Source organism: Sabethes cyaneus, chromosome 2 (genome assembly GCF_943734655.1).
Source record: "Sabethes cyaneus chromosome 2, idSabCyanKW18_F2, whole genome shotgun sequence".
Lineage (NCBI taxonomy): Eukaryota > Metazoa > Arthropoda > Insecta > Diptera > Culicidae > Sabethes > Sabethes cyaneus.
Genome location: NC_071354.1, coordinates 13,759,194 through 13,903,372, shown reverse-complemented (window position 1 = coordinate 13,903,372; position 144,179 = coordinate 13,759,194). Strand labels below are relative to the sequence as shown.

The window sequence follows — 144,179 nt, the reverse complement described above, 5'->3', positions numbered from 1 at the left end:
AAGTCACGTCTTTGCCAATTCATTGAATCATCAGCAGCATTCATAAAAATTGCGAGTGAGAACAAGTCTCGCTCGCAATTTGCAATCTCGTGAGAATATGTGTTAGAAGAAAAACAGGGAGCAATGGAGCTCTCTCTTGTTGTAAGAAAGCATGCGCCTCCTTCTGTCAAATGTCATAAACAGAGTGGAACTCACCCATACCTTTGTACGGACGGGTGCACGAGTTCTCAACGCTAGACGTCACTTTTCGCGACCGAACACGTGCACTCAACGCTAGGATGGAGCTGAACAATGAATTCTCTCCTCTCCGCACAATATTGGTGGAGCTTTTACTCGCGCAATCATCGGTCCCGGAAAGGAAGGCAACCCCGGGACGAAGGAGATGCGGTTTTATCCTCTCAGCATGTAATCATTGTTCAAGTTGACTTTCTAACTTGTGGCCCTTCGATATCGCAGCCACTAGTACTGTTAGTAGAGAGGTACAGAGTGACGTTTCACAATACTGCACAGCTAGTTGGATTGTGGTGTGCAGTTGCTAACGAAGCAGGGTCAGTTTTGGGTTGATTTTTGTCGTGCTGTTTTTTTTATTGGTTGTTAATTTGATCTGTTTCTCGATTTCCTTTTATCGGTGAAATCCAGCGCGAACTGGATTCGTTGATTGACTACCATGCGCTCCCATCCTCAGGTGCTAGGGCAATAAAAATAACTATCCTTACCTACGGGTTTCTGTTTTCCCGGACACTTCATATCTAAGCAGTCCATTTGGAAAAAAAAACATAATAATTCCATGAAATAACGAAATTCGAAAATTGAAAATGCTTTGATTTTGTTTCAAACATTTGTACTTGTCTTTTTTCAGAATATTTTACACCCGCAAAGTCTTTTTGCCTTAAAACCTTTTTTTCAACAATTCAAATTTAACTTTTGAACCTCTTAGCAAATGGAAAGTTTTTTAACGAGCTTTAAAAAAAGAACATTTGTTTCAAGTTTGAACTTGAAGTTTTCAAAAATTGCAAAAATAATAAAAATATTTTTATTTTATTGTTTTCATGGTGTAAAGAGTAAAACTGTGGTATTTTTACATAAATTATCAAAAATTCGGAAAAGTATAGTTTGTAGTTTTCAAGATATAATGTTTTTTAAAGAAGTTAAGTTCGAGTAATGCAATGGAGACGCATGATCCAAATCATCGTCAATTTGAAACCATACTTGGATGATGTTCTCTTGAGCGCAGGAGTTTGCGTTGGAATGGCAATCTTTCAATGATCAGTAAATGCATGATTTACCGAAATCTCTTATCCAAGAATGTCAATGTTTAACAATTGTTTGGTTATACAGACTTTTTATAGCTTTTTATAGTTTTCTAGTATGTTGACAAGCTCTTCTTTTATCCAATTTCCCAGTCCCTGTGCATGGCTACATATGTTTTTTGATATGTTGTGTTACTGAAGAAATAAATCTTGTCGCAATTGATGATTTGTCTTCGGTAGTGTTCCTTGGAACATTTCAGAGATTTGCCAGTCGGCGTGGTATTTACCCCGAATATTTTATGTAACAATTACGGTACAGATTCTATAGGTACAAATTCAGAGTGTTTAAGTTTGAAACATTAAAAGAAAAATTTATGAATAATATTATAGGAAGGAAATTACATTGCACAACTTTCCGCCTCATTCATCACACTTCGGTGAGTTATAGGAAACCGATGTCAAGAACGTGTAAACCCTGCTTAAGAGAGTGTACTATTTCGCTTCTTTAACAATTTCAACTAACACATTTCAACCCGGGTGAAGAAATTCTTCTAAAAATTGGATGGTGAGAAAAGAAATTCTAAAATTGTTTGGAAAGTCTAATTCGCCCACTAAAACTTTCCTGATGAACAGAGTTCTTTCAATTGGTCTCCTATTGTTGAGAATTTCAATGTTAAGTCAGTTGCAGTGGTCTTGATACGGCAGAAGCAGTAAAGGATTTCGCCACGGGAGAAATCTCAAAGCATAGCGTAATAATTTGGCTTGTATCTACTGCTTCCAACCTGGAGGACCAAATTCCAATGTAAGGGTTTCAAACGCACAATAGAGAAGTACAGGACACGTAAGCAATATGGTTTCTCAAATTCTTTAAAGACCCCAAATATAAAGTTAAAATTTGGATTGGCTTTTGATATTACATATGAGTACCAGGGGCTCGTATCAACAAGCAGTTTAAGGTCTTTGATTACGAATACTCACTCTCTTCAGTACTTCGTTGATGACGCGGTAGTTCCGTGTAATAGGTTCTAGAATAGATGACCGGACACTTGAGCACGCTAATGGAAAGCTGATTCTTTCGACACCATTCCGTTAAAATGTCGATTAGCTTTAGTAGTTCATAGCAGTCTTCAAAAGATTACACCAGAACAAACATTTTGAACATCATCAATATATAGCAGTGTGGATCTTCATGGAAGTATAGCACAAACGTCATTAAAAATAAGGGAAACAATAGTGGTCCGAGTCGAAAACTATGCGTTATCTCTCGAAACCGCGCTGCCGGAAGAGGGTGAGCTGGATGAAGCCCCTCTTGAGGACTGGTGGAATGCCGTGAAAACAGCCATTAACAGCGTAGCGGAGAACGTCCTAGGCCGTGTGTCACCGAATCGACATAACTAATGGTATGACCTGGAATGCCAGCAGATATTGGTTGAGAAGAACGCAGCGCGGGTACAAATGCTGTGTAGAGCCACCCGTCAGAATGTGGAGCGATACTAACAGAAGCGAAGACAGCAAACCCGTCTCTTCCAGGAGAAGAAGCGCCACCAAGAGGAGAAGAACTCGAGCAGCTGTACCGTTTTCACAACACGCGGAGGTTTTATCATAGACTCAATGAATTTCGCAAAGGTTCGCAAAGGGCCGAAATGTGCAGAGATAAAGATGGAGGTATCTTGACTTACGACCGTGCGGTGATCGAAAGGTGGAAGTAGCACTATGATGAAAACCTGAATGTCGTGCAAGCCATTATAGCGGAGGAACTGACCACATTGATGTAACACACAACGAAGATGTGCCACCCCCATCGATAAGGGAAGTTAAAGAAGCCATCCAGCAGCTGAAGAGCAACAAAGCAGCGGGAAAAATGGCATTGGAGCGGAACTTATAAACATGGGCCCGGATAAGTTGGATGTATGCATCAACTAATTGAGATTTGGAATACGGAACGGCTACCGTAGGAGTGGAAAGGGGGTTATCTGTCCTATTTACAAGCAAGTCGATAAGTTGGATTGTGAAAATTACCTAGCGATCACTATCCTGAATGCCACCTACAAAGTGCTGTCCTAAGTCATCTTCCATCGACTATCGCCAATAGATTTATGGGAAGTTATTAGGCCGGCTTCATGGAGGGTCGGTCTACAACGGACCAAATCTTCACCCTGCGGCAGATCCCCCAGAAGTGCCGCGAATTCCGAGTCCCCACGCATCACCTGTTCATCGATTTCAAAGCCGCGTATGATAGTGTAAACCGACAAGAGCTCTGGAAAATTTTGGACAAAAACGGCTTTCCGGGTAAGCTTACTAGACTTATCATGGCTCCGATGGACGGGATCCAGTGCTGTGTGAGAATCTCGGGTGGATTGTCTGACCCATTCGAATCTCGCAGGGGACAGCGACAAGGAGATGGTCTTTCCTGTCTGCTATTCAACATTGCCCTTGAAGGTGTTATAAGATGAGCGGCGATCGAAATGCGGAGCACGATTTTCAAAAAATTCAGTCAATTTATCTGCTTTACTGACGACTAAGCTGGAAGATCAGTACACCAGACTTAACAAAGTCTTAAACGGGGACGAGTTTGAGGTAGTCGACGAGTTCGTATACCTTGGCTCACTGGCAACAGAGGACAACAATACCAGCCGTGAGATTGGAAGGCGTATTATCAGCGGAAGTCGGGCCTACTACGGACTCCACAAATACTTGCGGTTGAACAATATGAGCTCCCGGTGTGCAAAGTGCACATTGTACAAAACGCTAATTAGACTGGTTGTCCTCTACGGGCACGAGACGTGGCCACTGCTAGAAGAGGACCTACGGGCACTCGGAGTTTTCGAACGGCGGGTGCTAAGAACCAGCTTTGGCGGCGTGTAAGAGAACGGTGTATGGAGGCGAAGAATGAACCACGAGCTCGCGCGTCTCTACGGCGAACTCAGTATTCAGAAAGGGGTTAAAGTTGGACAGGGCATGTTGCTAGAATGCCGGATTCTGCCGGAAAATAGGTTTCGTAGCGAATCCGGTAGGAATAAGACGAAAAGGAGCACACCGAGCGAGGTGGCAAGACCAGGAGGAGTGAGATCTGCCAGAATGGTTACGAAATTCGCTAGAGGAGACATTGCCTAGGTATAATTTTAAGCAATTTATAACATATTGGTGCCGCACCCATATGTTTTATCTTTGATAAAGCGGTTTGTGATCCACATAGTCGAAGGCGACTCTCAGATCAGCATATACTGTGTCGATCTGAGCATCATTTTCGATGTTTCGTATACAGTATGATGTAAATTCCATAAGGTTGGTGACAGTAGATCGCCCAGGGTAGAAACTATGCTGATTATAGAAAATGTGCCCCTTAGCTTAGTACATTAGTTGCTTGTTCATAAGAATCTTAAGCGGTTTAGAATTACTGCTCAAGGAGGTAATTCCACGGTAATTGGTCACGTCGCTACGATCTCTCTTTTTGAATACCGGGAATAAGATGGACTACCTCCAAGCATCTGGAAACATCGATTGGGATATGAACTGACTGAAAACAGCAGTTAGATGTGCACAAAAAACATCACAACATTTCTTTAAAACAATAGGCGGAATACCATCTGGTCCAAGTTGTCATTATGATTTTAATAAACATTAACAACATGACATACCCAGCTAGCACCAACTCGTATGTCAATGTACAAAAATTATCGTAAATATCTCCTTACAAATTCGGAATCATAACTAAAGCTGGATAAAGTGGGAACAAGTTGATTTTCTACCGTATATAATGATAATAACTGACATACACACGATTTTCAGCACAAAATCGTATATTAGTACGGAGCGAATCGCGCTTAATCGGATTTTATCGTATATAAATACTTATATAGTCGTAACGCTCAAAATCGTAATCACGTATATCGCCTCCAAAATAGTACGTATATGCCAATTTTGCGCATCAAATACGATTTATTAGCATATATATCTGTACGTAATGCTGAATTTTATCTTTTTTATACATATGAAAATGCTAGCTGGGTAAGCATTTATTGTTACTTTTTTAGGTGCGCAGAATTAGGAACATACGCAAGAAAGTTCGTAGAATTAGGCACCGTGGATAAGTTTATAAAACGAAAACAATACTCAATTGTTGGTCGACTTTTAATACCCATATTTTTTACCAGATATTATAGACCGTACCCGAGCAGGAGCGAAGAGCAAAATAATACAAAAACAATATCAAACTGTGTTTTAATGGTATATTTTGTTATTGAATAGATATGGAGATACATTGATAACACATTTTGTTATTGAGTAGATATTTTATTATCATATCTTATTTTGGCCTTAAAATGACATTCGATATATTTCATACAATTTTTTTTATTGATTAAAGAAATTTTAGATTATAAATATTTTATAAAAGGATCTTTTAATATCTCATATACTACTGCATTTGTTATTCAATACCTTAATAATACTAAAATATGTTATTCTAAACTCTGAATACAGTCATGTTATTGCTTTGTTATTCAAATAACACAAGTAGTTATTCTTTTGGCCTTAAGGGAGTAAAATTTTGATATTATTTTTTGTTATTTTACCAACTATGTCAGCCAAAACAAGGCCAAATTTTGATACGAGTTATTCGATTGCCAATAACACATTTTGATATTATTTTGCTATTCGCTCCTGCTCGGGTAGCACTACACTTTGCTGCTATCAACGTTGTTAATACGAGTCTAGAATACCGTCGATTCAGGCGAAATTGATCAGTCGGGTGAAATTGATCACCGCGGACCAACGAGCAAAAAACTCATTATTCTACGTTTATACTGATTCATAAAACTGAATATACACCCATTCATATAAAGATTGAGTCAACGATCAAAGTCACTTGAATTTCAACAAGATTAATCTTGTAAATGGCTTGATTTTTTAAAATTTACTATTTTGATCGAATCGCAATTTTCAACATGCCCGATAAAACTCCTTTCCGTTAACGCACATTTCGTTGCAGAAGGATGTTTTAATAGAACTAATTCGGTTCTCTAATTATCTGGTTGTGTTTTGATAGTTTCCGAAATGACTATATTTTCACTTTTTTGCCGTCGATTTTTCAGTAATTTATTTCGGCCGTTCCATTCGTCACATCACTCGCGAAACATAACTTGAGGTACAGAAAACTTTGCTTTACCACCCGAACAGAACATTTAGTAAGATATTACAATGATTTTTCCCAAACTGTTCACTTGAATTGATAGGAAAAACTTTACTTCGTTTCGTTTGCAGTTTCGAATCCACGACCGCCGTTGCTGTACGTTACCAAGGTAACGGCCGTACATCTGGATTGATGCCAACGTAAACATTTGAGAATGAAATTGACCAATTATTTTTGCTGTTAAATTAACGGTCGCAGAGTGTCGATAATATACTTATAAAATCCTCTGATAATAAAATTCACCGTAAACAATATTTTATGTGTTAGAATTACTGTCGGATCTAGTTCAGGTGCAAAAATAGATATGCAATTCAACGTTATATAATTGTTATAGGCTATTGATTAATAGATTATTACCTACTACTAGCAACTCTGTTCTCCTGGAAAAATATGCTATGGCAACAAAACGATAGTGGCAACAGGACGTGAAAGTATTGAAATCAGTAAAAAATACAGCTTGACTCTGACGACCGTCACCTTAAGAACATTTTGCTGCATTGTGCATTATCAAGGAGAAATAAGTCACCAGTGATTCTGTAAATTTCAAAAGCAGTTTTCTTGTTTGAAACAAGAATTCTGTTCATGCAGTTATATTCTCTGTGTTTAGATTGGCAAGAAGCATACAGTGAATACATTTTTAAAAGCAGAACCCCTCTTTTGAGCAGTTTTTGGGCTTCCAAAATTGGGCTTTTCGACGAAAAGTTAATGACTGCTCGTTTCCCTGGGGTTACACACATTATTTTTCTAATAATTGACAACAACCAAAAACAGAAGAATTGCGTTCTAGACAAGGCCACATGACGTGACGCATAGTATCGTTAGGTCATGGTTATGAATCATAACTTATGATTAAAAATCTGCAATGAAATTGGGAAATCATGAGGAAATTGAATGGGGAATTGATTAATTAGATTTTTATTGTACGCCATTACATTCCAGATGTAAACAATATACTGTAATCGCTCAATCGATTTTGATAAAACTTTGTGATATAAACAGCACACAGTAAGCCGGCTCGTAGTACTAGCCCCGTAATTACCCAGTACTCAAACTGCTGGCTGCGAAGTCTGTCGAATAAAATAGATGGCCAAAGTTCGAAAACGGAATGTAGCACCCAGGATTTAAATTGATACCTCGTTTTTCTTCAAAAATGTTGGCAACTAGGACATACCAGTCAATAGTGACCGCTACAGGGCCATGATTACCGACTTTATTGTACTCCAATTGTGAAGGAGCTGTGGTTTCCACAAGACGGTGTAACATACCATATCGTAAGGATATGCCACGATCTCTCGTGTATTTATTTGTTACAAATCAACAGACCTAGATACTTAAAAAGTTTATCCCAATTCTAAAACATGGAATGTAGTAGTCGAAACCCGAAGAAACTCTGTTAAAGGTTCGCTGCAGTGCGATGACAGCACCGTGGGCTCCGTAATTATTGCGCCGAACAGACAATCTCAAGAAGCCACTATCGTGAAGAGCTCGAAAACGGACGTTTCTATTTAATTCGCCGTAAATCCATGTGATTGGTTAACATATCGGCAATCAGCATAGCACGGACAAGCTCTCGCCTCATTTGCGAGTCAAGTCCAATAAGCTGTACACGACTTTCGAAACTTGGCAGCTGGTGTGGGGTGGATTATTCCTGTGTAACCGCTGAAGAGCATAATTTTCGTTGGACTGCTTTGATCCTGTGTACGCCGTTGAGGTAATGAGGGTTCCAAATTATAGAACAATACTCAAGAACTGAACGAACGAGTGAACAGTAGAGAGATTTCAGGCAGTAAATGTCTGTGAAGTTCCTAGACACTCTCATTATGAATCCCAAGCAACGAGATGCTTACAATGTTACAAAACAAAGTAAAACGCAGGTACATTTTGATTACATTATGACTGTGAAATTAGCAATCATGTAGTTTACGATTCGGAGGAGCAACCAATTATAATTGAATTAGACATATCAGATATCATTACTTAGTCTGTTTACGATTATACTATTCCTAAAAATAAAGACATCATTTTCCTAATCTTGCTCGTAACCCATTCACACAGCCACTATTTGACCATTCATATTTTCTTCTCATCCGTTTAGTAATAAACCATCCCAACTAAAAAACGACCATATCATACCCGAGCAATAAAACTAATTACGCCACTTTCCAGCGCAGCATACGAAAAACGTCTGACATCACCGCAACTTTCACCGTTTTTCGCATCGTACAGCAGCTGACATCAGCTGAAACCCCCGCGGGAGAACCCTCCGGCTGCACACGCGATTCGAGGCAAAACACATTAAAACCGGAGTCTAATTGTCTGTTCTCATGGATTGTGCTCTCACATCTGCAGCGTCAAAACCGCGCTGAACTTGCTGCTACTGCTTTCTCTCACTCTTGGTAGCAGCTGGCATGGCATACATCCGCGCCCGAATGCTTATCCTTGCCATTTTTTTTGTCGCAGACTAGCGGAGCAAGAAGACACGCTGCCCAGAAAGGAAATCGCGTGCTGCCGCATGCTTGTTTTGCTTACGCCCCCTCCCAAGGGAGGGTGTGTAACCGATGGTCGCATTCTCCTCTCAAAGTTAGCCAAGGTACGACGGGCGAATGTGTTGATTCATTCCCCGTGCCGTGTCGGTCGTCATCAGGACGGTTTTAAGAGCCCTTGGGGGCCTAGCAGCGACACACGCACCTGCTACCACCAGAATGTCGTTGACGGTGGAAACTTTACTGAACCGAACCTGAATGAATGGTGCAGCAATATGGGTTGTTTTTTTCTTGGAAGAGAACTTTTTATGCGAAATAACCTGCAAGCTAGTTCGGATATACACTCTATTGCGTTCTCTGTATGCCGTGGAATAAACAAACTGTTTTCCAATTGCTTCTGAGAAAGTATCTTTTGTTTCGAATTAATTGGTTTTAGATTCATTTTATAGAGTTCTACACCCCAGAAAGAAAAAAAAACTGTGCATACTTGCTATTATTGCGTGCTTCAGGCTTTGAGAAAAAGAAAACACTTTACGCTTATCAAACACGAAGTTTTCGGTTTGACACAAAAAAGTGTCCAGAACTTAACTGTCTGTTTCGATTCGACAAACTTCGCAGTCAACTGATTAGAGTACAGGACAATTGCGAGGCTAGTGTTACAATCCTATTGTTTCTAAACAGAACAAATTACCAAATAAGACAGTCTTAATAAGTCGCGTTAGGTGTTTCGTCTACATATCGCATTGATGCATGATGCACAGAAGCACACGTCCGATATTTCAGAATTTTACGACAAGGTTCGCTTGGTAACTTGACAGATTCATCGAATAATCATTCTTTGTCGTCTTTTGTCCCGTGCCGGGATAGTATCTCTCTCTGCTCTACTAGTTTGACAGACACTTCTTGCAATAGACAGTGACATGGAATCCACTTCCGGTGGCACAATACAACCTGTGCATGCTGGAGCAGGCCCTCCGTGTCGCTTCTGCCATGTTGCACAATATTACAGCCCTAGGGCAACCGTACTAGACGGAATGCTTCGCGTTCCAACTTCACGTGCTTCAACCGTGGGACAAAAGTATATATACAGGGCAAATTCCGCTGTCGAGTGTCATATCGGTTGGTTGGAAAAGGCGTGAAAAAATACTTATTTCATCTATTCTTTGCATGAATGCACGATTTCACACTTATGTAAGCTGCTGGACAACCTAACTGACACACTACAAACCGGGACAGAAAGGACAAGACAAGAATGGAAAAAATCTCGTTAGTTGTGTTCTATCCAATTTCAACTACACATTTTATATTCACACTTTAGGTCGACTTACTACTGTATTACCGATTTTGCGTCGCTAGCTAGCGTCGGTATTTAAATTCACATTTAGTCAATAAAATTTGAAATATGTGTTGAGTGTTGGTACGAATTCCAACGTGGCCGTTGGAAACATCACTGTTTATCATTAAAAATTTTGCAGACTGACAATGGGAAAACCGCCTAAGCCCACAATTGTATCAAACGAAAAATAAACTACAATCGAACCGCCGACGCTGGCTGGCACCATCTGATTGGCCTAACACCCACACAGCATCCGACGGAATTGGCATCCGTTGTGTAACAGCCGCTCAAGTTGTACACTTTGATTTCGCCCATTGCAGTGTACTTACTCAGGCTCCTCTTTGGTAAGCCATCCAGTGCAGCACAGTGATGGCAAATATTGAAAGCGCAAAAGTAGATACAAAAAAGCCCACTACACGATGTCAGTCGAGTATAGCAGCAGCAGCAATTGCAGCAGGACGAACACTTCCGAACGCCCACCACCGCGGGCCCGCTGAGCCGTCCCAAAGTGTATTATCATTTGTGACGACATAAATACCGGACGCCCACTCAGCAGCAGTAGCGTCCTTTGAGTGTGGTGCGGTTTGCCCATTCCTGGCTGCATACATGTTTTGACTTGGGAAAATTCCGTTCCATTTGTCCTGCTGCCAGTCTGTCAACATCGCTGGAAGGCATTGTCGTCATTGCGCTGGCCGATGCCAACCCGGTATGCAACGTCGAACCGACCGAACTATGAATTCTGGTGCGTAGTATTGAACCTTGAAATGAAATATTTATGAATGGATGTCTAAGCGAGTGACGGCTTTGTTTTTTTTTTTGCTTTTATTTAAGGATCTTTTCATGTGTTGATGTGTATGAGAAGATGCTTCATGGACTCCTTTTGTGACGCAATGCCAGACATGATTAAGCCTTTATCTGCATAACGTCACGTCGCTGACGTGAGTTATGCAATCACTGAAAATAAAATACGTTTATTGAAGTATGGACGTAACTCAAGGCAAAGCTTTACCATTATTAAGCGATGGACTTGTGTTTTTTGTCTTGACCTTTATGATGGATCAGGCAGTAACTTAAATTTTTATAACAGTATTTTTAACAATCGACGGAGGAGAGGGTAGTAGAAAGTAATGAAACAAACGTGTTTATAGTATCCAGACAGATCCGTTCTTCTTTACCCAAGTTGGGAGATCCGCTGATCGGACCTATTTGAACCGACTTTAATTCGATTAGCGGATCTACCCTGCTGCCTACGCGACGATATTATTTTTTGCATGACTGCTCTTTGTTTCTACAGCCGAGAAAGTAGACTGTTATCTACTCGGGCAGTACGATAGAATCAAGCAGTGCGTTACCGACAGTCGCTGCGACAAGTCTCATGATTAAAACCACCACCGGGTGTGTTTTGTCTGTTTTATTTACTCGTACATGACTGTACGCGGTCATGACGTAAACTATTTTAGAAAGGGAGGAAATGTCTGATGCTAAGAATGATTATTTGGATGAACTGGAAAATTTCGATAAAGACCAGAAATCAAACATGTATCGGGTTGTGCAATGGCAGTTGGGGCTCGCATCCACGCTCATTCGGTTGGTACCCGAATGTTTTTCTCACTAAAGTACTCACTATCAAAATTTTCCAGTTCATCCAATTACTCATTCTTCGCATCAGACACTTCCTCCACTTCCAAAAACCTTTTAAATGATAATTGAGAAATATTAGATATTGTCTAACTAATAATCCATGTTTTGTCTGTGATTAGTTAGAATGAACAATACTGATTTTCGATAGTAATGATGATTTCACACCACAAGCAGTGCGGATGTACAACTGTGAGTATGAATTTACACTCATTCCAGTTGGTACTGTCTATAGGTCAAGTGGTTTCTGTGCCATCGATTGGCTTCTCCGCTTCTGGTTCAATTGAAAAATAGCGCAGCAAATTTTGGTGTTTGGTTATGTTAATCAACCATATATCTAAAGAAGGAAACGAAAATGACGACTGAAATTGCCCGGAAAGTCATCTCATTCGAAAGTCCTGTGCCATCGCTAAGCGATTCAAAACCAATCAACCCTTTTCAGGGCTACCAATATTAGTAATTGTAGATTAAATAAGCTTTTCTACACTTGCATTTAATGGTTCTCGTTGCATTTTGTTCACAATCGCCATGTCGCAGACATGTTAGAAAAGAAGGTTTTTTGGGCCGTCGAAAAGCTAATTTCATGCATACTCCTGGCAATCCAAACTGCTATCGCTAAGTATATTAAAGTCTCAAATTCATTATCGGGGGTACTATACGGTTTATTAAAATTTTCAAATCAAGCAGTTACTGAGGAATCTTAGAATAGAGTTTTTACACCGTTGCGGCTGAGCAATTTCAACGATTTTTTTTTGCGCTAATTAATTAAAAATATGCCCATCAGTCTAGTACAATACAGTAATTTTTAAATTTCAGTAACTGACTACTGCGCAATATAAAAATAGGCATTAAGGGGAAACCGAAAATGGCTCAAAGTTTGATGCAGGTAGTGTTTTGTGCCTAAAAAATGCATCTGTGTTGGCAGAGCATGCTTTCGCCAAGTAATCAGTGCTTCCAGTGCTGTTATAATTTCCTAAAACTTGTCATTCCATTTATCGATCCGCTATATATCAACAAACGCTCAGCAAAACATAATTGCTAATCTATACCTATAAAAATGAATTTTTGTCTGTCTGTCTGTCGGTATCTTACTTATAGATTCGAAAACTACTGAACCGATCGGCGTGAAAATTTGCATTTAGGGGTTTTTGGGGCCGGGGAAGGTTCTTATGATAGTTAGAGATCCCTACCATATCTACGAGGGGGGAGGCTGCCATACAAATGAAACACAAATTTCTGCATAACTACAGAAACAAGCAATTGGAACCAAATTTGGCATGTGGGTGTTTTTGAGATTTTTGTCTATGGTGAATTGAGACCCCTTCCCTCTTTAGAAAGGGAATTATGACCCCTCTTCCCTTTAAGAGGGAGGGCTTCCATACATATGAACTACAAATTTCCGCTTATCTCGAGAACTGATCAAGCAAACGGAACCAAATTTATCCTGTGTGGCTTTCAGGGGGGCAGAATTTTTTTCTATAGTGAATTATGACCCCTCCCCCTTTTAAGAGGGGGGCTCCCATACAAATGAAATACAAATTTCCTCATTACTCGAGAACTAATCAAGCAAGTGGAACCAAATATGGCATGTGGGTGTTTTGGAGGCAAGATTTTTTTCTATGGTGAATTGAGACCCCTCCCCACTTTAGAAAGGGAATTGTGACCCCTCTCCCCTTTAAGATGAGGGGCTTCCATATATATGAAATACAAATTTCCTCTTATCTCGAGAACTAATCAGGCAAATGCAACCAAATTTGGCCTGTGGGGTTTTTAGGGGGCAGAAATGTTTTCTATGGTGAATTATGACCCCTCCCCATTTTAAGAGGGTGGGGGCTCCCATATAAATGAAATACAAATTTCCTCATAGCTCGAAAACTAATCAAGCAAATGGAACCAAATTTGGCATGTGGGAGATTTTGGAGTCTTGAATTTATTTTATGATGGTTAAAGACCCCTCACCCCTGTGGCGATTCAAAGGCTTGCATTTGAATAGCATTGGTGATGCTTATTGGTTACCTGGGATGCTTTCATAGTTACGTAACTGCCAAAATGAATCATCTAAGGTTGAACTCCTTAGAAACTTGCAAAACTCGAGATTGTGACTAAGATCATCCGAGATTCATGATTTATGAACAATACAGTTTAATTTGTGGCAATACGAAGTTTGTCGGGTCAGCTAGTGGAAAATAAATTTAACTGATCATGTAGATCATTACGTGTTCATAAAACGTATAATCTGGAATTAGTTAATAGATATTTGGTAATAGATAATATGGTAAGTTTCGCCACATCAATGAGCTTTTAAAAAGCTTTCAGTTTTTGCCGTATCAATAAGCTTAGAGTGAAGTAAACAAACCAAGATTCAAAAACTGGCCTTCAATGCAAACAGATTAATTAACCATTCTATTGATCCTATGCCATTATTCAGTTGCTGCTGCAAATCTTAAATGAATCGGAATGTCTTAATAACCATATTTCGGGATGTTCGTAGTCGGTGCGGTTGGCTGCGGATCAGCTGTGTTTATGTTTGTAAGCTCTACTGTTTGACATATATTTCCAATACTAATGCAACATTCAAATAAATGTTTCGGTTTTTAACGAACACATGAGATGTACAGTACAGTGTTTGTCGCTCTAACACAATAACGTTAGCCACTTTCATTTTCTCCTTAAATAAACTAACCAGCTTTACTTGGTCAAAATACCATTGGTATAATTTTAGTCAATTAAGTTATACCGATAATGATGGTTCCCAAATACAGATTTGAAAATGTATTGCGTGAAAATATTCTTATAGCATAACTGAAGTTTTTGGTTGAAGTAAGGCAATATACGTATCTACCGTGAATAAAATTATTAGAGTAATTGATCCAATAGTTGTGGTAACACCAATAGTTGAGTAATTCTAACTGAAACTGGGCCACTACTGACACGAGGTCTTCAAATATTGGAACTTTTGCGCTTAATTGGTTGAAAATGGTTAAAAAATAAGAATTACAGTTTTGATACCTCGAAATAGTGGACCCCTCGTTCGCCAAGGGGCCTAACAGGTCAAAAAAAAAAGTTGAATTTTGTGCAACCCTTGACATATATATATCATGTGATATTTCTTAAATTTGCCATGAAACAACTAACAAATGGCCCGATTCTGTAAAAAAGTAGAACAGGACGGCCATCTTGGATTTGGTCGCCATATTGGATTTTGTCAAACAATCGCCGTTTGCACCATGAGCCTCCCAACCGATCTTGATTTTAAGACCACCATTGGAAAGCTGAGAAAAAATGCTACACGAAACATTCATAAAATTGGATGTGCAATGGCATTAACTGAATAAAATAACCAGTTATTTGTAGCAAGGTTCACAATTTTCATATAATTATTGTGATATTTCCAAAATTTGCTATGAAACAAACTACAAACGACACGGTTATGTAAAGAGGAGAGAGGCTTATAAACAAAGTGAAAAAAAGATTGGCGGCCATCTTGGATTTGGCCGCCATGTTGGACTTTATCAAAAAATCGCCGTTTTCGCCATGATTCCTCCAGCCGATTTGATTTTAAGACCACCATAGGAAAGCTGAGAAAAAATTCTATAAGGAACATTCATTAAATTACATGTGTAGTGACATTAAATAAACGAAACGATTTATTATCTGTATCAAGGTTTACAACTCTCATATAATGGAATATCTTGCCATGTTTTCGAAAAGAATTCCAAATGGCCACTTTTGAGGCCCGGTAGAACCGATGCCGGATGTTCCGGAATGTCCGAATCGACTCAAAAAACATCCAAATATGCACTAAAGAGCTCGTGTTGAAAAATCCTGTCATTTGATACCTCATTTGCCATGTTTTCGAAGAGAATTCTAAATGACCACTTTTGAGTTCCGGTAGAACCGACAACGGAAGTTCCGGCATGTGAGGTGTAAGCCAGCGCTTTACAGGATAGTGTAAAAGTTATTATTAGTGACTACAAATAAAGTGGATAACTTTTGCGCACTCAATTAAGCAGATTTATCATTTTATTTCATTTGTTACTTATGACTCATGACTTATAAACCATAATTTACCAGCATATTCTTCCATTAAAGGCCAATCTATTATGGTTCTTTTAGGATTAGTTGCATAAAAATCGATAGAAAATCAGTGGAGATAGAGCCAAAAGTGTAACAGAAAGTACCTTCATTTTTGATGTCGGGGTCGTAAAGGTTAACAATGCGTCTCCATCATTTACATTATATGGAGTTCCTAATAGTAATTCAATCGTGCAGCGCACGTCAAAATTATTTCATCAAAATTATCTTATGCATAAAATCTTACATAAAACTTAAGCTAGACGGTTTAATTCACCATGGGATAACATTTTTGCCGTTACCCAATGCCATGTCCACTCAGTGGAAAAGCTTTCGGTCGAACTGCCGATCATCAGCATACGCTGTGGCATGCTTTGAACTTTACCGCCGAACGACTGGAGCTGAAGCAAAAATAGACAACACCATCGTCGCTGCCATGTGGAACGATATCGCACCACACCGAGAGAGGCAGAGGTGCCGGTTTTCGGCTGGGCTATTCTCCTCCTGTAGGGACTTAGGGAGGGGGTGGCACTACAAATCGTAAAGGCGCGCGTGGGCTGCAATGAATTGCAGCACGCTCAATTTGTTACACAATCCTTCCATCTTCTAATACGAACCGGGGGCCACTAATATCGCACTTGTTATTTATTACCCGTACACTTTTGGTTGCTTTGAAGCGTGCAACTATATAGTTGACTGGCGGGCTTCCATGCATCCATGCATTGGCATTCCCCCTGGATAGAAGTTTCATCATCAGTGGAGGTCTCCAGGGTGCAACTGAGAAGACCGGGCCAATTTGGGATGACTTGACACCTTGCTGTTCGTCGGTTGGAGGATTCAAATTTCGATCTTGTTAGCGCTAATGAGGCGTATACTGACACTTTGATAGCAATCAAATTCGAGAAGATTGTTTAAAGGAATGCGTACACCTTTGAGCTTGGTTCTGTAAGGCTCCAGTATAGGAAAGAAATTTATATCATTTTGGTGCGTGACTGAAGTTCGTCCTTAAATTGTTCCCAAAGTAACATAATATGGTGCCCACACAACAGCCAATCTTATTCATGTTTGTTTGCTTGTACATCGAAAAAAAGTAAAACAAAATCTGACGCATTCAGCTTGTGCATGCTTCGGTTAATGATACAATTCAACTGGCCGACATCCCGATTCATTGATCTAAATTACTACAATTCCAATCTCATCACGCCTCTCTCATATATTAATATGATTTCGGTTTCCTGCACAAATTTCCAATTCACTTTATCATAAATAAACCACGAGATGATTCATCGGAGCCACCATTCTCCTGGAAACACCCATTCATTTTGCACCGACAGAAAGTGAAGGTTGCAGGCTGTCTCTGTGTGAAGCTAATGCGTGTAGTAGCTGGAGAAGCTGTGCTGTGACACTACTGTGTGCCGCAGTCTGCAGAGAGCAAAAGAGACGAAAGGCGGATGTCCTTCCCGTTGTACAGGCTTGACTCACTGACTGACTGGTTCCGCTCGGTGCCTGCAGCATCCATTGCTCTTGCGGAGTGTATCGCTGCTGTGTCTCCATTAAGCCTTGCGAGAGAACCGACCGGAGCGAGCAGAGAGTGCAAGCAGTTAGTAGTGCGCTCTGCCTATATCTAGGGCGAAATAAGAACGGCTTGAATTTTAAATGTTTCAATGACCCATTTTTCAGTTACACATAAATTTTCCTCGGTCAACACTTGACACTGCGCCAGCTGAGTGTGTAGGTACATGAACATGTGCACAGGGAAAGCACAGGAACATGTACACGTTTTTCCACTGGCATCGTTTGTTTGAGACTGACTGTCGTGCAGCGGAGCGCTAGGAATGAAAGTCCTAAAATATTCAACACGAAACAAACACTCCCAAATGCGACGGAGAAGTTATTCGGATGAAACAAACATGAGGAAGGAAATTCGATAGTGATTTATTGGTGAAACCTGTTCTGCGGAGAGGAACAGCGCTAGATGTTTGTTCAGAGAAACCAGGCGAAAGCTCTTGCCATTTCAAAGCTGATTTGGTATGTTAAAAATCAAAGTATTTTTCAAATGCTCGGTTGAATGTTATATCAATTGTATCAAGTTTGATCTGAGTCCTCACGACTAAATTAAATTTAAAGATATATAATTAGTATAATTACATTATCTACATTATTACATTACATATTTGATTTTTATTTTATGAAAACGATATTCATGAAAGTAAAGTAAAGTTGATTGATTTTTTTCATGGAAGAAGAATTCAGAAAATAGAACCCAGGAAACAATATGGTAACAATATATATTGTCTTCCTTAGCCAACATTCAAGGTCTGCATAATTTCTTCTGGAATCACACTCTCCACACATTTCAAATAATATTCGTTCATTATACAACAGAAGAAATGCTTAAAAGATTGTATTGAAAAACAAAGGAAAAACTAACCGCCGACAGCTGACCTAAAAATAAAAAGGCGAAACCTATTTATACGCTGAAGTCATGCAAGTCCATATGTAAAATTCATTTCGATCCGAGAAAGGAACACATGAAACACTACCGCTATAGTACTAATCTACTTCCCCCCCGGTGCCGGTGATTACGCTCAGTAGAGCTGACTGTTGGTAACCGCATCGAAACACTCGAAAAAAAAATCGTAAAAGGTATCATCTAAAATCATATAAAAAGATTAACTATACCTGATTTAAAAAAAAAACAAAATTCGACCACTAAAGTCAAATTAAATTGATCGTTTTTTCACTGATTTTTTACTGTGTCCCCACAACAAAATTGCATTCTGGCTGGGGCAGAATGATAGGGCAATTTTAGCGAAACCAGCTCAGTCCAAATTAAACGTTGAAGTTGGCGTTTTCCAAGCCGGCATACCAACGAGAGGATATCTACGTAGCCACATATGTGAGCCTCGCTTCTAATATTGGGCTGTAGTCAAACAATCCAAGTGTGTACTTAACTTTTTTTTCCTACCGAACGAATGGTGGAGAGTCGTTTAATCACAAAACGGCTTATGTTGCAGTAGTGCTCATGTTGACACACGGTTCGCATGAGTGAGCAACACTTGTGCTGGGTTGTGCAACATTAGAAAACCGCATTTCGTCACACTGTATTCCATCCTCTCTGCGGTCATTCGGTACGAAAGGTGCACTGAGCAAGTTTTAATTGGTTTAATTCCATTACATGCAAACGAAACGAAAGCATTCATATTTCATGTAAGGTAACCTTGATGCATAGTGAAATTTAAACTCTCTGCGGTTTACGTACTCCTTTAGTCCATCGCATTAGATTATCTTTAGTGACAGTTTAACACCCCCTCGTGGTCTAAATCCAAAACATAACAGTAAAGGCAACGTAATTCCGCTGCAATCTTCCCGACTATATTTAAAAGACAATTCGATTCGTCCAAAGAAACGCCACCGCACGGTGACGATAATCCTTCCAATCTAGTTTGCCTCTCCTTCAGGCTTCACCACCGCCCGTCACCGCAAAAGTGTGAAAAGCCCCCGCCCGGCTGGCTGACATTAGAACGTTCACCGTCGTCGTATTGATTTCTCCCTTTCAGTATATGATGTAGGTATGTGAGTGGTTCCGTTCATTCATTCGCCGAGCTGAGCGAGTGGCGGTTAGCCGTCCAGCAGCAGATATCGGTGGAAGCCAAACAATCGCGAAAATCAAACCGCAAATAGTGCATAATGCGGTAGATTCATAATTTTTTGGCCCCGAATCTAGTGATTTTTTTCGTTTTTTTTTTGAAAGCTAATCGTCAAGGATGCGGTGTGAACATCGGAGGTCGATCGATTTTACTTGCGCGTACGTACGGTACGGCATGGGAAAGAGAAAAAATAACGATTTTTACTGCCTTCGACAAAGTAAAATTATCGTTCCCTAGTTTTTTTTCGGGGTGCGGTACACGTGTTAACTGCTGCAGGATGCTAGGAAAAGGCTTGTTTCTAAGCGTTGTTGTGCCGAGTAATTAAGCACGTGAACTATTTCCGCTTTGGCATACACTGGAATAGGTAATTACTACTGTTGACCTTGCTGAAGGTAATTCAAAACAAAGGCCCAAGAGGAAACTAATTCTCGGAAAAAGTAGGGAAACCGATCCCTCTCTATTAATTCTATTAATTTTGTACAAACTTATTAAAACAATTTTCGCTAATTTTGGTTAAATACTGCAAACTAAAATATTGAAAAAATCTATTTTATATTGATCCGAATTGATTGAAGTTTTTAATGTAACAGTTCGTAAATGGATGAAAACGCGTGATTTTGATGGTATCGTTATTTTGAATTTGCGAGAAAATGTTAAATCAAATCAAGGCATTCATGATAAATCGTTAACCTCATTTAAGGGGACATAAACGACTAAAACTTTTGAAAATTTCATAATTTTTTTATTCCAGATTTTGATTTTGCAGTCTCAGAAACTACACAACGTATTAAAACAAACTTTTTTTTTGTTTTGTTGGTAGCAGCTTGACAAAAACTTTAATAACTTTTGAGCTATGTAATGGTTCGTAAACGGATGAGAACGCGTGATTTTGATGACCTCCTCGGTATCGTTAATTTGAATTTAAATTTTAGAAAATGTTAAATCAAATCAAAGTTTTCATGATAAATCGTTAACCTCATTTAACAAGACGGAATCGAATTGAATTCAGGCCCAAATACGCTACACGCGCTTTCTAAACGACAATCTATAATGACGATCGCGGAAAGTTTTTGTAATGTATGAAATGTAATCGCTGACGCGCGCATTGTTTCTTTGGATCTTTGGACCAAGATGAACCCTGATCTGTACCTTCCCCTACTAACACAAACCCTATCCCGTGGTATTTGGGGAGATGCATCTCCTGTACCCGTGGTCTCTAGCAACAGCAAGTATTGGAATTATTCCTTCTTTTTCTAATGTAGTACAGCCTTTTGGTCGTGGCCAGTGTCGTGATTGGTCAATTTTCAAAGTATTGAATCAGTAGAAGTTGCACAATGAGAATATCATGCTACTTCCAAGCACTATTCAATTGCAATCTGCAATGTGCAATCTTACTGGTTCGTGAAATTAAAGACAAGAAGAAAACTTTTTCTATCTTAAATTCTACTATTTTTATTTATTCCCGACAGATACGTATTTCACTTACGACTTGCAGGCTTCTTTAGTGTCTGTTTTCGAACTAGAAAAAGGTCACAACTTCTTGCTTCCTAATCCTAAACCTAATCAATCATATTTATTTTTGCCTAAGGAATTTTAGTTTTCTGATTGAGATCGTCTTACTTTGCTATTCAATAATTTATTGTTTACGCCGCCAAGTCGGAGATCATATCATATCAAGCATATATTTAATTCAGTTTTATCATTACACTTTAATTTTTTTTTCTAGATTATAGTCACTTTGACTATAGCTTGGGTCATTCGTGACTTCTGCGGGGTTGGGATTTTGAATCCGGGTCCTTGGTGTGAGAGGCGTGAATGCTAACCACTACTCCGGGACTGACCCCACATTTCACTTTAGTGCTTCGTGGATTTGGAAGAATTTCTACCATTACTGTTTCGAGCGTTAAAAGTTTTTCTTCTTCGAAATTGGTAACGTAACTTCAAATAAATTAAACTTATCCAAAACTTCGTTAACATTCACCTATAGTATTCTTATAAATTTGATCAAACCATTATAATTCGAAGAAATTCGGCTCCTTCTGTTGCCGGATTGACCGACCACCGGTCTTGGCGGCTGAAAAACGGGCTGGGCCGGGCAAAACGCCTTTCTGCGTCTTTAGTCGTCTTTTCATCATCTTGTCATCGTATTTTCACCTTCTTTTCATTACTTTTCGGCATGGGGTAAGGGCCGGATTAATCCGGAGTTGCCTATTTTAATCAGTTGAACATAAAAAAGCTTAAATAAATAAATGAATAAATGCTTAATTTTGTTCATATTATCAGAATCTTTTGATAGGAACATCATCTTGAATTACTTAACCATAGATGTAATTGATACAAACTCAATTTCCTGTGTTTTCGACAAGAAATATGATAAATTTAAAATTGTTTTCAAAAAATTTGCATTTTTTTAGCTACTGAAGCGAATCGCGGATTATCTACGAATGGCCGAAACACAAATGGCCGAAATAACAAATGGCATAATAGGCTGTATGAATAAAACAGTTTACTTTGCTTTTCCCGTTTAAATCGTATGGGAGCATTTGCTCTAATTCTTTTATTCATACGGCCTAATATGTCTAATGGCCAAATCACGAACGGCCGAATCACAAATGACCGAATCACGAATGGCCGAATCACAAAAGGCTGAAACACGAATGGCCGAATGTCATATTCGGCCGAAAACAATCACGGCCTTCAGCCTGCACAAATGTTAGGTATATGCTGTCCTTACTCGCTGCCGCTCGTTCGGACTTAACTAAGGGATAATCCCTACTAGTCAGTAAACCTAGGAAAATGCATGCCCCTAAATAGTAGTGGTTTCTGCGCGGGGCGCTTCCGACGGCGGGTCACCGGCGCACACTCGCGTCCTGCGGCCGTCTCGCCCTGGATCATCTAGGAAACATTTGCTACTGATACGATCAATAGGTCTCGCACCCTATAATAAACATAGGGTGCGCAACACATCATTTGCGCTTAGGAGAAGAAACAACTATCAATAATCTATACTCTATATCTACCAAAATAAAAAGTAAGCTGCAGAGCATGTCTTGTTTTTCTGAAACTAAGCTACAGAATTTTACGAAATGCTTTTTTCCTTCACCTATCAATGACGCAGATCACAGAGCTGCAAGTGGAACAAAAGGCAATAGAGGGGAAAATTTTAAAGGTTTTTCAGGGGGATGTTTCAAATTCGCATAGAAAAATATATGAAAAATTTATTCAAAATGTAAGGTCTCACAAAATGAGCAATAAAAATTTTGATTACACAGTTGCACTTTTATCAAGTGCTAAACAAAGGTGGTCTCGAAGTATGGTTTTTGTTTTATAGTAAATAGAAAGTGAAAGTAAATAGTTGTGTTGCTTACTTTATTTTTTGTTTGATTAAAGTTATTTGTTAACTGTTTGCCATTTCATGTTTTTTTTTTTGAATAGTTATTTAAGTATTCCGGGAAAGTTCGGCCTTTCGTGATTTGGGCTTTCGTGATTCGGGCTTTCGCGATTCGGCTTTTCGTGACTGTTGTTGGAACTCGGCCATTTGGATTTAGGCCATTCGTGATTCGGCCATTTGTGTTTCGGCCATTCGGTACCAGCCCCGAATCGCCACCTTGCTACTGCTGAAAAGGTTCTTCACCACGCTACTTTAAGCACTGATTACAGCATTTCTATAAGTCAAGCACTCAATTTTAACATACCATGTCGTAGTAGACATGTGAGCGCTTGCGTCATTTGATGTCATGGTCACAAGCTTAGAACAGTGATAATTTGGGACAGGTCAGTAAAATTCAATACTGCTAAGAATGCACCTTGGCGATTAAAATCAACGGACTGACAGTACTCAAGTAACTATCACTTGAAGAGAGCACCAAACATCGCATCGCTGCGAGCACAGATTAATTTGTAGGAACCATTCATACTGGGAATCATTGAGTGTGTAGTGCTGTTACTCCCAACATATCATGTTCTTGATCAATTATTTATCCTCTGCTTTAGAATGCGGGTCTCGAAGTTCGGTAATGCTTAGTGTTACTCACTCAAAAAAATGTATCGGGAAACCGGAGAACATTTCAATTACTTGGTACCAGTTTTACAGATGTTTCAGCATGAATAGAGCTTTAGCGAAAGTAGCCGAAAGTTAAGCTGTCAATCTGGATCAGTAGATAAAATTGTCGGCTTCACTCAAGTTGTACCCAGATGATAGTCATTTAGTCAACCCCTCGTTTATAATAAGGTTAAACGATAAGTGTCTCAACTAGATTCCTTAAAATAGGTTCCTTACCCTATTTTCATCGCAGTTTCTTCGTCATTTTGCCGTCGATTCGCCATCTTTGCGTTGTCTTTTAATCGTATTTTAGTATTTTAGAATGGAGAGGTACATACGGATAAGAATTTGTGAGTGATGGTCATGTTATGGAGCCACCAACACTAAAGATTATGAAGGCAATCAGTGAGTGACGGGAGCGAGCGGATGTACGTAGCAATCCACCAGGTCGTTGTTAGAATCTAGGAGCAAGAAAAAATGCGGGAGGGGTGGTTGAATGACCTTATTCGCCCGATTCATACAAAGGACATCGACTCGAGTGTAAAAACTATTGAGGCATTACATTGCTCAATTTTGCCTATAAGGTGCGCTCTCGTATCCTGTTGTATCGATCGGGGCCGTTAGCTGAGTCCTTCGTCGGCTAGTACCAAGTTGGTTTTCATGAGGGTCAGTCCACTACGGATCAAATGGTTTCCCTGCGTCTGTTACTGGATAAGTTGCAGGAGTACAGGAGCAGATTCATCATCTGTGTATTTTAAGGCGGCGTACGATTCAGTCAAACGAAATGAGTTGTGGCAAATAATGCTAGAACATGGTTTTCCGACGACAAACTAGTTAAGCAAGGAGATGTATTCCCTAGATTGCTATTGCCTTACAAGGTGCAACACGAAGAGTAAACGTGGCAAGGTGTTGATGCCGAGGTGCAGCTGGTTGGGAAATGACATAGTATATAGTAATGGAAGAATATAAACTCCTTGGTGCGTGATATGTGACAACGATGTAAGCCGCTAAGTAAAAGACAAATTGCAATTCGGGCTTTCTGCGGATTACGTAGCCAGCTGAAGTTCCAGAGTTTGCAAATTTGGCGCTCTACAGAACACTAATTCTCCCGGTGGCCCTTCCCAAGTAGCACACTTTAGATCCATTTAGTTGAAGCAACCGGATTACGACTGAAATTAGTCATAATTCGGTTACCACAACTACTTTGTAACAACCGTGCTAGTAGGGTTTATGGATATGAATCATGAACGCTAAAGGATTTTTTATAACGGTAGTCTTTCCAATAAATGGAGGGAACGGCAGAAGAAACTAGTGAAATCAAAGGTGGTTATAGTATTCAAACAGGGTGGGACTTATTGGTAACTCAAATTATTCATATAACAATCAGCTCAACTGTTTCATAACAAGTGTGCTAGTGGAGAGTTATAATGGGAACCAATTCTAGTCGAATTGGAGCCCAGCTATTCCCCGTTTGATTTCATCACTACATGTGGTTAGTTTACACTGAAGGAAGTTAATTGACCAGTACTTAGGGTTTTGGAGCGTAAAATTCTGCGATCAATACTTAGTGCCAAAATGGAAAATGGAGCATGGCGCTGACGAATGCTCCACGAGCTATATCAAATATTCAAATGTGCTGATGTAGTGAAGGTAGTTCAATGTAGCAGGCTGTGGTGGGCTGAGCACGTGGCCAGAGTGCCCGACAAAAGAGTAGTCAAAACTTTTTTCGGCAGAGAGCCAGGAAGAGGTCGTAGAATTCGGGCTGATTCCGCACCCGATGGATTTGCGCTGCGCTGGGTTCTGCGAGTAGTCGAGGGGGTTGGAGAACGGCAACACAGGTCTTCACTGAAAACAGTGAAAATATCCTGCTATCAACGCATAAAATGGAGCGTTGTATCTGCCATCAAAGTAAAAAATGAAAGTCTATATTGACAGCATGACAGCATTCCATAAATCTTCCTTTTTTCACTACTCATTGTAGTAATTCCTCTTTACTATGCTATTCGTTTATTGATTTCAGAAAAACTGTATTAAAAACCTTCGCTCTTAAAGAACCAAGATTATGCTTTACGGGATATTATTCACTGCATGTAGCGTACTATTGAATTTTGTAACTAAAAGAAATTCTCAGCTTTTTCCGTAAAGTTTATGCAAATCTAAAGAACACTTTATCCGGAGAAAATTCCTAAATCTGTAGAGCTACGAATAAATCCGTAAATCTGGCATCCCTGCAATTCAAACAGAAAGTTTTAGTAGCTGAGCAACCGAACAGCATTTCACCTAAAACATTCCATCAAGAAGACTGGCATCTCTTCCTCGCACCCTTACAAATGACAAGCAACAGAAGTAACAGTGCATCCCTCCCGACAAAAGTTGAAGCTGTGTGTACATGTATTGATGGGAAAAGATGTGTGCGAGTGTGGCAATGCATTGCATACGTGTTTGTGTACATTCATATTTTGATTTACACACACTAGTTTGTGTTAGTTCAACTTTAACTCGGCAGATAGCATTGCTGTTACTGTCGCTCGACTTTTGGCAGAGTTACCAGTCTTCTTGATGGAACGTTTTTGATTTCACGGAATTCGTGTGAAGCTTTTGCGTGAAAGTATCTGCGATGCCAGATTTTATAAACTACAAATACCTAATAACTGAAATTTTGATGCTTTCTGAGTGCTCAAACTGAAAACTGAATTAAGGGGGCATAGTACTTTTTACACCATATTTTTTACCTAATTTCAAATATTTTATTCTCGATAACGCGAAAAGCGAATTGATTCGGGTTTTTTGCATTCCAAACATTGCACTTCATACTAATATTTACAATTTTGTTTGCATATGTAAACCTCTTCCCCTCTCCCCTACGGCTCCTTGAACATGATCGTTCAAAAAAACATGATTTGCGGTACCATGGATTGGCGCTGGGGGTCTTATCCGAATTGAAAAATTCCAAAACGACATGAAAGTATATTAAATTATCTCGTGTTTGACCCATCCTTTTTTTAAAATTCGAACGTATAACAAAATGGCGGACATTCAAACATAAAAGTAAGGTTTTTAGTCGAAAAAATTGACTTTAAACATTTCTAAAAAATACAAAAATAGTAATATCAAAAAAAGGATGGGTCAAACACTAGATAATTTTGTTGGCTTTCAAACAAAAAAAGAATCATAAGAATTGCTTGAGCCGTTCTTGAGATATTTATGGTACCGATTTTCAAAACCTGGTTTCGAGAAAAACGACGATGAACTTTTTATTCGCCGTGTAATCGCTCCAGACATGCGCGGTACAAATAACTGTAACTTTGTCAATTTTTGGAATTCATTGAAATGACTTGAAACACATATGGTCAAAATGTTAATCTTTCGAAATAATCAATAAAAAAAAATTCGATTTTTTTAAGTTGAAAAAGTACTATGCCCCCTTAACATAAAATTTCAAGTACCTGTATTGTTTCAGAATAAGGGATTCGCGAATTTGATCTACCTGCATATAAAACATTTTGTGTGAGGTGAGCCAATTAGTGTCCAATAACATCAAAAGGCCTAGAAAAGTGACATCTGCATGTGAATAAGCAGTACTGAAAGGAACTAGTAAAGTGTGTATAGCAAATGGCTATTTTTTCAATCGTGATAATGGAACAAATGTATGGAAACGATTCCTAAGCACCCGCTTTTCATTATGTAAACTTTCAATTTACATAAAATAGCTTATGTAGTGGTGCAAGTATTCAAGAAAATTAGCAGCAGCAGCATCATTTTTAACCTCGGCACAAGAATTTCTGGAAACTTAATTGATAGCTTTTAGCTCAATACGATCCTTGAACTAACCTCGAAATTTCCCTGTACACTACTTAGCAGCCGGCTGAAAGTGTGTCGATAAAAGCTTTGCCCTGATTGCAGCTCGCTAGCATCTAAATGAAAAAGTTTTTCGTGATGAATTTTCGTTTACGAACCAGGACGCGAGGTTTAAAATCGCAGGAAAGGGATCGTTAAGTGGTTGTGCTAATTTTTTTGCTGATCTCTTTGATGAAGGATTCTGATGCATTAAAAATGATATGTGAGGCGAACTTTTTAGACAACTATTCCGAGTACTGAATACAGACAACTGCTAGCTACTATGAGGATTCATTACGCTCCGAACACGCTTCTAACAAATTGCTGCTATTCCACTAATTGCCGAGAGTATTATCTGTTAAACAATGTTGAGGATATAATTTTTGAAAAAATGCTCAACATCAACATTTGAATAAAGTTATTTACAGTCGGTTACAAATAAATTTATTTTCATATATACAATTTCTGGTTGTCAATTGAATACTGATGTTTCCTGTTTATGAAAAATTAACTTTTTCTAGCTCAGCTTTCGCAAGTTTTGTTGAAGATTAATTTGTACCACTTCAATGCTGAGCTGTAACAAACAAATGTCCTCCCAACAACAAAAAATCGCAAATTAATCGTCTAAGTATGACTACGCAATTTCATCAACGTTACTTTGGTTAAGGCAGAGAAAAATCCGAGAACGAAACAAAACAAAAAAAAATCAATCAATATCGTAATGTTTTACCAACAACCAGGCAACGTTATTGTGCTTTTCCAGAGTATTTCAACGAAACAGTAAAAGTAGCTACTGTGGTCTTATCTCGGGCTTGCATCACAATAATAGCAAACGAAGCAAACCTAACCTGCTCACTTCTCGTGAAGTGACTTTTCACGAACGTGATGCAAATACGGGCTTAAGGTGAAGTGGCAATTGTCACCTCTCTGTGACAATGTGTGGTACTACTCGATTGTCACTTTGGCCATGAAAACTAGTGTAACGCGTTGACAGGTTGTCTCGCCAATACTTTTAAAATAATTTCAATTTAGCAGGAACCAATCTTAAACAAGTAATCAATAATACTCAGCACGGGTTTTTCGCAATATGTATGTTTATCCGCATCTTGTTGACTTTTTTTTTCTTGCTTCTTGCGCTAACCTTTCACGCCGGATGGCCGAGTTGGGGGGTTTGCAAGTCAAACTTGCCGGAAGCAAAAAAACTCAGCTAATATTGGCAATGGCGACCAACCGCGCCAATAGAGCACAGAAATAACACCACAAATTCGCTCTTTGATCACCACCAACCAGCAAGCGCACGGAAAGCACATTTATTTACAATTATAATTATTATGATTAAGCATGGTGGACTCGGATGATTTTCTACCCTGTGGAGTTGAACGAGCAAACAAAAATTGAAACGAAACAGTGCGCTGCGCCCGTGTGGGTGGGCCATAATGTGCTGCTGATTGTTCGGCGGTCCGTCAGAAGAAGCGGTAGTTTGAGTGGAAATCATCATCATCAAATCACCACAAGAAGCCTGATATATTTTCCTGAAAGCTAGTGCTAATAGCATTAGGATTGGGTTTCCAGCAGCCAAACCTAACCGAAAACATTTAAATGAAATGCACATCTACACGTGAAGCTGTGAGCAAATGAATAGCGATTATTTGAGATGAGGACCATGACCTACTTTTTGTTGGGCTGGCATCGATGTTGCTACTGCTGCTGCTGCCACCAAGCAATGCTGCGGTTGATGGTCGACTGCAAATATTTATTCATTCGGTGCTTTATTTGTTGGCAAGGCTGGGGACTTTTTGGAAACCAAAATTGCCCTATTGATCGAAGGCGCAAATAGAAGCAGCAAAAAGGAAAGCAGAAAAAAAACTAAATCACGTCGAGAATCAATTTACTGTGGTGCTGGACTTTGGGATGAGAGGCGAATGATGGAAGGCCTAAGGATCTGCCACCCATCGGAAGGCGTCATCTTGAAGTGCAAAGCACACGGCTGGCGTGTAACGGCGGATACTAGAGATCAATCATCTCCGTCGCGGCCAGGCGTCCAGAGGAGTACACAACAACCTCTAGGTTTAGTCACAGTGATGCAGGTTAGGTTTCGGTTACACGATACGCCGATAAATGCGATAAAATTATGAGGTTGGTCAAGGGGAAATTTATACCGAAATACACCGAACGTAATAACAAAAGTTCAATGAATACTGTTTTAGTTGTAATTTATCACTTTTCTCTGGAAATGTTAAAAAAAGGAAAATTGGTAAAAATGCTACATAGTGAGGTTATGAAGCTATTAGGTTCTCTTGATTGGATTCATGGATAGTCTGGTTATTGATTATGAATGGATGGTTAAACCCATTTACCAATGGTTTAACACACTTAGTTTATAGATAGTAGAGCTAATATAGACAAGCAGATCCAGTTGCCGCAGAATTAGCAACGGTATAAACTACTATAAAGAGCAAGCAGAACTTTTTGTTAAAATAAAGCAGTAAATCTACTCGATTCCACCGATAGATAGAAGGAAAAATCGAAACAAATTACGATAAAATGAGAAATGTAGGCTTCTCCGGTTAACAAAATCCAAACTGGTGGTAAAAAATCAACGGGTTTGTGCTCCAGACACGACCGCACGTTCAAATCCGTCCAAACAACCCCGCACGTTCGATGTTCCAATGAAACTATTTTGATTCAACTGTGCGTAATTTTTTCCAATTCCTTAAAAGTTATAACAGAAACTAACAATTATATTCATAGGAATATTTCCAATTAATTTAAACAAAAATAAATTTAGGGACTACCAGATCACAAACGTGTAAAAACTGTGTTCTTCATTAATTAGATGAATTTTCGTACCTGAAAGTTATTGTGCTCTGTAATTTTTGGATTCGAATGTTTCAATTCAATTCTTCAATGAGTAAAAAGGGAATTTGTGATATGTTTTTGAGAAATTTTCGACTGTATAATATTTTAAAGAAACTGAAACCGCTCGGAGTCAATAAAAGATTCATCTTTCGTATCATAAAGCGAATCAAGGAAACCGGTTCTTGGAAAATATTCCCCATTCTTTGCTGTAAACGCATTGTGAGGACACTGGATGCCATCAAACGAGTAAAGCTGGAATCACACTAACCGTCAGTGAACATCAACGGCAAAGTTACGTAACGGAACGTCAGTGATGGTTGCATACATTTTCAAATGTGCATATTCACACCACTACCTTGACGTTCCGTGAAGTGACGCTCCGGATGCGTGTGATGCGCGTCATTAAAAACGCATGCGACCATCACTGACGTTCCGTTCCGTTACGTTGCCGTTGATGTTCGCTGACGGTCAGTGTGATTCCAGCTTAAAAGAACAAATTCGACAGGAACCAGACCAATCTGGATGTAAGATCCAAGGAACTGGGAATTTCGCTATCAACTATAAAGAATATTTTGAAAGATGATTTTCGATTGATTCTATACAAAAACAACGGGTGCACGACTTGATTAAAAAGCAGAAGGTTGCAAGTGTCGAAACATGTCGGCAGCTGCTCATGCGTGACGTTGATTGTGAAATTCTGTTTTCGAACAAGAAAATGTTCCTGCTACAGAATCACCACAACCAACAAAATGATCGGATGTATGCTGCACATCTTTTTGACATTTCTTAGGACAAACTAGCTGTTTAAAGGTTCCAGAATGTTTCCAGGGTGATGATATGGGAAAATGGGGTATGGGGTTTCATTGCTATTGACTGAACCTGGTGTTGAAATCAACACTTAATATTACATTACATTAAATATTACGATCATGTTTTGAACAACCATTTGTTTCCCATCATCAAAAATACATATACTGCTTTCAATAAGATTCTGCACCGTCTCACCAGGCGAAAGCTACACAGGTTTGGTGTGAGGATAGTTTTCAAGATTTTATTTCTTCGAAAGAGCGGTCTGCCTCTTCGACTAATTTGAATCCTCTTGACTTCTATGCAGGGCAGAGGTTGGAGAATTCGCAAATTGAAAATATACACCAAGCATCGGCAAGCCACTTTATCACGAGTAAAATGAATGGTTCAATTCGCCACATTGAATGAGCCGCATACATTCCCGCTTCATAGCATCGCTAAATATACGATTATCGTATACAACGTTTTGTTGCTTCAAAAGCCACTAACGCTACTTTTCGCTATTCTCTATTCACATTAATACTATTTAGGGCACTTTCTGGCATTCTCGGGTACTTTATATCCATTAAATCGGCTGCGTTCAAAGTTCAATATTCAATTTTTGAACGAACTTGCGATGTTCATGATGAGCTATACTCGTGATAAAGTCAAATGTCGATAAATGCATCATCGGCAACAGAAGTGAATAGTGTATGTTCATGAGGGACGTGAATCGATTCAAATGTTCATTTTTTCGTAAATTCTCCAACCACTGATGCAGGGGGTTACATGCTAGGCAAACTAGGAAGCACCAAAGGATTGACTATGGCCACGATCAAGCAATGTTTGAGAAGATTTGGGATGAAATGGATATCGTGCATGCCAGTTGTAACGCTTATTAACAACGATTGCGACTGGTAATAGAAGCAAAATGAGAAATCATTTGAACGCTCTTTCTTGTGAACTGATTCATTTGATTCGCTTACTACAGGAAATGTCACCCACTAAAACACAGGTAAAGCCCCAAGCATAGCCGACTTGCCTATGCCCGCAGGCGGAAGCGTTCCAGCCTTGCACGGACTCCACCAACTAACGCTGAGATCTTTCTGTCTCTGGCCGGAGTGTCATATTTTAAATATAAGGATGATGATAACGATGATATTGAGAAAAAAATGATAAATGTAAATGTGCTTTGCCGTGGACGTTTTGTACTACATGAGTTGTAAAATGTAGTATAATGAAGCAGTGGAGATCTCGTCAGCCCCGCTTAATACCAGTTGTCGTCAACTAAGCACCCGCCATCAATTTTACAATACAAACAACCACAAATGATCCAATAGGAAGACAAATCTAAGGCCATCAGTAGTTATCCATTTATCAGGGCACGACCCATGAAACAAATTTCGTCTTTCATCCCCCTAGCATTTATAGACAGTACAGGAGTCTACAAACTAATTTGAGCGTTGCACGACCTGGGCATTCGCGGTAGTCGACAGAAGACTTAAGCCATAGAGTCGCACCCGCCTCCCAACCTTCAAGACCAAAGAGCTAGTGAACAGTATTTATAACGGGAATCCGTCGCCAAACCCCACCGCTAGAAATATTGTTATTGTGAATTAAATGTAATATAATATAAGAATTAATTTAATTTTCACAACTGCTACCTTAGCACGTCTAACATTGCCCGTAATCGTTGAAGAATGCTTCTTCGGCATCAGGGTCTGGTATCCCCTTACTAACCGTAAGCGCCTGTCCGACCCAATCAATCCCACATTTTTCGAATATATTTGTGATAGCTGTGATAAATAGGGACGAACCCGAGAAACATTCGTCTATTAATGACACATTCCAGCGTTACGGGACACTATTCCTACCCCGTAAGGCAGTTCCTATTGAACCAAATCCCTGGCATACAGCTGGAAAAATAAAGTCCCCTTTAGTAACAAAATTTACAAGCTCTTTGTCAAAAATTTTGGCGAAACAAGAGCCAATTTGCGCGGTAAAATGGTTGCTAATTGTGTCCCGTAACGCTGGAATGGGTCTAATTATTAGAGATATTATTGCCCGGTATAATGCAATCAATATTTTCTGCGATTATAGTTCAGGCGGGACTGATTTTAAATTTGGCATCGGTTCTAGAATTGAGTACTTTTTCAAAATGTTCTCCCTCGATCAGCACGTTCTTTACAATTTGTAGATTGTTGCCCTTTTATCTAAGCCCCGTTTGCTTCGTTTGTAGTTTACACGTGTTTTAATTAATAGAAGATTGCCAATTTTTCACTAATCAATTTTAATACGCGCTATTGAATTGTAAATCATAATACAACTTTCAAGGATACCAAAGTATCGTGGCTAGCCACGTCGGGTCAACCTAGTCGATAAAGAATAAGTCAAGTTCTCAACAGGTTTATACCCATGGCTTTGATTTGCTTTGCAAGCGTCTTATTTTTGTAATCATTTACTTTATTGACAGTTATTATTACTCACCCTGTATACCATAACTTATGTCAGTTATGTCATAAGTTATGTCAGAATTAAGTGGAAGCTTATTTTAACTTTCCCATTGAGTCGTGAATTCTACTATAAGACGAATATATCTCAAATTAGCAATACTTATTCCAACCAACCATGGGACGATGATTTCTAGATAGATATTCCTTGTGTTAGTGTGGAAATTTTTATTCTAGTGTATTGTAATAGATGGTTAGAAAAATTTCTGTCGATTTTTATAAATATCTCTGATTATTAACTGTGTTATAAACGTGCAAAATTTTACCATTTTAATGCATGTTACCAAGGTTGCAGCGATCAGTTACGCTCTTTTACGGTCATTGGACTGTACTGCCACATACAAGCAAAATCTGTACAAGTCATGCATATAATATTTGAACAGTTGGGTGTGATCTACAATCTTTGTGAATAGAGTACTGTATTTTTTGTACTTACACTAGCAAGGCTGTAATTTTTTCATTGGCAAATGAACGTCCATTTATCAATAATAAAGTTTACAGGCCTTTAGCAAGAAAATTTAAAAAATAAGGCAGTACTCTATTCAGAAAGATTATAGATTACACTCAGCTTTACAAAAGTTACTTGCACATTTACAGGTTTTGCTTCTATGAGGCAATACCGTCCAATGAGCGTAAGTTCGTGTAACTAAGCGCTGCAACATGGCATGTTATATTCAACGCAATTTAGCAAAACTAGAAAAGTCCAATTAGAAAGTGATAATTTCTGGTTAGATATTTCTTTATTTTGACGTAGGATTACGTCTTTAATGTCTATATTGGGGTGCACTTTAGAAAAACAAAAAGGGAACATGTAACGAAAAGTGGTAATAGTTTGCACGCCTATAACTCATTACAATACAGTAGATTACATGTTTCCCTAACAAACTTTAAACTAATTGAAAAATGTTAGGCATTGTCTAACTAAATCTACGCTCTGTGATTGGTCGGAATAAGTAGTACTGATTTGCCGTAGAGAACCAAGATCAAAATTACACTTATTCCAGTTTGGACTGCTATACTATTAATTAATAAGTTTTTTCTACACTTGCATGGTTCTCGTTACATTTTTCCTTTATTTTTAGAAAAAAAAGTGACAGAGCTACCTCGTCCCAACGGGTCGAAAATTAACTACGACGTTCATACTTATACTAAGTTGATATCTGTGCTTGAGAAGTACGCCAAAAAATGTGATCAAGTGTTCTTGTCCTAACAAAAATTTCTTGGGACCGCCATAAACCTAGACCAATATAATGTCTGTATTAGGGAAGTGAGCCTGGAAAAGTTTACTCATCGCAACAAGTTTTCTTAGGAAAGGTTTTAGTGATGGTTAGAAATCCCTCCCCCCACTAAGAGGGGGGGCTCCCATACAAATGAAACACAAATTTCTGCATAACTCGACAACTAATCAAGCAAATAGAACAAAATTTGGCATGTGGGTGTTTCCGGTGACAAGAATTTATTCTATGGTAAATTGAGACCCCTCTCCTCTTTATAAGGGGAATTATAACTCCTCTCCTCTTTAAAAGGGGGGGCTTCCATACAAATTTCCTCATAACTCGAGAACTAATCAAGCAAATGGAACCAAATTTGGCATGCGAAGGTTTTCGAGGGCAAGAATATTTTCTATAGTAAATTAGGACCCCTTCCCACTTTAAGAGGGGGGGGCTCCTGTACCAAAGAAACACAATTTTCCTCATAACTCGAGAAGTGATTAAGCAAATGGAACCAAATTTGGCATGTGGGTGTTTTAGGAGACAAAAATTTTTTATATGATGAATAGGGACCCCTACCCGTTTTAGGAGGGGGGGATCTTATACATATGAAATACAAATTTCCTCATAACTGAAGAACTAATCAAGCAAATGGGACCAAATTTGGCATGTGAAAGTTTTCGAGGGCAAGAATATTTTCTATGGTAAATAAGGACCCCTCCCCACTTTAAGAGGGGGGGGCTCCTATACAAACGAAATACAAATTTCCTCATAACTCGAGAACTAATCAAGCAAATGGAACAAAATTTGGCACGTGGGTGTTTTTGGAGACAAAATTTTTTTCTATGATGAATTGGGACCCCTCCCCACTTTAGGAAGGGGGGCTCCTATACAAATGAAATGCGAATTTCCTCATAACTCGAGAATTAATCAAGCAAATGGAACCAAATTTGGCATGTGAAAGTTTTCTAGGGCATGAATATTTTCTATGGTGAATAAGAACCCCTCCCCACTTTAAGAGGGGGGGCTCCTATACAAACGAAATACAAATTTCCTCATAACTCGAGAACTAATCAAGCAAATGGAACCAAATTTGACACGTGGGTGTTTTTGGAGACAAAAATTTTTTCTATGATGAACTGGGATCCCTCCTCACTTTAAAAGGGGGGGCTCCTATACAAATGAAATACAAATTTCCTCATAACTCGAGAATTAATCAAGCAAATGGAACCAAATTTGGCATGTGAAAGTTTTCTAGGGCATGAATATTTTCTATGGTGAATAAGAACCCCTCCCCACTTTAAGAGGGGGGGCTCCTATACAAACGAAATACAAATTTCCTCATAATTCGAGAACTAATCAAGCAAATGGAACCATATTTGGCATGTGGGTGTTTTTGGAGGCAACCATTTTTTCTTTGATGAATTAGGACCCCTTACCTTTTTATGAGGGGGGTCTCTCATATAAACGAAATACAAATTTCCTCATAACTCTAGAACTAATCAAGCAAATGGAACCAAATTTATCATGTGGGTGTTTTTGTAGGCAAGAATATTTTGTATGGTATATTTTCTATGGATTTCCCCACTTTAAGGGGGGGGGGCTCCTATACAAATGAAAAACAAATTTCCTCATAACTCGAGAACTAATCAAGCAAATGGAACCAAATTTGACATGTAAATGGTTTTGGGCGCAAGATTTTTTTCTATGGTGAATTGAGACCCCTCTCTTCTTTAGAAAGCGAGTTATGGCCCATCTCCCCTTTAAGAGGGTGGGCTTCCATACAAATGAAATGCAAATTTCCTCTTATCTCGAGAACTAATCAATCAAATGGAACCAAATTTGGCATGTGGGAGTTTTAGATGGCAGAAATTTTTTCTGTGGTGAATTACGACCCCTTCCCCTTTTAAGAGGGGAGCTCCCATACAAATGAAATTCAAATTTCCTTATAACTTGAGAACTAATCAAGCAAATGGAACCAAATTTGGCATGTGGGAGATTTTGGAGTCTTGAATTTATTTTACGATAGTTAGAGACCTCTCACCCCTGTGGTAGGGGGATATGGACTCTCATATAAATAAAACAGAAATTTTTGCGAAACTCAAAAACTAATCGAACTCGAGAAATTCGAGACTCTTCCATAAAACATTAGTCAATACAAGACTACAAAAACTATCTATAGTAACACTAGATCATTCAGGACGAGACGGTCGCGAGTGTTGCCGGTGACCCGCCGTCGGAAGCGCCGCCCACTGGGGGGCTTGCAAAACTCGAGATTGTGACAAAGATCATCCGAGATTCATGATTTATGTACAACACAGGTTAATTTGTGGCAATACGAAGTTTGTCGGGTCAGCTAGTCCTATATAAGAGCCGTTTGTAACCCAAACCAGGTCCCTGACAGGACGCCATATTTTCATGGTAAACATCTCAGCTCGCGCTCTTCACGCTTTGTACAAAGCTGGTGTTTTGGTCATGCATTCCAGTTACCTACGCTATCTAAATTATCACAGCAAAAAAGTGTCTTTTCGTCGAAGTTATAGAAAACTTGGTTGAGTACCACCAATTTACTCTAATTTAGACGCGATGCGATGCACGCGGGCTGTCACTAGTTTAATATAATGGTAATGGTCCACATAAACAATCATAATTTAACTAGTAATTTAATATTTTACATCGGAAAATACTAATCCGCTTATTTGCACATGTATGCATGTATGCGAGATATACGATGGCTCGAAAATCATGTTACGAACATCAGTTCATCAGCTATTATGTAAAACAATCCCTGAGTTGATAAACATTTTCTGCTATCAACGCTAATATGCAGAGATATAGCGCCTCACATGATATTCGGCATTTAAATATCATTTAAACCGAAATTTCAACAAGTTTTTTTAGCTGACCTCGGCATGAACTGTTTTTTACGACTAATTCGGCAAATTGTGCTGACGAGATTCGATAAAATCGGTTTGTCAGACAAACCGAAATCCCAGCAAGATGCTTTCAGGACATTTTTTGCTGAAATATCAACAAAGTTGAAAATTTCCGAAATTTCTGTCGAGCTAGAAAATCAGTTCTAAGGGTGTAATAATCTGATACTTTTATGAACCATAACGTGAGTAACCAAATGAAATGAAGAGAATGATATTAGAGATATTCATAGTCCACGATTAATTAACCCGCACATAAACCAATGAGTCATAAACTGAAACGGCACAGTTTTAGTTAGCCCTGTAATAGTTATAAATATATATGGCCATATTTATAAACGAGGCGAAAGAAATAAATCTTTTTCCCCAAGCTAATCATAGCTTTACGGAAGACAAGCTTTTGTCTGGAACTGTCCAATCCAAATGAATTTTTACCCCAAGATTTTTTCCGATCTGGCAATTGAATCAAAATTTTACTGTGTCCTACTAAACACAGGACTGTGCATCACTGAAATTATTTATCTATTAACAACTGGTAGTAGCACCAAAATTTGAATGAGGACAGCTACTTGAATAACAAAAGGTAGATAAAATAATCAATATAATGGTACAAAAACTGTATGTTATTAGGTATCATGGAACCGTGAGGCAAAAAACTAAAAAAAACTCAATGGATCGTTGAAAATAAAAACAGCTTATAGGGTAAATTGCTTCCAAAATTGTATAACATGTTGTAAGTCATTCCCTAAGTTTAGCCATACTTAGTTTTTATTTTTTTAGAAACTAATCTTCTAATTTCTAAAGTGGGTTTGGTGAAATAAGCCTTTCCGCATATAAGTTAAAATACATAAATGTTGCTGTCTGAATCATAAACTTAATGTTTTGAAACCTACTGCTGTTACAATTCAAGTAATAATTAAATTTCCAAAACGCAGTTTTTATTACATCAATGTAATAAACCCAACAACCTGCCGTGAGAATTTTTGTAAATGAATAATTCTGTTGGATGAAACACTCAGCTCTCGCTTGGTTAACTGCAAATATTGAATTATTCATTGCCTAGATGAGAAATCCAAACTTCTAGCTTACTAATCGCACTCGATACAAGGTCGTTTCCAGCTTGCTTCCATCCGTCCAGTACCGCGATGCGCGGACAAACGCACCTAATTATTAGCCGGCCAGCGAGCACGATTTCGCGAGAGCACTGCGGCGGAATCCACCCAAGGCGGCAAGTCAAAAGCGGCCAACAGCAGACCACCAGCGAGGACAAGCGAAACACGAAGGAGCCGAGAAGGGAGGCTTAATGCAGAGATCAAATAGTGTCAGCATTCGGGGCGCCAAGGAAAATCGATATCCCTATGTGTCTGCCGTTTCTTCCTCGCGCGAGCACACACATACACGACGGGTTCGTGTTCTGCTCCCTACCTTTGGGGCCATCACACACAGAAGAGCAGCGACCGTACCGAATTCAGTCCTTTTCCGCTATTGCAAGCTGTTTCGCATTCGCTCTCACTTGTGAGGAGTCCTTCGCTAAGATGAGAAAAATTTCTAATGACACATTTAGATAATATTTCATCGATCAAAATTACAGGCAAAAAAATCGATTTTACTGGTTCCTCCTCTAGGGTTACAGTCATTAATCAAATTCTTGCAAAAGATGTCAAAAGCCTAAAGCAAGTTTTCCACCTTTACGGAATTGAATGCAGACTAAAAGTAATAGCAAGGAGCAAACAAGCGAGAGAACGGAGAATGATTTCAATAGAGAATGAGTGCCATTCGTAAGGACAAAAGCTTCAGTTTCGCTCACTTCTCTCACTCTGTATCTCTTACGGGCATGTAGAAATATTGTACACGGATGGAAAAATCGATAATTTTCGAGAACAGAAAAGGATATCCATTTTAAGGTTTAGCACAGAGAGAAGGAAAAATTTTCATTTGTTGAGACCCGAATGCCCTTGTAAGGGTCCTTTCGGTGTTGCACAAATGAAAATTCGAGAACAGAATAGCGATAAAAGCTTTTCAAGCATCAAAAAATAGACTACAAAAGTTTTAAGCAGAAAGCTCACAAGCTCGGTTTTGTCATTTCATCCTTCACAAAGCTAAAAAGTAGAGAGACAGCAATAACTTAAAGGACATGTTACCGTCAAATTGGGCTCTGCTCTGCACTCCGATGACGATGGTAAGGAAAAACTGGACTCGAGGTCTACCGCTATTGATCGATGAAGGTTTTTAGGCGTGGGTCACACAGTATTCGCACACAAAAAAACACTATCACTGGTTCGATTTCGAAAACCACTCAAAAACACCAAAGACTTTTTTTTTCACCTGCTATCTTTTCCGCATTTTGCCTTTACTATATCCCGAGAGCAATACACTTTTTCTTCCGAACACTGCCGAGTGTTCCCGAAATCGATTTTCCAATAAATTTTTGCTTCTTTGATCACTTTTGCGATATTTTCTTCCTCAGATTTCTACGCACTTTGCAAAATATCTACTATATTGATGAATCTTAGATAAGCATCAAATATCTACAACTGTAAAATATTGGAGGAAAAAATAAAACCAAATTTTTTAAAGAAAAAACTGAAGCGAAGCAAGCAACAGCAAACTTCAAAATGATTCACTATATTCTGCCTAGAACAATTCACAGTATTTTCCTTTCGACAAAGCAGCTAAAACGAAAGCATTTTTATCCGCAGGGTATCCAACTATGGTGCTCTTCCCCGCCGTGTCCTTCATCCCGTACTCGTTCCGTAGTGTGAAATTACATAAAAGCAGCAGCCGTAGCGATTTTTCACAAAGCGGGCAACCAAGAAAAACCAAACTCAAATAGGACTTCTGTACAGTATAAAAAGCGGCAACTCAGGCAATCCAAATTTTCTGCTTTTCTGGATCGGATTTTTTCCTCCAGGAAATTACGGAACAGCAAAAAGAAGCAGCAGTAGCAGAAAGTATATCCATTGGCTGGGGCATTGGCAAGCTGACGAGGCACAAGAAAAATGCCACCCAAAAGTGGGTGGTTTTTATTTGCTTAGAAATGCAGAAAAATCGAAAGACGATTCCTATTCTCGGGCTCACAGGTACGCACGGTTAGAACACTGGATTTAGAAAAAAGAATTGCGAGTCAATTTTCTCGGCGAAATTTAAAAGTTGTTCTGTTCTTCTGACACACGGTTTTCTTTTCGCGCACACACACACACACTTTTTCACTGCGGAAAACTTCAATTCAAGTTTTTGTGTCTTCCCAAAAGACTGTCAGCTCTTCTTTTCCTACAGCCAAACAATTTGAAACAGTTTAATTGAAGGATTCTATCTGTTTCTATCCCTCTGTCTCTACTGCTTCTTGTTCACATAAAAAGAACTTTTTTTCTGTATGGCGTAAGAACGAAGTTTTGCCCGACCCGTTCTCGTTCGTGGCTCGTTTGAACTGCAACCCGCAACGCGGCGACACTATTGCTCTTGCTGGAAAATTTGCCCTTTCCAAAGTGAGTGTGAGTGACCTCTCGCCTGAGAGAGCTTTTTCAGCCAGCAGAGATCCTTTCCGACGCACACAAGTGCTACCACGTGCGCCTACATACGTACAGGATACTCACTGCTGACCCTTTGTCGGTACCCTTGCTTTAAGTCATCTTCTCAAAGGTTTACGTCTGATAGTAATTCTTACTGTAGCAGTTGAAGATGTGTTAGCTAAACTGATACTTTCTCACTGTTATTACATCAAATTTAATTCAGCAATTAATGTTCAATTTATACCCAAAAAGTACTTTATGATGTTCAATAGCAATACAATCCTAAGCCGAACTGACACCGCCGAATTAACATCGCCTACTGATTTCCAGACTCACATTACGGACCATATTTTAGATCCATCAGTTAAAACCACTCATTGCAAGGGAGCAAGCTAAACAAGATAGAATGCTCGGAGCGTGAGTTTTCTCAACTCACTAAACTATATCAACACAAAACATCATGTAAGAGAGAAGCTTTTTCATTCTGTCGTCTCGCCTCAGCAAACCGATCAGGCAGGATGTGAAACATGGACCTTCGGAAACTTTTGTATGAAGTATGAACCATCATGGCATGAACGACAAGGCGGAAAAGCTTTAAAGCGCTCGCGTGTGTATGTGTATGTGTATGTGCGTGCGCCCTATGCGTATCAATGACAGCCGGAAAATGAGTCATGGACGTTCTGACCGCCACCGGCTATCACCACCAGAGGAAACCAAAATACAACAAGAGTAGGTGAAAAAAAATCATCGCTCGGGTGGAGTGTATCTGCAGCTGCAGGAGCAACGGTGTGAAATACCATGCGCCTCCACTAAATCGCGATTTACCAGTTACAAACTGCTTGTGACTCCTCTTGGAAACTAGAAATTGGATTTTTGTCTGACCCGTTTGATTTACGAGCAGTTCCACGTGAAGTAGGTAGATAAGATGACAAAATTTGAACCTTTCTAGTTTGGCTTAAACTTTACCTAGATGTTTAATTGGAGGAAACATGGCACCTTCCACAGATATTAGGCTGTATGAATAAAAGAGTTAGAGCAAATGCTCCCATACGATTTAAACGGGAAAAGCAAAGTAAACAGTTTTATTCATACGGCCTATTGCTCGTTTTAGGTCAGAAAGTAAACATCTAAATTCGGTGGCGATTGTACCACACCACCATTTGTTATTTGGTTATCGTGTTTTTAGTCTTTGACCTTGAAATGCGGTCAGGCATTAACACGAGTTTGGTCAATTTCATAGGAACGGAGCCTTTCTCAGAAAACCCGCGCTGAGAATCGCGGCTAACACGCTGAGAGACAAGTCGTAAGGGCCTGCATAGTGTCGTCGTCCTGAAAGTAAAAACAAGTTAAATCCAAACTTCTTGGTCGATGGTTTCCACATTAGACGGAGGAAGAGGCACAATTTGTGTATAAAAATAACCCAACCAGATACATCGCTACATTAATAAGAGGGGTTGCGCAGTCTGCTTTTGTTCAGCGTCTCTATGCGAGCCACACGCTCTGGCGGGTGTTGTGGGTTTCAATCCGGTTATAATCTCTGATTATAGCTTGGTTCGACCCATGCACCTTCCAGCATTGGACAAAATGTAGGAGTCACAACGACAACTTGTTATGTGTAGCTACCTATTACCCCCCCCCCTCCCCTCCTTCCTTTCCCCTCTTGTCCCACCATTCCCAAAAAAAGATTCATTACTTTCCCCTACCGTCCCTCCATCAATTGTAGAACCATCGTTTCAAAAAATATTAACACATAAACTCGTTAGTAGCATTCACTCTGAAGGTTTAATTACATATAAAAACTGTCGATTTACATGAAATGAATCCAGAAAAGATTTTCAAAATCAATTTCCATTTGCCTCATTTACCGGGCCAAGTGGGATCTATATTTAAATTTGAATAAAATAATAGAAAATTGTGTATGCTTAGTATACAGAAACGTGGAGGCAGTGGTAAGAGTACCCAACAGAAGAGGATACAGAAACGTTAAGGCACTGAAAAGACAACCAAAGATAATATTTCATCAAATGGTTCATCCATCAATGCTATAACAAAATCCTATTGATGGCACAACTAGTGACATTATAATCAATATAAAACTAAAAATTTATTAGTGTTAATAGTACTTCATTTAGACTTTAAGTCAGATGGGTTGTAAAACAATAAAACAAATAAAACTATCTAAACTTTCTAGTTATACTAAAGGCATTTAATATTTTTTCAACAATTGTAAATATGAGACACAGAAAAATAAAAGAACCAAGGTGATCAATTAAAGCTGATTAATATTAAATGTAAAATATCAAATTGTACAATTACCATTCGTATGTAACTGCATAAATTGGAATGCCAATTATGTATAAATAATCTATAATTTACAGATTTTGTTGCGTCGAGCAACGTAATTCCTAGGGCAGTATCAGGCGGGCTTTATGGGGTCCCGTGCTGCTACGGACCAAATTTTACTCTCCGACAAATCCTTCAGAAATACGTGCCCACGCATCATATTTTCCTGGATTTCAGAGCAGCATACGATACAGTTGAATGTGAACAGCTATGGCAGATAATGCACGAGTACGGGTTCCCGGACATACTGATGCGGCCGATCAAAGCTACGCTGGAGAGAGTAATGTGCAACGATGTACAAAACGCTAATCAGACCGGTAGTCCTCTACGGACTTGAGACAGTAATTTTGCTTACGGAAGACATATGTGCACTTAAAAATAAAAAATAAGAAAACTTATCGAATTTAATTCTACTATGTGTATTTTATTCAATGACAGATACGTATTTCGCTACTACTTGCAGGCTTCCTCAGTGTCTGTTTTCGAACTAACGGTTAGGTTGAAGCTGAAGCAAGAGGCACTAATATGTGCTTATCGACTACACGCGGTTGGCCTTTGGCAGTCTGTGGACGGTTCCACTGGTCATACTCGATTGTGGTCGCAAATTATTGCTGAGGACAAGTTTGCCCTTGCTCCTAGCGATGTAACGCTCATGCGTACTTTCCCGTATAAAACTTTCTCAAGTGACTTCCCTCCTAGAGAGGATTGGATGTCAGGCTACATGGAAAGGAAAATTTCCGACTATGTGGTCTGTTATACCGATGGTTCCTTGTACGAAGGTCGCGCGGGTGCTGGTGTTTACTGCCGTGAGCTGGAATTGGAGGAATCCTATTCGTTGGGTAGTTACTGCATTGTTTTTCAAGCTGAAATCTTTGCAATTATGTGCGGAGCTCAGTTTGCACTTCAGAAAGAACTGATAGGCAAGATTATCTACTTCTGTTCTGACAGTCAAGCCGCTATAAAAGCCCTTTGCGCGGCTAATTCTAAATCTAAAACAGTCATCGCCTGCCACACCCAATTAGAAGAACTAAGCATTCTAAATGCCGTTCATCTGGTTTGGGATCCTGGCCATTCTGGTATAACCGGAAATGAATGGGCTGATGAACTGGCAAGATCTGGAGCAGAAAAGTCGGTTTTCGGACCGGAACCTGCTTTACCAATTGCGGCATGTTGGATAAAACAAAAGATTCGATCTTGGTTTTCATCTGAACATGTACGTTATTGGGAAAATCTTGAAACTTGTCGTCAAACGAAAAGTTTCATTATTAAGCCTTGTGAGAAGGTTGCTAAATTTCTTTTGCAACACTCAAAGGTAAATTGCAGTATTCTTGTCAGATTACTGACTGGTCACTGCAGACTAAATTATCATATGGCTACGATTCAGCGAGCTGAATCGTTTCATTGTAATTTATGTGAATCCGACTACGGTACACCATATCACGTAATTTGCAACTGTCCTGCAGTAGCACAATTGCGTCATAGGATCTTTGGATCCTACGTCTTAAATGAATCGAATTTTAGGAAACTAAAATTGCGAGATATTTTGATGTTTCTTACCGAAAGCGGTATTGAGCTATAAGCTCTTATTTATCATGAGTATACCCCCCAGGGGGTGTACTTTTGATAAGTTAACTACCAAGGATTGCAGTATCCCCTCGGGGGTACAAAAATCTCGCGGTATATATATGTTTGTGTTTGTCTAATTTCCTCATCCACCCCTTCCTATTCCTCATGTTTTCCTTCCCGTCCTCATCAGGTAAATGATGACACGGGCAAGATGGGCAAGGCACAAATCTTCCACATGATTGTGAGGAACGTGCTGCTCGAGCCAACGATGCTGAAGGATGGGCAAAAGTGTGATGGAGGTAAAAGAGCGATTCAATGATTTATCGGTGCAGATTCCGAGTAAATTGACTGCATTGACATGGATGGTAGACTACTTTGACAGCTAAAATCTATCGTAAACTTAGGTTGTTTACAAAGCATAGTTGCTGAGTTACGTGCAAATACTATTTTAGGGCAGTTTTGATGTAATTTTTCATTATACGGCAAATACGATATCAGCAGGAGGATATTACTTATTGAAAATTTGTAGCAGCGTTATACATCATTCACAAATCTCTTTTGAAAATGCGGTGAGAAGAGTTATAGCAGCAAAATATATTGCGCTTTTCTATAATTTGATCAAACCCCGTCAAGCGCCTATGGGGCAAAAGTGCGATTCGCGAACGGGGTAAAAGTGCGAGTCATGGACGAGGCAAAAATACATAGGTAATTATATACAGTTTCAAGCACGATATTGCAGATACAAGAACTGGAAGATTTGCAGAAAACTGAGTGCTCTATAGATGCCGGATGAAGGAAAACACTGTCTACCCGCTGGTGTAACAGGAAAAAAACGTTTGGTAAAGTTTCGATCTGACGGAGGCTGCAGCACACCAGCGGAAAAAAGGAAAGGTGCAAATTTAGAATATTCGTTACCGAAACTTATCGCAGATTGAAGATATTATGATTTTGTTAGCTACTGCTGTGCTAATTTCATGGATTCGAGCTTCGTACGTTTGCCCCGCTAGTGGGGTAAAAGTGCGATTCGGCAGCTAATCAGAAAAATAAAGAATTTGTTTTGCATAACACTATTATCCCAGGTGGTTTATAGTTGAATGTGAAGATATTGAATTATTGCATCGATATAAAATATATTTTGTTGTGCTTATTTATATCTCATGAAAATTGATGACAACTTCAAACATCGCACTTATGCCCCACCCTACTCTATGTAATACTCTTATACAGGCAATATCTTGCGCTGCTGACTATCTAGAAAATTGCGGTCTTCGAGAAGGTTGCTCAAATGACTTCCACCTTCATGATGAACGCTCAACGCTCAATTTTATCCTCTAGCAACATTACTACCTGCAAAGAAATCTATCGTGCTAATCTACCAACTATTAATGCTACTTCCTAAATGGCCAGAGAAATACCACCAATTCACTTATTCAATTTGTCTCAGTCACGTTAACACCTACACGTCAGCATTTCCAGCTACTTTCTAAACATTCTTAATGATCCATGAACAATTAGGGTAGACGCACCATTAGTGGTGGTAGTACCAGTTGTGGTGGAAACTCGAATTATTCCATTATTTTTGCAGATTTTGGTAAGTTAAATGCGAGCAGTGAAAAAAAGAATTTCATCGACTGCCAACGTTGCATTTTGCAGAGAATTTTTGTAAGCGACCAGCATTGTGTTAAATAACGAGCAAAATATTAGCTAATTTTCCAACTAGTTAAATGACCACTGTCACTTAAACAACCTTTCCGAAGAAGGCAACTTCTTGTACATTACCAAAATCATGAGTTATGACAAACACAAAAAAATCACAAATACACTAGCGCTGTCCATTGAGTCAATTCTGCATTATTTTCCATACCATCTTGTCCTGCACTGTTTCCCGTGCCATATTGAAGGTGGTAGTCATTTGAGCAACCTTCCCGAAGACCGCAACTTTCTAGATAGTCAGCAGCGCAAGATACAGCCTGTCTAAGCATATCACATATACACTAGCGCCACGTAGTGAGTCAGTTCTGCGCTATTTTCCATGCCATCTTGAAGGTGGAAGTCATTTGAGCAACCTTCCCGAAGACCGCAACTTTCTAGATAGCCAGCAGTGGAAGATACAGCCTATACAAAAATATTACATATACGCTAGCGCCACGTAGTGAGGCAATTCCGAAATACTACAGTCCAACGAAAAGCCCTCGATCTGCTGAAAACAATTTGTCGAAGACATCAACGTTCTATATGGTCAATATCACGAGTTATTCCATGTTGGAACCAATTAAGTCAATTGCTATATACTACGTAGACTCCATTAACACGGTTTCGATTAACGCGGTCCCTATTAGTGTCCTTATTGGGGGGATTACTGTAATTCACATGTATGCGTCATATCTTTCATTTCTAGAAAAGCTTAGTTGGAGAAAATGTGCTCCATTACCACTTGCCCCGGGGTACCTTGCACAATTTTTAGATTTTAAATTTGCAATTGTTCAAAATGATACGCAGATTTTGATTTTTATTTAGTTTTATACAAAAAATATAAATGTTTTTTTTTTAAATTTGTCAATTTCAAAGTTTTTTATAAATACGAAAGAGTGTCCATTGATCTGGGCAATTTGTTGGCAGCATGTGGAATTCGACATGTTGCTAGTTGTTGCTTCTGTCGCCACCTGAACTTATGATAAATGGTCACTTATGATAAGTTACCATAGTTTGGAAAAAGTTGCAAGCCACATGTCGCCAATCTAAACGTACCTTAAAAATGTGACAAATCTCTTAAAAAGTTACTCTTGACGAAAAACGAATATGTTTAGTAGAAAATGAATCCTTGCATGGTATCCAAAAGCAAAATTTTATTCCAATCAAAAATTGGTGAGATAAATCACTTTGCTATGTCGAGCTGGAAATGTTCAGTCGCGCTAGCGAATGAGCTTGCGAATGAGCATGATCTGAGCAGCATGGTATAGTTCAAATTATCAAAGCCATACTTTAAAACCCAGCAAATGTTACTTGTGTTCTGTCGGTTCTGTCACTGCAATTTCTGATGACATGTTTTATGACAACGATCCCAGATTAGCTTATTTGCCAACCGTGGGACATAATATTATACGCATATGCTTTACGGCTTTATAGATTTTAGGTGTAGAATTCTATGCAACTCTTCAAATTTTTGTAGGCCCTTGCGAAATTAAACAGATCAGTCTTATTCACAGTTCGAATCGTCCCAACTTTGATTTGTTTTCGTATTTTTTTTAATATTCTTAATGAAAACATGTTATAGTTTAAAATAAAAGCTGGCAACTCTGTCGTCGATGCAACACAGAAGCAGACAAATCAGTCGTCCATGTCTTCTTGAATTATTGTTCGTCGCTGTAGTAAAAACATGCGATAAAAATTATCAAAAATTGTAAGAATTGGTGTGTTTGTTGGTTGGTAAATCTATTAAATAGTATTTTTAATTCCGTGCGATAACGTGCAATCAACCTAGTGCTACGAACGGAGGTAATGTTTTGTACTGCCAGCAAAAAATCGATCTTTAATTTGCTACCCAATTTTCATTTTTCGTATAGGATTTTTCATTTGCGTACCGTTTTGTACAGTGAACTCGGAAACAATAATTCGCAAACGGATAGTTTATGTAAATTCCTGTAACTGCTTCGTCCTGTCTTGTGTGTGAGTCTCGAAAATCCACGAAATCACGAAAGGTGAAAATTGGCACAAGTTCCAGAGCATTCCTCGACCTAACCACAGTATCTAAATGGCGAAATATTATGAGAATACGACCACTTTCAATTACTCATGGGAGCAGGTGACGCAGTGCTTTTGGAACCGGTATCCTAATCCGTTCAGGTGAGTTTCCCGGACTTCTAGAGTAATTCGACCAACGAGCAAAGGTCGCCACACCACGAGCCAGTGGTGCGGCATGCGAGGATGCGCTCGAAATACACATGTTGGCGTAGTAAGCAAAAATTACATAATTTTCAAGTGTGGAAGTATCTATATATTAGCGGAATGTAGAATATTTTGGTTTGACACAAACACGTATGATGGTGAAATCGAGAGTGCGACGCACGGTGGTGTGAACTGTAAATAATTCGACAAAAATTAGTTCAATGTCCGTGGTCAGTGAATACTTAAATGTATTTTACATATCCACGGAATTAATATCACTGTGTAATCACTGTCTTCATTCATTTTGTTTTGTTCTTCCTCTTCTACGCGTTCTACTGTGCCGCTTGTTGACGTTGCAGCTCGCACGTACTGTCCGAGGATACTGTGTGCCGGGAGATAAGAAACGGAAAGCTACACAGCAAACGTTTATTGACCAAAACAAACCGAGTACCAAAATGGGGAGAACGGTTTTTCAAAGCCAAATCTGTCAACATACTGGAGGAATCGGTTATCGATCCGAAAGAACGAGTGCTTGTAACATACACTAGGAATATAGGATTCAATAAAATTATGGTTCGTATGTTATAGCACGTTACGTTAGGTTTTAGGTAACCTAGGTTTCTTTGCAGAATGTTGTCGAAAAAGTCACCTACCGGTCGATTCCGGATCAACCAGGCAAGACGATTGCCATCCGGTCCGCATGGATAGATTCTTCTGTGTTTGGTTTCGCGACCGCCATTCGCGCGTTCGGTTTAGATCGATTCAAAAAGAACTGCATGAAAACCGTGGACGGTTTCAACTACATGCTGCACCATATGTTCCCGCCCCATGCATCCTCGCCATCGGCGGCTATACATATTCAACACCTTTCCAAGACGCAGAAAATCAAGGAAGCCGCAAAGAATGCGTCCGATCATATGAAAGCTCAGGCCGAACATTTGGTGCAAAATCTTTCCGTAAAAGGTTGAACCAAGCCCCCCTAGTGTGGATGGCCGTTGGCCTACGGAACAATCCACACATTTCGCTGTCGAGTAAATTGTATGTTAGGAGAATACATTGGGAGTTTGATTAACACTAGGACGCGGTCTCGGCTCTATCTACCTACCACATTACTTTGTATTCTAACAAAATCTTGTAAACTTATTCAATTTTTAACATGATGTCGCTCATCTTTAAACTAAATCGCTACCCAACTCGTCACGAGTTCCAGTCCAGTGAGGCATGTGCTCAAGAAAGTAAGCAAGCAACAGCAAGTATGAACATAAACACATTGAGATCGTAAGTATTTTACCCTTTTCAATAACTAAACAGGCAGTAATAGGCAGATGCAGTATTTGGAAAATTCTTTAAATTTTTTGCTAGAAGTTTCAATTGTCACTTGCTTGGATGCTATTGAAGTGAACGAAAAATATAAGTTAGTGCATCATTCCAGGCCGATTACGCTTACGATTACCAACCACAGTACTATTTAAGAATACAGTAATATGTAACCACGTAACTACTAGCGTTAGGACGAAGATATTGGCTTTTCTAATATCCGCGACGTCTTATTCACAAGATGGTGATAACATCGTTTAGAATTTATTCGAGTAAGAAAAAAGTACGACTTAAGTTTGATTAGGAACTCGTTAACAAATCTAGCAAAATATTAACGCAGATGGGGATAAGAAATTGGCATACATATAAAGATAATGGTGTTTCGCGTAGTATGGTTTATGCAAATACGTTATAGAATGCTCGAAAGGCTCAATTCGGATCGATCAAGCCGAGAGTTTACATAGATTGGCTAAGCACCCTCCCTGTTGAAGTGCAAAGAAAACTTTAATTGTAGATACTTTTTATTTTGTTAGTCCAAAACTTGTTGCTAGCCTTGTATTAATATCCGATTTTCCTTTGCGCTTTGTACAACATATGGGACATTCAAAAAGCTGTGATAGCAATGGAAAATTTGTCATTTAAAAACCTGATTGCAATCTGCCACCTTTAATGTTTCCAAAATTTAGCCGGACTTTACTATTTTTCTATTGTTGGGTATGTCTAAACCAATATCGTACTTTCGACAGCATCCAATTTGATCAAGTCAGCGACCCAACTAACCTATTCAAAAAAGCCGCCAAAAGCGCGATCCAACGCACTCAAAAATATGGGTGTAAGGGGTGAAGGATGTACTCGTCGCGAATTGATTCTCAATTCCGCTAATGAAGCTTCCCTTCAACGATTTTACAAATGTAGTCTTATTTAGATTTTGTTAAATTAAAATAGAACTCATTGTTTATTGAATACTTGGCCTTTATTACTTTTAAATGGACAATACATTGCGCTGTTACCGTGTTATGTCCTATATCAAATGCTTCTTTGCGGTTAGAAAAACGTCGTTTTGTGCAACAATGATTTCCCGCACGAAGACGTACATTTTCCGCTTCTAATTCTATACTTCATTTGACTGCTGATAAATCGGTAACGAAAAAAAAATCCAAAATACGGCCACTATTGTTTTTTGAAACTTTTTAAAATAGGATAAATATTATCAAACGCATCGTAGATCTCCTGTCGCACCTTGGCACCGGTCAGTACAACCTTGCCGGAGACGAAAATTAGCAGCACGATTCTCGGCTTCACCATACGGTAGATCAGCCCGGGGAACAGTTCCGGCTCGTAGGAGCTAAACTTGCCGTGCGTCAGGACTAGACCCTCCAGTCGGATCGGGAACCGAACGTCGCAACTGCCGACCATATTTTGTACCTTGAAATCAAGAAATTTTGCCTGTAACAAAAAAAAAACTTAGAACCTCTCTAAACCATTCAATCGCATGTCCAACTAACCGTAAAGCCCAGCTTCTGAATAATACGCGCATATTTTCGCGCAGCCAAACGGGAATCTTCCTCACTTTTGGCTCCGGTACAAACCATTTTTCCGGAGGAGAATATCAACGCCGTGGTTCGAGGTTCTCGGATTCGCATGATGACCGCGGCGAATCGTTTCGGATTGTACTCTGCATTACGGGCGTGCAAAGCGATTTTCTTGAGATCCAGTCTGCAGCTCAGATTAACCGTGGACACGATGTTCTGCAGCTGTGGCAGTATGGCCGGCTCACTCGGTGTCATCGGGGTCATTGGTGTTGCGGGTCCCATCGTCTGGTGGATGTTAACGCTGCCGATATTCTCCGGATCCCGCACGCTTCCGCCGCTGTTTTGGTGGCTGGGTGTTGCCGAAGCTTTACCTTCCGTCATTGGTACCATGGGTGACATTAGGCTTTGCTAAAGTATTACCTGTGTCAATTTTCAACTTGTTTAAATGTTTTACGGAATTAACTTACCGGTGTCTGTGGTTGAATCATACTCTGTGGTGCTGCGAAACTAGGCGCATAGGTGTGCATACTCTTCCCGGGTGTTCCCATACCGATGGAAGGCATTCCGTACGAGCTGAGACCGCCCATCGGGGTCATGTGCGGCATCGATTGTTGCTGCTGGTAAGCGTGCGGTAGAATCTGTTGGTCCTCCTCAGGCTGGTGCAACGGGGTTCCGATACTGGGTATCGAGAACCCCGGACTTAGCGCCATTTGATCCATGGTGCTTGTTTTGTTGTGCTACAGCTAGCGCTTAAACACTTGGAAATCGCCTTCTGTTATAAAGATAATCACCTTATTTATGAAGATATCAAGAATACTAACATTGAGAATAGTATATTACCGTCAACCGCCTTTCAATTAATGTTTAAAACCAGTAAATTTTACAAAATATGTATAGAGAACACGGAAAATTTAAGGAACGGCTTCCATTCGATTTATTTTGATAATTTTGACAGAAACAGCTTTTGACGTTTTTCCCTTCCTGTTCGTTTTCAAGCGTTTGTCCAAGCGTTTTCTTGGTTTTCTTGCATGCAAGCTGGGCTGCCAGATTATTTGTTGGTTATACGATGTCTGGTTTGACAGCTACTGGCGCCCGTGCTCACATTAACAAGATTAAGTTTTGGCGCAATAATAAATTTGTTTCCTGAAAAGATAAGTGTCGTTATCGAACGTAGCCTGTATGCACAGAACAGAAGGGGAAGTAGAAATCCAAACCCGTGCATACTACTTTCTACCTACCTTTATACCTATGTCTACATGCTACGATTTCTACAGATACTAGCGAACCTGGCGGTAGCGAGTCACTTTTTTCCACGAAAACGCACGAACGTATACGAAAGCATGTGAAAGCTGCTATGCGATTGGCAGCGAGTGTTCTGCTTATATTGCTGTTATTCGCTTCTATGCGAAAAGCTTCCCAAAGAAAAATAAAAACAAAAAAGACTCTGTTACCAGTTTTGATCGCTGAATCGTTCGGACTTCCACTTCTGTTCTGTGAAGTGGCTCTAGGATGCTGAAACGTGCACAACTGGTGAAACGAGACTGCAATGTGATTGATTGCGGCAAAAGAGGTGAGAGTTTTTTAAAAATATTGTACAGTTTGGGCCAAAATTTGAAGTTTTCTGTGAAAATTATCCCCAGGTGGTTCTTGCTGAATCCTTAAGCATGTACATGCTAAGCTAGGTAACTCGGATAAAGAATCCTGTACATCGCGCTCTTTGCTGCAAATGCAGCTGGACAGCTAACGCCTATCTTGCTGATCTATCCATAAAAGTAACGTGTGCCAGGTGATATATGGCAAAGTCTTCCAGAATGTTGGACAGCGGGAAAGATGGAGACCGAATAAATGAATCGAGAAATCTTCCATCTTCACCCAAGAGATGTATTTTACCCTTGGGTTAGGAGCAAGGTAAAGTTTCCTATATTTATTTTTTTGACGGGCATAAGTCCCATGTTTCGCACTAAACAACGGACCTTTGCAGAGGGAAAAAACAAAAATGGTGGGCTTGCTTCCCAATTCCACACAAGTAACATAGTTTCTTGCTGCACGTTTTTCAAAATCCGTTCAAAGTCTACTGGAATCAAGAACTTGTAAGCTGGCGGATCAGTCGTATAGGCGAGATTCCTTCGAAATGAGAGATTGCGCCACTACTCAAATAAGCCACGGAAAAGATAAATAATGGCAGGAAAACTTTTAGAAATGAGTTCAGAAAGTACGTGAGTGTGTCGTTTGTAACGGGGAGCTGACAGAACCGAGCACAAATCCTTGGAAGCAAACATGCAAACAAAGCGTGCAGGTGAAGATCTTAAATATCGGAAAAATACGCGCAACCGACACCCAGCATCTTTGAATAAATGTAAATAAATTATTACGAATTGTATTATTGTATTTTTGTAGCATTTAGGAAAAAATGTTAGAATATTTGCTAAAATCCTCTTGCTGAGACACCGCGGTTACCTTTAGCATTGAGTTGAAAGGTTACTCTGACAGTCTTAATGATTGTCCTTTGAGGCGGGCTTCGATTGCTGTACATATTTTCCGAGCTGCTCATACCCATTGATGAAGTTGAGCTAGATAGTTGTTATCCTGTGGCGCGATTCGGTACTACATTGTTAATGAAAACAATGACTTTGTGATTTCGGTTCTATTCTCGGTATTTAGTAAGAAGAACTTTCAAATGCAGATTTACCAAAGCGGAAGATGTTGGTATCATTCGATATTGTTTAAATGATAAAGAGCGGGACTGTGTCCATTTAGGAGTCCCCTGATTGTGCGTAGCACACTGTTTAACTGTTATTAGTCTGCAACCCTGTATTTGATTCCAACGAGATGCTTTTTTAACAGCATAATCTAAACTAAAACTTTTTTTCTGACGATAAGTACAACATTCTCGGCATAAGTGTCTCGTAATCAAGATGTGCTGCTTATGAAGGAATGCGTCGGCCACAAGTGACCAAAGCAAGGGTGAGAGAGCTCCTTGTGGACTTACTTTAAACACCGAAAATGTTTAGCGATGATCTCCCAATGAGGCTGTGATTTCACTACATGAAAGCATTGCTAGAATCAAGCTTATTATAAGTCGATTCCGTTTTGAAAGAGAGCCGTAAAATCTGAAGCGAATAACACGTTATCGAAAGCGCCATCAATATCACGAAAAACCAAAAGTGCCATTTCTTGATGTTTGAGTGATTTCTAAATTAACGACACAAGGCAGAGCAGTGCAGTTTCCTTAGATTTACCGTGTTGATATGCCTGCTGATTTCCATGCAATGACTCATTGCGGATATAGTTATCCACGATTGCCTCTATCAAATTGAGAAGCGCAGATGTCAAACTTATTGGTATTAAAGCCTTTTGCATGGTTTTCTCTTTTTTCTCGGCCTTAAGAGTGCCTTTAGGTATCTGGCTGCTTTCCGCTCATTCTCCAGGATATGTCCCAAAGTGAAATTGGCCTGAAAAATGTTGATAAGCTCGGACATTATAATGCTGTCCATTTTCTGTAAGGAAACGGACGGAATACAACCCGGATCTGGAGATTTTATTGATTCAAAAGAGCTAATGGCCCATTTGAACGAATCCTCCGTAAACAATCGGCGTGTAAGCAGAGCGGAATCGTTTGGCACATTGTGTAACGACACATTCCAAAGCAACGAGGCCTAATTTAATCTATTTATAAGAGGAATGAAAACAATAAAAATCATGCAAATTTTTCTGAATAGCCAATTGTGCTGTATACAGAATTTTTAAATTTTTTCTCTGAAGCGCGAGGCTCCGTTCCACCGCACAGGTTAGCCAGCCTGAGCGCCGGATCTGATTCATATAACCGATATTTTATTACATTGCCATATACCATCATTATAGTAAAGGGGAGGGAGCATCGGGGTATCGAATGAATCGAAGACTGGTTGAGGGATGTGGTAACCAGCCCAAGTCATATAAGGTCGGAGAGGATTTTGACGCGCCCTTCTAGCACACAAATCATCACACAAAATAAGTTTACACGGAGAAGTTATGTATCTAGAAACCGAAGGTCTATGCTGGAAGGAATGTCTTATATTCCCGAGGAATCATGTGCGACATTACTTATAGATCCACCCAACCCAGACAATGGAACCCTATTCGATTCGTATTGGTCAAGCTTTTAGCGACAAATCCTAGAGTTCTGGATGCTTTGTCCACAATGTTGGAAATGTGTCATCTAAACGATAACTGACTGTACAAGATAAAGCCGAAATCCTTCACATGGTCGACACAGTGAATTTTAGTACCACGGTAGTTTGTAGTTAAAAATCACGGATTCGGGCGAAAGAAATAATGAAACATTTTTCAGGATTCACGAGAGCATGCAGTTCAAGTTACACCAATCCATAAAAGTGTCAAGCTCTTGTTGAAGATGAGTTGCATCGACCTTCGAGCGAATGCTCAAGTAAATCCTCAGATCATCAGCGTAGGATAAACGAGGGCCTTTAAGAACATTGACCTCATTGAAGTATAGCAGGAAAAGCAACGAGATCAAATGACTGCCTTGTAGGATTCTAGACGAGGCCGAAAACGCATTAGAATGAAAACCTTCAACCGTCACAATCAGCTTACATGTGAGATAGGGACCCTATTCTCATAGTCACCTCACTCATGTCACATGTCACTGATATTAAAAACGTCATCGAGGTAATGTAGAATTCAGCATGGAGGAAGGGTAATAAAGGGATGAAAATTTAGAGGTGTGACATCGACACTACGACCAATGAGAACAAGTCTCGTTTTGTTTTTTTTATAGTTCAACCTAAAAGTGAAGAAACATTTATTTCATATTATGTCTTTTTAATTACTCTTGTTGTTTTCCTTATTTCATGTGTTGTTTCCTTCTGGTTTGCTTCTTGTGTTACTGTTTTTGTTTTGTTTTTACTGCTGACTGCTCAATTGATGTTTTGTCGTTTTGTGTTCTCTTTCTGCTGCTGCTGTTTATTTTAGGTATGGTTATCAGTGGTAAGTTGTGGTTGTCGCTGTAGTATCACTGCTCGCTCTAGGTTTTTTTCTTCTTCTTCTTCTGCTTCCTTGTCGACTTACTAATCAATCGACAATTGGGCAATTGTTTTCTTCTTGGTGGTTATGTTGTTGTTCAGTTTCAGCTGCAAGTTTTTTTTTCGTTTTGTTTTGTTAATTTTGTTCTTTTTTTCTTCTCTGGCTATTGATGATGTTAGTCTGCGATAGCTTACTCTTGTTGTTTGGGATACTTTTGTTTTTCTTTCTTTCGATAAAACTCTGGGATTGGTGGTGGTAGCGCACGAATAATATAATATCAAAACGAAGGAAGAGAAAATTCTTGTTTTGCAATCGAAAAGTTGAAGGAGTATATTGTTGCATGTAACGATTTTCCGGTTTTCTTCTTATTTTTCTGCTTGTACGATTATCATCAATTGTTGGAAAAAGTTTAACAAGTAATTAGTAAAGAGTAAAGTTAATCAATCGCAAACAAGCAATTTTTTCTCGTATGGGGAATAGTTTTTCCTAAATGTTATTTTTTTTTTGTTTGCATGTTTAGGTATGTTTTCTAATTTGTTGCTGCTTTGCGTGGGGTTTTAGTTCAATTTCCTCTAATTTTTTTATAGTCTAATCACTCGCTTTGATGACATTAAATCTTTCTTCCTAAATTTGTGTTGTTTTGTGTGTACTTGGAAAAAGGAGACAAATAAGTCAACACGTCTGATAGAGGAGGTTGACGAAAAAACCATATAACAAGTTCGACGTTCGACGAGAACACGGTTGATATTTTTGTCGGTATTTTATGCTGTTGCTTTGCAGACAAAGTTCCTCTAGGACGTGGTCACAAATAAGAGTTAAAGAGTTATCCCGTCTGTTTGGGACGCTTGCAAAAAACGGATCGCCAGAGTTCTTGTGTTATTTTTTTTTGGTTTTGCCTGCGCTGATGGTTTTGCTCACTAAACTCACCGATGTCGTTATAAATTGTCTTCAAATTTTATGCTTGTTTTATCTAGATGTTTTGTTTTGTTTCTATACCTTTTGTTATACGAAGGAATTTCTTTTGTCCACTAGATGATTAACCTCGTTTCTTAAATGTATCTGATTTTTTTTTTCAAAGTTTGTTTAAGGTAGTAACAGTTTTTTAAACGCGTTTCTTGTGTTTTCTGTTTATAGGTTAAAGAGAGTTTGGAATTCGAAGTTTTTTTTTTCTTTTTGCTATCTCGCTGACGGAAACACACGAAAGGAAAGTATACGAGTATAAAATGGCGTCCCGACAGTTCCACAGTACTATTTTTCATGGTTTTAAACTTGCTTAACATCTGGATGGTTGTAGCTACACTTCGCTTGTTTTCGATTACCGATTATTTTGTTTGGTTTTTCGAAAACAATGCGATTTTGGTGGGAGGAAATTGTTTCTTCGAGTGAGGGTGCTGGTCGTCTGTTTGCTTTTTTTTTGCTGTTTTCTTTTCGACAAATGAATTTCCATAACAACGCGCACACACACACGTGGAAGGAGGGGGGATCACTCTAGTAGGTCTTCAACATCATCACCATCGGAAAAACCACAACACAACAAACGGCTTGCTGTGCGCGGTGGTGGAAATGTCACACAAAATTCGTTGCTTGCTTTGATTGATTTCTCTATCGGGATTGCAGTTGTTGATACTGAGGGGAAAACGAGGGGTATTTGTAGTTCTATAATAATCCAGCACCCTCCGATAAGCGTTAAGTGTTTCAATGTTCGCTTTTCTAGTTGACCCGATTATAAAAAGGGGGGGAGGTGGAAATTTTGTAACATTTTTATTTTACGAATTTTTCCAAGAAAAAAATAGCGCTTTTTAGTGGGAGAATAAAGAACTACTGAGCTTACCCCGGCAGGAAGAGGCAGCAGGCTGTTTTCTAGTCGGAGGAACTGCGCCAGGCTGACTTCGAACTTCAACAAGGGTTACAAAGCTTGTTTTTCGTTATTTTAAGCCTTCTGATCTGATCTGCAGGCGTCGCTTCTTGTATGCTTCATGTTACAGAAAGAAAAAAACTATTCTAAACAGATGTAGGTTTTTTCCTCTTGTTCAATGCTTTCTTAATTCTTCTCCTTTAATATATGTACCTTTCTCTAATTCATAAATGGTTTTTTGTTGTTATAACTTTTTTTGTTTTGTTTTTTGCTTCATATTTAGGTTTTTTTTTCTCATTTCATAATATGCTTGTTCACTTTTACAAAAAGATTCTTCAATAGAAAATACATACTTCATCGTTTTTCATCTTTAATCGTGTTTTTAAAGATAATGATCGATAATAGCATAAATTAAAAAAAAAGGGAAAGGAATAACGCAACTTCTCGAAAAAAGTAGAATAAAAGTCACACTGTTTCGCGCGTGTGTGTTCATCATTCCTATCGGGAGTAGGACTGCGTGTGTCGGTGTAATTTCAGTGTGTGTGAGTGTGCTCCTTTTTCTGCACAGTGTAGCGTGGGTGTTGGGTTTGCGAATTTTTTTTTCTTTCAGTGTATGCGTGTGTGTTCATATGAGCTAGAGTTTACCTTAGTTGTTTTCAATACAATATAATTAATAATATTAACGATCAATGAAGATTGCCAGCGCTTTTGTTTTCTCTATGCACATTTGCCATTTGCTGCGCGCTGCCTTTGCCAACGATTTAAACGAGAAGGCAAGAAAAAGTACGGACATATGAACAGGATGAAAAAACGCGTAAAAACTCATAACGATACAATATATTTTACACATTTCTGTTTGTTTTTTTTTGTCTACTGCTGTTTTGCCTTTTTGTTCGCGTGTTTTTTTAGTTCTAACGAATTATTCGCTATCTTCCAAAATGTGAGTGTACAATTGTGTTGTTAGATTGTAATTAGTGGTGTGTGTTTTGCGTGTCTAGACCTTTCTATGCGGATTAAATCATACGGGGGAAATTACACATAATAGATGGATTCTTCTGTTACTGTATACTTTAATATTTTTGCTTTTTTATTATTAATTTTACTCTCATCTAGGTACACTTAATGTTTAAATTTCTTTTTTCACCGTTAGAAGTAAATGCTGCAAAAAAAGTTAATTTGTTGTTGTTGCTTGTTGGATTTGAAATTCTCAAATTCTATATACTGCGTTTACGTTTGTTTACTCTTGTTTTTTTTCTTTTCTTAGTGTCACTCGATTACTGCTGCGCTGTGTTGTGTTTTTGTTTCACTGGAAATTTTCGTTCTCTTCCCTTTTCTCTCTTCATCCTTCAACAAATTTTTCACTTTTTTTTCTCCCATCAACATTGCACAAACCTGCCCTCGCGTATCGCCATTGACTTTTCAAAAGCCACAAATCAATGCTCGCTCATCAAGGAGCAGCCGAAAAAGCACCCTCCTTCTTTCTCGAGAAAGGATTATGCAAAAAACAAGAAGGCGAAGAGACTGCCACACGCTCTGGACCGAGGAGAGCATAATATATGGCCAAGCAGACACTTCCAAGCGGGACCCACCCTGGAACGACACAATCCACCAAAAAACCATCCACTACTAAACCATGTGTGAGAAGAAAAAAAGAAAACACAGTTCTGTTTTTTTGTTGGTTTTTCTTAGATTGAACGACTATAATTTACGATTTTCAATAAATAGTAATTCATTTTTCTCCATTTAATAATAACCGCTACAAACATGCGTGTGTTTTGCTTTTTTCTCTCTCTTTCAACAATCTGACAATTGTGACATTCAAGTCTGTCTGACACATTTGCAAGCTTAAAGATTTCTTTTCTTTTTATCGTGCACAAAAATACGGCAATTCATTGTGGAAAAAATTGGAAAATGTTTCACATCGTCTTTCAACAAACTCGAAATCCTTCCTCTGGCTGTCTGTCTGTTTCTCGGTTGCTCATTCACAGATCTCGGACTGAAACAATCGCTGTTGTTTCCCTGTGCGGAAAGAAAGTGCACGCGCCATCATGGAATTGTTGTCTTGTTGGAGTGGGCCGCCACCGCGCTGGGTCGGCTTCAGCACAACAAATGCACAAGAGACAAGACGGGGTGTAAAACCCGCGCACGCAGCACGCAACTGGCTGCAACAAGCTCGATCATCTCTGCGCTGCGTTGCGCTGCGCGCAACCCTTCTCTTCTTTCTAACTACTAAACCGGCATTTTTTGCTCTGTCTGTCTGTCTTCCTGCTGCTGCACGGTCGCTCACCTATCCCACACGCCTTTGCTCGCTCGCTCTCGCTTGCTTGCTTCCCCCCAACCGGTCATTTTGCCATGCCTGTCTCACAACAACTCCTGTCCTCTGTTCTCACGCCATAGAGCCTAAAACGCGTTACCTTTGCCTGCCTTCTCACTTTCTTTTAAATTTATATTTATATTGTATTTTTACAAAAATTTACACAAATAGATTAAGGATAGTGATTAACTTTAATTAATGTATTTTTTTCTTTCTCCTTTTATTTTTCTTATTTAAAATTGTGTTGTTACAATTAATTTAAGTTATTTTTTCCTTACTTTTTTGCATTATTTTTGTCCTTTTTTTCTCTCTTGTTTTTTTTCTCGTTTAATTTAATTTAATGTTATCTTTACTTTTACTTTTTTTCTCTTTTTTAAATCCATAGCAATAGCGTTGCGCAGCTGGTGTTGCGCGTGGCTACAGTCTTCTTTATAAACAAATAATAGAAAGGCGCAATTTTTCGACCTGTAGCTCACTTCGATGTCATCATTGTTACGAATTCTGTAAATAAAAACAAACGGAAAAAAGAAAAGAAATTAGATCACGTTTTCGATCAAATGCTGTGATGTGTGAAACAGTTGCTTAGCAACGGATTTGATTTCTAATTAGCAGAATTAATATAACAATGTACAATTAGCCACAGTAGTCGTCGTCGTCGGCAAAACAGAGTGATTGTAACGAACCAATTCGTCTAATGTTTCTTTCTTTTTTTCCGTTTCAGCTTCAAGCTGATTCAGGCCAATTATCGATGCCTGTTAGTTCTGCATTCAATTCAGGTTGGTAGCAAAACGTAACTGTGGCAGCCATTTCCGCAGCCAACGAACGAACGAAAGGCGCCTAACCTAGCATCTTGATTAAGCTTCTTTGTTCGGGTCGTTTGTTCGCCACCTGTTCCTTTCCTACAGTAAGTTATACTATAGGAGTACCTGCCACTATATTCTGCACGACGGAGGTGACAAGGCGCTGATGGTGGGTAACAGTAACAGAAGAAAATTGCTCCTGCCTGTGTGTTACCTTCGGCAGTTGCAATAAATCAATGTCAGCCTGGCGGTTCAATGTGAAGATTTCCTCGTCCTGATTAAATTGATTACACGTTTACGGCACACTCCCACAGGGTTGCTTGTTGCTTGAAGAACCAGCAATCTGTTTATGTTTGCAGTGCATTGCATGCTAGAAACGACGAGTAAACGACATATTGGCAGTGCAATTTTCAGTCACATGATGTGCCCCTTCCCTCTTCGAAGGAGTGGAATCAATACGGAACGGCACATGACTTCGAATGTAGTAGGCGCCGCCACCAACAGTAAATCATCGAAAGTCTTTTGAACCGCCGTTCGAAAAAGAAAAACGGAAACCTGTCTATTACTGCTAATATAAATTATGCAGAACACAAGAGCGTAAACCTTGATAAATCGCAATTTTCCTCGCTAAGAAGAGCAGCAACAGTAAGCCACAATTCTAGTTGAATAGAAATAGGACGAATTTGCATATCAATCGGCTACTATACGTCGTCTTCGTAGTTACTGAAATGCTGCTATTTTGAGAAAATGCTGCTGCAGCAACCTATTCAAACATAATTGGGCAGAAGCCAGGCATCATAATTATGTAGCGGGGAAAGGTGTAGGTATGTGTGTGCCGTGCACATCAATTTCGCACTGCTTCAGCGGCGGAACAACTTCAGACGAAGACGCCCCAACCATCATCAAAGCGGTTTTTGACTCAAAGTACTCCGTTCGTTCGCTCGCTCGCTCGCGCTTTACGTGATCTTTGCGCAGCAAAGGACACCCGCCGCTGGCAACTGGTTCTTGTTGTTGGTTGTTGGTTGCATGCGGATAATAGTTAGCACTAGAAGTGTTGTAGTCAAGAAGTGCGAAAGATGACAGTCTTTGGCACCCCGTCAGGGAGTGATAGACAAGTAACCTGCTTGAGGTGAAGCAGCAGCATTTACTGGCGCGCCGGGGGAAAAGTGATGGCTCAGATGATGCTGTACTGAATACTGTTTGAATATTAATCAGTTTCCTCCGGAAAGTCATCTTACTGACAACCACAGCTCGGACAAGCTGTTAATATGGAAGCTAAAGTGTGATGGAACAAAGCTTATTCTAATGGCGATATTTTATAACACTCTACTTGGTATAGATGCTGCGTGCGATAGCCTTGTGCAACAGGCTTTGTCTTAGAACGGCAAGCCAGTTAAGTAAGTAAGTAATTGTGCGACAAATCTGTGATCCAATGCATTTTACAACTGGCCCAATACGAACTGTAATTGCGAATCATGGCGAGTCCCGGAGTTTCTTGCGTTTGAGTATTCTTGCTCACATAGCATTGATTGATGGTATGGTGCATAACCATTCTAGTAAAAACTTTTCAAGATTTTGAGTAACCCAAGATAATATCAGATTATTTTCAAATAGATTCGTCTACACTCAAGTCGCTTTTTACTCGAAGGTAACGTCCCGCGTAAATAAAAAAAACCGCGTAAATTCCGAAATTCGTGTAAAAAAACTGCGTAAATTCCGAAATTCGCTTAAAAAACCGCGTAAATTCCAAAAATCGCGTAAAAAACTGCGTAAATTCCAAAATTCGCGTAAAAAAATCATAGTTTCGCGTAAAAAAACTTTGTGGATTTCAACACTACGCGAAAAAATAGATGTTTTGAGCACATGCGCGTAAATTCCGAGAATCGCGTCAAAACCGCGTAAATTCCGAAATTCGCGTGAAAAAAACCGCGTAAATTCCGAAATTCGCGTAAATTCCGAAATTCGCGTAAAAATAGTCGCGTAAACCAAAAGCCGCGTAAAAAGCGACTTCAGTGTATTTCTCTACATGTCTGGGATGATAAGACCAAACGCTCTTTTTGAACACACTTTGAAAGAGATGTATTTCTAATAAAAGGTGCAGTTCAATTTAGTCAACATTAAAGAAGTTTTCCAGCACTTCCAAAAAAAGCGCCGGTTGTTATTTCCTTCTTATCTACAATTCAGTTAGAATTCCCAGAAGACCAGGAGAATCGCTGGTGCTTTTATCGCCATGCATTCGATTCTATGATAGATGTCGTGTTGTTTCGTGCAGACGGCCTTTGAATTCGCTTTCGTACTCGAATAGTTCTCGTTGTCGATGCATTTAACTTACGATGATATCACAGTCACGTGCGTGGTTTAGTGATATTATACCGCATATGATGAAAAAACAATGCGTGATAAATAACTTTCACTACCAATATATTGGGTTTATGAAACAAGAGTCAGCTCCAGGTATTTCAATGTATCTCGATGACATTTTAAGACAACAGATCGTGTGCCGACATAAATAAGTAACTCATTTACCGAGATAGATGAAGTAGTTTACGATATATGTAGCATTTACTTGATTGAAATAATCGAATATCCGAGATAGTCGATGCTAAGAGACTTCGCGGGTGTTTTAATGAAATCACACCGAAACCGCGCGTAGCTTTCGACAGATTACATTATCCATTAAGATGGATCTTTATCCAGCTCACCTATCTACTAACAACAATTCCATTCCCGAAATGCTTGTGAAGATGTAGAGGATTCCTTGGTCTTTGGTAGCAACAAGTCTTGGATTAACTAACATTCTTTCCCATTTCCCACCAGAACCCGCCTTCGGACGTGGCTGGCGTCGGCAACAATATTGATAAGCATGCAAGGACCTGATCAGGTTGCACAATGAGGAATAGTGTGCTGTGTGCCAAGTATGCTTTTCCAGCCATCATTTTGCAATTTCCATCGGTCCTGGTCAATAACGGAGTAGCAGCACACGGACGACATCCTACGTTTATGCTTTATCATAATTAGCTCTGAGCAAAGACTTGGCAATAGTGCCTTTTTTGTTCCTTATCTTATGCTTCACTACATTCAAGTTGAGGTCCCTATTTTATGTGAGTTATTTTTTTTATAAATTGTTTTCGAAAATTGTTGGAAAAAATGATGCTTTTAATCTAGAGCATTGAGCTAAAATGGATGGTTTACCATCTACATATCACCATGAAAGAGTTTTTCTCGTTTTATATATTTACATTTTATATTATCTCATTGTTTTCGTACAGATTCTTTTCACCGAGCGGTAAATTTCTTGGTCGTAAAACTTTTCAACGCTTCACGCACCCCTGAAGGTACCTAAAACGCCACCTTTTCAACTACCCCGAAAATTGCTTGCCATTGTTTTAGAAAATTTTAAAAAATGGGCCGGGGTGACCAACCCTGTTGGATCTCGTTACTCTGTTGAGTCTGTTTGCGGAGGGGACGGTCGTTTCCCAGAGTCCGCCGAAACCATTCAGAGCTGGGCGATTAAAATTGCAATAAATGCCAACTACCAGACAATTCTGCTCACTTTTTCACGGTACTCTTTCTCTAGATTCTGCGGTTCATTTCTTGTGCTAAATCGAGCTCACCCAAAGGCCAGAACCGTACTCGAACTACAACATATAAATGCCAGAATAAAACATACCGTTGGTGCCTGTAGGCATAAAGCTTTGCAAGCCACCATGAAAAACGAATAAATATGCAATGAATGAATGAACGAAATTCATACTGGAACAATCGGAATAGACCCATGCGACGATAAAGGACTATAAATTGGAAATTCGGGAGATGGAACTGCTGATCTCTCAACTTCCAAGCGAGCACTCGAGAGCTCTTCGACGTATTGAAGAGTCGTAAGTTCGACGTTGTAGATTTGTTGGAAGGACTCAAAGGTATGTACGTTCAGAGATGGACATACCATCTACCAGAGCTGCGGCAACACACATGAGCTAGGTACAGCTTACATAGTGAGGTGTGAGATGCGGAAAAGGGTGATTATGTCAATACCAGTCCATAATCCGAATGTGCAGGTTGAGAATCAAGGGCCGGTTCTTTAACATGATCATCACCAACGCGCACAGTCCTCAACTTAGAAGTACCGATGACGATAAGTCCCCAAGCTGCCTAAAATATGATATCAAGATAATCATCGGGATTTTAATGTCCAGGTCGGCTAGGAGGAGGAATATACACTGGTAGTGGTAATTGAAGGGTTCAGCGTGCACCCGCTGACCGACGAAATGAGCCTAAGGCTTATCGACATTCCTTCTTCCAGAATCGACTCGTACACAAGTACACCTGGAGGTCACCAAATCCGACAGAATCGTAAATCGGCCACGTTATGATCGATTGTCCACACTTCTCAGACATCATTGACGTCACATTCTATCGAAGCGCTAACGTTGACTCTGACTACTACCCAGAACTTGGCTAAATCTCGTGCAACTAAAGCAGCCTGACTCGAAACTACGCTGCGGGAAAAGAACAAATTGGATGAAGCCCCCCTCGATGACTGTTCAGTGGAACTACTGGTTTTCTCAAGGAAGGGTGATAGATGAGGAGAACGCTACGCGGGCGTGACGTTGAAGAACGGTCAACGGATCAAATATTTACATTGCGGCAGATCGTCCCAAAAAACCGTGAATACTCGGCCACGCAATATTTGTTCGTTGACTACAAAGCTGCACGTGATACAATCGACTGTAAAGAGCTATCGAAAATCATGAACGAGAACGGCTTCACCAGGAAGCTTATCAAACTGATTCAATCTGTGCTAGATTATACACAGTACTGTGTTCGGGTGGCTTGTCAAGTTCATTCGAATCGCACAGAGGGATTCGTCAAAGTGACGGTTCCTCATGCCCGGTGTTCAACATAGCGCTACAAGGTGTTATGAGCCGAGAGGATATCAGCACGATCTTTAACAAATCTAATTAGAATTCCGGACAGCTGCCCTGCAAAAATGGTGTTAGCTTCAAATCCGGTAGGAAAAAGTCGACTACCCAGATAACACAAAATCGTAATAGAAAGTTCACATTAAATCGTTTTCATGTCAATTCCACATTGGAATTGTATAATGATTAGAGTATGTCAAATCGAAGTGAACATTAAGTTGTTTTGCAGTCGTGCGTGTCCTCATATACAATTCATGACTGTGAATTATAAAGCAGTATAGACAATTGCAATATTTGATTATATCTTAATCATATATTCAGGAGTATTTAGTTGCGTGTTATAAAAACTACGCAAAATAGAATTACAAATAGTTGTCAAAATTTTCGCACGTATATCGCCTCCACTTTGGTACATATATGTTCTTATATGGCGTGAAATATAACTTTTTCGTTCAGATATGATTTCGTACATCTCAGTTGCAATCGAGATATACAAACCAAATGGTTTACTGGGTAGGGGCGCCGTGAGCATGATGGTTAGAACAGGTTAAGCGATAGCTGGCGAAGATCTGGAGGAGACCGGTAGTGTACAACCGAGTAAATTGAAGAAATTTTGTTCCCCAGGCTATCTCTTAGAACGACAAGACAATTAATTAGGTAAGTAAAATACTGTGCAGCTTCCAGCAATTTACGTGACGTTGCATATCCAGCAACCACCACCCAGCCGAAAGCTGTATTCTTAATTTCATTAAATTATCACCTAGTCTAAAGGGCAATCTCGAACCAAAGAAATTGAAAAATGCGGAGTGACCCAGTATAATATTAATTAGCTTTTTGAATAATAAAATCCAGTGTCAATGAGCTAGGAAAAAAAAGCAAGCAAAGCTATGGGTATAAACGTCCTGTTGAGAACTTGACCCTTCTTTATCGAAAGACTACGCAGCCGGTTATTAGAGCAAGCTCCCAGCCAAGGTTCGAATATACGACGACTGGCTTGTTAGGCCAGCATTGTACCCCGAAGCTAACCGAGCGGGGAAGCTAGGTTTTTGTTCAAAAATGAGGTCGAATTCACGTCGGTTATCTACCGAGAAAGTGTCACGGTATATAGTCCGGTATTCCGATGGAAAAAATACGAACCATTTGTTTACAAACTTCAAGGCGGTACATGATTCAGTCAGACGGAATGAGCTGTGCCAAATTGTGCCTGAATATGGTTGTCTCATCTGACAGCGCTTTTTGGAATTACATCAAACGTCAAGATAAAGGTAGGGATATCTGATTCGTGACATTATAAGATTTGAAGTCAAGAAGGTTCCCAGAAGTGCCTCATACGATCCTAGGGTTTGCAGAGGACAAAGCAGTGATTGGCGAACAGTTGGCATGTTAAGCGTAGGATTCTGCGACCACCCCTGGGTGACAAGCTGGAATATGGAACAAGACAAGATGCATTGAGATGGACAGGCACCGAGAATGCCGGAGCTAGAAATAGCATCCCGTTGGAATCAAACACAGGGTTGTAGACAAGTCAAACAGTTTATCTACCCAAACCCTGCAGTAGCTAAAAAACTACTCCATTTAACTCGTAGTGAACTATGCACAATCACGGGACTCCTAACAGGACACAGCCCCGCTTTTTATCATTTAAAGAATATCGGCAAGGTATCATCCGACACCTGCCGCTTTTGTAACTCTGAACCTGAAAGTTCAGCGCATCTGCTCTGCTGTTGCGAAGCTCTTGCATTATCAAGGCACAACTTCTTAGGAAGTTTCCTTCTTACTCCATATCAGGTATGGAGCCTAAATCCCAAAACGGTCATTGGCTTTATAAACCATGTAATACCGAATTGGGGCACAGGATTACAACTATCCCGCTCAACTCCATCAATGGGTATGAGCGGTCCGTAAACTGTGTACAGAAATCGGGGCCTGCCACAAAAGACGATCATTAAGACTGTCGCAGTGGCCTTTTAACCCAATGCCCTTCTGGCATACAAAAAAAAATGCCGGATCATCGACGTTTGAAGTGTTCTGTCGATGATGCTAGCGCAACATACATTAAGTGAAAATGAACGATAGTACCTCAAGACTGAGAAGACATGACAATGATGAAATCGACGCTACATTTGAATCCAAATGAGACAATCTTTTAGTGACTATCGCGATGATGATTGTTGCATACAATTCACGATTAAAACCCGTCCAAATTTGAATAATAGCCAGTGCTGAATTACTACTTAATATTAGTACTTTTTGATTCGCTTTTTGTGGCCTGCAATGTAGCAGCAGCCCTGCAACATGTGAATCACTCTCACATCGCCATTGCAGTGTCTGCCATGTCAAACTCATTGCACCGTCACAGTCCGTTGCACCCAATCGCTCTTATTCTCGCGATGATGCAAGCCGAATAATCACTAATATAAATACATAGAAAAAAATCACCGCTGGCTGTACTGGCTGTATATGCTGTACCATTTCGCACGCTACCGCAACCATGATGTGATGATGTAGGTACGAACGGCTATTTTTGTTTGGATCGTGATTAGACAAATCGGATCGGAGCACGTGATTCTCTAGAGGATCACCCAAAAGGTGTTTACTGGGGCAGACAGCAGGGTGATGGGGCCTGTAATGGGCGGATAGCTTTGCACAAAATGTTATCCTAAAGTCTTACCAGGTATTGATCGGTAACTTTCGAGATGACGCATATCGAAATTGCGACACAAGTACATACGCGTGGTGCTCAAGAAGTTGTGCGGTGAAGTTACACGAACAGTCGCCCTTTTTGGAATTGCGCTTTCGCGCGTGATTTATTAAGTGAACAAATAAATAGTTGCACAAAATGGAGATGCTGCCTTGCTCGGCGAAAACCCGGCGCAGTACTTAAAACGTGGGTACGTACGCGAAAGGAACATAAATAAACTCGCTAATTTGGCTCTAATCAATATTTATTTTGCGCGAGCTGAGTGTTTTTTTTTTTCTTACTCGCTCAATTTATGCCGTCATATCTGAACAGACAGACAGGAGAAACGAACAAATTGGGTTTACTTGTTCACCCATCATCAACTACGGAGGAGAGCAGCCAGCTAACTGAACTGGTTTCTACAACCGGATGGAAGTACAACATATAGCCGAGGAAAAAAGCTATAGCTATACTGTAAAAATAATAATCACGTGCAGTTGCTGCCGCATCCGATCAATATCACATTCATCAATTGCATGTGATGGGATGCGATGCGATAGGATGCAACCGACAGGGGACCATAACCGTCCCACCGGAGAGAAGACTTAACTGGAAACTCTTTCTCCTTGCAAAAGCTGCTCTGGTTACTGATTGGTGTAAAGCTGAATGAATACCGACGGATTAAGTTTCACATCGGGCCTTGCTATACACCCTGCTGCTCTACAGTACTGTACATTCATTATACGACGAGTCAAGTTTAGTTTGTAGCAAAAGAAAAATGTTACATCATCATCCGGGGAGGGCTAGTTTTTACTTTGGAACATACAACAGATGGTTGCACAGATTTTGCTGGGGAACTGGACAACACGTGATATTGCTGCTGGTGGAACTTGATCCGTGTAAAAATTGCCACCCTTGAATTCACACCTTCGCTTGTAATTTGTTAGATGACAACTTTATGAGACGTTACAAAAATTTCCGAACTATGGTATGTTGCTGCTTCGTCGTAATTGCCAATTCCCGTCCTATCCAACACAAATTATTAAAAATATCAGCGATTGTTATGACACACAATGCAAAATTAGTTATTCCCTAATATTTTAGTTTGTTGCCTCTCATACGCGATCAATCAAAGTGAGCTGAGATCTATTTCCGTCAATTTCCGTCATTCATAAAATGAAAATAACTCACGCAACGCATTGTTATTATTCTGCAGCCGGGACAACTTGCAAAACCTACAGAAATTTTGCAGAATAACATTTGTCATGCTGTCCTACACAAATACATGCGCGCTAGCTTCGTAAACATTATTGTGATTTTTGTCAGTTGCGCAATTTCAATCAAATGCTTTATTAATCGCTTTTTAGTGAATTCAAAGGGCACGGTAAGTGTGATTCAAAGGGAAGGTAAGTATGATTGAGTTAAATCAGCAGCCTAGCTTTTGGAGTATTCATGAAATCCACTTAAGAAATGATGAAAATTAGAGTGGCTTTCTACGACGGAATTAGAAAGAAACCCTAATTAGCGTAGAGATTTTTGAACGAAAAGGTGTAAATAAGAACAAATTTACGATCAATTCAGTCACATAAATCACAATACAACATTCTTTGGGAAATACCTCATACCTACAGCATGCAAGTCGCTGATTAAACCATAAAAAGCTTGCAGATACTGTCTATTCCGACTGACTCTCCACAATCGAACAAATTGGATTTATATAAGGAAAACCCGATTGTCCTGCGGGGTTGGCTCAGCACAGCACTCAGTACACTAAACGGAAAGAGTAACAACGTCGTTAAAGACTAGCATTACTGGCGGGCGGAGAATAAATGCACGAAGAAATACCTTCCCATATCGGGAAGCCATTCCGTGCGTTGGAAACTCATTTGGCTAATGAAATGGACTTGATAATGGAGAATGCGGGCACTATATTAGCATAACGACCGTCCATTTGCCAGTTCCATCTTGCTACTGTCATCGGCTGGAACCGTCATACCGCGACGAACGCCCAACCAACCCCATTCCTCCCGCGTTCACCAACTACGCACCGATTGTCAGGGTACAAGGCTTGGATCCTCGGCATGAACGGCCGTCTGTCCGACTGTTCGTCGTCGGCTGTGCTGAAATTGGTATATGAATATGTAATAAAATACATCGAGAAGAGAGACACACAGCACTTGCCGGCCGGGTGATGCACCCGTGAATGACACACTGCCTGCAATTCCAACGCCAGAGATACTGTATAGACAAATTGGAACACATGCAACAGTGCAGTACTCTAACTACGTTTTCTAAATTTTGCCACGCTGCTGCTGCTGCATCTGCTGGCTGCACTGCAGTAGTGTGTGGTGGCACCGAATGCCGATCCCTACATTACAGGCATTCCATCGGTCTTTATTACATTTAAAAGTTGGTCATTCGGTCTCTCCGCCGGCCGTTCGGTCGATATTTCATTTCTCGCCTGGTAATTGGATTAGACCGAAGGCCTGGTGCTGCGGTGGCTCTTGTTCGTTTGTTCATTCACTTGCTCGCTCGTTCGCTCGCTTGCTCACATGGTGTGGGGTTTCCCGGGGAATGCGTCACATTTTTCAAACCACCAACAACAGCGAGGAAAAATCTGCGAGCAAATGGGATATCCCATTTGCGCCAATGCGAAATTGCATCGATAACAAGGCTCCTGCTGAAGTACATCGCCGATGCACACAAAGAAGAGCCCGAACTCGGACCGCAGTTTGTGCCCAGCAAGAAACAAACAGGACGTAGCGGTTTTCGTGCTGGTAAAACGGTCAAAAGTGCAGCAGTGACGTGCTACAGGGAGGGCAATAATTTAATAGGGGATTAGTAAACTGTCCCTGTGTTTGCAGATCTTGAAAGCGGCTAGCTACGCTACTGGCATCGAAAATCTGGCAAAGTGAAGCGGAATTTGGTCCATCCCGGCAAAAAGTGGCTGATAAGAGTGCTGCAGCAACATCAGCAGCAGCTGTAGAGTGAGTGGCAAAAAACAGCTGGATGACCCTGAAAGCGAGTGCCGTAGCTTTATCTTATGTGGAATTGCGCCTCTTCACCGCCTGTCCTCTCCTAATGGGAGTATCCCGCGCGGACGTGGCCGAAAGGTAAATAGCCACAAAGAAGATATCTGCAACCGAGTAAAATGAAATACACATAGTTTAGCATGCGCAGTGCGGGGGACGTCGAGTGTTTTGGGAGCAAACGGGAAACATTCAGCACAGCTTAAGGGGGTAATAAAACCGTCGCGAAGCGGAACTACAGCATCGAGACTGTGCGGCTGGCGCTCAGCTAGATCCGGGCTCTTACGTAAGCCATGCTGCTGCACTTCTTCCAAGCACAACAGGATTCATAATAATGGAAATGAGGCCAACGAGGGCTCGTAACTAATGGATAATAGCTTTAATGGACATATTTTTAGGGGAGCATTCGCGCGATAATGGTCGAAAGAATGTGCCACTGCAAGCAAAACTGTAAACCAAATGTTGCAATTACTTGCTTGCTCGAGGAGCAAGCGAGTATTTTCTAAAACGCATTTACTACTGGGGAAAACCCCCACTAATCGCGTAGTTTTCCGCGCGAAACAACGTTTTTCTTTGGTTCACGGGTGCGGTCATACATCATTTGAGCAAGCCCACACACTTGTGCAGTGCCGGCAATACCCGTATGGACGGAATTGTCACAAAAGTTTTGCATTTGCTCTTCGCTCACGTCGTCCACCAACCCACTTTTTGGTTGGCAGAAATGCAACTTAATAGCATCACTATGGGACGAGACGCCGGAACCGGCGTTTTGTTTTCTAGTCTACACTCGCACACGCGACAGAAGAGGATACAATTTTGAAATGAAAAAAATCGGGAATGCCAAGCATTTTTCTTAGCTGCTACTAGTTCTTGTTGTCGTTTTCTTGCTGACTGATTGCGAAATACTTTTGATCGTTGAAGACAAATATGACTCATTAGCCTTATTCGGTGTTGCTGCCGACAGGCAGGCAAGGTTGTTCGATACTATTATTAACTTGAATAATTATAGAAAACAACGCCGAACCAGTAGCAGCATAAAATCCATTCTTCTCGCTATAAATAACAGCCCCACAGACTTTGTCTGTTCACCGAAGACAATAGGACCAATTTCCTTTTTCTGTTTATGATTTTTGCGTGATTAGAGCCGTCTGGGCTCTCCGCGTCTGTCTGCCGCTGCTGGTGAAGCTTACCTTCATAATTAACTTGGCCATCGCCATCAATGTCGGCTTCGCGGATCATCTCATCCACCTCCTCGTCCGTTAGCTTCTCGCCGAGATTGGTCATGACATGACGCAGCTCAGCTGCCGAGATGAAGCCGTTGCCGTCCTTGTCGAAGACTCGGAACGCCTCCCGGATTTCCTCTTCACTGTCGGTGTCCTTCATTTTGCGAGCCATCATGGTGAGAAACTCGGGGAAATCGATCGTACCGTTGCCTGTGGGTGAGGTGGTGATGGGAAAGAAAGTTTGATTAGTTTGAGTTTTGCTTTTTTTTGCTCATGGTTACGCGGTCGTAAAACCGCTCTAAATAAAATAGAGGAACCTGCGTTGCGCACCGCGCACCGCGCACCACGTGTGTTTGTGGTGTTGGGAAAACTGAACCTAGCTGTGAATTCGATCAGTTCCATGTCGAACAAAGTTCATAAACGTGACAAAATAGCAATCCGAGGGCGCGCTGACGGTGAGTTAGTAATTTCCACCCCAATTCGTTTTACGACCGGATTTTACACCGAACTGACGGTGAAATTATTCGCGCCGCTTTTATGACTTTGAACTTTTTCCGAAGTTCCGCAAAATTATAATAGTGTAAAAGTGTGAATTGAAATAAATTTATACTTTGTAAATATTAGCAGTTGTTATTTCTGCCGGTGCTGCTCATTGTTACATTCATTCGGGCTGTTATAGAATCAGCTTTGAAATCTCAAGGTTGAAGGAGATGGTATCGTACCGCCCCAAACCCGATTGCAGCTGTTGACAGATACCTAGACCTACATAGAAAGTTGCATAAATTGAGAAAAGACTGAAAACAATTGAGCACAGCTAGCAAAACTTTGTTGCTCGTATATTTGCGTCTGTATCGGGAAACCGAAGAAGGCCGACGATGTCAATGTGAAAAAATAGCCGACTGTGACACGATCCTCTCTCCCCGTGATTGATGAACCTTCAGACATGTGATTGATGTAACCGGATCCTACCGGAGTGTATATTTCTGGGACCAAAGTTATGGATGTACGGTTCGGTTTAAAAAAAAACCAATCTGAGAAAATCAAATCAGAATAACCATTGACAAGAGATTCTGGTTTTTGTGAATGAATTTTAAATCAAATTTTTTTATATATCTGAAAAATCTTTCATTGAAAACTGACAACTGCCAATTCAACTGCCAGTAGTCGAGACTGAGCTGACATCATTTACTCACTCATCATAATTGACTTGGATGTAGAACAAAATTGACAAACTTAATATCACAGACTGATAAAAAACAACCAGTCTGAAGTTTACTTTATAAATAAACTGGATATGATTGTCCATTTTTCCCCGGTCACCACTGCGATTTGAGAGCGGAGTGCTCATCTGCTTCTTTCACATTGCGTGCGATCATGAAAGGCTTTGGAATGTCGCGTGCTGGCATGACTTCGTGACGTTCGTTTTGCTTCAACACTCGCCATTTTTAAGGAAGAGCGCCCCTCTAACCTATTTTTATCACTTTGCGTGCACGAGTATGACTCATCATAGAACGAAAATGCACATCTGCATGGCATTCTGTTTATCAACAGGGAAGTCTAATCAGCAACAGATTTTTTCTGACTGGAATATTATATATGGTAACAGAATAGCGTGGCAACTCCATACGAAGAACAAAATTCCCTGATTTTTTCAGATGTGTTTAATAAAATTGTAGGTTTCATATTGCGCGATATGATTTTGACTGAAAATGTGTTTCGCTCATTCATATTTGAAATATTTTTTAATCAACGAGGAACTGAGAAAAATTACCCAATTACTGAAATTTTCTCGTCTATTTTCTCCATACAGCGGGTCTTAACCTAACCAACCAAAACAGGAAAAATTTTCCCACCTACTCTATTTCCCTAGGCGAGTTCTCCAATCGCTCTCTCCTGTTCTACGTAGCGGCAAATTAGACTCCGTGCGTGATTTCCTTCTTCGTTCTGTTTCCCGTCCAAGTTCATTCGTAAGCTCATGCCCAAGCGGAAGGTGAAAAATTGATAAACAAAAATGGTTAGGCGGAAAGCGTCGCTCGCATTCTCATCTTCTCGCAGCACCAAATTCGTTAGCGCCCATTGCGGCTAACTCTAGAATCTGCCGTGGTGCTTTTTCTGCAAATTGCTTGCCTTGCTGAATAAGGTCCTTTGAAAATCGCGGAGCTAATTATCGATGACCCAGTCGATCGTTTGTGCGTCGTTTCTCTTTATCGATTTCGAAGTGTACTTGACTTAACACTAGATATACCAGCATTTTAAATATACCTATTTATACCAAAACCAGTCAAAATGACTGGTGGCTAAGAAACGGTTGGTGAACGACTGAATAATGTGCAACAAAGACCCTATAGTGGTCCTTAGCCTCTTATCCAGCAACTTCTATCTCCACCTCCTCGTGGTAGGGTAACCATCCTGTTTTGGACCTCATCTGCAGCTGTACATAATTTGGACACTTTCATTTGAATTTGCTGTAAGTGTCCAAATTATGTACAGCTACAGATGGGGTGCAAAATAGGTTGATTACCCTACCAGCCGGAATACGTGCAATCTTGGCGGAGATGTGGTAACCAACCCTGGTGATAACTAAAGTCGTATACCGACAGACAAGGAGGCACTGTCTTGTCTCGGCACTATACGATGGCAGCCCCATCATGAGACTCGGCAGCATAGCCCTAGTAAGGCAACTTTTTTATATCTACAATATTACGAAAAATCAAGAAAATTCAACTCGAAACATTTAGCATGGACAGGTAAAGAAACAAGTATTTGGAATGGATGCTTCCTACCTGGAACTGTAAAACCAAATTTCGTGGATGGCGACAGAATGTTGCTCGTTCAGTTAGAACCGCAAAAGTTCGACATTGTGGCACTACAGGAGATCTGTCGCAAAGGTGGAAAGGTTTGAGGGATCCGTGGCGGCAAGGCCCAATTTTGTCAGAACGGTGGAGTAACCAACGAGCTGGGAACATGCTTCATAGTGATGGACAGAATGCAGGATCGGGAGAGGATATGTGTGTTGAGGATAACAGGCCGCTTCTTCAACTACTGGCCACACGAAGGTAGACCCGAGGACGAGAAAAAAGCGTTCTATGTCCAGCTGGAGGCAACCTACGATAGCTGCTCGAGTGCTCGCCACGGGATATCATCGTCATTGGGGACATGAACGATCAGATCGACAGGGAAGCAATGTATAGTGATAACGGCCAGCGATGCATCAACTTTGCAGCTTCCCAAGGCCTGGGGATCAGAAACACATTCTTTCCCCACATAGATCTACAAAACCACCAGGAGATCACCTGACCAACTAACATTGAACCCTATTCTCATCGAAGGTCGGGTTTTCTCGAACATCACCAACGTCTCAGATCATTACCTAGTAGCAGTACACGTGCGCTCAAAATTATCGACGGTATATACCTCACGATAAAGCCACCCTCGGTTAAACAATCGATAATTAGACAACCAGGAATGTAATGAGAACTACGCGCATACTACGCGCCTTCCTCTGTGGCCAGGTCCTTCGACCCTCGAAGATAAATGTAGCAGGATACGTTCGGCCATCAGTGAGGCCGCAAAACGCCAGAAGGAGAGCTAGAACCACTATTTCAGGCTAGTGAGATGCGCAAGTTCTATGAGACGGTGAACCGATCTCGTAAAGGATATACACCGAAGCCTGATATGTGTAGGAACGAGCAGGGAAACCTCGCCACAAACGAGCGCATAATGGTTGGTGACTGGAAGCAGTTCTTTGATAGGGATCTCAATTGCTGATATAGCAAAAGGAAATGGAGCAAAAGTCAACGTATGCGAGCCTAAGGGCGTTTCGACTTCCGATCTTAAAGAGATCCGGCGAGAAATCTGTCAGCTGAAGAATAGAACCGCCGAAAAGGACCGACACTCGACAAAACTCTACAAAAATGGACAAGAACCATTAGGAATGGCATTTCACTGAATAATTTCATGTTTCGGATTCACCGTTCTCCCGAAATGCTACATTTCTTCATAGAATCTTGCACCAGTCATTTTGACTGGTGCTGGTATAAATGGCAAAAACAAAAATTATATTTATTACTAATATATATAAAGTAACTTTAAGTTCATAAAATGTATTGTCTACTTATAGCTACAAAAGTCATAACATCGTTTCTAAAATCAAATGTTAGATGTTGTAGAAATTTAAAATTAAAATTGCACGACCAGTCAAAATGACTGGTCTGGTATATCTAGTGTTAATGAATTGAACATTGTGATTAGTTGAAAAATTCTCTGATTTTGTTCAAAATTCCCTGATTATTCCAGGTTTTTCCAGGTGGTTGCCACCCTGGAAAATACACATTTAGAAAATTTTACAGCTAATTTAATTTGGGATGCTGCAAGCGAAATTTAGAAAACTATAATGCAAAAACTAATTTGAGTTGAGATTGATTTTAGCATTCCGTAAGCGTTAGGAAAACCTATTATCCCATACATTATATCTTAAATTTGCCTCAAAGCAAACTTGAAATGTATTCGTCGACATTAGCTCAAAATCAAATTGACCAATGGGCCGTCATTGCCATAATTCTCTCCCAAAGATCGAAGTAAATTTCGAAATATCATAAAGAAAAGTCGTTAAAAAATATATATAAGAATGAGTATTGGTCCTAAGGTACTTCCCTGTGGAACGCCCATTCGGTTGCAAAAACTGCACGATTCATGAGAACCAAACTTTACTGAACGGTCGATTTGGTAGATAACTGTTAAACTAACAGCCCGTTAAGCTAGCTTTCGTAACAGAATTTGGTGGTCAAATACGGCTCAAATTGAGCATCTTCAATTTTACGAGATAAAATTAACAGAGCTGAAGTAAATTCATGCTATCTGGATTTAAGGAAAAATTTGTGCTATAGGCGTAAGACATCATTTTATCAAACAAAATAAATGCAAAATACCATGTAAGATGTATTCTGCACTTCATTTTTTTTCACAGTATCACCATCGAGCTAGCGATGTGTGATCTGGGATAATGTTCGTGGCTTCCACCATTTTTCCTATTACTTTGATAATCTTACTTCTATGGGCAGTGCAATTCTTGTAACTTGCATCATGGCTGAAGCAAGATATATCTCAAAAAACAAGTTCTTCTTCTATCCGAATTTGCTTGATCGTTCGTAGCAGGAAGTTTTAGGAAGGTATAGCCTTCCTAAAACTATAGGTATAGGTATAGGTATGGCCACGCTACCGAGTCTCTCGTGATGGGGATGCCATCTTATAGTGCCAAGACAACACAGTGCGCCTCCTTCCCTGTCGGTAGCGCGACCTTATTTTCCACCGGGGATGGTTACCCGGTCTCCACTAAAGTTCCGGCTGGTACCACGAAAGATAGGGATAGAATTTGCTGGACAAGAGGCCAAGGACCGCCGCGAGGTCTGTAGCGCGCGCATTATCCAGCCCTTTACCAAGTCGAAAAAAGAGTCCCCCAAGAATTAACGAATGATTATGACATCTGGTTCTGAGTATTTTTCGCCAGTACCGTATAGGTTTACACCGACGAATAGCAAAATGATTTAAATTGAAATTTATTAAGGAAAAATAGAGATTTTGGATCTTTGAGTTTACAGCGGTCATCAGTTGTTAGTCAATGGTCAGCAGCAGCTAAAAGATAACCTTAGTATCAGCATAAGAATGGGTTAGGATGTTCTACTTATTAATTTTTTTTGCTCATATTATTGTTAAGGTTTCAAACGAATAAGTCACATCACTCGCTTGAAATGAATCCTGACTAATATACTATCCCTTAGCAATTTCGTCGCATTTATGGGAGAGTCGCTAAATCAGTGGCCTCCTATAAAGTAAATACACTCAAGTTGCTTTTTACGCGAAGGATACGTTCACAATCGCGTAAAAACCCGCGTTAATTCCGAAATTCGCGTACAAAAAACCGCGTAATTTCCGAAATTGGAGTAAAAAAACCGCGTAAATTCCGATATTAGCGTAAAAATAGTCGTGTAAAAAACAAACCGCGTAAAAAAACTGCCCAAAAAGCAACTTCAGTGTACTACATCATCACTACAGCATTATTCATCATTGCATTGACTGGACCAGTGTTATTCCCAAACATTGGTTCTCAAGCAGTTACAGTAGGAATTCACAGTTATTCCACTACAATCTACGAAACATACCAGGCTTATGCTATGCTATAATTGCTTGCTTACTAACATATAGCACTCCCGGTTGATCGGTTGTTACCTGTGTCTTCGGTCACGGAGCTCATGGAAACAAGCCACGTACATTATTGCGCTCCGCCCGAGATAACTCACAGAGTAGCTCAAGCTGAAGTTAATTTAAGTGGAGAAACATAATTTCTAATTCTTAATCCAATAATTGAAGACATTATTGAAAGAGAGGGCAAGGGCACTATTTGGTGACAGCGGTGGGATGCATCAAAAGCGTCAAAGTTGATGAATACAAATTATAAATATTTCGGACACAAAACAATTTCACGTCGCCCACTGTATCTTATTTGCGGTCAACTCCGCTATTGCAACGTCTGTAAACAATATATCTAGTACATCATAGACCGAGAGCAATAGACGGCTAAGATGCGATGAAATCTTTCAGGTGAAGCTCATACATAGATGAAACGAACTCAAATTTGCTTTATTTGGTGTCAAGGGTCATATTTTTGGTATGACTAATTCCCAATTTATGTAAATTACAGAAAAAAATCGTTACGATAGGTAATTTATTAATGTTTATCCAGACTGTTTTGAGGGAATGAATTTTCACTGGCACAATCCAGTCACATCGACCAACTCATAGCTTTTAAATAAAATACCGACAGTTATTTAGGACTTTGATTCAAGGCTGTCACATAAATATCTTTTAAACGAGATTATTAGCATGCAACTGCAATTATTCATTACTAAGAAACAAGGGGCAGACTCAATTCTTCGACTTGGATGTTACACAGACGATCGTTCGACAACAAACTACCATTTTCGACCGATTTTCCGTATGCCGTAAACATAAACACATTCGGGGAATTGTTTTCCGGAGAGTTTGTTACTTTCGGGAAACTGTTTAATCGGAAAAAAATACCAGTCGGAAAATGGATTTTCGGAGAATTTTCGATTACAAAAAAAAAGAAGAAAATGCATTGTGGCGAAACAATTAAATTAGTAAGCCTCCTCTAAGGTGAGTGATCTTATTAGATAACTTTTGCCTTTTTTGGGCTTTTCGAATGTAAGCAATCCCCCTGAAAAATTAGTCATGGATGCAGGTTTCAGGCTGTTAGAAACATAACAAGTGTGTAACGTTTGTTTGAAGTCGAACTACCCCGCCTTATTAGGTGACTTATTAAATGTGAATCGATGTAATTCGAGCAATATCTATTTGTGCAGCAATAGGAAAAACTAACGATTCCAATATCGGGAGAAAATTTAGCAATTATAAAAGTGACACGCTTCAATTCACACAAAATCATCACTCATGTTTTATTCACGCCGGCTTCGAAAATCAATCAGTAACTCTTTCTTTCCCCTGCGTTTGCCACGCAAGAGGTCTGGCTCTGTTGCGCTGGCTTGTTCGGCTGTCAGCGAACGTCACGTGATTGCAATATTCGGTCTGGTTATGGCCGAAATTTGAACCGAATTAAAAACCGGCGCGCTATTTTGGCGCACGGGTTTGTGCTTTCCTCAAGCAAGCAAGCAAGCAACCGTTTTTTTTGCCTTTTGGCGTCTAGCAGCGTTCCACATCCAAATTGGGCAGGTGGCCTGTCAACGCGGGGGCCTACGAGCTGACGACGAGGGGACGGCCGCCGCCGCCGCCGCCTGTTAGAATCGTTTGGCGTCATGGTGCTGGCTGTTCATTCGAAATGTACCACCATCGAAATGAAAAAGAAATCGATAAATAAGCACTGATAAGGCCCGCAACGCGTTGCGGGTGTACTGATAGGCGAGTCACGGCCATCAGATATGGTTCGGATAGCCAATTCGGCACGTTTTTTATGGTAAACGCTCTATCCTGAAGCCGAATTAAGCATAATCTAAAATTTAAAACAACCATTCAAGATAGCTATAAAACATAAACGGGTTGAACGAAAAATTGACAATCCGTGCCGGGTGGTTGACGACTATTATGAAGTCTGGTTTTGTCTGGTACAGCCAACGTCAGCTGCTAACTATGGCTAGGGATCGAGAGGACATAACAGCGAAGCTATTTGCACGTTTTTACTCCCCTATCGGTCGGGTGCCTGACTGTGACAAAAGCAGACAAGTCACGCGTTTAGTAATGTACAACACGATTCTGCTACCCACCCTTCCCTTCCTTTGGAATACATGAAATGATTGATTTGAGTTTTTCTATTTGGAATTGACTAGCGAGATGAGGAGAGGACGTTTTAATTGGCTTTGTTCTCAGTGGGTGGCAAGCAAAAACGCGGTATTTGACCTTGTCAATTTAATTGCTTTCCCATTCACACCCAACTTGGCTGGAAGAAGGTCGCAATTGAACGGAGAAACGGCGAACACTTAATCAGACAGATATTTTTTATCGCACGTAACGGTCGACCGAACCAATTCGATGACCCCAATTATCCCTAGAGGTTGCATAAATAGAACAGGTCTATCGACTCTATTCTTACAAAAGCACGTTCGTGCAGAACAATCTATTTTCATTCAGTACTGCACCGCCTTTCTTGCCTTCCATGCCCCTAAGCATGTCTTTGAAATTGTGTCGTACATTAAAAACAAAAATACTTTCCTATAACAAGCGCACAAACGCACCAACCAACCAGCTCTCCCACCCACCATTGATTTTCCTTCTTCGGTGAACTTTGGGACAAGCAGCTGACTCCGCTGCCACCAACCAAATCACAGTACAACACAGTAGCAAAATGCTTTTTTAATTTCCCCACGGAAAAAAGTCCGAATAATGATTCTGTGTTTACACGTGTTTCTGTTGCTGGAGACTGCCCTGTTCATGAACCAACCAATCCATACACCCGCCGTACAAACCGTTACCAATTGGTGCGTCCCGAATGTGGCAGCAGCTAGCTAGCTGGCTAGCTAGGCCAGGGATTTTCGCGTGTTTATTAACTGATTTTACGATCACTTGATATTTTTAGAGACGACCTCCGGGTGCTGCGCGTCGCCTGTTTCCACTCTCCAGCGGCCGCAGTCAACTCTCGGTGGCCTGTCTGCTGGTCCAACCAAAACGGCAATCTGTTCATTCTGGAACCTTTCACACGCGCTTTTTGTCCCTTTTCATGGCACGATGAACGGTGCACAATTCAACTTTTTTGTTGGTCGCGTTTATGTCGACCGTTAAGAACAGGTTAGAACTAGAAGTTGTAGCGATATAACGAGGAACAGAAATTAATATTTTATTTCAAATTCCTTTAACGATGTGATGAAACGCAATCACATCACATCGACAAAACTGCGCGCATTTTTATTAGGTATGCTCTCGAAAATGAGCTCGTAAAATAAATCACACTGCCTTCAGGTGAAAGAAAAAGGACCATAACAATCAAATAACACTGCACCTGTAGCATACTTGAAAAACGATACTGCGAAAGCTAGCCAGCCAGCAGCGCGCATTACGAAATCGTGATTTTCTCAACACCCACTCCGTCTTCTCTCATTGTTGTCCTGATCCAAACAATCGGAATACAAAATCGAATCAATTCACCCGATTAGATCGCGTAGCTTTTCTACAAAATTTTCGAATAATTTTCAAAATAAAATTTGATTTTAAGGATAGAGATTAAAACTCGATGCCGAAGTACAGAATTAAATTAATTGGCTAAACTATTGTATTTTTTAGAATTACAATTTACAGTCCTTCTCCGTAGAGAACGATAAAAATCAAACCCAAGTCCCATCAAGACGATACGAAACACTCCTCTGCCAGCGTTTGTTAACGGCCTTCGCCAGCGATCAATAACCAGGTATGCATAAACAAATCCGCTTTTCACCGTTCCATCCAAACACAACAATTGTTCCAACAATCTTCCACCAATGGCAAATCGTCTCTCCGCTGCGCGCCCGCCACTGCCCCCCATCCGTTTGCCTTTAATAATGGTTTGTTTCGGCTTCTGAATATTTTATTGCTGAAATATGTCCGTTGCTTTGTAGTAAGTTGGTACGCAGTATTTCAGGCGCCTGCGAAACACGCCCCCGGGGCGGCGTCATCGTCGTTGTCCTCCTCCGTCCGGTTGGTTAGCGTTTGCATATCTAACAATATTCTTGATAGGACAAGACACAAACGCTACGTGCGCCACACGGGAACATATCCATAACTTGTTCATGCCTGTCCGTAGGCTTTGTGGGCTGTTTCAATATTTATGCTTTGGCAATTTCTGGGTGCGAGCAATTTCCATGGGGCGGTCCTAGCTAACACGTACGGAACTTTGCCCGCAAGGATTCTCACGCTTCACGCACAGGTGTTTCTTGTTTTATATTTTTTTTAACTTGGCGAAACGTCACGCTAGGTGTTCAGAAGTTATTTAATTAGCCTTCGATATGGTTTTTTTGTGAAAATATATAGGACCCAGAAGAATACCCTAAGGAACTAGAGAAGTGACTTGATTAGGTTTTGATATCCTTCCTTTAAATTTAAACAGTTGACATTTTGGGGGCAAAATCACCGTCTATTTAGAGTGTGTTTGATGTTTACTCAATTTTTGCGTTGGTAATTGATTCTATTAATGAAAATATAGAAGAAGTAGAATACCCTGAGGAACTACAGAAGTTTCAGACATTTTCTGAGTCTCAATATTTAATTGATTCACGGTGATGCTTAATCAATTGTGCGATATAAAAATAAGTTCAGGAAAATATAATGCATGGTGAAAAATCGCTTTTGGGATACAAAAAACTGGAAACGGAAAAAGAGCAATATTCATAGTCCCCTCATGTTCCTATTCTTCTCCCCTACAGACGCAACATTTATCTCTAGACTTCAAGGCAGCGTTTAATTCCGTCAAGCAAAATGGTGTATGGCAGATTGTATTTTTGAGCACAGATTCCCAAAAACACTGATTAGGTTCATACGTGCCACTCTCAAAAAGTGATACATTCGTGGCATTGGACAATTCAAAGCCTTTCTCTCCAGGCTATTAAACTTCAAGCATGCTCGCATGGAACGCAGGAAAATCACCTCCTGAACATAAGTAATTAATCCAATGGCTTGATTCACTGGAATGCAAGTTACAAATATTGTACTAAATTAATGGATGTCGCATAAAAATATTAATTTCTGTTCTTTTAAAACTCTTCGCTAAAACAATAACCCAAAATGTTCATTAAAAGTCCTCAATCAAATCACAAATTCACACTCATCCACACTCATACAGCGAGATGATGTTCGATTTTTGTCGAATCTATTTTCAGCTACCCGGGGCAGCTGCGCGCTATCACAATCGGTGGCAGCGATTTTCAGCGAGGGATATGAAATTCTGGAGAAAGGAAATTCCTAATTGACTTCGACGAAATCTAATCAGCCAGCGACATCAGATCCATGGCGACGCTCGAAGATTTCACAGAAACTCCAATCTTCGAACGTCAAACCACATTTATCGGTAAAACATCCACAACAACCGTCAAAGGCCGTCCACAATTTATCCTCCCCCACGCAATCCTTCTCCTCCTCAGCCACTTTAAACTAATGCGAACGCCATTAACCCTTAGAAGAGTATTGCCACGTAACCGTGCGGGGGCGAGAGCTTTTCAAATCGGATTTTCGATTGTTGGAAAATTAGATTTGGTAGACTTTAATCAGTCGAGATTAGTTCTGCTTCTGGTGGTATGGTGGTGAATGCGGTGTGAGGCCAGCCAATCGTTTCCACCGGATACATCCCCACAGCAGAGCATCAAATTACTGCTGATTTCCAAAGGATGCGCATCGAAAATCAAAACCACAGCCGCAGCAGCGGATCTCCTGCAGCTAAAGTTGTGAAATTTATTAACCGAGAAGCTTTTCACTGGAAATTAGTACCATTATTGGCGTGAAACAGAACGAAAGGGTTGTATTCCAATCCAGGTTTGGTTTCCCGACATAACCGCAAGCAATAGAAAAGTTACTCCACAGTGCCGTCTTTGGTACGCACAGACAGACAGCCAACAATGTGGCATCATTAATAAAACTTTTTCCCTTACACGATCCAAGACCCATGAAAAGGTCCTTGAAAAAAGATGGAATTTCGGTCCGATATCCTTCATTTAATGCGAATCATTGACCTGCTCCGGGGAGATACTAAAGCAACTGAAGTTGATTTTATGATACGACTCTTACGATTAACTTGGGAATAGCTTCCAATTATGCCGAACTATGTCTGCACGGTCTATAAAACCAAAACGTGCTCCGAAATATTAGGTTGTGAACTTGAATCATTGGGTTTGAAATCAACGAACAAAAACAGTTATGATTGTCTATTATAATGAATATTTCAGTTGCAAGCTACGAACGATAGCAAGAGGCGAAAGAACAATCGAACATCAGTCGGGCATGGAGTCGGGCAGGTTCGAATCAATGCAAACAAGGATTTCCACTCATCGAAGTAGTAAATTTGAGCTTAGCACCGCCAATCGCCGGATCGGATCCTAGAGCCCGGAGAACAACACACAACGACGGAACGCTCTTATTTCAGTCATTATTCCATGCTCGTCGTTACCAACAGGCAGCAAATATAGGGGGAGGAAAGCAAAAGCGAGTGACTATGCCTTTGATCCTTTTGTCAGAGAGTCCGGTTCGCGGAGTATGTTATTGACACGCTCCTCTCGATGATGGTGGAATGAAATTTCATTATCGCTGTTGCTGTATTGCATAACTTTTATAGATTGGATGTTGTTTCGTTTGAAACGTGAAAGATGAGTCGTTTTATTCGTTTTTTTTTGCAAACTTTGATAATAGTTATGGTGCGTTTTTCAACGGTACACTAGGTTGAACTACGTTATAAACAGCAACCAACCAATTCGTAAACCCAAACCGTGAATTGGCAGCACTATCTATCGAGTTTACGATGAGTTTTATTATCTCGATAGCGCTTCGGAAATAATTGAATTTTTCATTGCAAAAAAAAGCAGATGTCGTAATTCATAGTCCAATATCTATCGATAAAAGTGTATTGTTCTTCGTCACAATTGGTTGTTCAAAGAATATTATGGGACTGGGTAGCGCGCGACAGTTGCATGCTTGTATTTTTTTATTGCACCGGTGATAAGATATAACGTTTCATTGGAATTTTGATAATTATAATCCATCGTTGAGTGTTAGCAACGAAATTCAATCTAACAAGATTTTTAATTTTAGCTTTAAAATACTTCTGTCAAAGCAAATTGTTGTAGCAAAAACAATCACACGTTAAATTAAATTACGAATTATTCACCCCCATCATCGGTCCAACTTCCGTTGCATTTCGCTTACTAAGCTGCACTTGAACAAAACGAAAACGAGCATACGAAGTGAAAAATCTTCCCCTCTAACTTAATTAAACACAAAAAAGCAGGAAAGCGAACGAACCCTCCTCCTTTGAATGCTGATAATCATGCAACTTTCGAGTGTGCTGATGCACGATCAAAAGGCGACACACCACTGACTGCACTCCTTAGCTCAGCCTTAATTCTAGTGACGAAAAAAGGACTGCTTTCAACCTTTTCCCTCGCCTCTGTTGGTGCATCCACAGCTAGGGCTGTAAATATTGAATTTATATTCAAATTCAATTTTCCAGTGCCATTCAGCAGCTCTAATGATGTTAAGAGCGAAAAACACTTAGATTTCTGCGTTGAAACACTTTGGCGACCATGCGGCTTCTTTGTTTTCAGGGTTGCCGCACCAAGCGTCCCCACAGCGGAGCCTTTTTGCCGAGTAAGTCATCGTTTAAAAAAAACTTTTATTTAGTGCACGATCTAAAGCAAACAGAAAGTAATTTAATTGAAACCTGCTTTTTCCAAACTGTTCTCGTTACGAAAAATCCTGTAATTATAGCAAACTCGTGTCTGCGTCAAGGACTTTCCTTCCCATCACCCTTGGAAACAACTATCACCGGAGGATAATTGGATAAGTTTTGCGCCCTTTGCCCCATCATTGTGCGCCGTTGTGTAAAACGAAAAAATAAAAAAATAAAACAAAACAACGAGCAAAGAGGAACAAAATACGGCAACTTTTCCTTGGCACACTGCACTGCAGCTCTAAGCCCATCGCCATCGGTTGGTTTCGTGCCGCGTTGTCGTAAAAGAAAGGAGTAAAAGCAATTTCCTGACGGATGGCATTGCCGCGCGGCTGGTTGCCACTGAAAGCAAATAAGCATCAGCATTAACAGCAATAGGATCAGTTCGATCAAACTAGAACGAACGAACGAACTAACTACCTCCTCGTGACAAGCGAAGGTTTTCTGTCCATCCTGGGCGCTGCTGCTGTAGGTGAGAAAGTTTCCATTATTAGGTTGGAGAAAATCGCCTTAGCAAGCAGTCACACTACAATTCGGGCTCCGCCCATCCCACTTCATTGTTGTGAAATTAATTTTCGAGAGGAAAACTCGTAGTTTGTCGCGGGATTGGGGAGCCCAAATATGCTTTGATGGAGGACGGGTGCGGGTGGGCCATTATGGCACCAAACTAAATGATTCAGATTTTGGAATCATTTTCACAAGCTAAAGTTGATGAAGGAGGAAGAGAAAGGACACTGGCAGCAGCAGTAGTGGGGAAGTGGTTATTATTGGCCGTGACGTGACCTGTTATTGATTGCAAGAGAGCTTGAAGATATCGTCGTACCAACCGATCGACCCGCCCCACAGGAGACCGGAAATTGAAGAACAGAAACCAAACTTGCTACTGCTGTGACACGCCATGGGAGTTGATTGCTTTTTGGTTAATCTTTTCATAGAAACAGGGATCGAAGAAGAGCGTAATCCGGAGTGCAAAGTTTGCAGCCAGCCAAGCAGCAGACATTTATTATTAACGACCATACTCAAATATTAACACGTGCTAATCATTTTTATTGACTCAGAAGAAACGGAACGAACGCGGCATTGGAGCGGGAATTGAGTTCCTAGAAAAATTACTTCTGTTAAATTAGTGGCAAAATGGAAGTTTTTGAACTTTGACATGAGCGAAACGAACAAAATGCGGTACGAACTTAACATTTCTGCTATGCTTACTTCTGCAAAGTAAATGTAATTTTTTTCAGTGGAAAGTTCATTTTCATTGATTTGAAATTTAAAACGTAAAACTGGTTGGTTTCCTTTGATTAAGTATCAGCAATTGTCTACCCACGTTGGATTTTTTTCTGCATTAGGCGTGCCGCTATAAAGAAGATGGCGACGCTTACAGGTTTTAATTTATCGAACATCACCAGTCGGATCGATAGCCAGACAACTAGAAAAAAAATTGCCCAAGTAATCTAAAAATTATTTCTAGCAATATTATTTGTTTTCGATTTTAAAACTAAACTTTCGTTTTCCTTTCAATGAATGTAATTTTATCTCAAAAAATCCAGTGTCAACCCGGGAACACCCGATATCATAATTCCCATAAAAATTGCATCGCCACAAGGTAATCCCAACTTCTCAAAGCGATTACCAACCTCTCAAATAAAAACGTAAAAATTAGAGAATTTGACAAAGAGGCTTAGGTTATAATCCGAAAGGGTCGCCTTAAAAAATGTTGTATTCAAATACACAAAAAGTTACATTCCGTTACCTACGTCCCTTCATCCGAGACTATGACTTCTGATGACAGCATATCGAAATAGCTGATCGACAAGAAGGGAATTTAACGCAAAACGATCTACTTTCAGAACATCAACTCTGTCCAGGTTTAATTGAAACAAACTGTAGTCAACCTGTTGAAACGGGGATACTCTGTCTTTTTTTCTAAAATGCCGTATAATTGTACTCTAACAGCTAACTACGAAGTCTGTTGATGAAAAAGGATTAAATTCTGTCACAAGACTTATACACCCGAAGTTTTGCTTTTTCGCAACAACTTTAATGATCATCTGTTGTGACAAGTCCCGGAAGTTTTATTCCGCCTGCCATATTCACCAGACTTAGTGCCATTCAACTATTATTTTGTCGCTCGATACAAATTGCCCACACTGAAATATACACAACACTACACTCAAATCTCGTTTTACGTCCACTATTGGGGGGACGTAAAAAAATCGGTCCTAAAACGAGAGGACGTTAATTCAAATTTTGGACATAAAAAAGGTGACGTAACATTAAATCATGTAAAATGAATGGACGTAAAACGAGATTCTAGTGTACTTCTGAACAAATGTAAATGCAAAATGAACGATTGCTTCTAAACAAGGTACCAAATATCAGATTTTCAAAATTTTGGTTTTCTGAATTTTGTAATTTTCGACGTTTCTATGCCTAGATTCGGGGATTTTCGAATTTTTGGATTGTTATATTCTTAGATTCGTGAATATTCAGATAACTCTGAGGTTCTTGCACGTAGTCCTAGTGGCACTACGGGAAGCGTTATCGGTCGACTAACTCTCGCTTCAGAAACCACCATCGGACACGATTCACTGATCAAGTCGAGAGGGTTTTCCTTCGAGAGAGAGAGAGAGAGAGAGAGAGAGAGGGAGAGAGAGAGAGAGGGGGAGAGAGAGAGAGAGAGAGAGAGAGAGAGAGAGAGAGAGAGAGAGAGAGAGAGAGAGAGAAAGTAACAGGATTCCAAGAAGAGTTCAATAAAAGTCCAAGAAGAGTGTAAAAAGAGTCCAAAAATGTCCAAAAAGATTTCAAAGTACTTAAAATGAGTTCAGAAAGAATCCAAAAAGAGTCCATGAACAGTCCAAGAGTTCAATAAAAGTTCAAGAAAAGTTTAAGTTGAATGCAAAAAAGTGCCAAAAGAGTTTGTAAAAGAATCCAAACAAAGTTCACAAAGAGGACAAGAAAAGTTCAGAGAGTCTAATTGGAGTCTAAAAAGAGTGCAATAAGAGTTTAAAGAGTCCAAAAAGTGTCCATAAAGAATCCAAGCAGAGCTCAAAAAAGTGCGAGAAGAGTGCAAAAAGAGTCCAAGGAAAATCCAAGAAGAATTCAAGAAGACTCTAAGGAGAACCAAAAAGTTTTCCAAAAGTGTCCAAAAAGTAGGCCAAAATGTGTACAGAAAGAATCCGAAAAGATTCCAAGACGAATTCAAGGGGTGTCCTAAAAAGTTCGAATTCAAGGGGTGTTCTGAAAGTCTAAGATGACTTAAAAATGAGTGCAGAACAGTCCAAAGCGTCCATAGAGAATTCAAACGAAGTTCAGAAAGAGTACAAGTCTAATGAGTCTAATAGAAGTCCAAGAAGTATTTAAGAAGAGTCCAGAGAGGCCAAAAAGTTTCCAAAAAGAATCCATAAAGATTAAAAAAAACTATCAGAAAGAGCGCAAGAAGAGTCCAAGACAAAGCCAAGAAGACTTAGCATCCAAAGCGGATTCAAGAAGAGTCCAAAGCGTTTAAAAAACCCAAAATAGGTTCAAAATGAGTCCAAAATGAGTCCAAAAAGAGTCTAAAAGGAAACCAATGGGTCCAAACAGATTCCAAAAAGTGGTCAAAAGGACCCTAAATGAGTTCAAAATGAGTCCAAAAAGAGGTAAGAGTCTAAGAGCAATGCAAGAAGAGTGCGATAAAAGTCCAGGAAGAGTTCAAGAGAGATACAAGAAGATTTCGAAAAAAGGTTAATAAAATTAGAATAACAAAACATTAGTGATGTCCGCAAAAATGGAAAAATTTCCCAAATCGGAGTTTTCAAATCGGCAAAAATCAGAGTTTTTTAGGAAAATAGAAGAGCTCATTTTTTTTTAAATAGTTTTTTCGTTAAAAAGGCTACAAAATATAGAATTTCACGAAATTCTGAGACTCTTCGATCCATCTTGATGCGATAATTTTGCAAAACAACCGATTTTTAGATTTCGTCATACTTAGCTTTTTGGATTCCCAAACTTTCGCAATCTCGAATTTTCTGATTCATGGCCTCTACAATTTTTGGATTTTTGAATCTGGGTTTATACACTCTAAAATTTTTGTATTTTTGAATTCCTGGATTATTGAATTGTCGGATTGATTTGTAGTCTATTATCTGAATTGTTGGATTTAGTGATTTTTGAATTATAAATTTTCAATTCACGGAGTTTGAATTTTATGGATTCTTGAAGTTTTGTTTTTGATTAATATTCTTTAATTCTTTGGTCTTCATACTATGTTCGTACCAAGGACCGAATTGGAACACCACGGATACATCCAGACAGGCAAAAACATTGATAAGACCGAGTGCAGTAAAAACCCGGGTTTTATTAAATCTTAGTAATTACTGGGATGTTCACTGGTCTGGGGGAATAAAATTGGGAAAAATGATACTGCTCAATGTCGTTTTTGCCAATTTGAAATGGAAACTGCTGAACATATAATCTGCAACCGTGGAGCATTAATAAATCAAAGGATGTAAATATTTGGAAAGGGGTTATTCCCAAGCAACAATTTGGGTTTTATTACACTCTTATGATGGCATTTAAGACCAAAATTGGTCTTGAAGACCACCATAAGAGTACAATAAAACTCTCCTTGCTACTTGGGTTAGAGACGCATGAAATTTGGCGAAGCGATCCTGGCAGGGTATTAGGCTTTATAAAACGAATCGAGCCTAACTGGTATCGTGTGCTATGTCAATCATTGTCCATCACACCTTAATTGTGACAGGATATTTGACTAGCACCAAATCAAATATGGGTCATTCAGCAATAATCCTTATCAAATCAATCAATCAGCAGTTGTGATATGGCTCGAATTATTTAAATTTTGTAGGCTAATGTTCTTAAATTATCAGATTCTTAAATTTCAAAATTGGTAGATTCGACTATTAGATTTTTGCACCGTGGGGCTCATTCCTGGATTTCGTTGATTTTTAGATTCGTAGTATGATAGATTTAGTAAGAACGTAATAAACAGATCTCATAGAAAATCGTCGTCATATGTCAAGTTTGTTGAGAATTTTTGAATATAAAGTCACAGGCTCCACACTCCGTATGATGTATAATTTATAAATAGAAACGCCAAACAAAAAATAACCGCAAAAATTTGAACAAAATTTGTTCCATCGATTATCGTCTAGGAATGAATGACAAATCCCGGTACCATTAAAATGACATATTCCCAGTCACCCTTCTCGCCGACGACATCGACCGAGGACTGAAAAGCGATTTATCAAAACTCCCAGGATTACTATCCTATTATCTGGTTTTTATTTTACTCTCCACACTATCCGCTCGACCCGTCGAGCGAGAAATCCCTGAACAGACAAATCACAGATTCAATCACCGTCCATCATCCGGTGAACACGGCGATGACGCGAATCCGCCGTTGTTGAGGGCCGCATATCATTGATTCCTCGGTTGTAAGAACGACCTAGTCTAAGTAAGCTTATTATTCGCCCTGGAAAAGCGAAAACATTCAACTTGATATGGCGGCGACGGCCTCAGAAAGATGATTTGTTTGTCTTAGGCAAACACCGTAGAACCCCCCGTAAATCGATTATTTCCCCAGCTCGTTCGTTGGTTTCCTGCTAGGTAATCACCTTAAGGATCAACTGAAGTGAAGTAATGTTTCCGTATATATGTATGCAGGGTAGGTACATAAACGATTTACATTCACCCATATGTGCACGTGGTGAGAAATCGCCCAGAATCAACAACGTCATCGTAGTCATCAAACATCATTCTTCCATTGTACTGAAAACATTATCCGCATGAAATTTTACTCGAGTGCGCAAAAACTTGCGCATTCAGTGCTTCTGCTACTCTTACGAGAAAGAGAAAGGGGATGCAGGATTTTTTAGAAAAAAATCTCATGACAAACATAAAGTTTGAATGAAAAATGCATTTCTACAAAAAAAAAGCTGGAAAACCCTTCACGAGAAGCTTTGAGACGACGAAGGTGAAGTCGCCTTTTGTGGTAGTGACAGCTACACTAACGCCCTCTTCTGGTTCGAAGCAATAGATGATGGAAGCGAACTCACAGCTCAGGTTAGGTCTAAAAAAGAAGATGCCGTTTACGTTGCACTGCAGCAGCATCTGGGTTTTCCGTTTTCATTCCATAACACACGAGCATTTGATAATAAGAGAAGAGAGTCGAACAGGGAGAAGAGCTTCGGCTAGGTTCGAACATGTTTTCACTGTCGTATTGGTGCAATTAAATGCACATCGACATAAAAAAGGGCTGTGAAAAAGGATCAACAATCCCTTTCAAATAAATATAACCTGTGCTCCGGAAATCGAACTGGAACGTGGAAATGCAACTACAATTTTACGGATAGAACAATCGGAAACTAATCCTACGTGTTGATGATTTTTAATCAATGGCAATGTTCTATACCTAAATTATTTGAACAGATAATGCGCTCATTTTCATTGTATTTTTTCAGCTCAAGGTAATGAAATATTGCGTCATAGCAGTATGGTGTTAGTTTGCTAACAGATAACTAGTTGAAAAATGTACACTAATGACAGCTCATTATTCTGTTGCTCGGAACCACGTTAGCCATATAATACCTAGTATTAACGCTACCAACTAAAGTCAACTGTATCAGTTGCAATAGCAACCATTTTCCTCCTTGTTGTACTTTCATTACAGTGCACACAAAAGACTAAACATTCTACCAGAAATTGATTTCCTCTTTTGCAAACGCTGTTGCATCCTCACATGACGTGGCAAACCATGCAAGGAGCTAATTGACTACATTTTCTTCGTGAATGCTTTTTCCTTTCCTTCCGTGTTCCGCCCGTTTGCAATGTTATCGCAATTCCACTGGCAACAGAAGCAGCAGCGGAGATAGATGTGGCACACCTTCCATAAACATTCCATTGATTGTATCAAACCACGGGTACTGAGAGTTACACCCGACCAGATATCCTTGCAACTCTCGACCTTCGCATGTATTCGTGAGCAAAGCGTTCTCCATGGCGACTGTGTTGGTAATGTTTCGCTTTTCGGTGCTAGAGTAGTACTGGTGTGATTCAAACACACCCACGCCATAGCGTGGAAAACTTCTGTAATAAAGAATCCTTCTTTGCCCACTAACCTTCCACCCACCCAGCCAGGAGGCTCCACGAAAGCAGGTGTAAAAGCTGAGTTTCTCTAACGCCATAAAGCTTGTCGTCGGCTTTGTGGTCGTGTTGTACGTCTGTGTAGAGTGGAGCGAGTCGACAAAATAGCAAAAGCTGTTGCTTCGCTCACACATTGCTACACAACTTGGCAACAACGGTCCGCATCTAGTTTTATGAATATGTACGACAACAGGAGCAACCGAAAAAAAACCACCCGATTTTTTGTGGGAGGTAAACTCCGTGCTGAACTTCCTGCTATTAACGAGCTTTTCATGAAAGCAAGCTACGGGAGGAAGGTTGTGTAACCGACTAGAATTTTCTTGGTGCAATCGGTAGGTAAGGTAAGGCTGGGGTAAGCCATTCCCAATTTTTTTCTAGCTCAGTTTTACTGTTGTTGTTATCTACCATCTCTACCCGGCGGCCGCAGGTCATAATTTTGCCACCCTACGAAGCAATGCGCCTTTCGGCAGACAAGGCCGTGTTGCTCGGGAATGCGTTACACCTTTGTGAAGCGCTATACGAGCTGGAAGGTTTCCATGGGTCGCAAAAGAAAAGCCCCATCCCAGCCACTCCAAACCAACGCCTCTCTGTGCGATGCATTTTTTTTCTTCGCTCGCTAGACCTTTGTTGCTTCGGCAAACAATGCCGTAGGATGTTTGAAAATTACACAAAGAATGTCGGAAGGAATGTCGTTGAATCTGATAACATTCGGAAGGTTGGTGGGTGGGTGGCTGACGGGGTCAGGTTTCGGCGAGCAAACCCCGGTAGCTTCGGGTTGAGAGCGGATGGGTGTGAAAAATTTCGATCGACCACACACGACCAAGCGACACACACACACGGCGGGGGGGAGGTTATGACCTGGTTGTTCGGTTGGTGTTGCGACCCGAACAGGAGTTGGGTGGTTGGTATACTGCCATTTTCAGGAGCCGTAGACGAGGAGATTTTGCTTAGATATTCTATTCGCGTGCCTGGAAAATAGCACCACAGGAAAATGATTGTATAGATGGGGTTGTTAAATAAAATATTAAATTTAATCGTTTGACGGTGATCCATTCAAATTAATCAAGTTCTAGGAAATGATTTCTACGAAGAGTTTGGCGCTATATATTAAACATTACAGGGTCCGGTACTCGATGTGTAATCTAATCAAAAGATCATAAATTGGGTTTGAAAAATGATTTTATTGATTTAGAAGTACAGAATGTGTGAACCAATCTATTCAGTTTGATTCGATATGACCACCTTTTGCCTTGACCATGACTTTGAGACCGTAAAAAAACGATTCGCCCGAATGAGACTTGCCGTTGTGACATCCATGATCTGCGACCAAAATGCTTGTTTGACAACGGCAACGCATTGACGCCAGGCCTAATGGAAACGATTGGAGAGCCCCTATCTGCGGGTACAGCGGCCCAAACGATAGTTTATGAGCGTTTGGTCAAGTAAAACCTATCGTTTTCAGAGCTTACGAATTGCTTAATTAGGAAATTTTCTCGTCAGAAAATACGATGTACGGAAATTAGGTACATTTGGCCAATCAACTCTTTCGCTCTCTCAAGTCTACTTATTGATACTTCGATATAAGATCATGCACCTTTTGGAACTAGTGAGACTTGATCTTTTACTTGGTTCAGCAGGCACATCTCCTAGTTTGGCAAAGGGTAATGAACCACTAACCTAGCAAGTGCTGCTACTATGACCCTCCTTCATTTAATTTTCCATTACTCCCCTCATGCCTTGTTCCACCCTAGCGATACTATGAAGTACTTTTGATACTTTTTTGTATCTTTCCTGGAGTCCTGGAGTATTGGAAAGAATCCGTTATAAAAAACAATTGTTTACACTATTTATACTATTTTATTGGTAAACTTCTACCGCACCTGCCGTATTCACCAGACACCTGATCTGTTTTTAATCTCCAAGTAGTTGCGTGACCAAAACGTACTACCACGTTGCGTATTGTTGAAGTTCATTCGTAAAAATATTGATGTTCTAAGATCTGCAACAAAATGTTAGGTTGTAAGCTGCGACCACACTATCGTTAAATTTTACTTATTTGTTTTATGGGACAGATACGTTGGAAGAAAAGATTTTGAAATTTAATAACTGCCAATTGTGAATGGAATTTAATGGTTCAAATCAGTGCTTAGAAATCTTACATTCAATTTATGCAATACGGCTGACTTGATGCAATTAAGAAATCAAACTAAAATATTAGTCAAGAGCAAGAAAATTGATTGACAGCTTTTTTTTTTCCTGTATGGACTCATCACTGCGACCATTATGGTTAGATCTATTGTGATATCGCCCGGGTGTTTGTTGTATAACCCGCACTGCATTTATTTTGGCTATAGTCGCTATTGAGTGAGCGATATGCTTATTGAATTTTTTTTTTTTTTTTTTTTTATGCGTGCTTGTGTGTAATTGGGTACCCTTCTTTCAATACTTTACTCTACTTTACCCACCTCGTTCCACATGACAGCGCACAGCCCCCAATTATAGTCATCCCTGGCGTAGCAAACCAGTACATTTTTACTATAAGGGTCTCATTTTTGCACTGTCAATAGGCCATATCGGGATAATATAGAACTCAGCATGAAGGAAGGGCGATGAGGGGCCTGAGAATAAACCCATGCTAAAGTCACTTTGACATCGAATGGCCTCATTCTACTAAGATTCGAACCCATGACCATTCGCTTGTCAAAGCAGACTCGGTAACCTTGCGGCTACAGAGCCCCCCAGTGATTGACAGCTTAGTCAAGCAATCATTCAGCATGGCAATTCATGAATGAATTGTTTTGAAAGGTAGAAAACTGATAAAGACAAATACTGTCAGCAGCTCAGTAGTCATGTCCAAGGGCTGACAGACAAAAGAATACTACCAGGGGTAAAACTTATATTCGCTTTCATGCAGGGCTGTCAATTTTTTCGAGCTTTGATTCACATATTAATCAAAGCATAATTGAGTTGCCAATTGGCTAGTTTGCACTAAAAAAATAGGTGGTATGTAATCGCTTGAAATTTTCACATAAAATTGAGCATTTTCAGTCAATCACATTCGTGCATCCTCGAGAAAAAAAACTTGCACTTGTCAGGTGGACACGGGAATGTATTTTCCAATGCTTTTTGCAATTCTCTCTCTTACGTAAATGACGTTGTTGTAAAGATTATAACTGCGCAAAAATTTTGGAAAATGGAAGTTTCACTCATCAGATCAATATTAGTTGGAGAATCTTCCAAAATGTCACAGAAATTTGTACTTTTCGAAACGCAGAGTTGCTGGACTCCGAAATCGGTAGGATTTTTTCTGGAATCCCAACGAAATTTTATTTATTTGTTTTTTCATTTATTGTCTCAAGTTGGGTTTTAAGCCAAAGACAACTACGCCCATTTTTTGGGCCAACCACTGTCTGCCGAAACTTGTCCCAAAAGCAAAACCTTGGACATAAACGTCTTCAAGACTTGGCCCTTATTTATTGACAAACTTCGCAGCCGGTTACAAAAGTGCAGGACAATTATTAGGCTAGTACAACGATCCTACTGATTCTAGCAGCATCGCCCAGCCGAGATCTGATCACAAAACCCCTAGCAGTGTTGCAACATATTCATCTGTACTGGAAGGGGCAAAAACCTTTTTCATCTGTACTTTTTCTTTCAAAAATCTGTACCAAAATCTGCACCGTTAAAAATATTTATTGCATAGAAAATTTTGGTCTGTTAGCATTAAAAAAATGCACGAGTCTCAAATCATTTATTTGTTTGATGATGTTTACACATATCGCTGCTAAACATAGACATAAATACGTTTTGTTTTGTTTTCATTCATACTAAGAATTGCTTCTCTACTGATTTCAAGAAACAGCACTGAGAAAATAGTATGAGCTTTTGACTCTCAGAAAATTCTGTACCTATCTGTACTTTTTGGCAAAAATCTGTAATCTGTACCGTATAGAATCTGTACCAAAAAATTCGAAAAAATCTGTACTTTTACAGATAAATCTGTACATGTGGCAACACTGACCCCTAGAGCTTGGTATAAATGAAACGGTCTCTTAAGTGCGAGTCCCTCAAGTCATTTAAAGGGCCGACTAAAACAGTAGGTTTGTTGTCAGAGACCGTTGCTTAATTCGCTTTAACGTGGTTTAAGATTTTCCTTCAACTCTTGCCGCTACTTTCCTTTGAACAAAACACGGTTAGGAATTAGCTCTTCAAGTCTCAGAGGAACTGGTTATCTGGTTTTGATCCAGTCTGGTTTGATCAGAACTTTTAGGAATAAGGTTACGCCTTCTGGTTTAGCAGAAGTTGAATCCTTGGTTGACGGTTTCTTTTGGTTGACAGTTGCGTTTAGCGCCATTTTGAATAGCTTAACTTAGAATCCGTGTTCATTACAAAAAACAAACGGTCGACCATGCTCCTTCGTATGAGTACTTCATCGATAACTCAGGAATGAAAAACGAACTTTCTCGTGAAATCTTTATCACCAAAAGATTAGGACTTGACGAACCAGAAAATATTTTGAAAAATGACGTGAAACGATTGATTGAAATTTGACTTTTTTTTTTAGTTTTCCACTAAAATTTCGTACAACTTTTTTTATAATTTTTTTACGGAAGTTTTTTACAATAGACGGAATGATGTCGCCCCCCCCTTCCAAAATTTTCGAAAATTGAAGGGGCAAAAAAATAAAGTGTAATACATATTATGTTGCATTCTATAGTGATAAGCAGATTTTTTACAGTTCACCGAGTTTACATCTCTAAATTATCCAATATGTGCAAAGTTAAAGTAATTATCCGCTTAGTCTCGATCAACTTTCCTTCACCAACTAAGTTTTTTGATTCCTGCTACAGGTCGCAGGCGGCCCCAAAGCCGATGGATGTGTTTGAAATCAGACTTTTGGCTCCATCTACTTTAAATCTTATTCCATTTTATTTTCACTTGTTTCAAAACACCGAATTAGATTGAGGCATCAATAAACTAAACAATATATTAGTGAAATTTGGTACCGCTTTTGACGGATATATTCCGAATTGCAGTAGGATTATTTTATGCTGTCATAGGTAGCAGATAGATTAAAATAGAAATACAACAAATTAGACACTCCGGAATATCAGCTTTCAGTGTTTTCGGGGCTCCAATTGGTCGTTTTATTCCGTAGTGTCCAAGAACTTACCCTAATTTTGGATGTTGGGGACATAAAGCTTACAATTTTACCTTACAAATACAATATTTTACCATACATTGATTGCATGCAGAAAGGATGTTACTGAATTGTTTGAAACTATTTGGACTTTGTGACATTAACATCAAATCAAGTCATGTTAAGTTATATTGCTTTTGTACTGTGCATCTTCTTCTGCTTTAAAAATGGAGTTTTATTATGGATTATGGCAATGTGCGAAACTGGAATTAAATTGGAATAACATTTTCATTGCTAGGCAGTCGTAACGGTTTATCTCTCCAAACATTTCAATGACTGGTTCGGTTTGAACTAAAATTTAAGTACTGTACCACATTTTTGTATTAAATATGCATTAATATGGAAAAATAAACACTGGTTTCTACTCCTTTGTTTCGGTTTTGAAGGTTTGATGTTATTATTTTTTTCTTGCCCCCCCCCTTGAACAATATTTCGAGACCAGGACATAAACTTTTTTCCAAATTTGTATAAGCCTTATAACCGGATTCAAATCCAACCTTTCTTCAAGACTCTGTGGATCGCAGATATTGGTGAACCTTTGAACTACAGTAAACTGGATTTTTTACTGATATTTTTCCCCCATTGCTTAAATAATTTGCTTCACTTTCATAAAAAAGCTTGGTTCAAAAACCTAACACATCAATTTCAACTTTTCGAAAACCTCCTAGTTTTTATTGATAAAAAATGACGTTTTACATAAAATGCTTGGCAGATTTGGAAGAAGAAAAAATCTGAAAGAGGATCTTAAACATACTCGAATCTAGTGCTCAAGGAAAAAAGCAATAGAAAATCGTCTCGTCTGCTTTTTCGTGACTTGAATAAATAAATCAACGAAGCATTTTTGTGATAAGACGAATACGACGCTATCACGAGCGTGTGCTTCCGTAGGAACTCAATTCAGCAGCGAAGATGGATTAGTCTGTAACATCATCGTTTTCTTAAGCATCATACAGGCAGGCGTATGTCAATGTTGGTGATTGATGCTCTCACCGTTACTGAAGAAGTTGGAATAATTTTTAGGTCTAGTTCCATGTATCAATCTCAATACTATTATGAGTTGATAGAAAAAGGAAATTCAAACTGTGAAAAACACTTCTATTATGAATCCGAAAGCAAATCAAACATTCACTCAATCTTTCAGTTTTGTGTTGTTTAACATTTTCCAAAAAAATGGCGCTGGCGTAGGTTGTTTTAAATGCCTCGCAGGTTGGAGCCCACGGGAAGCTATATTTACCATCTGATCGAGAAATAACGATGGTACCGCAAAAAGGAACGCACAGTTTTCCATATCAACAGCATAAATTTCACAAGTTAGAAAGTCCTTCAAATTAGCATACATTTACAAGCTAACAACCTAGCGCGCATCCACCATCCATGTTCTGGATGATATTCAGCCTTGTAGTTTCCACCTGTTGCTCTGCAAATGTGAGTCTTAAAAATGCTAACCGCTCCTTACATTTTTCACTTAGATCCCCGGCTGATGGTGGTGATTACGAGGTAGAAACTTTTTCCACAAATTGTGATCGAGATACGGAGATAGCAGAGACTGCACGTCCTTCTCTTTTTTTACACACCCAAAAATAAACAGCAAAAGTTTTTCCGAACAACAATTTTCGTTCAGGCTTGATTATTATTCAGATCGTATAGAAGTGGTTGTCCCTCAATATATCCCTGTCTCCCGCAAAAAAAGAAACTTCCAAACGCTAAGGATGCGGCATATTTTTTCTCGACCTAACGATGCGGTACCAGCTAGGCACAGCCCCTCGTAAAAATAAATGGCCGGAGGTCAGCCAACGGTACAAAGTTGAACCATGCTCCACTGCCACCGCTGCGCTGGAGGACACAAATCGAACCGGGACAGAGGCTCACTACTCACTGTTTGAACGAGCAACCGGTGCCGGCGAGCGACAGGTGATTTATCACAACTAATGGTTGTTTCTCAGGTTTTGAACACATCAGCCAGCCAGCCACCAGCAACTAGACCAGTCTGCGCGCTGAGCTGACAGCCGAACAGCCTGTAGATTCAACACGCGGCGCCACCACCACCAGGCATGTGCCCTTTTGTGGGCGAACTTTTTTGTGGGATACATAGTATGCTTCCATGGTAGCAAAACTAAAAAAAACACCCACCAACTGCCGCCATACTGCGCGTAGAAGGGTATTTCTACTTTGTTTCAAGGCAATACAACAAAACCGTCATTATTGGCATCAACTTTCGAAATCTGGCTAGTTTTTTATATTTTACACATATTCTACAAAGCTGAACGAATCGTTTTCCAGCTAAGATTTAATTCTTAAGCCGCACAGTATTTCCAAACCAATCGATTAGAAATTAGTTCCGTACAGCGAGGTGTCATTTTCAGGGACTAAACCACCAGCTTTGTGCCAGCTATAGCACCATCGTTCCACGTTCCAAAGATTAATATAAAAAAACAAATTTCCGTGGGAAAAGCGAACTCCACCGGGCTAGCAACCCCGTAAACAAATTGATAGACAAACAATTTGAATGATACCAACCGATGATGGGCTATTTTTAGTCGCTCGCCGTTGCTGCTGCTGGCTGATGGGGTTTGTTTTTCCATTGGTTGCTTTTTTCCAACCTGACACGCTCCGAGGGAAGCGTGCTGAATGGGCATCGATTTTTTTCTACCGAATCTTATTCTTCCACTCGGATTGCACTCCAACCAATAGAGCAGCCGGAGGGTTCGCTCTTTCAAGGACAATCCTTGTGTTCTATCACAAAAATGCCATCGTCCTCGGTTTCAACAATGGTTGCTCCGACGTTCATCGAAACCGTTAGAATTGATCGGTATTTCTTCGATACCTTTTTGAAAGGAAGGGGTTTCCCTCCTTTGTTATTCTGCGCGATGATTGTAGTCGTTGGCCATTTCTTTCCTTCTGGTCGTAACTCGCCAGCTTACGGTTTCTGAAGGCGCAAGGTTACTTATACTCCTCTCTATAGAGTGGTAAGCCGAAGTGATTGTTCGACCTTCAACTTTCCTGTGCGAAGCTTAATGTACGAACCAGAGAAGGAAATGCCGATTCACCTTGAATGTGACTTTTCATTGGTTTGATATGCTGAGGAACGTACTAGGGTGGCAGTTTTAGACTATATTAATCTACTGGAAAGTCTTTAAGAAAACTAGATTTTTCGCCACTACCATTGAAGTGGTTCAACCGATACTTTTATAGAATCATTTCATGCCCATACTTAAGCTTGTTAGTCGTTTGAAGAACTACCCGATGTTTTCTACGTTCGCAATAGGAAACTAGCAACGGGCGACATTTGTCACCCGAGGAAATGACTTTCGGAAATCGAATGTTTTATTTAGCCCTGAAGACTGAAGCCAGCCAAGTTGAACTCGATCTAGCGGATGTAAATATATTTTTATATGAAACACAAAGAACAACAATCTCGGCAAGAAATAAATAGAGCGACTGGAATAAGCTAGGGCAGGCTGGAAGGAGTAAGTATGCATAATTTATTATGAGAATAAATTATTTCCCATATACTTTATGAACAGTGACGACGACGCTCGGTAAGAGACGGAACTTAGAGTTCGTCTATTCTGCCGTCTTTTGAATAACCACTCCAACAAGAGTCAGACAGTCTTGCGGAAGGATCGGAAGAGGAAAGGTTTTTATTGCTTCCACGAAATCTGATTGGGATCCTTTTTTGCATAATAAAATAACACGGTAGGTATAGTAGCAGCAGGGGTATGGAATAAATGTCGGATTATGTCGAAGTCGAATGACCCAGATCCCACGCTAATGAAGGGGACGTAAGGGCGGCTCCCGCACAGGGCAAGAGAGGACGGAAAGGGTCCAGTGGCAACCACAGAATTTTGAATTGTTGATTACTCCGATCCGGATCCTACCAGTTAGCGCGGCAAACGATGTTGAATATTAAAGATGACGACGACGACTCGTCGTTGCCTGGGGGAGCACTTTCGGTTGAAATGGTGAAACGAGAAAAGTTACATTTCAGAATTATTCCCAGCTCGTTATCCGTGTTTTAATTGATTTTTGTGTTATATATTTCGACGAAATGGTTTCTGAATAGATAATTCTGGTCCCTAGCGATTTCGCCAGAGCATAAACCGGAGTGCCAACCTAACCGAGCTGAACAATTTCCCAGTATAAATTAGCTCACAAACCAACCAAGCTAATGGGCAAGTCAAATAAAAGTTTTGTAGTAGATACTATGGTCTGTATAAATAACTATACCGCAAGTTTTAGTCAATTCGTTCGTTTTTTTTTGGAATATGTGCACCATTCTATTGCAATAGAATTATACTAGCCATTTATAAACTTAGGTCTGTCTCGTTCATCGTCTGTCGAATGTTTTGTCCATCGCTTTATCTTGTCCATCGATCTGCCTTGTCCGCAAATCTGTCTTATCTATTGATCTGCCTTGTTAATCTGTGTCTCGTCCATCAATGTGGCTTACCCAAAGGTCTGCCTTGCTCGTGGATCCGTCTTGTTCATTAGTCTGTTTTATTAATAGTTCTCATTTTATCCATTACTCTGTCTTGTCCATCGCGAAAAAAAGATGAAGAGCTGTACCTAAGATACGACACAACAAAAACTTTCTTATAGCATTCCATTTTTAATCGCAGTTGGCCGATCGGCTGGACATGTTCAATGAAAAGCAAATAGTGAGCCTTTGTTTCCAGCTTGAACCATAGTTGTTGAACCTGCTGATGATGTTCTATGAAATGGAATCACAACTCTTCATGGCAGCACAATGCCGAATGCAGCGTAAAATTTTCAGGGTTCGTCGTAACTCAGTCGATTGCTGATTTCTACTGAAAAAGAATACGGACAATGTTTAGCGTGACGTGTCGATGTGAATAAAGCGTCGTTTTTTTGCACTAATTCATTATTCTAAAATAGTTCAACCGTAATTCGTAACCTGTGTCGAGGTAAAAAATGCTCAGCTTGCATTGCCATTTCTTCATGGAAAGACCACTACCTGGCAATCGTTTATAAATCGTTGGAATTTAATTTGAAAATTCATGCAGAAAAAAAATGTGTTTCGCAAACTTAAACCATTTTATAGTTGACATTGGTAGAACGAGTTACAGAGGATCCTGAATCAATCGCCTTTCGGATAGAGAGATAAAGATTGCGGTTTATGGGCCGATAAAGTCATTGATCAGTTGAAGAAGGTCGCCACGGTATCGATTTTGTTAATCACGGACTTTTTGTGCTCTAATTGCAAAACAATCGATCATGCCGGTATGTGGTTTCAACAAGAAGGCGCTACATGCAACACATCTCGCGAAACAGTGGACCAATCGAGCGACGAGTTTGGTGAGCAATTAATCTCTCATTTTAGATCTATTAATTGGCTGCGTAATTTGACATCACAGGACTACTTTTCGTAGGTCTCTTGTCTTTACGGATAATCCAGCAACGATTGAGGCATTGGAAGACAACATTGGTCCGATACCAGCCGAAATGCTCAATATTTTTTCTATATTAAGACGTGGTGCATGTGACGACAAACCTGTGAATTCAACAGTTATGCTTGATACAAGAAAAAAGTCAACTGTAGTAAAACCTTTCTAATTTAATCGAGGAATTTTCACTCTGTTTATTAGTCAGGTTCTGATGGTAGATTATCGATTTGTTTTGCAATTTCCAACCAACTAACAAAAAACCTTTCGAACCCATGAAACTGATCCGGAAGGAAATCTTTCCGGGGAAAAAATCCCTCATTTAATATCAATCTAGTGACAGAAATGACTTTTTTTTGCGATATCCCTCTGTGTTTGTGAAACAACAACCTCAATTAAACTGTGCCGTTATATAAATACAGGACCACCTTTCAAACACACCCGAAATGTTTCCGGCGAAGTACGATCCGGAGCCACCCCGGCTCCGAAGGACAGTAGAAAAATGGAGCAAAACGAAGTGAAAAAAAATTCGCAAACAGCGATAAATGGTGGGAAAAATGGTTTCCTTTTTCAACCGCCATCATCATCATTATAATCGACCGGGTGGTGGTGGTGCAACAAATGTGAAAATTGATACAGGAATTTTCGTCTGATCCTGCTGGCACAGAATATTTCGACAACAATGGCAAGAACAAGATAGAAAAAAACGACCACAAGACCTGGCAAACAGTGTATTGTTGCCCGGATAAAAACACAACAGCTCCTTTTTTGTGTTTCCTCCGTGGGCACTGTAAGAATGTTGCGGAAATCTTGGATGATATTTCCTCTAGTAATCGGACATTCCTTCGCAATATTTACAGTGTTTTTAACACACTCGACAGAGTTTCTCACTCCATTCTCGGCTCGTTAGAGTGGTTAAAAATGGGTTTCAATGTGACCCAAATATTACCCATCCCAGCTCTACCGAAAAAATCAACACAAATCACGATTGTTTTTCCTTTGCTGATGAACATCGTTGTCCCATTTTGACCCACGGAAATGCTGTGCCTGATAAAAATGGATGAAAAAAGGACTCGCTTGATGGCGAAAAACCTCCCGCTGCTGTGTGCGGGTGGATAGGTTGTACACACGTAGAATGTTTATAGAGAGGAAACATCAATATATTTCTTGAAGCGACATTTTTCTTCGTTTGTTTCGAAGGAAATTTACCCCCCAAACCATGGAAAACGGCCTGTTGTTTGCGCTTGTTGGGGGACCTAAAAATTGATCAAACAAACACAGCCAACACAGAGAGCACGGCTGGCAACGACTAATGATCTGTTTCCGATAGGAACAAAATTGCGTTTCAAGGCGACGGGTTTCCCCGTTACGGTTAGACATCCATTATTGTGTTACTATTCCAATTATTCTGGATTAAATCACTGCTGTACAAAGAGTTGTGCCCGATTATTGGCACCATTATTTATTGCGCAATAAACGGTAGGCTGCAAATGCGAATCTGCAAAGCTTAATTAGTTGGCAATGATAAACCAAAACACAACTCATTTCATTAACCTGTCATACATTGTGTGTACCCAAATGGAAATATCCAGAATTTCTCTCTAATGGTACTAAGTAGTATGTGTTAATTTTCCGCCCATCAATGCCATCGCAAAACGTTTTAAACATAAATTAATTTTAATTAGTAAATAGCATCAATAAATCAATGCCGCAGTTTAGAGAGGACTGTAGCTTCATCATGTGGCGCTGGTTATTTTCTCACGACCACCAACAGCAGCGGAGGCAGTGTACACGGGTTAGAAAATTCTTCCGATTCTTCCGCCTCGCTCCCTTGCTGCGCCCGCCCTTCCAGGTTAGCTCGGCTGAAGTAACCGCGCTGCACAACACGACACGGCGCGGTGCCGCACTGGAACTGATAATCGCCATGGTACATATAAACAACAACCCCTCAAAGCTCTGACGTACGTAAGTACTGCATTACATATGTACAAGTTTGCGCAACTGATCTTGCGCGCTTCGTTGCCATTTGAAAATTGGATCGATTTAATTTCCTTCCGAGAAACAGGCAGCGAGAATCGCCGCCTGTTCGCGTCCTCCGGGGCGAGAAACGCATGTTTGCGACCGAATAAACAACAAGCGCTGCGGTTTTTAGTGCGGATGACGTGGGATGGCGGCTCGATATTGCTGCCACCGCGGTAAGCGCAACGCAGGTAGGTATCGAATGATTACTGGCTAGGAGAAAGGAGTGTGGTACATGAAAATAGCACTTACCGTCCGCGTCGACTTCGTTTATCATGTCCTGCAGCTCGGCTTCTGTGGGGTTCTGACCTAACGATCGCATCACGGTTCCCAGTTCCTTGGTTGTGATTGTGCCGTCACCGTCTTTGTCGAAAAGCGAGAACGCTTCTTTGAATTCGGCAATCTGTTCCTCTGTAAGTTGATCGGCCTGGATGGGGGGAGAATGGCGAGAAAAACGGGGAAAAAAGAAACTTGTTAGATATGTGCTTAATCCAAACAAACGCTCAGCAAATGCGCTGCTGACCGTTGTTCGCGTTTCGCTTGATGGGACTCAAGGTCAGGCGAAGGTGCGAAAACTGGCGGCTCGTGGCACCTGTTGGCGAAGTTGTGATGGAACAGCAAAGCTCGCGGATACATATCGAGTGTAACCAGAAGTTAAGATACGAAGAATCAAAGGAATGTAACTTTAAAACATACGTAATCAAAAGTAGATATATTTACGATAAGCCTAAGTAAAATTGACTTGATAAAGTATATAATTCTTATCTTCGTTTCCCTGCAACACTGTCACACAAGTCACAATACATATTTGAGCATTGAAAAGGCGAAGATAAAACAAAAAAAAATGATTTCATGATTTTGAGATAGGTCAGTGTTGCAGGATAAAACGATAGAAAAAAAAACGGGAAAACCGCGTACGAAGAAATTGACGTTAGAAATGATGTCTTTTTCTCTTCGCTTGCGTTATATAGTTGTTATGGATAGAAAGTTTGTAAACGTAATTAGTGCAGTTAAACGTAAGCGACATGCAATCTAAACCTAAGACATTCATAGGAAAAAAAGCCATAGTAAAAGCATTCTTTTTTGTTGTGTGAATAATAATTTTTTAAATGAACTATAATAAGATCTTTCAACTTACGACAATGTTTTTTTTGTAACCTTTAAAAGAAACAATACGTCGTTACCTTTACCTAGCTAAAACCTGCCGAAAAATACTCAACTTCACTTCGTTAGATAGTTGAGTTAATTATCGCCCCATCATGAATCATAACCTCGCACGCAATTAGCATCAATCAGCGATTTCTTTGCTGCGCTTATACGGGAAAACCGCCTAATTTGCCATACATCAGCGAGGGGCATAAATCAGTTCCCGGCAGCATATATGAGTAACATATTTCGCACGATTCCACAATCACACTATGATATAAATCAATCTTTGAAGGTAAGAAATTTCACGCAACACAGACAAACACTCATACAACATCATTACTGCGTTACTGTTTCTGCTGCTGCTAGCTGGCCCGGCTGGTTGCCGATGGGCGGTTTGCATGTGCTGGTATGCCGCCGCCGCCGCCGGTTGATGAGCACCAATCCATAGGTCTAGGAGAAATCAAAATTTAATGTCCGAAGGAGTGAATTTATTTTCGCCGCCCGTTGGTCAGCATCAAACCGTAACTGCCAGATGTTGTGTGTAGCTGTAGAAAGTGACCGCAACGCAGAGACGCGTACAACACAATCATCCGCAATCTCCGCTAAATTGGTACTGATTTATCAAGATTTGGACATAATCCTTGTTTTGAAGTGTGAACTGAGCTGCGGCCGTTGAGGGTTCTTTTCCAGGTCGATCACCATCATCCATCATAAGCTTCCGCCGCTTTGCTTATGATAATCGGACGTCTGTCCATTTCGTCCGTTGGCAGGGCTGATATGCTTTATTTGGCGGAGATTGAGATATCAGTCGACCATCCTCTGCCGCTGCCGGCCGGTCAGCGTGGCTAATTTAAGCGTCTGCGCCATATGCATCGCCAATCGACGCGACGTTGGGTGGCAGAACCGCAACGGTAATTTTCCAATTTGATGCAGAAGGAAAACAACGATAAATCGTATTAAAAACTAATACATATTCCAAAGTCATTACAGTTTCTCTTCTGAGCAGACGACGGTGGTGATTTTCCCCCTGCCGTTTTCACGGCACGGGTTTCCTTTCCTCCCGGTTGGCGAAGAAGACTGTCTCATCATCGTACCCGTACGCGCCGGACCGGTGCGCGGCTTTCGAAAGAAGCCGGTTTAACCGGCGCTTGGCAGCAAAACTGGTTTCGTCTTCAATTTATTTGGTAGTATTGTAGTGTTGGGTGGTAGTGTGGGACGGAGTGGCCGGCCAGCCGGTCGACAGCGGCAAATCGAGGAGGGGGGCATTGCCGCGTGCGCAAGAAGCGAGATAAATTTCGGTGCGATTTTCCGCACCTCGTGACGGACCGCGATCAGTGGACAGAGAAGCATTCTTTTTCTCCGCTCTGCTGTTTTTTTATTTAGTTTCAGAGTGATTGAATGTGGGTAAATATTGTCTAGCCAACGGCAAACAGAACTGGTGCTGCCAGATTTGGTGCAAAAGTAAATGTTTAACCATTTCTACATTTCATCTATGTTTATAAAAATATACATAAGAGACCTAGATTCAAAACTGCATTGAATGTTAGATGTGGGCGTTTACCAGTAATTCTGTAATAAAAGTACCCTGATTTTGTTCAAACTTTGTGTAAAATGAAATTTGTGAAAAATCATCATCTTCGCCTTCGCCGACTACAAACAGTTCTAAAAATTGTAATGCAAATAAAGCGTACTTTAATGAGCGTTTTATAAAAAAAAATCGGATGGAAGCCTAAATGAATTTCTCACGAACGATATTGGATCGAAAAACAAAAAAAAAAACATACAGTTTGTAGTTATAAATACTACAAAAACAAAATAAATAACATCGGTTACAAGATGCAACCTTGAGGAACATATAATATGTATAAAAAGATGTTATATTCAACTCATGTCAGGAAATGATAATATGATTGAAACTATTTTGTTTCTGGCTAGCCAGAAACGTTCCACAGGTTGATAATAAAAAGTGGATTATTTCACCGAAAACATCAGGCAAACTTATTAATGATCGAAGCCATATCTCTAGCCCAGATACCGCGGTAGTTGACTCGCTCAATAGGGGTGCACTCACTTCACTTCACCATAATAAGTATCATTGTTTTATGTAGATAATAAAAAACATCGGCCTTAACATACTACCTTGTAGTATTTGATTAGCAGATACATTGTAAGTGTAAGTTCTCTACCCTATTGAAAGATTTAGCTATGTTCAGAAGAGTGTTAAGCGAAACGTTGAAAACTATTGAGGAATTACATCGTGGTGCTCCTGCTCCAGCTCTAAACAGCTCGAGATAATCGCGAACGACGTGGTGTTCGCTAGAACTATAGTTTATTTCATCAGACCATTTCATCAGATTTTTTCCAAAACGTTCCGTCTCTATGAATCTCGTTGATATCGTCTTCAAGTGTCAATTGATGCAATGTACACGGACTTGAGAGCAGTGTTTGATCGGGTGGATGACGGTATCCTCCTTGCTCCAGGCTTGAGAAGCTGGGAGTTTCCGCACCGTTCTACAAGTGGCTATACTTATACCTTACACTTGCTTACACACCATAGGCACCAGTGTGAAGATCGGGTCCGAGTTTTCCGACTCGTTCGTGCAACATCTCTGGCATACCACAGGGAAGCAACTTGGGACCACTGCTCTTTTCCCTTTTTATAAATGAACTGTCAGCTTTCGAGCCTGCTCCGTCTATATTGTTGATCTTGGTGTCATCCTGGATAGCGCACTAACTGGAGATATTATCTCCAGAGCCAATAAATAACTTGGATTTATTGTTAAATCGCCAAAGACTTCCGTGATTTGTACTGTTTTCGATCATTGTACTTTTCACTTACAAGGTCTGTTGTGGAATTTGGATCTGTAATCTGGTGTTCTTATCAACAAATTCCGATCGTTAGAATCAAACTATTTCCATATCTACAAAAAATTGTTTAAATTAAGTTTAAATTTTCAGCAAAAACATCTAGGGATTTTTCCAAATATATCGTACAGGTTTGCGCTGACGGTTTCAGAAGTTCATGAAATTTTGCATAAGAACCTATTGACTGATGGACTTATTAATGACAACAATGTTTCCCCAGAAAACGGCAAGAGAAATTTCTCCTCGGACATCGCCCATTTCCTCAGAAATCTCAGAAAAAAAACATCAGTTGGAAATACCACACACATAATTTTGCACCAAGTTTTCCAGGACCAAGAATTATGGCCGGGAAACTCGATTTACTAAACTATTCATAGACATTCATAACATTCATATTCATAGAAGCATATTCATAAAAAAACATAAGTAGAGATGAACCAGAGCTTCTTCGATTTTCCAATTTTTCCGCATTTTTTTGTTCAGCGAAACCGTTGATATCGTCTATTCAAAAATTACCGCAGGGCAGGAGGGAGATATATCGAAGTGCAATGCCATTATGTTCTGTCGCTCCCGCACCGAATTAGGGCAACCGATATCATCAACTGTGCTGTAACTCTATTAAGGATACGGTAATTACGATTAATAACAAGATAAGATTTGACAAGCGCATAGGCATAATAATTACGCTAACTAAAATGTATGGGATAATTGGATTTGTTCGACGGAGTACCCTCTGATTTCACAGCTATTTTCGCTTTGAAAATGCTCTATTATTTTCTAATTCAGTGTTTTGAACAAACGGATTATAACCCAAATTTGACATAATTGTTTACTTGATCTAAATATTGGGTCATGTATATTTCATGAATCGCTCAGAAATACCCTTCCTTTACAGAAACGGCGATGTAGGACATAACTTTTGGCTCAACTTTTTAAAATTTATTCTTTACATCAGGAGCTGTGGAACGCTGAGTTCCGTCATCTACAACGAGTTGACCTGCACAATCATTATAGTTGAATGCAATCTTCAGCTTCCGGATGTTTTGCGACGTCACAATAGCCGACTTTCTTCCATAAACCGATTCTAGGGATAAATAAATCGTTCTTCTGGAGATGACTTCCGCCATAAACTGCACACACTTAAACTTTTTATTTTATCCAGCACAGATAGAGAAAAAGTTTTGAAAATCGCTTCTGTCAACAATGATATTTCCCAAAAGAAATGAAGTGCTGAATACGGAAACATCACTTTTGTGATGGAACTTGGAAACAGTGCCGTTTGAATATTTTGTAATATAATTTGTTACTTTCAGATGGGAGACAGACACAAATCTTCCACACGATTGTGAGTAACGTGCTGCTCAAGCCAAAGATGCCGCTGATACTTTCAGAGAGAACGGTATGCTAATTCTTTGGATTTCCTGTTTTTCCGGTTATAAATTGGTAGTATTTTGATGGCATTTTTTGCAGAAATATTTGACGATGATTTTGTCCACTAACTTCTTGTCGTACCCATTTAATCGTAGTTTTCATTCTTCATGGGAATATTACCAACTGCGTGGAGTGGAAAGCCTGTTTTTGGACCCCAAAGCCATTCGAGTCAGAAGTAATGTAGTGACCGGTAAACGTTGGTTTACGGAAGACATTGAACTTCAGCGTGTTGTCTTCAATTTCAATTCTCAAATCCATGTCTAAAAGAGGCAGTATTCCGTCTACTTATCGCTCTATTGTAATTCTATTAATTGAGACTGCAGGTTTCCATACATGACGCGAAGAGATTCATCTTTAGTGATTTTATTCATATTTTCATGGAACGAAATCTCCAGCGCCAATCAACTTTTCTCAGGCTGTTAAAGTAGGCTAGATTTACTTCTTAAATGCTTGGACAAGAACAGGTTTCTATAGCTTTTGGATTGTCCAAGCACTTTTGGTGTTCTGTAGAAAACCGGGAACTCTCCGTTCCAGGTGCTTTAACGACCTTGGATTTTTATATTTTACTATAAACTTTATCCCGCGTACGTCACCTTGCGTCTAATTGAGAGCGAATGGGACGTACTCATCCTAATTTTCTATAATTTCAGCCTCTTTTTTATAATTTTCAAAACCTCTTTTTTGATGTAATAATCTAACTTCGCAATAATGCAAACAACCGGAATGTGTAACCAAAAGGCCTAAATGTACCCCTAACGCTATGTAACTCTGTGGGATGCAACTAAGCTACTGATGCTTATGCTTGTCTTGGATGCTATCATGGCATTTGTTTGAGTCTTCGCTCACATTTATATTCTAATTTACCATTATCAACTGCGGCGCTGGGGTTTTAACCACGGTACTGTCATCTGCGGACCAGATTTTTACCATCAGACAGATTTTGTAGAAATGTCGCGAGTACAATGTACCCACGCATCACATCTTTTTTGATTTTAAAGCAGCATATGAAACAATCGATCGAGATCAGCAATGGCACATAATGCACGAACACGGGTTTCCGGACAAACTGAGGCGACAAATCAGAGCTACATTGGATCGAGTGATGTTTCGTACGCATCTCGGGGACACTCACCAGACCCTTCGAGACGCAGCGGGGGTTGAGACAAGGTGACTAGGTGACGGCTTATCCTGCATGCTGTTTAACATCGCATCTGGAGGGGTGATCCGACGAATGGGTATCGAAGCGAGAGGCACTCCTAGGCTTTGCAGATGGCATTGAAGTCGTAGCTAGGAACTTCGCGACGGTGGCGGCAATCTATGTCAGACTGAAAGCGGAGTCTAGGAGGATTGGGCTAAAAATGCATCGAAGACCAAATACATGAAAGGTAGAGACTCAAAGGACACAAACGCGTGCCCTCCCACGGACGGGAACCGTTGACGGTGACGAACTGGAAGTGGTAGATGAGTTCGTGTATTTGAGATTGCTGGTGACCGCGAACAACACTAGTAAAAAGATCCAGTGACGCACTTAAGCGGGAAATTGAGCCTACTTTGTCCTTCGAAAAATGAAGATCAAGAAGCACACGCTGCTGTACGAAGCTGATAATGTACAAAACCAATATAAGACCGGTAGATTTTTATGGATTTATGGACGCGTGACGCTGCTCACGGAGGACTTACGCGTCCTTGCCGTGTTCGAGCGGAAGGTACTACGGACGATATTTGGTGGAGAACAAACTGAAAGCGGAGATTGGCGGTGGTGTATGAATTACGAGCTACAGGCACTGTCTGGAAAGATTCCCATTGTACATTTGGCGAAATTCGGTAGGCTACGTTGGGCCGGACAAGTTGTAACAATACCGAACGACAGTGCGCCTAAAACAGTTGTTTTCAACAACCCCACCGGCACCGGGAACGGTAAGGTTCAACGTGCAAGATGGCTCGACCAGGTCGAAAGTGATTGGCGACTTCTGAGACGCCTGGGAAATTGGAGACGAGTGGCGCAAGATCGAGTTGAATGGAGACAACCGTTTGAAACAGCACGAGCCACCCCGGCTCTAAGCTGGTGACGGCGACGACTGCCATCTGTACATTGTTGTATCACGAATACTATTGTTGTTTCTAACATAAATTCTGCGCACCTTCTTTTTCGGATCCATAACAAATCCTTCCTTGGATGACAGAGTATTCATGAAGTACTCGCACCGATGTACGCATGGCGCATGTATTAGCTGCAGCTTTGTACAAATCGTGTAGGGAGTGAGCTGCGATTTTTTTCTCGAAAATATGACATACTGTTAAGGGCCTGGTTTGTATTACAGACAGAATAAGATGCTTATAGTTATGATGATTTCCGCTTATAGTTATGATAATATAAATCTAATACAATTTAAAACGATGTTATATTTTTTAATAAACCAAACAAGTAAACTACGATAATATGAATATACATAACCGTAAAATCAAATATAAAAATGCAACGAACGGTTCATAATAATTTAGTCATGCATTAGTAAAGAATTAGCAATCAACTTTCGTTAACACTTACGAAAGAAAAAAAGAAGATGCTAATTTGATTTGCCATTGGCACAAGAGGGTAGACAGTCAAATGGGCTCTAGTGAATCACAGTGCTTCGTTGTCCTACAAGACCTTAGTTTTGGACAAATTCCAACAGCGAACCGAAAAATTCTTCAAAAAGAGCATGAACCTTGGTGAAGCTTTAAGGGTAGTAAAATGTTCTTGTCATTGAGTTGGTCAGTTGGATGGAAATCACAGGTGGCAGTAGAAATTGCTGAACTTCTGTAACTACAGCAGTGTCATAAAATTGATGGACACCTTCAATTCCGCAAACCATCCTGGTTGGATAGTTGAATTTCATTCTACAGTAGATTTTCCTAGAACCCCAATGTGGCCAGCAAACGGTTGTCGTGCGTCAAAAAATAACTAACTACGGTAAATCTATATTAAATAACACCCTGCACCCTGTCCTGTTGTTGATTTTACATCCCATCAAAAAGACCACTTTAAAGAGACTCGTGATGTCACCGTGCGGTGCAAATAAATCAATTAGAAAGTGAATCACTTGCCACAGGTGGGACAGACCCATCAAAATTCTAACCGTACCGTGGTAGAACCCTTCTCAAATGCAGGTGGGGGGGATGTTTTCACGGGATGCGGTAACAAATGAGCCCATCGGTTCGGCTCGGCTCGTGGGCGTGAATCATTTATAGCGCGTCGTATTCAACGCCGCCCGCCGTCGCTATTAGTCACGGTCGTTCCAACAACCCTTTCGAAAAACTTGCACCGGGCGGTGGTCGTTCGCCATGCAGAAAAATCTGATCCGGCGGCGACGGCCTGCATACGGACTTCCTTCGCACTTGCGGTATTTCCCTTTTGAACACACTGCATGAGAGGGACACGAAGTCACACAGCTGCCTGCTGCCAGTAGACAAACCGAAGTGGGCAACTAAAGACTGAAGTCGAAACTTGCGGCGATGATGACGCGATTGAAGTCCACACAATAATGATGAAAATGATTCGTCGGCAGACGGGCGCAGCAGCAGTAATCATCTCACGGTAGCGACCGTCATCCAACACAGAGATGACAGAGGATGACGCGGCTTACAATCACGAGCTCTCGCGGTGTGTTTCGATTTTTTGTTGTTGTTGTTGCTTTGCATCGCACTCGCCTTTGCTTGCTTTGCTTGTTTTGCAGTGTTTCGCCCACGCGAGCCGTGCCCACTGGACCACAACGGTTGTCTGCGACTGTGGCAGAGTGGCGGATTGACAGAGCGGACCAACCGGTGGCCAAATAGTTGAAATACTTTACGTGTTCGCGAACGAACAGCCGACCGCGGAAAGAAATACAAACGCTGCTGAGTGTTTTGTTGCAAAAATTGGTCGGTTGAGATTTTATAGCATAAATTGCGCTCCTGGGTATGGTTTTGGTGTGACAGCAGAAAACACGACCGATGAACATGATGATTGGATGATTGCTTCCGCCCGTTAACTTTTTGGTGCTTCTAATTTTCAATCAAGTCGGGTATAAACCGTGTTTGCCGGAGATGGTACATAATAAATAAGGTGACCTTGCATAGCTTGTCGAGTTCAGAACGTGACATTTTACTCAAAAAACTGATTATTACCGGAATAGTCAGCATAAAAAGAGGATACCAAATTACTACTGAATGGTCAAGAATATGACAAATATTTTTCAATTGAATTGCTTAACTCTTTTTCATGAAACAATATAGTACCTATGCGCTTATTTATCATGGCGTTTGTAGTAAACGCGGAAAAAACGAACGATCATTGTGCCTAGTGGGCGTAACAATATGACAGTTCCTCTTCGGCTGATCGATTTTCATACCAAACGAAAACAAAAATTCGCTTCGTTGCTGAGTGAAACACATAGGTCCGTAAATAAATAATACACTGCGAAAACGCGAATAAAAAAGAACCGGCAAAAACGCTGAATCGCACAGTCGTGAAGTCGATAAATTTTAAAAACAATTTACAATGTCTTATTTCACCCGAATCGTAAATTGGCTGCCTCTTTGCTTAATGGCCATATTACAAAATTTTTGAGGTGATAGGTTTTAATAAACGTACTGCTCTTTTTCGTTCGACATAGCCAAGTTTTCTGGGTTTGTTCGATATTCTGCGCTGACTTTAGGCTTCGTTGTAATGTGTCTCTCGTAGCAGTTGCATTGTCACAGGTAGTGACTATCATCATCATCAGTATCGTCACACCGCGGTGGGTAATCATAAGCCCGATGGATGCTGGTACAATTTTCTCTGCACCATTGTCGGTCCACTACTCTCGTAATAGCTTCTTAATAGCTACTTAAACGGTCGCGGAGTACTTCGTAGCATCGTTCCAAATCTGCAATAACCACCACCATTATCACAATGTACACAGTCGCAGTACGGTGTGCGCGTTGTAATGCCGCAGTACACTAGACGAACGTGTTGTCATTTGCTGCATAGCAGCTAGCGAGATGTGGAAAAACAGAAGTTGACAAAAAGTGCCAATTATAGCGCCTATAGACGACGGTGGGTAAATGTCGCACAAGGATGATGATGAGTGTTGTTTGCTCTCTTGTGCGACGTCAACGTGTGACTTCACTGCGTATAGAAGGGACTATTTCTCAGGGACACACCACGACTGAGAGCCCGTCGTAATCAATAATGCAGTACTATACAAACCCGCATTCTACTATGTACGTACAAGGAAAGCTTCCCGCATTTTCTCTAATTACTGCAGACCAACCTTCCAAAGACTAGTAGAGTCGCAGTGCACCGCTACTGCAGGCAGGTTCCTTCTGTTTGTTTTGGTTGAAGCAATAATTTGCTACACACTCCTGCCAGAGTAACAGGTTAGCTGTTTATGATCGCAAATTTTCAATTAAACGCGTTTGTCAAAGGTGCCGCTAGTTTCCTCGTTCCAACTTGCGCACACGCTGCTGATGGATGGTTAAAAACGTCATCCAGGAAAATTGTTCGCACTACTGCTCGATATAGGGCGGACTCGTAAAAATGCAGTACACTTGCAGCGCAGAGGTCGTTACTCTCCGGTTTTCGAGAGTATTCGCCGAATAGTGAATACTAACTACTAGGTGCACATCTTCACACCATCATCATCATCATCAGCATCAGCATCAGTAGAGCATCGTTCATAGTCGTCGTCATTAGCGCACGCCGTCACATGCGATGCGTGCCCGAGAATAGGGAAAGTGACCCAAAAATAAAACATTATTTTTCCCATTAACTAAACAGCCTGTACCTGTATGCGTGTCAGCGTAAAACAAAAAAAAAATTCAAAGATATTAACCTGACACAATCGGATATAAATAACAGTACAAATCAAAATAGAGTCACGAGTAACCACGGTTTTTTTTTTTGCTTCTTTCATTCAGAGTGATAACGTGCAGAATGATGTGGCTAGAAATAAATCGTAGGCACACTCGAATTCATGCGAAACGGAGATCATTACACTGTGACAGTGTGATAATAAAACCAGCTGCGACAAGATAAATATTAACATTTAGCTAATATAATAAACGTACGTCAGTTCCGTGTTGGTTTTTATCGTTTGCCTGTTATATTATGCATGCATAATTCTAGCCAGAAAAAAGACCAAATATAGTCTATGACAGAAAAAAAACTAACTTCAAAACCAACTTTTAATGCAAGAAATGCCCCTTTAAAAATGTATTGTGTCTTTAATTAAATATTACAGTCAATTTATAATAAAAATGTGACAATAAACTGCCTTTTCTGGGTGATTTTCCAAAATTTTAACAAGAGTGCTATGATTAAGAATAATCATGTGTCTCCTTTTTCGTTAGCTACGATGCAGGAATCTTGTAAATGAGCAATCGGCAGGAGTTGGAAAATTCATCGTTTGAATTTTTGCATCGAACGAATCAATTTTGCTTTACAAATTAGTCACATGCACTGACAACATTGGCACTGGCAACATTGGCACTGTCTTTGTAGCAATAAATTTTTAAATTCAAAGGTTGAATCTTTTAATGTCAAAAGATGCCACTTCCCAGTTTACTTCGAGCTACAATGCTAGTCTTACAAGCCAGTCGTTGTATGTTCGAGTCTTAGCTGGGTGTTGCTGTTCGCTAGAGTCGGTAGGATCGTAGGCTCAATGCCGTAGTAGTTCTGTACTCCAACAGTCGGTTCTGAAGTATGTCGATAAAGAAAGGTCAAATTTTTTAACCCATCACTTTTTATGTCAAAAGAAATATATTTTTAAGAACTCCACTAATACTTATGCGGAGTCAACTGTGGTGTTGTTCACGGGACTCATCTTTTTCTGCCAGTTTTGGCCAAACAAAGGGAATTTTACTTTAGTCTTCTCTAAACGAAAAGATGAAAACTAATATATCTGGATCCCTGGATTCTCTGGATTTTTTTCGCCAGAAGGCATTTCCATATGGAATCCCGTGACAGGATGTTTGATTACGGCAGTGGAAGTCGTTTCAGCTTATTTCTCTTGGTTAAATTCGTGAAAACTCGGTAAAATTATCTGGAATTCATCAAAACTTCAAGAAACAAACTGATGGCGCAAACAAACACCAAATCGCCGAATTTCGTAGAACAATATCTTTCTCCTGGGGAAAAAGGTTTCATCTAGCTCAGTGGAGGAATCACGAGATGTTGATTTTTACAATTCTTTATTTCGAGAAAACTAGGATAAAATGCGTCTCATTTTGGTTAAAACTGATGGAAGGACGTGCGTCGCGAACAACCACCACAGCATTGGATTGGAATATCCTATTATAATTTTTTTCGACATCAAAAGATTAAATCTATCCCAACATTTGGCATTTGAAGTTAGGCTTATGCAAATTTGAACAAAAGTTTATGTCCTGGCCTCAAAATATTGTTGAAAGGGGGGCAAGAAAAAAATAATAACATCAAACCTTCAATAACTAAACAAAAGAGAAGAAACCAGCGTATATTTTTCCACATTTATTAAAAATTTAATAAAGATATTTTGTACAATACTTAAATTTTAGTTCAAACCGAACTAAACTTCGATATTTTTCGATCCAATTGATTTTTGCCTCAGTCTAATTCGGTTCTTTTAAAACAAGTTGAATTAAAATGGAACGAACGAACGAACGCAAAATAGTCGCCTGTGACTTGCAATAGGAACCATAAAGGTTAGTCGGTGAAAGAAAGTTGATCGATACTAACGGGATAATTGCCATAACTTTGCACATATTGGCTAATTTATAGATGTAAACTCGTTCAACTGTAAAAAATCTGCTTTTCACTAAAGAATGCAACATAGTAATATAACACTTCATTTTTTTGCCCCTTCACATTTCGGAAATTTTTGAAGGGGGGGGTGACAAACTTTTTTTCAAATTTGTATCAGCCTTATTGAACTAAGTCTCTCCCGGACGCCGAAAAAAAGTCTAGGGTCCATTTAACGAATTCTTTGCACATGTCGTACGATTGAAATAGTCAGTAAGCTGGTCAGTGGTTCGTTTTGGAATTCAATGAAGAAGTAATTTTTATCACTGAATTAGTGAAAAATATAAAAATATTTCAAAAACTAGAAGAACATAATTTGGCCGGATTCGAATCGATCGTTAAAATTCATATTCAAGGCTTTACGGGTACTGGTAGTGTTTCTGTGCTATCAGTTGTTCTCTATTTTGGTGTCCTATTTAAAAATGCAAATGCATTGTAAATTATTTTGAAAGTTTTTGTCCCCCCCCTCCCCGTTTGAATTTTCTTTAAAAATCGGAGGACAAAAAATGTGGCGAACAAAATGAGTATTTTTTTTTATACAGAACATCAATTATCTGTGGGCTCTATAGCCCTAAGACGAGACGTGACAACTGGCTTCTTTGTCTTCTTTTCAACAAACTTTCGATACTTTTCACACGTTAACTAGCAGTTTTACCAAAAGTTATGAATATTTTGTTCTTGGCAACATTGCTGAGTGTCCTTTTTGTGTTTTTTCATGCGTGCAAAGCAGTCCAATTCAGTCAATCAGTGGCTGGTCTAAAATAGTCTTAAAATCTGCTACGAGCTTCGCAACTATGACTGTAAAAAACATTCGACTAATTGGTGTCTGCAAACCATAAAACAAATATTAATGGATGACCGACAGGCAGGTAACCAATCAAAGCTATTCTTCTGACATTGAAGATTCGTTGTCAACAAGCTCAAAATTGTGAAATCGTCACCAGATAAATATGGAAGCATTTTTAAAATGCATATTAATTTGTCACTTTTTTCGAAGCAACTTCTGCGGTATTCCAGTCGTAGGTAGAATCGAACTTTATTTAAACTGTTTGAGATTGCTGATTTTAAAAAATATACGACAAAAATAGTGACACCACATTATGGGCAGTTTGGCCCATAAACATATTGATGTCAAAAATCAGATTTTTAAGCCTTATTTCGTCGTCAATTAGCACTGCATTAGAGTAAAAATTGAAAATTTACAGTTGAAAGTTGAATTGAAACTCGATTTTTTTTATTACCCATTGCCAACAGCTTTTTTCCAGCCTTTTTGGCAGCAAATAAATACCGTGTGCTTCGAAAGCAAAAGCGATTCAAACCAATTTTTAATAGTTTGATCGAATATGAAAAGTGTATTGCAGTGCAGATAACACCTTACATTGATCGAAATAAATGGTAGTCGGATATTTTCAAGTCTGGTCGGTTAAAATTTTGCAATCGCCATCCTTAAATTTTTAATCCGATATAGTGTAACATGTGGTCGAGCATTGTCACGATGGAAAATTCTGGCCGTATTTCAACAAAAAAATTTTTTGTTACAAAGCCAAGACATTGGTTTGACCTATAAAAATGGGAAAAAGCTGAAGATTATGCATTTTTGAATTACCCAGAAGGCCGTATTTGCAATCTGGTCAATCGTACTGTGCAATTCTAAGCAATCATTCTTTTTTGTCATTTCCACACTCAACTATGCGACAGTTAAAACTTCTTTATGACTTTTCTATAAGTATCAATTATTGCAATTGTTTACCTATTTCTATCTTGTAAAGGGTGTTTTTTCTATAGAGGTATAGAACCATAAGTTGGCAGCATTTGATTGAAAAATGTTTCTTATTTTATGTTTAGTTTGAATTGCCATTTTATTATGAATAGACTGAAACCTGAACCACTTTTGTAAATTGTATTTTTTTTTTCACGAAAAGCACGGTTCAGTTCAAGGAACTCATCGCAGTCTTCTTCGTTCATTTTACGGACGTGCTCAACAATTGGAGCTATGTACCTCCATTTTTTGTAGCATAATTGAGTACCTCTAAATCTGGAGGATCTCTGGTTTCAACAAGACAGTGCAACATGCCGCATCGCGAGTGTGCCAAAATGGATTTATTTGAAGAAACGTTCGGTGGAAGATTCGTAATTTCGCGTAATGGACCTGTAAATTGGTCCTCAAGTTCATACGTTTTTATACTGTTGGACCGTTTTTTGAGGGTTATATGAAGTCATTCGCCACGTTATCACTGAGAACCAGCCGGAACTATGATGCTGTAAAAAATACCCTTTTTAAGTACGAAATAATGATGGACACATGAATATGGGTAGAAGACAGTCATTCAGCAATCGCTTAGGTTGGATTTGTATCAAGTTATACTCTACAGATACTAAGTCATAGTTTTTTACATTCCTACACGAGTTTTATCGTCCAAATCATATTTAATATGTGTTGAAATTGATTACATTGAACGAAACACAATCACCACACAGAATTACAATTATAATGATGCGTTGTTGACACATGTCAAACCCGGGTAGGTGACATTTTGATGCATTTTTCATCAACTACTGCGCTACTTGATGGAAACCAACGCTTTTTTACACATATTGAGAATTATTATTCTATTCCACAAACCAATTTCGGTGTCGGCGTATAATTCAAGTAGATAGGAGGTAGCTGAGTTGATTCGAGTACGATACGTAATCGCATTGCGTAATTGTTATCACATTTCCTTGAGTGCGACGCTCTCTATCAATTCAATTAGCAGCATTTCGTCGGAACGGAGAACTATGTAATTGCACGGCGCAGCCCGCCGCCGACAACCAATTCCATTATCGAACAATTCAACCGCTCGGCTCTAATCTTAAGTGTGACAAATTGATATCGATGATGAGAAATGTTTTTTTTTTTTCAATATCAGTTAGTACCTAAGCTAAGTACATCCTCGAGTACTTACATCCACCAAGTTTTTCAATTTCAGTGCTTAACTTACATTGGGCAGGAGAGGGTTAAAGCAAAGAATACATTAGCAATCGATGTTATTGGGCGCTGTGCTGGTGACAGAGTGTTATCGACATTTTCAAACAAAAGTTGCGCGCGGAATGAGTAATCCTGACCGGACATGAGTGTGTTTGTAAAGCTACGAATCACGCTGCTACAGCCATCGGCAGCGGCGCGAAGCAACAATCAAGGTCATGATGATTCAAACATATGATTAAACGAGTTCCAACTCACCATCAGGGGAGAAGCACTATCTTCGAATTGGTCATAAAAAAGTACCTTTCGATCGTTTTAGGGTACGAAAAGAAAAGACAGCAATTTACAACGAAAAAAACTACATGACATGTGGTCTATAAAAAGTCAGACAATTTGAGCTAATACAGTATAAGTTGAAATTTGAAATATTGCCCCCAGAGAGGAAATTTTTCTTGGGTCGGCAATCGTTCGTCGAGAGTCCCTCTGTAAATTGGGTCATTTATTGATCGCTACTGCTCCCTGCGGCATGGGAGCGGCGAACCGTCCAGGGTTACTGCGGCATTTTCAGGGTTTTCCTTTGAGCATCGGTGAGTGAGTGAGTGGGGCGCTGACCAGCTGACACGCCTTGCTGCTTTCTTAGGCACCTACGACGACGATGCGACGATGTTTGCTATCCATCAGGTGAGCAGTAATAATTGGATTGCGGTGAGCTGACAGCGATAAATGGCTGTGTTCGAGTGAAAAACAGTCGATTGTCAACCGGCTCGAATCGAAGGCGAGGTCCTAATCCAATTTGTGTTATTAGCAGCAAGAAGCAGTAGACTGGAGCAGCGCAAGCATGGCTTCCTCGTTCCAGTGCTAAGAGCTACGGATAATTAACTCCACCAATCTGCGGCAGTATTTGCTGCGCTACTGCTGCTGGCTGAGCTGTCTCTTTTAATATTGCTGCAAAACACACACCGAAGCTACGAGGCAAAGCAAATGCTTTCCCATATAAGCAGAAATTATAATTCTACACATCGCGAACCGCTCCGCAAATGGAAATATGCAAGGCAATCTACGGATCTACACGGATCGGACTAACGTGAGAGCGGGGTGGATGGGTGAATCGGAACATGTCGGACGTCGGTAAGGTAGTCATGTTTAATCGATTAACCAGCGCGTCTGTGTGTTGGTGCCAGTGCGATATTGTTGTAGTTGGAAACATTTTCAACTTTTCACATTTCGAGCACGGTTTGAGGGGTACTCGAAACAGCTGAATCGTTCCTTCTTTGCACTGAAACAAAAAAAACCGCAACGTGAGCAATGAGAGCTAACTAGTGAGAGGAATTTGAACGCGCACAAACACAAACTCAAACACAATAGTTTTTGGGAGAGGAAAATTTCAGTTACACAAACACACTACCATCTACCGTACTGCACTGCAACGTTTCGGGTTCGTTTTCGTTCACAACGGTTCTGGCAGGCTGGCTGGCTGGCTGTCCGCGTTCGCGGGCCCCTTGCCAGGCCAGCCACCTCACCAGCTGCTCGCTCGCTGCTGCCAGCTTCTGTTGGGCAGGATTGGTGTTGGGATGAAGAAAACATGCTTTTCGGCTGTTTTCTCTAATAGGATTCTACTACCAGGAAGGAGCAGCTCTGTTTGCTTTTCATTCGATGGGTGTGTAAATAGAGCGGACAGGCGGCATCATCTATATTGAATGCCAGCTTAATTTGGTAGACTAAATACAGAATCGAATTGCATGCGTTCCGAGGAGAAATAAAGAAAATATATTTGTTTCTGTTTTTTTAGATAAACTTACTTTTTTACAAATCGATATGCAGAAAAGCTGGTAATGGAATGCTTGTGTTTAGAAATAAATATTAAACAAAAGCAAAAGCTATTGCTGTAGCGAAATATTTTTAAGGAACTGTGTTTTAAATAAATAAATAAAAAAGGGCAAAGCGTTTTTAGCAAGTAGGAAATAAGCGGGCAACGCGGGAATGAAAATTCAAGTTTTTGCAAGTGGGTAGATAGTCAAAGTACTCACCTCACACTGCTCATGAAATAAAGAATGGAAAATTTAGCATTGGAGGTCAAGAGTAATGTTTGTGGATAGTTGACATAGTCTACATCTAATATGTGGTTAATCCGGATTTTGAAACATAAACAACTACAATACACGGAACAAAAGGTACAATGAATAGGTGTGTCCGGCGTTGTTCGGGATTATGTAAGGCTAGGCTCTATGGGCGTGTGGGCTGATTCTACGCTCGAAACGGTACTCGCTCTGTACCAGTGTACTGCGCGGTGGTGAAGGTGCTGTAACAGTTCCTGATTAATTAATTATTATCGGTTAACGATCCCAATGAATTCGATGAATTTTTACACTGCTGTTTTTTTGTTGGCGAATTTTCGATTCAATGGCTTGCTTGTCCGAAGCTTTGAAATTGAACCTTACTGATGAGAAAGACCATCAAGGATGGTATTATAGCGTGTGCATTGTTTTAGTTACTTTCTATAAACTACATCAAAGCATAGATATGTGATATGTTGATACTAGCACCAAACTTTGAATGATCATTTTCCATGAGCGTTTATGACAACTAGCTGGAACTTATTCTAAAACAATTTTCACAACGATGAGTAACTTACCACAAGAAAAGCTTGTCAAATTGTACCGAGTAATTTAGTAAAAAACATCCATATGTAAGACATAACTGCAGTTGCATAAGTCTCAATTTCAAATACTCATTATACAAATCAAATTATAACGACGGTAGATGAAGATAGAATTCATATTACTCCAAAGGAAGAGTAAAAGTCCAAGATTGAAAGAGTAAACACAGCGAGGATTATATATACAAGGTTATCATAATAGTTGAATAGTTTTCGCTCAAGTGTGAGATCCGCGATTTCAATTCAAGTGAATGGATGCTGGATTCGAACACACGACACTGGATCCGTACACCGCTTCTACCAGGGATCGATAGCACCACTTTCATTTAAAGATCATCGTGTGAGGATAAACCAAAAGACAAATTTTCATACACAATTACGTTAAATTTGTAAAACAATTGAGTTAACTTGAATTTACCATAATTAATTTAAATGCGGTGGTTTCGTATTCTATAAATGTATGATTTAGGTCATGGTAAAGATCAAAGGAGTGATCCCATGGATGCTCCTTTGGTTTGTTTAAAGAAGTGCTTAACGGATTGGAACGAACTAAGCTTACATTCACTGTAGCGCTAGGGAACACATCGAATGTCGAATCCCTCTCAACAGCTTCAATACAGCTGGAGGATTTTAAAGTTAGATGAATGTGCTACTCGAGCCGCAAAATGATTTTTTTCTGAGTTTTATTCGAACCGAAACTTTTTCAGAAAATTACCTAAATGATTGAGTTATTTTCTAATTTAAAAAAATATTAGGAAATACTTTTTGAATCACATTAGATAGAATAGCGCATCCATATCGCGCCAGTTTTATCCAAAAAATTCACTAAAACAGAAATAAATCAAATATTTGATAGCAAGTTTACAAAATCTGGTATTTCTTTTACATATTCCATAGCATTCATTCTAAATTTTACTTTTTCATCGATACATCGATTATTTAAATATATTTTGGGCGCCAAGTTCGACACTCAATTGGGTATTTTAATTTTCCCAAAAAAGTGGATTTTTCTATCTCATTTGATAGCCCGTCGTTTCCTGAATCTAGCAGTTCTTTTTATATTTCAATTAAGTCAATATTCGATTAAAAAATTAATAAAAATCAAAACTAGAATGATTTGCTGTTTGACAGATATCAGCCAAGCCGATTGATTGACTTGATGTCAGAAGTTCTCTCCCTCTCTTCTATCTCTCTGATAGAGCTCTTCATTTTAACCGAGCTTTTAAAGCTCTCATATGAAACCTGTATCGTTCGATGAACATAGTATATCTATTCACTGTGTTGTCTAAGACGAGCTAAAAAGAAAAGTGGTTTACTTGTAAGCTATCGTCTTATTCCAAAATTTTTTTTCAAATATAAAAAAAATGTTTTTTCATTACTTCCATTAGTCAAATTCGGAAAAGTCTTCATGTAGCGATTGAATGGCATCATATCTTGTCAGAATATGCGGAAATGTACATACCACTAAAATACCCAATTGCCCAATTTCACCAGTTTATGAAAACAAACTAAAAATAGGATTTACGTAGACTTCTCTGTATGCCTAACGAATCTATCAATAACCGGTACTGCGAAAAAGGCAGCAGAACCGAATAACGCTTAACCTCTCTACTAAGACCTACATCATTTTTAGTGCTGCAAATATCTTTTCTAATTTTACGATTCCCGAATGTATCAGAGTTATCCGAGGTGTTTTTCAAGGGATCGCAACATGGCTTTTTGAAATAATGGTGTCAAATATTTTTAAATTCGAAACATGTTAATTTTTTGTTAACAAAACATCGGTTATTGCCATATTAGGGTATGAAATGGGAGAGGCAACTAGAAGAAGAGACGCCTAGCATGGCTCACCCCATCCCAAGCCCCTTCCTAGCGCCTCCACGTGGCCATAAACCGCGGAAATACTCCAATTTGTATAATTGAGCTGCCAAGCCAGGAGGTGCGGGGTCGTGTGGTTTTCAGTTCCCGATCTTACAACTGTAGTTTTAGGCAACCAGTGAACTACACGACTTTATTTTCAAATGTTATATTATTTAAACTAATAGTTGTGGTAGTTAGTGTTTCGAATCTATTATGAAATCTAGTATGAAATTAGAATAGACTAGGAAACATCGGCTGTGGCCATATTAACTTAACTTATAAATTAATTTCTTTGCTTAACGTAAGAACAATCTAACTCGGACAAACAAGACACATGCTTCTTGTCTAGTTTGTCCGTGTCATACTAGTTTATTACAATTATAGGCTATGATACGCACTATCCGTATTTATGGACAAGTCGCTTTGAAATCCGTTCCAGACCAATTCCAGACCAAAGGAAACCAATAACTCCATATTATGCGTTATATTATAACCACTGAAATGTTCAATAACAGTGTTAAGTTTTATATCAGTGAAATCTCAAAAATGTTAACTTTCATAGGTGATAATTATTCGAAAAAGTGAGTTGATTATCAGCTCTCATGCAACTTTTCGCGATTAAACGCGATTCCACTGTTTTTGTTTTGCTTATGCGAGATAAACATCGAGTAAGATTCACTCGTAAAGTGACCTTGTATTTTCTTTGGGTATGAAATGGGAAAGCCATCGAGCAAAAAGCGCCCAACGTAGCTTTAGCCATCTCAAGCCCCTACCTAGCGCCTCCACGTGGCCATACCTGGAAATACTTCAATTTGTATAATTCAGTAGCCAAGTTAGGAGGTGCGGGGTCGTGCGGTTTTCAGTTCCTAACCTTACAAATGCAGTTTCGGGCAACCATTAAACCATATGACTTTATTTTCAAGTATTATATGATTTAAAATAATATTTTTGACAAACTGACCTATTTCAGGGAGCGAAATAAGGCGCTATATCCTTGGCAAATTGCAGCCTGGCTTCTGGTCTAAATGCCATTAGTTTATCCCCGAGGGTTTGGAGTATCACTTAACCTTTATTAGCAAAGATACTCCCAACGTCTGTAAATAAAACATTATCTATGTATATGGGAAGCGTTTGCTACGGGAGGTCCACGCCTTCTTCCTTCCCCTTGATTTCTAGGAGTTTAATGGAATTAGGTTTTTTTTCTGGTTCCACTTGATTCCTTGGAATTCTCTCTGCGGTACATGCTGCGCAGTTGGCCTGGTTGTTGACAAGACAAATGATTGATTCAAGCAATCGTCATTTTCCAGGATGCCTTCAAGAATTGGCTGCGTTAGTGTGAGATTAGATTAGATAAAGTGACCTTGTATTTTCTTAATTTTGCTTCACATTTAAAAAAACGAATACCATAAAAAGCAGAAAGTCGATTACGTTACAAATGTATCTGGACATTTAGAAAATGTCCGGGAACTTGCTTTTAGATCGAAGAAACGACAGAACATCCGGAATTTTAAATGTTGTCAGGAGCACTATATCTATACGCGAACAAAAATTCTGAAAAAAATGGTATTAACCCTCCGTTACTCGCGCTGTTGTATTTTGTACAACGCCTGTGAACCGTTAACTGTATCTCGGTATATCTCGGGATTCCAGCAATAAATAAAATGGCTCTTTTCAGCAAAGTTGATCCGCAGACCAAAATCTTTCAAACGGTGGAAAAAGTTTCATAAGTTTTTCACCAAGTGAATTCTGTTAGGTTTTAGCATGCCTATAAATCGAAGTTGGCGCGAATAACGAAAGGTTAATGCATATATGTAGTGCTACCCCATATGGCATAGTCACTTGCTATAATGATCATCTGGCACAACGGCTTTTTGGCATAATTGATAAGCGATTTCAAAAGCAATTTTTATCCTCAAAACAAAAGATATGCTAACAAAAATTTATCATTGTGTTCTTACGTCGTTCAGTTACACGTCTATTTTCTGTTGACACAACTCAACACTGCTTGTAGTCTCCTTCATAAACTTAAAGTACATAACATTTGGTTCGCTGGCATTAAAAACTCTTAAAAATTGGAAAATTACTTTTGGGCGTGGGACGATTCAAACTTTTTTCTGCAAATGTAGCCTTGATGTTTGCTGTAGGTATACAACCTTGAACAAAACGTTAAAGGTTGTTCAGTAATTTTTACCCAGTGCAAGTTTGATTGCAGCATACTTTCTAGAAAAAAAAATGGAAAACGTCATCGCCAACTGCAGAATATAGGTCATTCGTAAATAGCAGGGAAAAAACTATGTAAATAGTCCCTAGAAAAATAGGGCAAAGGACATAGTTTTGAACAGCCCAAATCTGCTTTGTTGCCTTGTAAACCTTAATCATAATATCGGTTGAAATATGAATAAAACACTAAATTTCAAACATTTCTGAAGGTACAACAGGAGCTCGTTAGGCAAAAACTTTTCCTCCTTCGGGTAGCAGCAAATCCTGACCTAATTACAGGTTAGTTTAGTGCTAAACCAGGAAAGGAACTGGTACGGCGGTTGAAAAGCCGTTTTTTCGCTTCCCATGTCGGAAATTAGTCACATTCAAACAATTCGCATTTGCTCCACGTCTCTCGTACGACGGCGGGTTAAAATCCCCTAAACAAGTCGGCGGTCGTTTTCGCGGCGGTCGCAAGTCGCGACGAGGCCTACATATTCTCGCTGTGTTCGTGAGCGAGACGCGTTTAAACAGTTGGTTGGATTTTGCCTTTGAAGCGTTTGTAATATCGAACAAATTTACACATACGACGGGCAAGGTTTGCGTTGTAGATGTCCGTGGTCCGTGTAGAATACAGTATGAATCGTACATCGTAGTATGTGATTTCACTTAAAATTGTTTCTTTTTTTTCTACGCGACTAGGAAATAAACTATAGGTTAGGTATTGATTTTTCATACCATCCAAAGCCTCGCCATGATTTTATCGATCCGCTCTAGCCCGTCCACCATCTTCCGCACGGGAAAATAAACGGCATTGTTCCGCGTTAGCGGGTCCTAACAGTGACCAACCCTTTAGCAAAAGAGGGTCCCTCGCTGTCGAGGATACACTAGTTCTCATGGGAAGGTTGGAAGCCATGCAATAAAAGCTGTGTGTGAGATGGCGAGCAGGAAAAAATCCCGCAATGCGGCAAAATGTGTAATCGTGTCCCGCCGCTGGGTGTTTCGCACGTTCGGTGGCGGCCCCAAAGCACGACGACCAGACCAAAGTGTATGCTGGTGAGTGTACAATGAGGCAAAAATCAAAAGCCAACCTGAGAGAGACTTTTCCATTTTCGCCTTAGCTAGGCGAGCGGGAGAATGTCGAAAACCCACAGGTGATGAAAACAAATACCAGACCCTTTTAAAAGGAAGTCTTGCCATTGTCAGCTAACATCAAATTCACTGTGCTCCACAGGGAAGCCATACACGCGGCTCCGCTAATTCAACCGGAGCTATGATACGTATTTGAAAAACCAAACCAAATTTCAACTCGTCGAACGACGAAATTGGTTAAGAAATCAAGGAATCACTATCGGGGGTAACCGACAGTGTGCATAGCACAGACTAGCAACCATCAAAAACGGTATACTTCACGACGTGAAGTTCCTTCTGCGGCCCCAACGGTGGAGCTTCACTTCACGGTTTTGCTGTGTGCGTGTCAACCAACGCGCCGCGGAGACTCTACACATTCAAGTCAGCCATGGCAGCAGGCAGGAACACATCTTGCGAGGAACACGAAAAGGTCGATTTTCATTTTCACCTATTTTTTCTTCACCAATATTGTCACTTCCTTGGGGAATCGAGATTCCACGCTAGCCAGCACCGATTCGCACCTACCCCGAATGTTCCGGAAAAAAATCCATCACGTAGAAAGTTGCAAAATGCTTACCATTTTTGTGTTTTAGCTAATTTGTGGCTTTTCCTGTTTCGAAGAGTGATCAAGCTTCCGCTTATTCCGGAACTTGAACTACTGCTGTTGCTGCTGCGCGTTCGCACTTGTCTTCTGTGGGTCACAGAACAGAAAATTTTTTACACTAGTTTAGCGGAATTTTCTTCTTCTTATGTGCGCTTGCTGGCCTGTCAACCGCTATTGTAGCACAAAACTGCTTTTCCGCACTTTTTTATTATATTCGATTACAAAAGGGGTATTTGCTTCGCGCACAGACTGAGGCAGAGAGAACAATCCGGGATCACCTCACACACCACCGCTGATGATGACTGCTGCTAGCTGACTAATGGCGCTGCTGCTTGCCTCCTATGCCTGCTTCTCACCAACTAGCGCTAACGGGAAAGATTATTTTCAAGTCTATATTCCACGGCGGTTCAAATTCAACTGCTCCGTGCCCGTTGACGAGGCCAACCAGCTCAGTCGTGCTTTCTGCTTGCTGTTGCTTTTGCTTGCTGCCGCCGTGATGAGTTAGTGTGCGTGCAGTGTATGTATAGATAGGCCGTGCGAAACGAGCGCAAGAGAGTGAAAACAGTCAGCGAGCAGCGACTACGGCCTCTTTTGCCGGAAATATGAATGCGCAAACACACAGCCGAAATCGTGAGAGAGACAGCCTGGAAGAGACATTGTATGCTGCAGTAGAGCTTTCCAGCTTTGGCCTCAGCGAGTTGCTCCAAGAGCTTGGACATGCATGTGTGTGACGCAATTTATGCTGTCGTGTAGATTATAGTTACTATATATATATATATATATATAGTAACTATAGTGTAGATAGCGTTCATTATGTTGCACAATGGGTGAGTTGCGGTTAAATTTATCCAGTTATTTGCTTCTATTTGGTATTTCATTACAAACTTTGCACATTGATTTTTGCTAAGGTAAATCAACGTAATAGTAATTATATTGCACAGGAAAGATTTGCTTATGCGCAGTTTAACGCTTTTCCAATTTCCGTTCCAATAGTTCCAATTCTGAATGCAAGAATGCGCCAGATGTAGTTAGTGATCCGTCATATATTTATAGGTAACCACTAGATGTGGTACGATCAGAGTTGTTTAATTTGACTGATTCTAGCCATTTGCTGAGTTAACATTATCAATACACACTAGCGTGCCCAGCCATAAATAGTAGGTAGTAGACCGATTTTTCAGAAGCATGTTTTGCCTTAGTAAAATCAAGTAACCGGTGGATTTATTTATACACATTAATTACTTATCACAGAATATTGGCCGTTCACTAAAATTTTCGGGCCTTCGATTTACAGCATAATGATTTTTTTACATTAAATTTCGCAGAGACGATAGGACAAGTACCCCAGTGGAAACTCCAGTGGACTTGTTTTAAATTTGAATTTGGATTCGGACTAACTTGAACTTGAAATAGGAATTGAATAAAATATGAAAATAAACTTGAAATTAGATTTGAAATCATCAAGTTTGCTTACAAAAGATATACTGCAGTGAATCGCATAACATTCCCATTTATATAGGAAACTCCATAAGAAAATGGAACTGTTAGGCGATTCACGGGAGTATACGTGCATTTACTATATTTGAACAAGAGGTGTTGCCGGCTATTTCTGACGAAGTACAAAAGGAAGTCGTGAGTAGCAAAAGCGTATGAACGACGAGCTGCATCAGGCACTACTTGGAGAGATTCAATTCGTACACCTGGCGAAAGTCGGGTGGCTACAGTGGGCCGGCCGACTTGTGAGTGTCGATATGTTAACCGAATTGGCGACTTGTAGCAATAGACCAAATACAATGAAAACAAGCTCTTGATACAGCACGAGTCACGGAAGCTATAAGCTGCCAGAGGAGAAATCAAGTAAAGGCCCCAGTGACCGCCCAGTTAGCTTCAAGGTACGGTACTGGTCCCACAAGCCCGTCGTCGCATGTTCGAACCTCGGCTGGGCGGTACTGCCCCCTAATTGTCGTGTACTTTATTAACCGGCTGCGAAGTCCGTCGATAAGGAAGGCTGAAGTCTTAAAGATCTTGGTCTATATTCTAGGCCTTTGCTTTTGTTCCAGTGACCGGCGCTGTATACAGAAGTTACTCTACTGAACCCGGTCCATGACTGTTTGTTACTACTTAGCTTTGCAGTCTGCGTAGGATACGTAAGTCGTTTTACACTTGGTCAATCGTAACAGGCTGATTTTTGCGGTTAGAACGAAGATGGCTGGTTTCCCCAGCTCATAGTGTTTGTTCGCCTTCTATACGTTTTGTTATCCTTCTATACTTAACCGTATGCCGGTGTCATCATCGGTGGTCACAATTGAGCTGAAATACAATGAACACGAACTAACTCCAGTCTAGTGTGAGATAAGAACAGCGGTAACAGCAGTCGGCATTTTGGTGTTAATACAAGCAATCAAAATGCCAAATTTTCTATATTATTGCTCCTGTGCAAGATAGAGAAATATGATATTTTTGCACTCTTTTGAGCACACACTCTTGCAAAACATTTGAATATTCATGATGAAAAAGAGTCCTAGCACTGTTAACTCTCTTGTTCTTCTGCTTTCGCTAGAGTTCACTCAAAAACGAGTTATTGTAGATATTATGCAAATACATGGAGCAGTTTTGGAGTGCCCTAATTAAAAAAATGGGTGAGATGTTGAAAGAGACAATTTTCGAGAGACGATTTAGCCCCGAAGGGATACTATTCAATTTACCAGGATGTGGAAGCCAAAATGTTACCCTTTCAAATGTATACCATCTTTTCTACAACTAGTATTGCCAACTTTCCGAAATAGTGTGATATGTTTGTTTGTTTGTTTATTAAAGACATTTTACACCTTTCCGTGCATTCGTGTCTGATATTGTGATAAGGAAACGCACCATTTTTCATCAAAAAAGTCGTAAAACCTGCATAAAACTTCAAGATATTATTACGACATATTCAGCGAAATGGTGTATTTTTAATATATAAGCAACTTTCTGGAACATAGTAGACTTTCAAAATGCAATCAAAAAGAGTAAAGCGGATTTTTTTAGTTTTTATGTGTTTGTTCATACTAAAATTTCGGTATGTCGTTTGTTTGAAGAGATAAAGCCAAAGTATCTTTGATAAAGTTTTTATTAAATTTTATTTTCTATAGGTTTGCCGAAGAATATATTTTGTTTTTTTTTTTTCAAATAAATTAAAAAATATAAATCTTTTATCTCCCTTTAATACGGGTTAATCATAAATTTATTCCTGTCAATAGATGGCTTTAATGACATACAACAACTTTGCTAATAATATTGTAGCTATTTTACGTTTTGCTTTTGAAAATTCGGGTGATCGCATTTTTCGCATTTTGAACCACTGTACACTGATCAGTCCAAGCTGGGGCCACTACCTTACCTTCTCCATAATATTTAATGTAAAACAATAAATGCTCGTGATTCCTGAATGCTTCGACAAATTACTTAAAACTCTTATATGATTATTTTATTTTTCCAGGCCAAAATTGGCTTTTAAAAGAGAACCGGCCTTATGTTATTATCTGGGCACGCCAGCGTGCGCTAGACCCATCGCTCGGATTCGAAAATAATCGGGCTACAATGCTTTGCATTTACCAACTCCCATGGCACCAGAAACTGTGAAGGGTGAATCGCAGATGTTTATCAAGTTGACTTGTGAGTGACGAAAGGCTTTAGATTCTGGCGAAAAGCAGCCCAAACCGAGATGACTTTAGGCGACAAGTAATCCCGGCCAAATAAGATTCTACTGCGTATTTAGTACTATGTGGGAATTTTTTGTTAGATTATAGTTACTTTAATAGCTTGGGTCATTCGTGAGTTCTGCGGGATAGGGATTTGAACCCGGGCTCTCGGCCTGAGAGGCTTAAATGCTAACCACTACACCGGGACTGACCCCCATCGTTTTCAAATGTTTGAATGAATAGATTGGGTGGTCTCAGGTAGGGTGTAAGAAATTTCTTATTTCCTTTGTTGAAATGGTTTTGCTCTGAGAGAAAAGTTAGCTGAATGACATATTGCATGTTTTCTTCGTATTCTATTTTATACAGAAAATTCAAATCTTGTGATTTCAATCAAGTCATGCGTTCATGACTCTCCTGAAAAAAAAATTATGTGTCTGCTACTGACTGACCGTACAGAATAGTTTAGGCGATGGACTGAACATTTTGAACAACTCTTCCGAGTTTCAAATGTCAGAGACCAGCAAAACCAGTAGCGTATGACGCCTACAGTTTGTCGAATTAATCGCGTCAACTTGGAGATGCCATCGCTGGATGAAATTGTAGCAGCCATCAAGTGTATAAAATCCAATAGAGCGCCAGGGATAGACTGTATTTCAGCCGAAATGCTCAAACCTGACCAATCTTTGTCAGCCCAGACTAAGTCTATGTTAGTGAACACTGACAATTCCACCAACTTCAGAGTAGCGGGACAACAAGTTGAGCAGGTAGACGCCTTTCAATATCTTGGTAGCCAAACAACGCCCGATGGTGGTACCAAGACTGATATAGCCACACGGATCAGCAAGGCCAGGGGTGCCTTTGCAGGTCTGCGAAACATTTGACGCTCAAACCAGATGAGTCTACGTACGAAAACCCGAATCTTTAAGTCAAACGTTAAATCCGTACCGCGAAACGCGGTGCGTCTCAGCGGAGACAATGCAAAAACTGCTGGTGCCTGAGATATATCATTCGTCTCTGGTGGCCTGATAACTGGATATCAAATGAGCAACTGCATCGTCGGTGTCATCAACGGCCGATAGCCACAGAAATTCGTGAATGTAGGTGGAAGTGGGTCGGACACACCTTGAGGAAAGGAGCGAACGAGGTCTGCAGAGAAGCACTGGACTGGAATCCACCACAAGGACAGCGCAGAAGAGGCAGACCCGAAGGCTCATGGCGACGCAACTTAACCAACGATATCCGGGATGTAGACGAGAACCAGTCCTGGCGACAGGTAAAAGCCATGGCGAGTAACCATCAGCAGTGGAGATCTCTGATTTCATCCCTTTGTTCTGCCGGACCGGCGGACATGGACACATAAGTAAGTAAGTAACAATTCAATTATATTGGACCAGAAAATATGTGAACTAGAAATTATTGAATAAATTTCTTTTCAAAAATCATTAATTTCTACTTCCATCGTCATTAGTTATTGTTCAAATAATTCTTAAAAGATGTTTGGTTTAATTTAAAAAATTGTGGCAACAGACAGTCTTCCAACGTATAGGCTTTTTAAAATATTGCTGTCCAATATAGGATAAAGAGATGACTGGAACGTTTATTATAAAAGAATTTATATCCGATATGACAGATATTAATTACTCAATCGATAGCCGAACTAAATTTTTCCGAATTCCCAAAAAAAACCTTCCTGCAGCTCGCTGTGCACTCCCACATTTTCGCACCCAAAAGCTTCCTCTCAGCAGTTTAGCTTAGATGATAGGCGCACCGTGCTGATGTATGTGTTTTGGTGCGTGGCGCTATTACTGCGCAGAAATGTCGCAATGCACACAAAACCCGGTTTGCTCAGTCTCCGGTTCCTATGGCAGAGAAGACGGCCTGAATGCCACAGCCACAGCAAGGTTCACGCTGCTTTGCATATTCGATAAAACACCGTTTTCTCTGCTCATCACTACCTATATGTGGAGTGTGCGATTTGGAACCGTCGAGCTCCCGTTCGTTCCAATCTCTATGGAGAGCAAATGGAAAACATGGCGGATAGTTACACTATTCGCACTGTCTGCTTTGCGGATGCCACGACGGTTCTGCTCCACTCGGGTCGGTCCGTGCGGACGCACACTGTCGCAAAGGAATTGCCGCTCTCATCACTGATTGCCATCGCTACTGCTGCTGCTGTCATCATCAACATGATGGTGGTGTGCTTTGGTTGTATGTATCACTCTGCTCGCTATAGTAGCATTTTCATGGATGCAAATTTTAAAGCTCATCTCGTCCTCACCCACCCCCACTCGGATGGACCAAACCCACCTCTTTGCTTTGGATCGCATCGGTTGGTTGGAAGAGAGAAAGTTTTGTACGCACTACTGTGTTCTACATACAGCTTCATACTTTGTTGGGATGGGTGCGGTTGATTTTTCTAGCTAAAAGCACAGCTTTGTCACAACGTATCAGATTGTTATCCCTACGTACGATAAGAGGATGAACGAAGGGAGCGGTTCAGATTATATGAATCAATTTGCCTACTTTGGCACTTCTAGCGGACTCAGTGGAGCCCTGAATCCAAGCTGTTGATTGCGATTTTGAAGCACTTTGCAACATGGCACTTTAAAAAGCGTATCAGTTGTAGACACGGCTCACCCACGCCACGACAGGTTCACAGAGAGACACAGAAGGGTGGAGAAAGAGAAATAACACGCTTCAATAGCTGCGTGTTGATTGTTCTATTGTTTTGCGTCCTTTATCTCTAGCTACACCGAGCGGTCCACAATACGGTCGTGGCCACGTAGCTTTAACTTGCCCACCGCCCGCATTGCATCCATTCCGTCGACGACGAAAGTTCATTAGCCAAATTTGAATATTTATCATTACTGGTGTTTTACGAGCCAAATGCTGCAGGGTGATAAGAATTGACAACATTCACGTGCTGCCCTCGGTGGAATTCTTCTGCTCCTGTTGTTTGCGTTACGTGAACTCACCGTCATTAGCACCACCGACCGTCGTCCCGCAGCATTTTACAGTCCAAAGTTTTTATTCTTATGTGCATTTGTTTTTCGTAAATGATTTTTTATTGCTTAATTTTCATAAGGATGGCACCAAGTTGGATTATCTGAAAACAAACAACCTGAGCTCACTGAAACAAATGTCCAATCTAAGTAGTATCGTTTTGGTTGGTCATTCATGTTTTCCAAGCTGCTTAAATTATGTTTCTAGCATCAGTGTATGTAAATTCGTGCGCAGCCTTGTCTTCTATTTCTATTTAATACAACTATGTATTATGATTTTTTGTAAAATGGCATAATTTTCTTCTGCATTGTCCATTGGGTTTTTTGCAAATGGCCCAATAATGATTGCAACATATCCACTAACAGATGTACTCCGTTTTAAAGCATGTATACCTCATGGTACGAATTGTACCAGAACTGCCGGAAACAGCGATGACAGTGATCTAATAAAGTTGCACAGAAAACAGTCCCGTAAACCGAAACAAATTAAGTTAAACGTTCGCCCCGCAATCGCCCGTCACGTCGGCTGGATAAAATCCGGCAGCAGAGGAAAGCAAGCAGTAGCAGCACCAACAAGCCGAATGGGAACAAGTTTTCGAAGGTTCGAAAAATTTCACTCATCACATCACTCTCCAGCAGACAAGCATTGATTAATGGATTGGACTGATGCACTGAACACATCTATGAATTACATAACTTACGAAGAAGGAGTGGGTTTTGATGTACGAACCAACGGATAAAAGGGTTTAGGCCAAACGACGTATCTACTATATACAAGTGAAATACGCTGAGCCGGTCGAAAACAGCATATTCAGCAAAGAGAAGAACCTCATTCGATTTGCTAATCACGTCCGAAGGAGCCGGCATTCCGTGCTAATCGTGAATGATGGCACAAAAAAGGCTGCAAATGTTTGAGCTAACGACCTCCTCCCGGCGATTGCTTCTGCTGTCTAGCACAAATTGCATTAAATATGACGTATTTTCTAGAATAATACAGAGAAGAACAACTTTGGCTTCGATTAATAAAGTTTCATATTTAACTGTTATTGTTGTTTGTTTCCTTTAGCTTACCAATATGCCAGGAAACTTACGTCGTTTACGGATATCCCTTGTAGTGCGTGATACTTTCCCATCGGTTGTTCGACTGGTATAGCCAGCGCTCAATTTGTCACACGAACCAGTATAGGTACTGTGCTAAGCACAACAAAGTCAAGCTGATGTCACATTTTTCTTATAAGTGCCCCGAGAACGACACAGCCTAACGGCCAGACTGACAGCTCTAACGAAATTTATGAACTTTTCTTTTAGGACGTTCAATCGAAACCGTCATCAGTGCGATTGGATTAAGTACAAATTTAGCGAGGAATTCAATTGTGAAGATTCACCTCCTCCGCGAGAGCGGTGAACCGCATTCAGTGGATCGTTTAACAGCAACTCATGCTACATTGCTACAGTCATGCTGGCTGACTACTTATCGTTCTAAGTATTACTTTGATTAACATTGAGGTTATGATTTATCAGCACTTGCGACTCGAGCAGCTCGTTCCTCTAGCAGTACGATTTTGGTTCAATTGCTTTATTAAAAATTTCATACCAATCGAACTGCATTTGGACGGTCTTTTGACGCTGGGTTTTCAATGCTCGATTTTTCTTTATTTGAAAACTTGGAAAATGAGACTTTTCCATGAAGAGTTAGTTATCATCTACAATACAATTAAGTAAAGTATTTTTCTATCAATCAACGATCTGATTGTTCTTACGCAACCCTTTCGAATCTTTCTACAATAAAGGAAATTGTTTCCCAGATGCAGTTAAATATTTGCAGATGAAAAAAAAACATGAGTCAACATAGAAACTTGAATTCGTATGTTTTTTATCATCCATGCATGCATCCTTGATGAAAGTTTATTTATGATTGTAAACTTTTCATTGGCCAATCAAAAAGTTGTCTTTTTTCTATATGAGTTCGATTTCTTTTCGATTGAGAAAATGGAACGGAAACAATTTTTATCTAACGAATAGAATTGAAAGGAAAAACTTCAATTTTCTTAATTAATGGATATAGAATCTGTAAGACGCTTAAACTGACTAACTGTACTAATTACAGTTCTTTTTGTTCTTGTTCAGTTTTCTTGATTTTCAGATTCTCATACCTTTCCTTCAGATCAATTGCGGCCAATGCAGTGTCAAAAGTCGTACATAGGAGAAACTAGTCAATTTTTGCACAAACTAATAGAACAGCATAAATATACGATCAAATCTAAAACAGTTGGTGGTACAGGTTTAACGCAACACTTTAACGAAACAGGAAATAAATTTAATTTTGACGAGGCTAAAATAGTAGAAAAGATTTCCAAACATAACACCAAGCTGATTGCTAAAATCTTTTATATTAAGATTAGGGATGACGGTAACATCGTAACCAAACAAATTGATTATTTAGATAGTTTATGTGTTATGTGTTTATAAAGAGATAGAGTGTGTAGTGCAAAAACGCAAAATGTGTAAGTCTGAATTTAAATTTAATATGTAATATGTGAGTTTGTTAAATATAATGTTTTAGTGTCCGCAGACGATGAGTGAAAGGCAGTAAGTTGCTCGAAACGTACGGACAGACTGACACTTGAATTTAAATTTTTTTTTCGCCGAAAACCGCCGATCACAAGGAGCAAACAATTTGAATTGTGGCTATCAACTTAATGGAATAATAATAGAACATCTTTTTCTCGATGCAACTTGTCTATTATTACCTGGAAATTTTTTGAAATTATCGTACAGGTTGTGGAAAGAGTCCTACAATTACCGGAAAATTGATCGGAAAACTCGATCCTTATCATTTACCAACTTCAAAAATTCAAAAAAGACTCACTTAATCGGTTGTTCCACATAGTTAATCTGAATCGACTGTATCGTATGCTGCTTTGAAATCAATAAAAATGTGATGCGATATTTCGGCAACATCTGTCGAATAGTTAAAATATGATTCGTAGTGACGCGAGCTCCCATGAAGCGCCTTTGATAAATAATTCCCTATGAAACTTGTGCTGTCGGCGTCAGCAGGCATAGCAGGATTTGGAAGATCACTCAGTAGGCGGTGTTGAATAATGTTATGCAGTCGAGCCGATCAGCCCTTTTTGATGATGGGACAAACAAGTTTTTTCTCTCCACCATCTAATCACCATTCCCCATCCAATCACCAATCATTTCTTGTATTCTGGGGCTCTTCACCTAGTGCTCTGAAAGCCGACGATATTTTGCCCCAGCTGTCGCCGAGAGTTAAAGTAATCTCAGTAGTCGCACGTAGATCTCGGCAGATTGAGGATTGTCTCGCCCTCTGTTGCTCAGGCGAGGACGACGGTTTTAACTAAGTGATGGTCAAAGTCATTATCCCCGGTATGGCATGTTACAACATCTTGTTGAAACCATAGCTTCTCCACATCAAGTGTTCAATTGTTGCATCAAAAGTGGACGGACACAACTCCCATTGTTGAGCTCGATGCAGACTGGGCTCTCTTGATGATAATGATAAGGCGGTGCTCCGTAGCCGCAAAGTCACAGAATTTGCATTAACGAAGGGCGATCATCTCTTTTTCTGTAATTACCGCGGCATTACGCTGATCAACGCCGCCCACAAGGTGCTCTCCCAAATTTTGTTACGTCGTCTTCTCCAAAGGCAATAGTCTTTGTTGGGCAGCATTATGCGGGGCTTTATGAGGACCCGTGCTACTACGGATCACATTTTCCGACAAATCCTCCAGAAATGTCAGGAGTACAAAGTGCCCTCGCATCATATTTTCGTGGATTTCAGGGCAGCATATGATACAGTTGAACGGCAGATAATGCACTAGTACGGTTTTCCGGACAAACTGACGCGGCTGATCAAAGCTACCCTGGAGCGAGTGATATGCTACGTGTGCGTTTCGCGGAATTAAGGGCCGGTTCTTCAATATAAGCATCACGTGCACAGCCCTCACCTCAGAAGTACCGATGACAACAAGAATGAATTTTACGCGCAGATGGAAAGTGAATACGACCACTGCCCAAAACATGATATCGAGATCGTCATCGGGGATTTCAATGCTCAGGTTAGTCAGGAGGAGGAATACAATGCGGAGATTGGAAGGTTCAGCGCACACCAGCGGACCAATGAAATGGGCCTAAGACTTATCGATTTTGCCGCCTCCAGGAACATAGCCGTACGCAGTACCATTTTCCAGCACAGAATCCTACACAAGTACACCTGGAGCTCACCAAATCAGACAGAATCACAGATCGACCACGTTTTGATCGACAGTCGGCACTTCTCAGACATTATCGCTTTTTTTTTTTTTTTTTTTTTTTTTTTTAACGAGTAGGGAAATCTGCTATCAGACACCTGAAAAGACAGCTCAGGGAGTGGGGTTTGGTATCCCGTGAAGATCGTGGAGATCCAGACCCACTAAAACCCTACTCGAGTCTCCAGCCTCAATCCCCCCTGGAACCACCTTATCGGTATTACTTCAGGGAGGGGCTATTGTGCTTGCTGTCAGATCCTATCGAAGCGCTAACGTTGACTCGGACACCTACCTAGTGAGGGGTAAGATGCGCCCAAGGCTCTCCGTATTGAACAGCATTCGGTACCGACGCCAGCCTCGGTTAGATCTCGCGCGTCGTCGAAGCTGCGTTGCTGGAAGAGGACGAGCTGGACGAAGCCCCTCTCGAGGCCTGTTGCATAACCATCAAAATAGCCATCAGTAGTGTACCGGAGAGTTCCATCGGGTATGTGGTCCGAAATCAGCGAAACGTCTGGTTGGACGATGAATGTAGGAGGGTGATGGATGAGGAAAACGCTGCGCGTGCGACCAAGATGCGCAGTGCCACACGTCAGAACGTGGAAAGACACAAACAAAAGAAGATGCAGCGAAACCAAGTCTCCCGGGAGAAAAAGCGCTACCTGGAAGAGCAGGAATATGCAGAGTTGGAACGGCTGCATCATTCTCAGAAAATGCGAAAGCTCTACCAGAAATTGAACGGATCCCGCAAAGGCTTTATGCCGCGAGCCAAAATGTGTCGAGATAAGAATGGCAGTATTCTGACGGATGATTGTGAGGTGACCGATAGGAGGCAGCAGCCCTTCGACGAACACCTGAATGGCCCTCAGGCGGAGAACCATGACGACGGGGAAAGCGATTTTGACGGTGCAACAAACGGAGAAGAGGTGCCAGCCCCAACGATAGGCGAAGTTAAGGAGGCCATCATGAAGCTAAAGAACAACAAGTCAGCTGGCAAGAGGGCATCGGAGCGGAGCTTATTAAAATGGGACCAGAAAAGCAGGCCGTTTGTTTTCACTGGTTAATTGTTTGAATTTGTGATACTGAAGAGCTACCGGAAGA

General features: G+C 40.1%; 3 protein-coding genes across 3 annotated transcripts; 1 reads left to right on the top strand and 2 right to left on the bottom strand.

The window, feature by feature from the left end:
• The first annotated feature begins 48,558 nt into the window (after positions 1-48,558).
• Positions 48,559-51,001, top strand: LOC128734968 (protein preli-like). Its single transcript, XM_053829389.1, has 4 exons — positions 48,559-48,713; positions 48,782-49,061; positions 49,463-49,676; positions 49,733-51,001. Exons 2-4 carry the CDS (start codon positions 48,970-48,972, stop codon positions 50,069-50,071), a joined length of 645 nt encoding a protein of 214 aa, XP_053685364.1. The 5' UTR covers positions 48,559-48,713; positions 48,782-48,969; the 3' UTR covers positions 50,072-51,001.
• Positions 51,002-51,394: 393 nt separating this feature from the next.
• LOC128733794 (uncharacterized) lies at positions 51,395-52,881 on the bottom strand. The gene is made up of 4 exons (XM_053827593.1): positions 52,793-52,881; positions 52,420-52,724; positions 51,926-52,360; positions 51,395-51,866 (listed from the first exon to the last, which is right to left on the bottom strand). Exons 2-4 carry the CDS (start codon positions 52,669-52,671, stop codon positions 51,591-51,593), a joined length of 963 nt encoding a protein of 320 aa, XP_053683568.1. The 5' UTR covers positions 52,672-52,724; positions 52,793-52,881; the 3' UTR covers positions 51,395-51,590.
• A 3,831-nt stretch (positions 52,882-56,712) lies between these two features.
• On the bottom strand, positions 56,713-132,547 carry LOC128733988 (calmodulin). The gene is made up of 4 exons (XM_053827938.1): positions 132,099-132,547; positions 107,738-107,912; positions 73,762-74,004; positions 56,713-61,644 (listed from the first exon to the last, which is right to left on the bottom strand). Exons 1-4 carry the CDS (start codon positions 132,099-132,101, stop codon positions 61,616-61,618), a joined length of 450 nt encoding a protein of 149 aa, XP_053683913.1. The 5' UTR covers positions 132,102-132,547; the 3' UTR covers positions 56,713-61,615.
• Positions 132,548-144,179: the final 11,632 nt, after the last annotated feature.

Coding starts and splice junctions, on each gene's coding strand:
- LOC128733794 (XM_053827593.1), bottom strand. CDS start 52,671: ATGGATCAAATGGCGCTAAGTCCGGGGTTCTCGATACCCAGTATCGGA. Junction 52,361..52,419: donor TGATTCAACCACAGACACCG/GTAAGTTAATTC, acceptor GTAATACTTTAG/CAAAGCCTAATGTCACCCAT. Junction 51,867..51,925: donor TTCAGAAGCTGGGCTTTACG/GTTAGTTGGACA, acceptor TTTTTGTTACAG/GCAAAATTTCTTGATTTCAA.
- LOC128734968 (XM_053829389.1), top strand. CDS start 48,970: ATGGCGAAATATTATGAGAATACGACCACTTTCAATTACTCATGGGAG. Junction 49,062..49,462: donor CGGTATCCTAATCCGTTCAG/GTGAGTTTCCCG, acceptor TTGACGTTGCAG/CTCGCACGTACTGTCCGAGG. Junction 49,677..49,732: donor TAGGATTCAATAAAATTATG/GTTCGTATGTTA, acceptor GTTTCTTTGCAG/AATGTTGTCGAAAAAGTCAC.
- LOC128733988 (XM_053827938.1), bottom strand. Junction 74,005..107,737: donor AAACGAAGTCGACGCGGACG/GTAAGTGCTATT, acceptor CCTCACCCACAG/GCAACGGTACGATCGATTTC. Junction 61,645..73,761: donor TGGCCAAGTTAATTATGAAG/GTAAGCTTCACC, acceptor TTTTATTTACAG/AATTCGTAACAATGATGACA.